Source organism: Acanthochromis polyacanthus, chromosome 14, assembly GCF_021347895.1.
Source record: "Acanthochromis polyacanthus isolate Apoly-LR-REF ecotype Palm Island chromosome 14, KAUST_Apoly_ChrSc, whole genome shotgun sequence".
NCBI classification, from domain to species: domain Eukaryota; kingdom Metazoa; phylum Chordata; class Actinopteri; family Pomacentridae; genus Acanthochromis; species Acanthochromis polyacanthus.
The window spans coordinates 31,617,421-31,727,573 of NC_067126.1; the positions used below are offsets into that span (position 1 = coordinate 31,617,421).

The following is a 110,153-nucleotide window of genomic DNA, read 5'->3' on the forward strand; positions in this document are numbered from 1 at the left end:
AAAGCAAGCAAAGATGCTCTGGAGAAGACTTTGCGCACCTTGACAGAACCTTGATGGAAAATCAGTGCAACTCTGGACAGAAATAAATGCTGTGACATAGCAGAAGCTTATCGAAACGCTGCCACAGCGAATGTGTGTCATTGTCAGAGCTAAAGGCAGTCCAATGAAATATTAGAGAGTCTATTTTTTTTTTTTTTGGAGAGCAGAATATAAAGCTGATTTAAAGATTGAGTTATGGAGCAAGTCAATCTTAATTTAAGCACAAAAGTTATAGAAAGTAACACCAGCCAACGTGGATATTGTTTATTCGTGTTTTTCCTACAGCATAAATTTATCTTGGTTTTCAACAGTTTTTACTTTGCGTCTAACTTTTTCAATTGTAATTAGCTCAAGGGCATTCTAGTTATGTTCTTTTATGATGATAATTTGCTTGCTGAGCATACCTCTATGTAAAAAAAAAAAACTAAAAACTAATCTAAATAAGTTGATAATTAAAAGTTTGGCTTCAAACTAAAAAGTTTTTTTTTTTTAGTGATATAATAAGTTAATATAATACTAAGTTAATCCATAGGCTTTAAACAGTGCAGGTTTGGAACAATGGTTAGGTCTAGACCAGATTTGGGATGAAGATGGGGCTGTAAATGCTCACAGGGTCTAAGAATCAGACTAATTCCTGGACAGGTTTTCTGCAGGTCAGATGAGGAAGAATCTGGGGTGCCAATAAAATCACAATGTGAAGGATAATCTCCTTAAACAGTGTTCATTTTCGACAATTTGGTTTAATTTGTATTATATTTCTGTCACTGGCATAGTGACAGCTCCTTTAAGATGCATTTTACATTGAACAGGGATCAACTGTTTCTACCTCGGGGTAAACTTTGGCCAGGAGGTTAATCTGGGACTTGTATAAAACCTTGGGAGGCTCATGGAGGTTTGCCCTCGTTTTTCCAGCAGGGGGAGCTGTTGCCATCATTATGGGGACTGGACAGTTGCCAGTTGGACCAGCGTTGGTTTCTGCTTCAAGTTGTGCAACCAGTAAAACTGAAATCAGACGACGTCACATGAGATTTTCCGGAACTCCTGGCTGTTTTCTGAGAGTTTGTCCTGAACCCGGTGTCGAGCTGCACCGACGGAGAGCCGCTCTGAAGCCCCCAAACTTCTCCCTGAATGTCGGTATGTATGTTTACAAAGTTAAAGTCTGACTTCATGCGGAATTCACGTGTTTGGAACTTTTACTGGCAGCAACGTGAATGAGAGGAATCTGAGTTCAAGTTGGCTGCATGGAGTTAAAACAAGGATGTGTTTTGATGTCCGGCTGCTCATTTATGTGCTACATTATATACTTAACTATAAAGTGTATAGGTATAAGGTATACTATAAGGTTATAAGGTATTATAAGGTGTTTATAAACGGGTAGTTCAAACAGATAAAATCCACTCTGCTTTAATTGTACTCTTACTGATAGAGTAATTTTAAATTGTGTGATATTTTCTTGTCTCTCAACAGTCATTCTGGTGTAAACAGCTCAGATGCATCTTTTATATACCATGCACAGTGAAGTTAGTGATTACTGTTTATTAATGTAATTATAGCATGTGATGAATTGCAGCTTTGGAAATGATTATTACATTGCTAAGTCTACATTAACAGGCCTTCTGCACTGATAATTCTGTTATAATTCTGTCATAGTGGTTAAATAATTACGCCATTTTCTGAAAGACATGAAAACATCTGATAATAATTCCATACATACCAAAATTAGTGTTATATAAGATGTATTGAAACTGTGAAATTGACACTAGATGGCCATAATTTGACCATATCCTTAAGCTAAATGTGTAAAATCAACAGTTAATCCAAACTAAATAACGTTATCCTACAGTAGCCCTTCGTCTACGAGAAATCAAGGAATCCTGGACCCTTTCTTATGCCTTATTTCTATACTGTCTGCATGTATTATATTCTATTGGCACCATTTGCATCTTAACCTTTTCCTTCTATCAGCATCATTTGCGCCTTATTTTCTCTTATGTGTGATATGTGTGGGCTACTGGATTACTCAGTGTCTACGCTGCTTGAAAAAGAGAATCGCGAGAAGACGCTGATCTTGGTGGATACAGCGAGAGATCTATTGCTAACGGGCTTGGAATCAGCAAACCAGCCATCTATTATGACCCTAAGAAGAAGACAGAATATGTCTTCATCAATAAACTGCATGGCAAGCGGCAGAAAACGCTGGCCACAAAGGTCTGATAATTATTTCAGAGGCTGTAAAACCACACTGCTGCCTGTGAAGATGTGAAACAGCGGCTGACCTCACTGTCTGCTGTCACCAAGTGATTAATTTTTCATTTAGCTTTGATTACAGTAACAACCTGCGGTTTGACATATGGCTATCAGGCCCTTATTGTTACAGTGCTTACACCAGTGTTTGCTATTAAGTGAGAAACTGGCAGCAAGGACTGCAGGAGTGCTACCATATCCCAGTAACCCTGGCTTCTTGAGTGGTCAGACAATACTGGGGGGGCCGATCCACTGAGCAAATTGCTGCAAGGCTAAGTATAGAATGAATACAAGTAAATCAGCAGAAAGCAATGGCTCCCCTCTGTGACAATGGAGGCATTTCCCACTGTGACGGATAGTAATCCCAATGAAGACCCAGGTAACAGCCTTTTAAAAGCCATAATTGCTCAGCTGTAAATGGGAAACCTATGAACAATGACAGAGCTACAATTTCCTGTAATGATGGAATTATTTCTTTACAAGATGCTTTTATGCTGTTACAGACAAACAAAGGGATGTGATAATCAGCATGTGTGGACTCTGGTTTGGAGGCATTATACTCCTAACCCCGGCTTGCACACATAACATCATGTTTGGCCTTTATGCGTGCAGGAAGAGCTCCTTTTTTAGTTGGAAAGATAAAGAGAATATGAGCATCTCTCCGAGACAGAGGCAGTTTATCATGGAACTGTTTACTCTCTCTCTGCTTGTGGCCTTACTTGTACTGAACCCGGCAGACCCTGCTGGAATAGTCTGTGACTTTGGCTGCGTGATCACAGCATACCAGGCATGCCATCGTCCTTATTCAAGCAGTCTGGACCCCGAGAGCTCACTGCTTACTGGTACCAGTGATGAGGACTGTATGTGGAAAAGAGGATGAGACAGGGGATGGCCAGTTAAAATATCACACTAACGCTAGATGCAGAATCAGCCAATGGCACAGCAGCCTGCTTTGGAGTCCCGTTTAACCTGCGGTCACGCTCGCAAATGGCGTGTTTCCCAGTGAAGCAGTAAGTTACTTTTACCACCCAGGACTTTGTTGTGAACTTTCTTCCTTTCCCCTCCTCAGAAGCTGAGCCGGAGCTCAGCGTCATTACGAGATGTCGTCTCCCGGCGCGTCTTTCGTGCAGATCAAGTTCGATGACATCCTCTTCTACGAGAACTGCGGCGGCGGCAGCTTCGGGAGTGTGTACCGAGCCAGGTGGATCTCCCAGGACAAAGAGGTGGCGGTGAAGAAACTGCTCAAGATTGAAAACGAGGTAGGAGTCGTAATTGCCTGGGCTTTTCATATACTTTTTAATTGTCAGTATTGTAATCATTTTAATTGCTACCCCATTTAGCGGGATGTGGTGACTTCTGTACCCATCACTCATGGTCATTATACTCCCCCACTTTGAGAAATCTGCGGCAAAAGAAACATTATTGCCAAATGAAAGAACGTATTTGGCCCAATTACAGCTGAGACTGTTCTTGAAATCCCATTGAAAGCACGGGCTCATTGTCTTAAACACAAAAAAAGAATTATCTTTGAAATCTTTTCAGGGAAATTGTATTACATTTGTTGGCCTGTGATAGGATGTTCAGAAAAATTATTCATCGTTTCTTTTATGAAATTGTAAAAGATCACAGATATCCATTCAACTTCACTCAAGTGTTGGAGAGATGATTGTTCAGTGAAAATAATAATGTAATCCTTTCACACTCAACCAATTGTTCCTTTAATTATAGTGTTTGGTTACAATTAAATGAACTCATTTTGTCAGGTTTCTGTTCATTGAAGAAATGGTAACACATGAGGCTCTCTGGGCCAGAATTATATATTAATATATCTCTGTGTGTACTCTGTCTTATTTATAGCCGTGCATCCACAGTTTTAAACTCGACATGGATATTTCAATGTGTATTTTATGGATCACTGTAAATTGTTGTATAATTATTCATAGTCCTCTGGGGATGAATCCTACTGAGTTTGGTGATACTCAGACTTTTCCTCCAGCACCACCAGGAAGTTCTTGTTTGAGTTTTTTTTTTAAATTAATTAATCTTTCATCAATATCTTCTCAATGAATTAGCGCAAACTTTTCAAACACTTTGGTGACTTCCTGGTTCTTCTGGTGTCACCTGAATGATTTGGGAAATATGTGCAATTGTGATTTTTCTGACAGATATTGTGGTTTCATTTGCCATATCATGTCCACTTTCAATCAGCATCAAAAATCTGACTGTTATGTAAGAAAGATGACATGTAGTTATGTGACTGTTGACATGACAGTTTAAGCTCTGGATCAGACATGCTGTATAACATATATCCTTAATTGCAGCCTTTGGTATTTGCTAATTTCATTGTTTCAAATTGTGACTTTGGTTTAAAATAGATTAACTGCTCAGTCTTAATGTCGCCATGTGATCTACATCTGTAATTTTTAACTGAAATGCCTCAACATGTCCGCCATGAAACTTCGTACCAGTGTTGTGCCAAAAACTGCCTGCTGTCCACAGGAGGACTTATCCATTTGTTTCTGCGTTATTTTACCTGCTCAGATTATAAACAATTCTGTTGTTTTTATTGTTGAAATAGCTTTAAAGGACCAGTTCATGTTATGTAAAATAGTTTTCCACTTACCAAAAAGTGATTGCAGACCCTTCATTGTCACTGAAATGTTAGTAATGCAGCAAAATGACTTGAGCTCATTCGTGAGGGTTGTATTGTAAGGATTATAGCCCATAGATTAGTTGATTAATTGCAAAAGACATCATTTCTTAAAACATATATATTAAACTACTACTACACAAACTGTAGGGTGGCATAGCTCAGTGGGTAGAGCGGCCGGTTCGATCCTCGGCCCGTCGTGCTCATGTCGAGGTGTCCCTGAGCAAGACACCGAACCCCTAATTGCTCCTGATGGGTCATGGTTAGCGCCTTGCATGGCAGCTTCCGCCATCTGTGTGTGTGAATGGGTGAATGTGTCGTATCATGTAAAGCGCTTTGGGTACCTTGCAGGTATAGTAAAGCGCTATATAAATACAGACCATTTACCATTTAAACTAACTTGTAATTTATGTCAATTGCAGGATGAAAAACGATGTCAGGCAGCAAACACACACATCCTAAACAGCTCAAACAATTTTATCATATGTCTGTGTAGATTCTCGGGTCATGGTAATCGTAGGAGCTTCAATAGAGGTTCTTGAAGACATTTCACCTCCATCCAAGAGACTTCTTCAGTTCAAACTGACTAATGGGAAGTTACATAATTTATGATCACTTCAGCTCACATGGCTAATGGTTCATTAACGAACCAGGACTCACATGCCTCAAGGTGTGAAATGTTGTGAAACCAGGTGGTCCACCAACAATGACAGCAATCATGGTGAAGGAGTGGTCAGTTTACACAACAAAGGATGTGAATCTGGCAAGTCAGGAGTGACTCAAGATGTGGATGTTGGCAAAACTTTCTGGGGAGGTCTTATCACTGTGTTATTGGTTTTTGATAAAATGATGTGGTAGAATTTTGTAACTCCCCATTCGTCAGTTAGAACTGAAGAAGCCTCTTGGATGGAGGTGAAATGTCTTCAAGCGAAGTCCATTTGATTTCCACTGAAGCTCCTAGGAATTTTATCATCTGAAATGTCAGGCTTGACTGCACAACAAACTGCATTTTTTTGGTCACAATTATTCCTTTACAGGAATTGCAGATTTATGTAACGAAACACCTTTGCTGTTACCATGGACATAAAGTTATGTGTAGTTGCATTTTATGACTGTTTTAATCCAGATAAACTCATTTGTTGGTGCATAAAAACTGGGTGATCCAGTTTCCTAATGAGGGGTGCAATCAGGTTTGGGCAGATGATCGCTTTTTGGCCCAACATCCAGTCATCTTTTTTCATCTACAGTAGTGCAATTATGACATCAAAATCAAAATTTTCTAACATTATTTTACTTTGTGTAAAATAAATCTAAATGAAGCAAGATCGAGAACATAAATGTGATGCTTCCTCAACACCAGCCTGTTAACATGCTAATGCTAGCAGTTAGGTCAAACCATCACATTTAGCATTATTTATCTGCATTCTAATTTGTTATTTGGGAACCTCCATTAATGATTAAAGTTCCAGCTATGTTTTCTTGTGTTTTTTCTTTGTGCAGGCTGAAATCCTCAGCGTCCTCAGCCACCGGAACATCATCCAGTTTTTTGGTGCAATTGTTGAGGCTCCCAACTATGGCATCGTCACCGGTGAGTTCTATAAGTTATAACGCATTACCACCACTCCTCATCTGTTTTCAGCGTAGTTGGTATCAATAATCTGCAGTATACAACAGAACTACTGGACTACATCATGATGGAAAATGCAGCAGCTGAATCTGTTTGCACCAGTCGCATAGTTTGCTCAACACTGAATGGCACAGAGGTTTCTATGGAAGCATGAGTGAATGCCAGAGGCTTCAGGAAGTACACACATTCATACAGTAGTTGTGTGCCACTGTTTTTGTTTTTTCTTTTTTTGTCGAGGTCAGATGCTGGGTAGAAAAAAGCAGCTTATAAAGCTTGTATAGCTGTGGACTGTTAGAAAACAGGGGGCCAATCATGCTTCTGCTCAAACTTCCATGCAGCAGATTGTCCTGTGGAGAAGTCATTTACACGCTTATTGTTACTCCGCTTGGATGTTTGGCCTTCACTGTGCAGAATGATGCATGTAGGAGGCTGTTTTCAAATGATGTGGCTGGAGGGCAAAGGTTTCTATGTTCTTATATGGGCATGTAGTTCACATGTAAGAAGTGTGAAAGCCTGTTGTGAACCGTTATGCAGCTTTCGCAAGTGCCATGTGGAAACCCACAGTCTCTGTTGTGTATACTGTTTGGGTAAACCTTTCTGTGTAGTAGGAGCCATCTTGAGTCCAGCAGTTAAACAAAATGTGGTCGCTTGTTCATAAATACTGGATTTTTTTAAAATTTGTGAAAGGGATTAAATGTAATCAAAGACAATAATAACAAGGAAATCAAACATTTTAGTGGACAAACAAATCAGACAGTTTAATTATACTGCTGCTGTGCTACAGTTTTTCTTATTTTAATACAATTTATTTGAGCTCTGCTCCATGATATAATAAATATGTGAAGGTGGATTTAGGAAAATCAGCTGGATTGTTTGGTTGTCTTTGGCCTTTATGCTGACTTGCTGTTTGCTGTACATGTGATCCCCACAAATCTCAGGTTAATGATAATCAACTGCACAGGTAGAAAATTATATATAATTAGGACATTTCTGATCAGTAAAACTCAGAAAACACTTGAAAAGTAACTGTTTTCCAGAATCCAATGAGACATCTTCAGATCTTTTTATTTGTTTGGTCTTAAATCAGAGATGTGTTTAGACTTGGGCGAACTAAGCAGTTCCTTAAGGAGGAATGTCTCATGGAATTAATTTCTGATGCCTGTGCTGTGACCTTTCTATGTAAACTGCTTTCACATAATGTGGATCTTTGCAAACAAAACTTTGACTGATTTTTAGGGTCAACATCAGTACCAGTGTAAGCTTTTTGATTAACATTTATTGGCTACAGATCCAGATTTTTGCCTCTGAAATGACATCCAGCCATCTATCTACAAGCAGCGTCCAGTTTCTGGCGATTATACCACAGCGAGCAGCAGTGATTGATGTGAGCAGAATGTTGTTGTGCTTCTATTTCAGTGACATTTAGCTGGTGAAACAGTGTTACAGTGCAGCTGAACACTACTGCAGATGCACCCTGTCACCTTAAGAATTTCCTAGAATGACTGAAGGATATTATTAAGTACAATAAAAATATTCAAGGAAGCAATATTTTGTCAACGCGGAGCCATTCAGCTGTAAAACAAACATGTCTGAAATATGCATTGTAAGTTGATGATGCTGAAAAAAGTAATCAAACATAGAATTAAAGGGAATATTAGATGATAACACATGCGCTGGATATCTATAAGCTCACGTAATATATGCACTTCAGGAAAGAAATTATAATAACTTTGTGTTCCATATCAGAGGTATAGATGGTGTTGATGGCATGTCTTAGATCAGAAGAAGAGTGAATATTATCTAACTGGTGTTGTTGATAAAATGTTCTAATAGAAAACATCGGCCTCCACAGTGAACGTCCAGTGCACGAAAATATCCCAAAACAACCGTTAATCATCCATTAATCAATGAATTGATTCAGCCCTACTGGTAGTTGTGACTTTGTTTGCTGCTTTAAAACTGAGGACCATTCCTTGTTTTCAGAAAAGCAAAACAAAAGAGGCTCTATATCTTGAGACAACAATCTATCAGCACCAACTGAAAGTTCACGAGACAGCCCTACAGCAGCAGTTTAGTATAAATAGCTGATACTGTGTGTAGACTGGACGTCGTGTTAAAGGCTCTTAAACATGTTTACTCTCTCAGCAGATGAACCAGAAGATACAGTTTTTGTTTGTGGTGTGTTTGGGACGTTTCCCCTCAGCCCAGATATGTCTGATGTTTCCTCTTGTTGTTGTTACAAAGATCGCTGCCTGATAAGGAAACAGTAAAACATGTTGCGAATGAAAAATGTAACAGGCTCGCTCACATCCTGAACAGGGAGTATCATCTCCTTTCATCATGATAACAATACACAGCTTCCCACTTTGCTGCTTTAACACACAAAAGATCTTCTTTGTTGCTTTGGTCAGGAAACCTGATAAATACAAGCCTGCAGGTCACATCTGTCCTCAATAAATGTTTAAAGTAACTTTGATTTTTTCCCCCCAAACAATCAGAAGTATAATATGAATATTTTCTTGGGGGCTTTATCTTTTTGATGTGTGTTGTTGGAGGCAGGCGAAAGGGAAACACTGACAGATTGTAGTTTTGCTTTTCTTTATTTACTTTCATAGAAATTTTATACAAAGAGTGCTGCGTTTGTTGTGCGATTTTTCACAGCTGCCTGAGTTTATTGATTCCTTTATAAATCTTAAATACACAGGCAATTATTCGCATTTCAGATGAAGTGGAAATGCGCAAATTGAATTCTCAAAATAAAAAATAGCACCCGTAAACGAATAAAGAAAACATGTCAGGTCGATTCAAGAAGAGATAATCTTTGTTGTCCTTCAAGGGAGATTTGATGTGTAGCCAATTTTGAAGCAAACTGATATCACAAGAAAGTTAGGGCACCCACATAAACCAATAATACACAATAATGCAGTAAAAATAATAACGATAATGATATTAATAAATAGTATGTAAAACTACGAGAGATCATATGAAATGTGATTTGGCAGTATTGGGGTATTTATATTTATAAACAGAGGCAATATTAGCACTTGGTTGTAAAAAATATTAATATCAGTCTACAACATGCTCAAAAATGGTAAATGGTAAATGGTCTGTATTTATATAGCGCTTTACTATACCTGCAAGATATCCAAAGCGCTTTACATGATACGTCACATTCACCCATTCACACACACATTCACACACTGATGTTTTGTCAAAAACAAAAGAGTTTGTTTTTTTTCCCCCTCATCCTTGCCACTCTCCATTCAAGTATCCTGGCTCTCAGGAGGCGTTGTTCTTTGGAGAAAGTAGCATTTTGGAAGCTTCTGTCGTGACAAAAGAGTCATCAAAAAGGAAAAAAAAAAAACTTATATGCATAGATTTCCTGTCAATAACATCAAGATATAGATTTTTCTGCCCATCACAGCCGCTGAAATGCTTTTAAATTTAAAGGTCCTACATCTGTCATTTAGAAATTTGCCAAAAAGAAGCCGTTTGCTCGATACAGTGGAAAAATCAAAAAGGGTACAAACTAGAAACCAGCAGTGACTCATTTGCAATCAACAGTCACATGATGATAATACGAGGCCTATGTGACGGAAATGGGTTGAACTGCAGGCTGTGTTTGCACAGAGCAGATAGGAGGCAAATATTGAAACAAATTAAAATGGAAGTAGTAGAATATCAACAGCATGTAGAGCTAGCTTTTTTTTTTTGCTGTATTTGAAGCAATTATGGGCGAAATGTTAATTCTGGTTCCCTTTTTCTTCAGCTTTTGTATATATATATATATAAAAAAATCAACAAAATTCAACTTCAGTTTTGTGCTGTTTCCATAGAGGTGCAGGACTTTATACTGCAGTGAAAAATGAGCCCAGAGTTACTAAAAATTAACCTTGCCAGCAAGTTGATTTCTCGCGATATTTGTGAGTTCACAAATCTCTCAAGAAACCATCTTGCTCCGCTCCCGCATTCACTGTTTGTACAGAGCCAAGTTGGCACGGGCCAATCACGCAGCAGTATTCGTGCGTGGGGTGGGATATCCGGGTGTGAAGACGACACCAAGTGCCAGTAGATCAAAACAAACATGGCAAAGGAGGACAACGATCGTGTAGATGCTGCTATTAAGTCAGTTTTAGCTGAATCTTGTATCGCTTCTTTGAAGGAAGAACAACGAGAGGCGCTTTGCGCATTTCTGGATGGTAAACATGTTTGTGCTTTTTTACCTACGGGTTTTGGTAAGAGTTTAATCTACCAATTGGCTCCGCTCGTTGTGAAGATCCCGCGATTGGCTAAAAACAAACTTGTCAGAGGCGGGACATACTGTTGCATTGTCCAATCCATGCCTCTTTCCTCCGAACGGATTTACATGGAGCGGTCCCAGATTGATATTGTGGAGTACTATGAAGTACTACACAATTATTAATCTGGCTATTGCCAGGTTAAATAAAAATGTGTCATGAGCTGTCGAAGCCCAGAAACTAGTTGAGGTGTAGAAGCTTAACTGTTGCTTAACTGTTGGGCAAGTGAGACTTTATAAGGATTAGAGATTAAAAGTTTAAACGAAGACTGAGACTATTGTGAGCAGAGTATTCAGGTGAAACCAGCGTGTCCGTGCAGTAGTTGTGTTAAAAGTTACCAACATTGCATCAGAATTACCAGTACTGCAATTTACAACTCCATTTAGCAGACACTTTTATCCAAAGTGATGTACATCTGAGACCAGATACAACACAAGCAATTATTAAAAGTTCTGCGTTGATTACAGAATTATGGATAAAACATCTTGATGCATGGCTGTAAAGGAGCCATAGTATTTCTGGACCTGTGAAAAAAAAAAGGTTTTGTTGTCAAGCAGCTGGTTGGTATCTCTATTTATCAAGGCAGAATGTAATTAGCACAAGATCCAGAAAAAATGTTTATGGTGCTGTGCGGTTTCCACATTCATCAGCTCTGTTATAAATTTCCTCTGACGGATGACCAAGCCAATATCTATAACCTATTTGAGAAACCAGTTTGTCTCTGTTGACCTGCAGGACTTTGACAGTATCTGCTGTCAGTCTGTGGCCTCATAAACCTAATGAATTTCACTGGGTTATTGTTTCAGGATGAAGGTACATTTGCTATTCAAACTCATCACTGGGTGTTTTTTTTGTTTCACGCAAGGTATTTAAAACTCTTCTGTGACATTAGGCTAAAAATAAAAGAGCAGTTTACCACAGAGCTGCCAGTTTGTCATGCTATTTATGGACTGGAGATGTGCTTCCTGAAGTGCAAAGTGCAAAAGCAGACATGTCTTAACATGCACAGGTGAAGTAGCTGCATTAAAGCGCTATTATAGCTCTACTAAACATTCAGTGTCTGCTGCCGACTAGCTTTTACTTTGCCCACATGAAATTCAGGCTCATAATAATAAAAATCCTTGGTGTATTTTATGGTGGTTAATTAGGTCTTGGTGCCTGTGCATGTTTACAGTTCTGTGTTGGGACATGATTGGGTTATTATGCACAAACAGATGGTTCCTGCTATTTTAGCTGCTGCTTGTTTATCTTTATTTAAACACTTTGCTTCACAAGATGGCCTTCATCCACAGATAGTGAAAATGTTTTTGTGCCCATTCCACGCATCTTTCATTTACAAAAGGCTTCATCAAAGCTTTCTGTCTGGGTCTTGGACAGTCTTGTGGAGGGGATTTTGCGAAAGGCTCCGTGATTGTCAAGATCCATACACTTGTAATGGGCCATTAAAAGTGTACAAAAGCTTTGGAAACTGAGCAGAAGGGATTTTTTTGGGGGTTTAGAAATATCAGGATTTAACAAACACGTCCCAAGACTACAAGGAGACTCAGCGTGTTCAATTATACCATGATAAGCTGAGCTCCTCCACAACATCAGGCCAGTTATAGCAGCTGTTATGGCCACAGGTATCTGTGTGCCGTCTGGTTTCTGGGTGGTTTTCTGTTGGGCCTTTGTGTGGGAAAATTGCATGTGTGGGTTCAGCTGTGGCTGTTTCCAGAGTCTCTCCAGGAACCCCAGCTGTGAGCCATTCCAACAAAGACTCAGGAGTTGACAACCTGCACTGCAACTTTGTTCTCCCTGCCTCCCGGCCGTCATGACTGGGCCACCCTCCAGCTCACCTCCTCCTAACCAATCGGACCAGCCATCACCACACCTGCAGAGTGTATATATCTGTCACCATGTTCTTGGTCTGGGTGGCTGGTGTTTGTGACCAGTCTGCCCTGGTGCCTCTGTGTGTGATCATTTGTTTGCATTTTGATGAGTTTTGGTCTGTAGGTATGTGTGGTTGGGTTGGTGGGTATCGTAGACCACTTCAGTCTGTAGATACTCATGGTGAGTGCTACAGACACTGTGGGCTTAGTGAAGAAGCCATTCGAGTTTTGAGTCTTCGTTACCTGTGTGGTCAATATGTGTGAATGTGAGGCGGTTTTGTTGAGTTTGTTTTTGCACACTTTGTATTAGTTTTTGTTACTGGTGGTGGGTGTTGCTGATGTAGTTATGTTTGGCTAGGGGGTTTTGTTTTGGGTTTAGATAAGATGGGGAAACTCTGTGAGCCTTCATTTGGTTTTATTCTGTTCTTTGATTTAGCAACACTCACCAGTTTTGTGTTCTGTATTGTCACTCTTATGTTCCTTTCGCCACTAAACAATAAATCCCTTCACCTCAACCAATAACATCTGTTTTTTTGTTGCATCCAACCAACCCCAAGAGGCTGGATCGCAACAGCAGCACTTTTCAGTTGTTGTAATGTAATGCTGTCACATGCTGCACTCACTATATACTTAATGCAACACTCAAGACACCAGTTTGCCACTTTAAGATGTGTTACTTTTCCCTCCATGTGTGTTGATTCATTTTATTTACTCTCAGTGATACAAACTTGTGTTTTTCATGTTTCCTCAGAGTACGCCAGCGGTGGCTCGCTGTACGATTACCTGTCGAGTGATGAGAGTGAGAAGATGGACATGGGACAGGTCATGACATGGGCTGCACAGATTGCCAGAGGTAAGTATGGGATTTCTTTGTGTCTGTGATTATAATCGAATAACAAAAAGTCACAGTAGCAGGGTTGAAGCTTTAAGTCACTGAAAGAAAGCTCTGGTTTGACCTCTTTATAGCTACAGAAAGAAACAATATTTTACTATTATGTAACATAGTTGGACAACGATTTCAGAACAGAAGAGAGTTGGTGAGACGTTTAATTTCATTTCACTTTTATCATTTATTTTACATGGATGGCTCTCATACTTGAGCCTGAGTTTAGTTTAAGTTCAAGTTTGTTTATTTGGAAACAGAATGTTTTTCTGATGATCTTCCCAAAAGATATACAGGCTATTTGATGATTTTAAAAAGGCAACTTAAAATTTGGGGGGGGAAACAAGACTCGTACCAATCAGCACTTACAGTTATTACACACAGATTAATACCTAAGCCAGTAAAACACACACCCATCAATGAAACATGCCAACAAGAACATGATTAAATGGTAGCACTCAATACAAGACAAGACAGGATAAAATAAAGCAAAGAAAGCATTTAAATAAAGAAAACACCGAATGAAATCCATATAAATACAGTTTTTGTATCTGGGATGTGTAACTGAATAGAAGAGGTGCTGTTTTTTTAAATTTTGGAAAGCAAACAGGTGTAGTAAACTAAAGGACCGATACTATTGTCATTTTGAGTTTAACTTTACGTCTCTTTTGAGATCAACAGTTTATCCATATGTCCATGATATATTTAATTACAGCCAATTTTGAAGATTTTGGGGCTGATACCAATTTTAGATTCTGATATTTCTGCCGATAATCTGCACATATGTCTTATTGAAAAGGGGAAATGGTGGGGTCATTGTTTAGTAAATTTCCAGCAATGCATTTAACAGTCCAGTTTGCAAATTACAGTGAAGACGCTGCTCGACTCCGCACCGCTGCCTGTTCAGCTGTGATACTCTGCTACATGCGCTGCAGACAGTACCGAGTATATTCTAAACAGTGGAGTTTAGAAGCTACTCCACTGGACAAACTATGTCGTAGTACCATTTTTAAATTACTCCAAGCAACTTTTTCTGGATTATGATCTGTAAAAATGGACATTTTCAGCAAATACACTGATACCATAGAAGGCTGATATCCATCTGAATCATTCAGGATCTGTAAATGAAATTTCAAACATGACCAGCTGGTTAAATCAGATTTTTTTGATAAGAAACAGCTGTGCAAATAAACACATTTGACTTTTAGCTCCTAGCTTAAGTCTTCCTTAGTTGTTGTCTATAATGATGTTGACCCTATCAACCAGCATTTGTGTGTTTTACTGTGTGCGGGATGGCTTAGGCTGTGTAAGTGTTCTTTTCTCAAGAAATATAAATAACAGGAGTCAGGAAGTCTTTGCTAATGCATTTGCAACCATTGAACATTATCAGCTGGAGGACATATTTTTTGTCTCATGTTTTGTCTCAGAACCACCAGTTTACGTCAGAGTTTTCAGTGATCTTCCTCTGAAAATCTTCTCTGTATTTCTGCTTCAGGAATGCACTATTTACATTCAGAGGCCCCTGTAAAGGTGATCCACAGAGACCTAAAATCCAGGAATGGTAACTGACTTTACTTCTAACTGATTTCTTTCAATTATTGTTTGCTATTTTATGTCAGTACCTGCTTTTATTAACTTTTTAAAAATTTCTCTTCCAGTGGTTTTAGCTGCAGACAAGGTTCTCAAGGTGGGTTTTAATATGATTTATAATCTGGAGTTAATCAGATACCTAAAAGACTATGCAATAAACTATATCTATTATCCTCCTGTTTACCGAAACAGTCATAATTTATCTGGGTTTGAAAGAAATATGAGCATGAAATACTGGTATGCTATTTATCTGCAGTATATGGACACAAGAGGGCAGTGACTAACTTGGCATGTACATGAAATCAATGACTGGGTTTCTGCTGCATGTTATTAGAGGTGCATTAGTGGATGAGGTTAGGGGAAAGAAACATTTAAAAAGAAGTCCAGATCCATAATTTCATTTAGTGTTGTCTTTGAGTCGTGTTCTTTTCTTCTACTACTTTATTATCATTTCTCATTCTGTCTTTTTGTGACATGTCAACAAGAAGTTCCCATTTTGCAATAATTTTTTTACCACAAAACGGAGCTATTAAGATACTGTATGAGGGCTCTATTACATTATGTAAAACTATTCAGTCGCTTCAGACTCTGTAGGGACATTCTGTATCTGACGTATCACAGAGCCAGATTTTCTGAAACGACTGGAGTGTACTACATTTAATTTGCCTGTGACACTGCAGTGACTAAAGCAGCAGTTGACTCCAGACCTAAATTATATGATTAGAGTTTCACATTTGTAGCATTTACGATCATCGCTTTCAGCTCAACTAAAAATCTGCATTACTGGTGTGACTGTTGCATATTAAGCATTACACACACTTAGTTTGTGAACAACAGGCTGCTAAATTAACATTTTAACTTACCTGCAGCATTTGTGTAATTTCTGTTTTCATCACTTCAGATCTGTGATTTTGGGGCGTCTAAGTTCCTGACACACACAACACACATGTCGTTGGTGGGCACGTTTCCCTGGATGGCTCCGGAGGTGATCCAGAGTCTGCCTGTGTCAGAGACCTGTGACACCTTCTCCTATGGCGTGGTGGGTGACAAAAAATAAGGAGTTGAAGCATGATAGATAGATGGATTGATTCACGTCTGATGCAGTTGTTAATTCAGAATTATGTGGAGAATATTTGGGACACATATTTCCTTCTCCACTTGTCCAGCTTGGCCTTATTCTTAAACTTAAATGATTTACACAAAAGCTCCCAAACAGTAATACTTTGGTCTCCACTTCACACTGATTTAGAAGAGCTTCAGCTGTTGCCAAAGGCCTGGATTTTACTCTATTTTAGCTGCAGACATCACAATGCATAATTGTTCTTGTTATACTACTTTCTGGTCTGCCTAAAGGCCACTTGGAGGACTTGTTCCTATCATTCCAAACGTCCCTCTCCCCACCAATGTTCTTTCCTCCCAAGGGAATTCCAAGGTGCTTTCATGCAAAATAAAATGTTAGCCACCAAAGAGTTCTGGGTCCCGGGATCTTCTCTAAGTTGAACATGAAAACTTATAATCAGATGCATTAGCCACCTCAACTGGGTCCTTTCAATATGAAGAAGCTCCCTTTAGATGTCCAAGCTGTCACACTATCTCTGAGCCAACCAACTGAGGAAATTTATTTCAGTTACTACCCAGTGCTCATGACCATGGGTAAAGACTGGAACAAAGAGACTGGTAAATCGAGAGCTTTTGGCTTCTGACTTAGCTTCATCTCCAAAACAATGGTCAGATACAACACAAATTGCATCGTCTGTGGTTTCCAAACTTCACATGCCTCCCTCACACCTACAGTGGTGGAAAAAGGTTTTAGACAGCCTTAAAATTTTACACTATCTGAAATATTATCATAAAATATTTGTTGAAAGCGTTTGAAGAGGTGTGGCTGCATTAGACAGACAGAAACAAATAAAAATAATATTTTTTTGTTTATTGTTCACAAGAAAAACTAGCAAAATATGTCAGTTCTCAACATTGTTGGTATCAAATTCAACAGAGAATGTGTTTAAAACTGTCCAAAAAATAAATAAATCATCACATCATCAGATTAATATTTAGTAGTCCAGTAGAGCTCTAATCCTGGCTGGCATGTTCCCCACGAGCCTATGACGTTTTTCTCCACATTTTGGACAACATAATTAACTATGACGTTTATTTCCACATCCTAAACTGACATTTTGGTGACATTTTGGACGACTTACTTAACTATGATGTTTTAATGACGTTTTGGACGACACACTAAACTATGACGTTTTTCCACATTTTGGACGACATCCTAAACTGACATTTTGGACGACTTACTAAACTATGAGATTTTTGTGACATTTTGGGCGACATACTAAACTATTTTAAAAATTTTTTCCACATTTTGAACAACATACTAAACTATGATGTTTCTTGTCCGTTCTCGGACGACATACTAAACTATGACGTTTTTTGTCCATTTTCGGACGACAACACGGATTGCTTACATACTTCCTCACAATTGTTGTTAAAGCACAGACTAAAGGTGCTTTAAATTTAAAACATCTGCTTTTAACCTCTACCATTTCTTCCATGTTGTTTCAACCTTAGTTCTGACATTATGCTTTCCACAGATGTTTCAGGATCACGACTTCTCAGCTGTGTGGATTCTCATGTGGGCTTTTAATCGATGACTACGGTTGAAGCTTTTTCCACAGGTTCCACAAGAATATGGCTTTTTTTTTTTCAGTTTTCGAGCGACATATTAAACGCTGATATTTTTTCAGTTTTCGGACGACATACTAAAGTATGATGTTTTTGTCCATTTTCGGACGACATACTAAAATATGACTTTTGTTGTCCATTTTTGGACAAAATACTGATCTGACATTTTTTTGTCCATTTTAGGACCACATACTAAACTGACGTTTGTTGTCCAATTTTCGGACGACATACTAAACTAGGGCGCTGTTGTCCATTTTTGGACAAAAAAATGACTCCATTTTCGGACGACGTACTAAACTATGACGTTTTTTTGTCCGTTTTCGGACGACATACTAAACTATGACTTTTTTTGTCCATTTTCGGAAGACATACTAAACTATGATGTTTTTTTCCGTTTTCGGACGACCAACAACGTTTGACGTTTGTTGTCCATTTTTGGACAAAAAATTACGTTTGTTGTCCATTTTCGGACGACATACTAAAATATGACGTTTTTTTGTCCATTTTTGGACAACATACTAAACTAGGACGCTGTTGTCCATTTTTGGACAAAAAAATGACTGTCCATTTTCGGACGACATACTAAACTATGACGTTTTTTGTCCGTTTTCGGATGACATACTGAACTATGACTTTTTTTGTCCATTTTCGGAAGACAGACTAAACTATGATGTTTTTTTCCGTTTTCGGACGACCTACAACGTTTGAAGTTTGTTGTCCATTTTTGGACAAAAAATTACGTTTGTTGTCCATTTTCGGACGACATACTAAAATATGACGTTTTTTTGTCCATTTTTGGACAACATACTAAACTAGGACGCTGTTGTCCATTTTTGGACCAAAAATGACTATTTGTCCATTTTCAGACGACATACTAAACTGTGATGTTTTTTGTCCGTTTTCGGATGACATACTAAAATATGATGTTTTTGTCCATTTTCGGACCAAAAATGATGTTTCTGGTCCATTTTTGGACGACATACTAAAATATGACGTTTGTTGTTTATTTTGGGACGACATGCTAAAATATGATGTTTTTTGTCCATTTTTGGACGATGTACTAAACTATGATGTTTTTTGTCCATTTTCGGACGACATACTAAACTATGATGTTTTTTGTCAGTTTTCAGACGACGTATTAAATTAAACTATGACTTTTTTTGGTCCATTCTTGGACGACATTCTAACGTATGATGTCTTTTATCCATTTTCGTGCAACATACTAAACTGTGACGTTATCATCCATTTTTGGGAAAACGACGTTTTTTGTTCATTTTTGGACGACATACTAAACTAGGACACTGCTGTCCATTTTCAGAAAAAAAGGCCTTTTTTTGTGCGTTCTCATACGACATATTAAACGATGACGTTTTTTGTCCGTTTTCAAACGACATACTAAAATATGACGTTTTTTTCCATTTTCGGACGACATACTAAACTATAATGTTTTTTCCATTTTTGGACGACATATTAAACAATGACGTTTTTTGTCAGTTTTCGGACGACATACTAAAGTATGATGTTTTTTGTCCGTTTTCGGATGACCTACTACAATATGATGTTTGTTGTCCATTTTTGGACAAAAAATGACGTTTGTTGTCCATTTTCGGACGACATACTAAAATATGACGTTGTTTGTCTGTTTTCGGACAACATACTAAACTAGGACGCTGTTCTCCATTTTCGGACAAAAAATGACGATTTGTCCATTTTCGGACGACGTACTAAACTGATGTTTTTTGTCCATTTTCGGACGACATACTAAACTATGATGTTTTTTTGTCAGTTTTCGGATGACGTATTAAACTATGACGTTTTTTGTCCATTTTGGACGACATTCTAACCTATGACGTCTTTTATCCATTTTCGTGCAACATACCAAACTCTGACGTTATCCATTTTTTGAAAAAAAAATGATGTTTTTTTGTCCATTTTCGGAAGACATACTAAACTAGGACGCTGTTGTCCATTTTCAGACAAAAAATGACTTTTTGTCCATTTTCAGACGACATACTAAACTAGGACGCTGTTGTCCATTTTCAGAAAAAAAGGCCTTTTTTGTGTGTTTTCAGATGACGTATTAAACGATGACGTTTTTTGTCCGTTTTCGGAGGGCATGCTAAACTATGATGTTTTTTGTCCGTTTTCAAACGACATACTAAAATATGACGTTTTTGTCCATGTTCGGACAAAAAATGACTGTTTGTCCATTTTTGGACGACATACTAAATTATGACGTTTTTTTGTCCGTTTTCGGATGACCTACTAAACTATAATGTTTGTTGTCCATTTTCGGACGAGATCCTAAAATATGACTTTTTTTTCCATTTTCGGGCGACATACTATAATCTATGTTTTTATCCGTTTTCGGACGACATCCTAAACTATGATGTTTTTGTCAGTTTTTGGACGACATATTAAACGATGACGTTTTTTGTCAGTTTTCAGACGACACACTAAAGTATGATGTTTTTTGTCCGTTTTCGGACGACCTACTAAAATATGACGGTTGTTGTCCATTTTTGGACAAAAAATGGCGTTTGTTGTCCATTTATGAAGACATACTAAAATAGGACGTTTTTTTGTCCATTTTCGGACAAAAAATGACTGTCCATTTTCGGACGACATACTAAACTTTGATATTTCTGTCCATTTTCGGACCAAAAATGACGTTTCTGGTCCATTTTCAGATGACATACTAAAATACGACGTCTTTTATTCATTTTCGTGCAACACACTAAACTGTGAAGTTATTATCCATTTTTGGAAAAAAAAAGACATTTTTTGTCCATTTTCGGACGACGTATTAAACTATGACGTTTTTTGTCATTTGTCATTTTGGATGGCATTCTCACATATGATGTCTTTTATCCATTTTCGTGCAACATACTAAACTGTGACGTTATCATCCATTTTCGGACGACGTACTAAACTATGATGTTTCTTTCCGTTTTTGGACAACATACTAAACTATGATGGTTTTTTTTTTCCGTTTTTGGATGACATACTAAATGATGACTTTTTTGTCAGTTTTCGGACGACATACTAAACTATATGTTTTTTGTCCATTTTCAAACGGCATACTAAAATATGACGTTTTTGTCCATGTTCGGACAAAAAATGACTTTTTGTCCATTTTTGGACGACATCCTAAATTATGACATTTTTTGTCCGTTTTCGGACGACCAACTAAAATATAACGTTTGTTGTCCATTTTTGGACGACAAGCTAAAATATGACGTTTTTTTGTCCATTTTCGGACGACATACTAAACTAGGACGCTGTTGTCCATTTTCAGACAAAAAAATGACTTTTTGTCCATTTTTGGACGACATACTAAACTATGACATTTTTTTTTTCCATTTTCGGATGACATACTGAACTACAACATTTTTTGTCCGTTTTCGGACGACATATTAAACTGACGTTTTTTGTCCGTTTTCTGACGACATAGTAAACTATGACGTTTGTTGTCCATTTTTGGACGGCATACTAAACTCGGACGCTTTTGTCCATTTTCGGACAAAAAAATGACTTTTTGTCCATTTTTGGACGACATACTAAACTATGACGTTTTTGTCCATTTTTGAAAAAAAGACGTTTTTGAGACATTTTCGGACGGCATACTAAACTATGACTTCTTTGTCAGTTTTCGGACGACATACTAAACTATGACGTTTTTATCCATTTTTGAAAAAAAGACGTTTTTGAGACATTTTCGAACGACATACTAAAGTATGACATTTTTCTGTCCATTTTCGGACGACATACTAAAATGTCGTTTTTGTTCATCTTCAGACAAAAAAAGACTTTTTGTCCATTTTCGGATGACATACTAAACTGTGACGTTTGTTGTCCGTTTTTGGACAACCGCAGACTCATGCTAATGACCACCATTAGTGCACGAGGGCTCAGTTTCAATGACCCCCACCAATACTCACAACGACCATCGTTGAGTAGTCAGTTGAGTTTTGGTATTGGTTGTTGGACTAATAGCCCTGGACACACCTCACAGAGGTTTAACACTAGGAGTTCCAGCCATGAGCCCTTTGGCACATATATCTCTGCACCCCATAGAAGACCTCCTTGGCACTAATCCTTGGTTTACAGACATTTTTGTTATGACAACGAGGCACTAGTGTGCAAAAGCTGGGATTTCAAGTGTTGCTCACCAGCCATTATCAGGGACAATGCTCACATTCCTCAGAAATGGTCCTCATTTCAAAATGAATAGATAGTAGCCAGAGCCATCTGGCACAGTTCTGGGAGTAAAAAAAACATGTCAAAACCTGGGATTTCTAGTTTTAAAAGCTGAGGCAACATCAACCACCACCAGAACTGAAGAAGCCTCTTGGATGAGAGGTGAAACGTCTTCAAGGAACTTTCTTAATGTCCAGTGAATTGATTTAAACTGTACTGACAGTCAATAGAAACTTTGAGGTAGAAATGTACACAGAATTCTATTTGTAGGGGGTTGTAATTATTCATTGTGGATTTACTGATGATCTAGTGCCCTGGTAGTTGAGATAATGATGAGTTGTCATTTTGACATGAATTATTGCACATGGGTTGGTCACTTTGCAAAAGCGAACCAAATACACACCAAGCAATACTCAATGAGTATCTGCACAATTTGAGAATGGGTTTTGAAGGCCTGTATAAAGGCCCAAAAAAGGCCACCATTGTTAGTCCAGTGAACAGCATCATGCCACGTCTATCACATGAACAACGTCTCTGGGCACTGGGTATGGTGGAGGCCGGTTTGAGCTACAGTGATGTAGTCAGGCGTATGGGCTGTTCCCAACCCACAATCAGAAGCCTGGTCCAAAGCATGCACCGATGGATTGCTGCCTGCATCGAAGCAAATGGAGGCCATACTCGGTATTGATTGTTGTGACTTTGTGTTTGGCAGGTGCCGTTTTCTTTTGTGAAATTCTTTATTTTGAAATCATTCTTGAAACTTTAGATTTTTGTTTCTGTATGCCAATATGCTAAACAAATGATTCATATGAAGAAAATCCAGTTTCGGGCTTCAAAATAAAAATTATGTTGAAAATATGATCTCAAAGTTTCTATTGACTGTCAGTGTACTTTGGATAACCATGAACTGGATGAATGACAACCTAAACAGACACCAAACTATGATGTTTTTGTGACATTTTGGATGACATACTAAACTATGATGTTTTTTTCCCACATTTTGGAAGACATCCTCTGAAGTTTTTTTTTCTGAATTGTGTTCTTGAGGCCTTCAGTTTATTTTATTCATTCACAAGTAGAGAGGAAGACAATAAAGCAGGGACAACCTGCAGTAAGGAGCTGTGAGCTGGAATCGAACCCATGTTTCTTACTCAATCATGTTTATGAGTTACCCTCTCAACCAGTTGAGCTACTTGAGAACCCTTTTTCTGTCTGTAGGACAACAGACTAAACTATGACATTTTTTCCATGTTTTGGATGACACTATAATTCTTTTTCGCCACATTTTAGACATCCTATGAATTTTTTGTCAGTTGTTTTTGGGCCCTTTTGTTGATTTTATTCAATCGATCAAGTGAGAGGAAGACAGGAAAAACTTAAAAAGGGACATGAGCTGGAATCGAACTTGTGCCTTTCACACAGTGCTGTTTTTGAGCCACCCTCTCAACCAGTTGAGCTACCTGAAAACCTTTGGTCCCACATGTTGGACGACATACTAAACTGTGACGTTTTTGTCCATTTTCGGACGACATACTAAAGTATGACATTTTTGTCCATGTTCGGACAAAAAATGACTTTTTGTCCATTTTCGGAAGACATACTAAACGATGAGATCTTTTTTCCATTTTCGAATGACATACTAAACTATGACGTTTTTATCCGTTTTTGGACAATATACTGAACTATGACGTTTTCGTAAAGTTTCGGACAAAAAATGACGTATTTTGTCCATTTTCGGATGACATACTAAACTATGACATCTTTTGTGTATTTTCGGATGACATATTGAACTATGACTTTTTCGTGTCATTTTGGACGACATACTAAACTGTGACTTTTTTCCACATATTGGACGACGTACTAAACTATGACGTTTTAGTGACATTTTTGATGACATACTAAACTATGACATTTTTTCCCACATTTTGGACAACATACTAAACTATGACGTTTCAGTGACATTTTGGATGACATACTAAACTATGACGTTGTCTTCCACATTTCGGACGACATACGAAACTATGACATTTTTTCCACCACTTGGAAGACGCACTAAACTATGACGTTTTTTCCACAATTTGGACGACATACTAAACTGAGGTTTTAGTGACATTTTGGACCACATCCTAAACTATGATGTTTTTTCCCACATTTTAGTAGACATCCTCTGAGGGGTTTTTCTAAATTGTTTTCTTGGGGGCTTTTGTTTATTTTATTCATTTACAGGTAAGTAGAGAGTTGTATGTCGCTTTGGACAAAAGCATCAGCTGGATGAAATTGTAGACAATGAAGCAGGGACAACCTGCAGCAACAAGCCATGAGCTGGAATTGAACCTGTGCTTCTTACACAATCATGTTTATGTATTACCCTCTCAACCAGTTGAGCTACTTGGGAACCCTGTTTCTGTTTGTTGGACAAGATACTAAACTATGCCATTTTTTCCACGTTTTGGATGACATAATTAACTATGATTTGTTTGGGGGTTTTTTTCCACATTTTGGACAACATCCTATGACTTTTTTTTAAAGTTGTTTTTTGGGCCCTCTTGTTGGTTTTGTTCAATCGATAAAGTGAAAGGAAGATAGGAAAAACTTGCCACAAAGGGACATGAGCTGGAATCGAACTTGTGTCTTTCACACAATGTTGTTTATGAGCCACCCTCTCAACCAATTGAGCTACCTGGGAAAACTTTTTCTAGTGGTTGGATGACATACTAAACTGTGACATTTATGTGAGATTTTGGATGACATACTACACTATGACGTTTTTGTCCATTTTTGGACCAAAAATTACGTTTTTTTGTCCATTTTCAGACGACATACTGAACTATGATGCTTTTGTGCATTTTCGGACAAAAATGACTTTTTGTCCATTTTTGGATGGCATGCTAAACTATGACGATTTTGTCCATTTTCAGACAAAAAATGAAGTTTTTTGTCCATTTTCTGATGACATACTTAACTATGATGGTTTTTTTTGTCCATTTTCGGATGACATACTAAAGTATGACGTTTTTGTCCATTTTCGGATCAAAAATTACTTTTTATACATTTTCGACCGACTAAACTATGACTTTTTTTGTCCCTTTTCGGACGACATACTAAAGTATGACGTTTGTTGTCCCTTCTCGGACGACATACTAAACTATGACGTTTTTTGTCCATTTTCAGACCAAAAATTACGTTTCTTGTCCATTTTCGGACGACCTACTAAACTAAGATGTTTGTTGTCCATTTTGGACGACATACGAAACTATGACATTTTTGTGACATTTTGGACAGCATGCTATACTATGACGTTTTTTGTCCATTATCGGACGACATACTAAACTATGACGTTTTTTGTCCCTTTTCGGACGACATACTAAACTGTGATGTTTTTGTCCGTTTTCGGATGACATACTAAATGATGATGTTTTTGTCCATTTTCTGACAAAAACTGACGTTTTTTCTCCATTTTTGGACGTCATACTAAACTATGACATTTTTTGTCCATTTTTGGATGACATACTAAAGTATGACGTTTGTTGTCCATTTTCACACAACATACTAAACTATGACATTTGTTGTCCGTTTTACAACATACTAATATATGACATTTTTGTGACATTTCAGACTACGTATGATGCTTTTTTCCACATTTTGGACGACATACTAAACTATGACTTTCATTGTCCATTTTCGGACGACATACTAAACTATGACGTTTGTTGTCCATTTTCTGACGGCATACTAAACTATGATGTTTTTGTCTATTTTCGGATGACATACTAAACTATCACTTTTTTCCACATTTTGGAGTACATACTAAACTATGCCGTTTTTGTGACATTTTGGACGACATACTGAACTATGTCATTTTTCCCACATATATCCCACACATTTTCGGACCAAAAATGATGTTTCTGGTCCATTTTCGGACGACATACTAAACTATGACGTTTTTTGTCCTTTTTCGGACGACATTCTAAACTATGACGTTTCCGTGACATTTTGGACTACATACCAAACTATGACATTTTCTTTCCACATTTTGGACAACATACTAAACTATGATGTTTCAGTGACATTTTGGAGTACATATTAAACTATGACGTTTTTTGTCCGTTTTCGGACGACATACTAAACTATGACGTTTCCGTGACATTTTGGACTACATACCAAACTATGACATTTTCTTTCCACGTTTTGGACAACATACTAAACTATGATGTTTCAGTGACATTTTGGAGTACATACTAAACGATGACGTTTTTTGTCCGTTTTCGGACGACATACTAAACTATGACGTTTCCGTGACATTTTGGACTACATACAAAACTATGACATTTTCTTTCCACGTTTTGGACAACATACTAAACTATGATGTTTCAGTGACATTTTGGAGTACATACTAAACTATGGCCTTGTCTTCCACATTTTGAACAACATATGACACTATGACATTTTTTCCACAATTTTAACAACATTCTAAACTATGACGTTTTAGTGATATTTTGGATGACATACTTAACTATGACATTTTTTTGACATTTTGGAAGACATACTAAACCATGACTTTTTTTTCCCACATTTTGGACGACTTACTAAACTGTGACATTTTGGACGATATACAAAGCTATGATGTGTTTTTTCCACATTTTGGACGACATGCTTACCTAAGACATTTTTTCCGCAATTTGGAAGACATACTTAATTATGATGTTTTTTTTCCACATTTTGGATGACATACTAAACTATGACGTTTTAGTGACATTTTGGACGACACGCTTAACTATGACATTTTTTCCACCTTTTGGATGACACACTAAACTATGATGTTTTTTCCCACATTTTGGACGACGTCCTATAATGCTTTTTTTAAGTTGTTGTTTGGGCCCATTTGTTGATTTTATTCAGTTGGTCAGTAGAGAGGAAGACAGGAAAGCAGGGAAGACTTGCAGTAAATGGCTATGAGCTGGAATCGAAGCTGCATCTCTGACACAGTCCTGTTTGAGTAATATGTCATGTTACGGGCTTTTATTTTGTCATCATTACTTCGGCACAGGAAGTGTTTATCTTAGAAGTGGTTTCTTGACATAACTTCACGGAATTCACGTAAAGATGAAAGGAAACACTTCCACGCCGTTGCTGTCTAGCAAAGGATGCGTCTAAACATAGAAGCACCTAGCTGAAATGGGGACAAGCTCTTATGGTGTTTCTTGAAGGAAGGAATGAAGGACAGAAAGGTGAATTTTTGTTCAAAATAAGGCTGACAGCTGAACGTACATAAAGGCTTTGTGAAAAATCTGGAGCTTCACCAATGTCTGTCTGGGGTTTGCTGCATCACCTGACCTAAATATGTAGCGGGCAGCAGGAATTGATGGGACTCAGAAACACCCCACAGTTTAATCATTTGTTCCTCATTTCTGACTTCCCCTGAAAAGTTCATCTAAATCCATTGATCCATTCTTGAGTAATGTTACAGACAGACAGACGCTGATCGTCCCATAACTTCGCCGTTCCTTGGCAGAGTAATAATGAATGATAGCAGTCTTTTAAAGGAATTTGTCATGCCAAAATGTGCACTAGTTGTAATGACTGATATTCAGCTCTGATAGAGGCCAGTTACTGGCTGATTCACTGCATAAAGAACTTTTATTGTGGAGAGACATAGCAGGACTTTGACAACAGAAGTGACTCAGAGAAGTTTCGCTTTTAGTTTTACTTTATCTAAGAATCTGTTGACTCATACAGAAGGTCACAGTGTAGAGCTGTTTTCATTTCTTAGAAGTTTTTTACACACTGTCCGTGTTTAACTAATTTCACAAATAATGTCATTAAATCCAGTTAAAATGTATTATGGTACATCAAAGATCATGAAAGTGAGCGATTGACAAGAACAACGCAACTAACAGCCTCAGCTGTAGAAGTTAGATTTGTAAAAAGCTTTTTTAGTTTTAAAGGAAAGAGTTGATTGACAGGCTTTTTATTTCAGTCTAAAAATCCAACTTGTGGAGATGTTTTTTCCCCCAGATATGGTGAACACATTTGAAGAAATTGCACTTAAGTCCCTCATGCTTTAAAAATGCCGGGCAACCAGTCTGACCAATATTTTCATTTCTGCAATTTTTTCTTCTGAAAGTAGACAAAAGCCAAAATTTTGACCTTTGCAGAACCACAGCTTCTTAGAAACTTACTGTGTCTTTAGTTGTTCTTAAAAGTGTCTAAAGCTATCAGGAAGTACTTTCAGATTATCAGTCAGCTTAGTCATTTTAGCATTGCATTGTCTGTTACACAACGGTGATTTAAAATGTAAAATTCAACGACATTAACAAGTATATTTCCTGAATTGTAATTTTAAAATCTAAACAGACTATGCAGATGATTGCAAAGAGCCGATTTTATGTCTAGTCTGCTGCAAAAAGACTAAGTTTAAATACGTAGTTTAGCCTTCAAACACCTTCATGATAAACAGAGTTCTATGGTAAAATACATACATGCAATGAGAGGCAGGTGGCAGGAAGCAGGAATCCAGGATTGCGGTGCAGCAAAATCCTTTGATGTTTGAATAATGGCCTCCCTCTATCTTTTCATGATGTCATTTTAAAGGTGTTGACGCAGGTTGTTATTTCTGAGAGTGCTGAACACCAGCTGAAAGAAGCTAAATTATCAAGGGAGTTCTGTTATTGTACTTCAGAAACCACGATGGCCTTTGAATCAAATTTAACTTTTTTTAAAAAAAATTGTGTTTTGTTTTCAAGACAAATATATATTTTGCTTGTTTATTTACACTATATGCTGTATAACCAGACAGAGCATACTTAACTGCTAAGTAGTATTTACATGTTTATTACTTTTTTCTGTGTGCAAACAGTAGATTCTTAGATGCTGTGGTAGACAGACTACATAAATACATACATACATTTGTGCTCTAATGTATAATGTTAGAACTTTGGTTATTCACTTTGGCTCTTGACTTCTGTGGTAGGTGCTTTGGGAAATGCTCACCCGTGAGATACCCTTCAAAGGCCTGGAAGGCTTACAGGTGGCCTGGCTGGTGGTGGAGAAGAATGAGGTATTTTACTGCATGATTACGTGTATATTTATAAAGTACTGACCCTCAACTGGTGGATCATTATTGTCCAGATAAGCAAACCTTCCTTCACTCTGGATCAGTGTTGTGGCTCATGAGCTTATTGTGTGTTGTTAGGAATGATTTATAAGTGCATTTTTATATCATTTTACTTTCATCAGAGCTGTTGGTGTTGCTTGCGGTAAATATTTTTGTTCAAATATAAAGATTTAACAAAAAAATACACCTTTATATTTAAGCGTGTTTAACAGAAGGACATGAGTAGTATTGATCTTCTAATGTTACTCTGAAAAGTGAACAAGTGTGGTTTCTAAATGTGGTAGTAATCCTTTATCTGCTGTGGTCTGTGTGTGTTCCAGAGGCTAACTATTCCTAGTGGCTGTCCTAAATGCTTCGCTGAGCTCATGAGAATGTGCTGGGTGACAGAACCAAAAGTGAGCTACATTAACATGCAAATCTACAGCATATGTACGTTTTTCATTCAAGTCATATACAGAGCAAATGCTTTCATGTGCGTGTAGGAACGACCGATGTTCAAGAAGATCCTTTCTACTTTGGAGTCCATGTCTAATGACAGCCAACTTCCTCAACAGTGCAACTCTTTCCTTCACAACAAGGCTGAATGGAGGTAATGTGATCAGCTATTCTGCAGACCCTGTAAATGTATTTATAACTCTCTTTTTTCCAGCAATATACTGCCTCAGTGTAAGGAAATGTGCAACTGTTTCAAAGAATGATGTGGAAATGTAGCTGACGGGGGCCGTGAAATACAAAAAAGGACTTGAGATCGTGCATATAGATCTTTAATAATTACACTGATAGCTACATAAAGACATGAAAACCCCAAAAGAATCATCCATCTGGATATACTTCCTCTCTTTACCCATAAGACCCTAAAAATAATCACCATCTTTTTCAAGTAGAAGTGTTTAATTGGCCTGTATGAGCAGCTGGAGGTTTGGTGATGTTCAGCACAGCCTGAGTCTCAGCTGTTACTTTATTCTCTGTCTGCCTCTCGGCGGGCCTTGTCTGTGCTCTGAGGTTTTTCCTCAGAAGTTGTGCTGGTGGCATCGTGTCCAGGCAGCCATCTGCAGGTGGAGCAGGTTGGAGTGAATCTCAGTGCTGGAAAACAGAAAGTGAAACTGTGTAGCACGGAAAAGGACACATTTTTTGTCGCCCAACGAGTTTGGTACTGTAACATTAACTGGCTGGAAGTGAAAGAGGAAGCTTGTGGTTGATCGGCGCAAGTGGTAGCTCTGTCAGAATTTTTTTTTTTTTTTAAAAGTGGTTGTGCTTGTTCTAAATTTTCGTAGATATGTGCACAAACAGCACAGTGCAGGTTATAGGTATTGGAAGAGTGTCCATCATTATTATTGGTTTAGTCATTGGGCTTAAAATGAAAGAACAGAGGGATTAAAGTGCTGACCTTCAGCTTAAAAGCAACATTACTTCAATTTTTGGGGACTTTAATGGCAGCAGATGAAGCACCAAACTCCTGCACACACAGAACAACAATCATTTGGAGTAAAACCTCATGCGACCTGGTCTGTCGAGTTCAGTTTCCCTCTTTTTTAGGTGTATTTTTGTCTCTACTAAATTCTAAGGGAGGTATCTTATCTGTCTCTGCAGGTCATAAATCCAAAACTATGAGCTGAAAGATACAACAGATTCAGGTGTTATTTCTCCCTTTGTCTGTTTCATCTACATGCAGTCATTTGTCCATTGTTAGGACAATGTACAGGTTTAGATATATTTAAAAGGTGTTTACAGTATTAATATAATACCCCTCCATACTCTCATGCTGAATATTCCAAAGTTAATACTTTTTAAATGTGAAACATCACTCCCTAGATGTCACAGTTATTATGTGCTGTTACTGTCTATACACAACTACAGTGTAAATTTTACTGCATAGATAGAAACAGATGGACAAAGCAGCAGCTCTGAGAGGGTTTCAGCCTCTTTCAGTGGCTGTTCCATCCTCCAAATCCTTGTTCTTGTATCTTGTTTAATGTAAAACAATCATGTGAATATAAAGTTGATCTAAATGCACAGATATCAGCTGTATGAAATTGAGTTAGAATGTGCAGAATGTGGCACAAATGTCAGAAGGTTTTTCAGGAAAACAGGAAGCAAATAAAACTTTATTTGGAAGGCAGAGAGGAAACAGTTTGAGGTGCTTCAGGGTGGAGGATTGGGAGGACTGGGAGGAGTGAGGCTGGGCCTTCCTGCCGGGACTGCTTGTATTCATGAAAACAGTGTGGGAAATAAGTTTTTTTTTTTTTTTTTAATAGGGGGCTAAAGTTCAGCAGCGATCCAAACGATAGCACTGTGCAGCTCCACCTGCTGGACAAAACTAACTTCCCCAATGTGATGAGAGCATGAGACACTGTCCTGTAACTGGAGGGCATTGCTGAGTTGTTTAAAACAGAGATTTATTTAGCTTTACTTCCTCAAATGCCACTGCATTCTGTGCTAAAGCTCCACCTTGTGTCAACAAATCCCTCAAAAAGACCAACAATAAATTGATCCCACTTGCAGATATTGTTTTAGCCAAAGCTAATGTATTGAATTTGAGCAACAGACGCGGTTGCTTAGCAGTCAAACCTTCTGAAAAACCTCATAACTTTGTTAAATTCTAAGAAGAATTTTACAGAAGTGTTTAGATTTATTAATCATATGAAACATTGCAGTAAAAATAAATGAATTATTCAGTATGAACATTATATAGCTTCGCTGAAAAGCTGTTTCTGGATGAAGTAGCATTGATGATGCACAGCGGCTGATATTGTTCGTAACCTTACTTAGATTCAATTCAAATCAAAAAACTTTATTTGTCCTGTGGTGGTAATCTAAGGCACGTAGAGCAGTTGGACACGGAACGGTAGCAGCAACTGTAGAAAAGTAGTAGCAGCCATGGGGTTGTCAAAATAAGATAAACAAAATTAATTTCAAAAGTTTAAAATGGAGTATACTGAGATAAGAATAAAGTAAAATATCACATTAACAATAAATGATGTACACAAGGGGCTAAAATGGTTCAGAGATGCAAAGTGACTGAACACAAATAGAAAATGAAACTACATGTTTAGGAGTTAAGGCACATCATTTAGACTCGTGCTGCACTGGATGACATATTCCTTCATTCCTCTGTGCAGTATTTCATTATCATGTGTGATATTACTTTACTACTTCAGAATTATTCCCAATAATACTGCGTACTTTCAGTTCTAGTCTTAGAATCTAGATCTTTTAGCTTATGTATTTTGTGTCTCATCTAGCATCTGAACTGAGTTTGTGTTAATCTGCTGAAAATAGTTCCCATCAAATGCACTACAGACTCCTGTATGAAAAATTTTAGCTATTCAAGTTTATCAAGTTTATCGAGCTCGGTGCCACAGACTGCAGGGAAGTTGGAAAATAAAGGGAGGTTGTTTAAAATGTGTCTGGTTTTCATCTCACATATAACAGCAGAACAATGTAGAATAATGGCAGCTTTAAATGTTGACATTGTTCTGTTGCTGCGTGCCGAAGGTGTGAGATTGAAGCTACACTTGAGAGACTTAAGAAGTTGGAGAGAGACCTGAGCACCAAAGAGCAGGAGCTGAAGGAGCGAGAGCGGCGTCTAAAGATGTGGGAGCGCAAACTCATCGAGCAGTCCAACAGCCCGGTGAGTTCCTCATTATCCCCTCTTCACTTTGGTCCGTCCTCACCTTCCGGACAGACGCCTCGCATCGTCGAGTGGTCACGGCAGCAGCTTGTTCCCGTCTGTATTTCCTGGTTTTCTCACTCGCCTTAAGAGAAGGACAGAATCCCCCTTCACCTTTTGTGGGGTGAAGTGGAAATGGGAAATGCAGTGAAATGAAAATAAAATGAGAGGAACACATTATGAAACATTACGGGCGGTAGACACTAGTGGCAGTGCTGCATTTCCATGTATATGCAGTGTCGTGTGAATGGGTGCTGAATGAGAATATTTGCATCGCAATGATGAAGAATTTCTATTGGGATGTAAACATCCAGTCTCTGATGTTCAGTTTGCAGCTGTACTATTCTCTTCTGTTTGTCTACATTGTGTTCTTTTAGTAAACATGGCTTCAGGATAAAACTAATACTTGACTTCTTTATTACTGACTGATCTTTTTATTGCTTCCTTAATTAAATTTTTATGTCACAGTGCAGTGGAAATGCATGCTACTGTTTCCTACGGCCCTACAGGTGACGGCTTAGTCATTTCATCTGTCCAAAATCATATTTGACAAAGAAAAGCATCAAATCCTCACTACAACCAGCACATTTTTGCATGAATTTGAATGATTATCAAAATATTTTTGGACTAATTTTCCAACAGGTTGACTAATCATTTGAATTCTGTTCAAATTCTGGTATTTCTGTGAGGAAAGTTGAACCTCAATCATGTACAGTCAGTGTAGATATTTCTGAAGGCTCCGTGCACACACACTAAAACTTAGTTTCTGAATTTGGCTTTTTAACGAGTCAGTAAAATCCTTGAATCAACTGTACTCCTTTGTTTCTTTTCTATACGTATTCTGTTTAAAATTCCTGCACTTACTCCACCTTTACCTGCCCTTTAAAATCTTGTTTTAAAAAAAATCGTATGTAGAGTTAAAATTCTAAACTTCTCTTATCGACACTTTATTTGTGCTTTGAAACTGATTATTTCCTTTTTCTGTTCTGTCCTCTCCTGTTTTTCTTTCACCCCTCTGTCCCCTGTTCTCTCACTTGTTTCTGCCTCTCAGCTCTTCTTACCTGTGGCTAAAAAGATAAGCGCTAAGTCGTTCTATCAGTCTCAGACGGAGGAATCAAACAGTTCGCAGATGTCATGTCAGATCACAACCTCCGGTAACGAGGAGGTGAATCTGCAGTCGGTGATGAAAGGCTTTGAGGACGTGTTTTCTTTGGACTTTGTCCGGCCTGTCCTGCACTCTGGCATGCGGGTCAACATGTGCGCCAAGCAGAACTCTTCCAGGTCAAGCTGTGTCAGAGAAGGACACAAAATCAGCATGGCTCTGGGAAGGAGACACTTTCCTTGGTCTGATGACAGTGAATGAACCCTCCGATGTTCAGTGTTGCTGCAGCTGCGTCTGTCACATACTGTGATCTCACTTAATGCATTCTTGATGTTATGGAAGCACTGTATGAATTGCTGGTTAAGCCATGTTGTTAATTATTAACCATGAATTGATTAATTATCACTGTGTCATATAAAACACTATATTTCTCCTGCTTTGTAAGCCGTATATGTACATTCAGTAATTGCGCCATGCAGCACAGGAACATAGTCACAATTATAGAATATATTTGAAAGCCTCCACCTGTGGATATTATGGCTGTCATTTACTGTATGCCTAATGTTCTGGATGTATAGTGCCATGCTGTGAAGAAAGAGCCATGTGAGCCAGTTGCTTAGAGAAGGCCAGGCTTTTATGATGAAGTGACATTTTGCTGACATTAAGATTGGCCAATTTGTTCTGGATGTGGTGGAGTGCAGTTGTTGAGACGCAGTCTCTTACCAGGATGAGAAAGTACATGTTGTTTCCTCTGACTGACCCAGGTTCAAAACAGTAGGAGAGGGACTTTGCTGTGTGACTGTCAGCTTCATTCTCTCATTTTACATTTTACTTTTCAGAACAGGCTTTCTCCCAAAGCTTAAAAAGATTTAATTTTCCACCAAAGAATTTCCTCTTTAGATTGTAATAGAATAATTTTCTCCTATTGACAGTTTTTACATACAGTCTCACACCATATGGTGCCGCTGAATACCAGCCTCAGGACCTGATCTTTACAGTAGAGAAAATGGTATTAGCATTAGTGTTCACTTAGGTATTATGCTTCATCTGGGGAAGGACATGCTTCCTTGAGCATAGCCCATTAAATTGTCCCCTTCGCTTGTTATAATCAGTTAGTCTCATGAGGATGTAATCCTCTGTATTCCTGTGTTGTTGCTTGTTAGCTTCCTGCCATGAGCTAATACCCCTGTTCAAACACTGCTTATACTCTTGTGCCATCAAGCCCTCGACATATTTAGACTAGCAATAACAATTAGGACAGATTCTTTCCAGTATTTGCATTTCTCTGTGTGAAATCCAGAGACAATCCTGAAGCATTACAGCTCCAAACTTATTTCCTCAAACTTCCACTAAAATAATCCTACTTCTTTTTCTTGATGTGATTTATTTTCTTGCTTCTTTCATTGTTTTGTTCATAAATCTGCTTTTTAAAAACAAACACAAGTTTCTCCTCATCTTTCTGTCTTAGATCATTTTTATTACTTTCTACAGCTGAACTCAGTGACTACAGAGCAAATATTGTGGCTTGAGAATTATGTTGTATTGCTGCTATTATCTAACTGTTTATGATAGAAGACAGAGCAGAGCATGACTGATAAGATTTTAATAAAACTGTAAATTATATTGCTCTACTAGGTGTCTTTGTTGGGTGTTTTCTTGTGACATTAACTTCATACCACGTTTTAACTGCCAGGATTCATGGTCTGTTATTTTCATCCACTTAGTCCACATGGGGGCAGAATTGTGTGAACTAAACCCAACTCAAAGTCACTTCTTTCCTGTAGCTTCCACACACAAATCCTAAACACAAAAACTGTGCCCACATTCTACATTTGAGACGAAGGTGCCTTTTTTTTTCAGCTGTATGCCGTCGAAGTTAATATAAGAAGCATGACTGCTTATTTGTGAGATACAATATGCTTTTTGAGAAGTGACACTAAGTCACGCCAGACTTTGGCATTGGCGTCGTGTTTTTGAATGTATTTACTACTGAACTGCATTACTGGAGGAGGCGGAAAAGCGCTGTAGGGCTGAGTGGCTTTATGAGGCACGAGCAGGCTGCGCTGAAATGTATGGCAGCGACCGTCGCCTGAGAGCGGCGTTTAGTTCATAATCTGAGCTGCTACAGGATGTCATGGGAAGAAGACAGTGAATGGGGGGATTACTCATTCATTTAGTCATCTTTTCTCCAATTTTCCATTGCATTATTTCTGTCATTACACACCAGTCTCATGATCACAATGATGAAATCTCTATTTTGGCTGGCAAGTTTCTGCCTGATTGCATTTAATGAGCAATAAATGATGTTTTTTCATTCAAAAAGATCACGTTAGGTCAGTCAGATGGAGATTTTTGTTTGATATAGACCATTAGGGTGAGTCTTCTTAATCGTACGGCAGCACAATAACTGAAAAAGTAATGGTTTCAAAGCAGGGAAAATATAGCTATTTTCCATTTTGATAACGTTCACTTAAGTCTTGTGAGTTTTACTTTTAAGATCTGTCATAAATAAACACACGATGTCCCTATCCATCCAGATTCTGTTGCTTTTATTTATCTTTGTGCTTCTTTGCAGTTGCTGCCCACCCTTGACATATATACCTGGACAGAAGAGCATGTGGTCAGTATCACTACATGTATTGATTTTCATATTCATGCAGCATGATCACTGTTAAAACTAACATATCACTGTTTTATTCCTTCAGTATTTCTGGATGCAGCAAATATTTGGTGCAGGTTTGTTCCTTTACTTTCTGAACAGTTCAGATCATCTTAAATCAAACTCCTCATTTGTGCACTCTAAAAACTGCTCCTTTCCTTTTCTACGTCAGGCGATGTTTCAAGTGGCATGCAGTTCTACGCTGACCTGTTTAAAGAAAATCACATCACCGGAAAAAGGTTGCTGTTACTCACAGAAAACGACATGCGAGACTTGGGGGTCAAGTCCAAAGGCCACGTCATGCACCTTAAGGCAAGACACGGTCAACCATTAACCACCATGTATATTTTTAACCCACATTTACAGGAGAAGATCTGAGCTGACTGATATTTGATATTAAACAGAGTTTTCTCCTTGGCAGGATGAAATCGAAAAGCTTGCTCACGATTACCTGGGGCTTGTGCACTTCCCACCACTGTTGAAGGTATGAAGTAGCTTCTTTTTTCCCCTCGAGAAGTGTTGTTTTCTGCACATATTTGAGCTTACACCCTCTTTCTTCCTAAGGACGAGCTGGAAAAGGAGGTGGAAGGGAGCAAAACTGTAAATCTGGAGCTGGTGTTTGGGTACCACTGGAAGCCAGGAACGGGAAACTCTGTAAGTTTGTAAAGAAACCCGCTCAAACAGACATATTCTGCAGCTGTGAGCATCTGATGTGGCTCCTCGTGGGCTCTGTGAAGCCAAAAATTAATGAATATCACAAAGAAACGCTGTGTGTACTTTAAACATTTTGCCGATAATTGATAGTTTCTAAGGAGTTGCACAGAATCACATTTTTTCCATGAGTGAATCGGCCCTGCTGCAACTGAAGCTGTTTGTTCTGAGGATTCATGATGGTGGCTGTTATGCTGACCATTGAAGGCATCACTAGACATGTATTAAACCAGACAAATAAACATTTCATTCTCAGCCATGTACCACATCCACCTCGACTTGCTCACAGCCCTTTGTTAGGGTCTCAAACTGTGGAGAAAGGGTGGCTCTTCACTTGCTGTTTGAATTTAATCAAAAATAGCCCATTTAGCCAGAAGTCATTTTCTTTTAAAAGGCAAACGTTATTTAATCTTTCAGCTGTTCATTGTCCCATCATAAATAGTCCTCTTTCAGTGTGTTCGGCAGGGCTGAAACGAGCCTGCTAATTGCCTCCCATTTCTTCTGACATGTGGTGGTTTAGTGGGTAGAAAACACAGCAGGGAGAAGGAAACAGGAGGCTGAGAAAATGAGAGCTAATTATTTTCCCCTGCCTGGTGTCAGGTTCCGTGTCAGCCTTGTTTTTACAAACTGGAAGGTTTTTTGCACTAAATAAAACAAACCCGCACTGCATTTTTTTTCTTCGCCCCTCTTTGCTGGCGATGTCATGGAAGCAGCTGCACTTCTCAAAGACAAAATGAGGGCCTGCGATTGTGCGGCCACCATCTGACAGCCACTGAGGGTCCCCTACTAATGAGGATATCACCGTGCAGCCAAGTGAAAGGTGCTGAATTATGTATGAGTTGTCATTAGACGCACTCGGGTCCTAGGCATCATTACCAGACATTGTTTCTGCTGGAGTGATTAGACTAGCATAGACCTGGGAGCCCCGGTGCGACCGTCCAGGGCCGACACCAGGCCAGCGCAGGGCCACTGGTGTGTTTCTGAGCCAGAGGCTTGCTGCAGCTTCCCCTTTGAGTCGCTTCCATCCCCCGGGGACGATGAAGGAGAGGGCGAAGGCTTCTCAGACGAGTGTGTTAGTGCCACTCCTCTGATGTCTTTCTCTGTGATCACTACACAATGGATTGGCCTGTGCCATGAACCCTGTGTGGTTAAGCAGTGACCTGTGGCTTCGCGGCCAGCTTTTAGGGATTGGCAGAATCATTACTGCGTCGTCAGCATTCAGGATGCAGAAGAAGTGGGCTGGGGAATTGCACAGATTTGTGCCTCCCAGTTTGATGTGCACCGTCTGCAGCAGTTCATGAGAAAAAGAAGGTTTTTTTTTTACCTCCATCACCTAAAATCATCCAGTTTTCTGTGCTGACAAATTATTCTAGGATTCTACTGAAAACACATTCAAAATGCTGAATTTACAATGTCTACATACATACATTTGCAACTGCAATTGTCATTATTGTCATTGCAATGTTGAGGCATTAATCCAATAAGGGGAATAACTGGTTTCCATCAAGACCAGTTTCCTAAATAAGGTTTACCCCTCTTTAGACATTGTATATAAATACCATTTAATAAAATCTCTCCTTTTGGGATTTATCTGTAAAAGTTTGAGGTTCTATTTTCTGTCCTCCTCCACAATAGGAAGCGTTGTGGCCTCAGTAACTTGCCACTGCCATTAAACTACCTGTAGGTTGTGCTGTTGGTTTATATACAAGATTAACTAAATTCTCCACACAGAATAGTGCAATTATAAACTTTTTCATGCATCCGTGTTGTTTCTGAGTGCACCAAACCAGATCTACATGATCTCACCATTAACTCTTTTCTGTCAAGGACTGCAAATGGAAAATGTACATGGAACTTGACGGCGATGACGTTGCTGTCGCTTACATCAAAGATGTCATCTTTAATGCCAACCGGCAGGATGTGGAAACTCTGCGGATGACAAAGGTGTTGTCAGAAACATTGTTTACACATTTTATTCAGTTATGAATCTAGTTTTGACTGGTTGCATTTTACCCACAGTATTGTTGTATCGTGGTCATAATGGACTAATTTTAATGAAGTAATGTTATTCCAATGCAGCCACCTTTTGTAATGGACAAATGGATTGTTGGATTACAACAGAACCATAGAGTCGACTACACAGTCAATTATGAGGTGAGACATTTCAGCTGCTGTATTATTCACATCGCAAAACAATGCAGACGTGACCATCGCCCATTTGAATATGTATCAGAGGAAAACACAGAACCCTGTGTGACAACTTCACACTAAATATCACTAAACCCTCCTTCATTTTCCCTGGACTCTTCAGAATGATGTCAAGTCACCAAAGTCTACTAGACACAGCTGCCCGGTGACGTGGAGTGTCAGTGGTGGACGAGATGAGATCAAGACTGTGGAGCTGGTCATCGGAACAACACCAGCTGACCCCGACCGGTACCCCAGGAACAGATCAAACTCTGGTAAATTGTTATTGTTATGTTGTCTATTAAAACTGTTCTTGATGAATTCAGTGGATGAGGGTGAAATACACATCTTCTGTTTTAGATATTGATCCAAACTGGATGTACAGCGTGAAGCTAAAGCAGATTATGACCCAGAAATCGCTGCCGGCGCCTACTCCACTGTCTAGCTCCGAAGCCCGCACTCTTCCTCAGTTCCTGTCTGCACATGAAAGCCAAGTGTCTTCTTATGCTGCAGCTGTGCGTCGCTCTCCAAGCCGCAACCACGCGTCTCCCTGGAATGACTCGTGCAGCTCCTCACCAACCGCCAGCCTGTCAGCCAAACTGTCACCGCTCCATCTGGGGTCAAAGGGCAGCAGTCCCTCCAGCACCACGTCGGAGAGCACCTTGGAGAGGGATCGGCCGCTCAGTGCCGGAGCGTTGCACGACTACCGCAGAAACACTTACTTTGGAAGCACATTAACTGTAGGAGGTGGTCAGGGGAGAGGCACAAGTAGCAGAGGTAACCATATTCATAATAAAACCAGCAAAACCTCACGACAGCCAGGGAGGCCACGGTCCAGCAGTTACAGTGTCGCACCACAGAACCGCCCACCGATGATACCGGGGATATTGTCTGTGACAGGACACCTCAATGAGGAGAAAGAGGCGGCGAAAGCCAGCGATGGAGGGTGGATCAAAGTGGAGCGTCAGAAAAGATTACCACGTCAGGACCATAAACAAGTCAGAGGTCGAGGGAGGAGAGGGGGCAGGGGAGGGCGTGGAGCTGGTGGAAGAACGCACATGAACTGACAGCTTCTTATGCGATGATCATGTCACGTACTAAGAAGGTTTTAGATTTGAATTATGTCTACTTGCATGCTCAAAAGGGAACTATGTATTTTAAGAGAACTACACTCCTTTCTATGATGTAAATATGTGCAAGACAAAGTGCCGCTTGTTTTTTCTTTTTAAATAGTTCATTTAATTAATGTAAATGAGCCTATACGCTCAGGATGTATTTATTATTATCATTTAAAAAATGGACAATTTGTTTTTTTTTTTTCATCTGTTAACACTCATGTCGTCCTGTGGGTCAAAATGGACTCGCTTTAGTTATTAAAAATGTGTATTTTCACAGTGAAACTTCTGATGTTGACATTTTTGTGAAATCTTTGGACAGTTTTTGGTGGGGAAAAAAGAAATGTTAAAAATGCTTCTTTAAGAATATTCAAATAAAAAGCAACCAAAATAGTGGTTGATTTTTTTGTGACTGTACTTAAAGAAAATATTAGAAGTTTTACCAACATATATGTAATCACTTTCGATATTTTTAGGACTTTTTTGGAAGATATTTACTCATTTTTTTGAAAATATTTACAAGAATTTTCTTGCCAAATTTGGTGGATTTTTTAAAATAAAACTTTTAAGGAATTAGTGGAACTTTCAGAAATTTGGGAGGTTTTTTTTGCTGAATTTTTGGATTTTTTTCAGACAAGGAAACAATATTTTTTGGTGAATGACAACGGGAGGGTTAAATAGCAAGTGGCTTCAACTGGTGACTGCAATTAAAAATATGCTATTTATCAGCATATTTTCTCACAAAACAAACCCAAGATTGCTTTAAAAAACACTCCATTCTTCCCATCCATATTTTCTGAATTGCCTCTTAAGTGTCTGTTTCTGTATTTCGGGCACAAGTATATTACTGACTCAGAAGTGTGGTGCGCTCCACCTCAGTCTTGATATGTTCTCCTTGGTGCTTAAATCATGTTCACTTCCTGCTGTTCACAGAATGATGTCGCCCTGTTTTTCTTTCATCTCAATTGTGCTGCAGTTTGTAGTCTCCTCTTCCCCCTGATATTCCCTTTTTTTGTTCAGCTTTATTAAAATGCAACTTTCGTATTTTCCTGTCTCAATGCCTACTTTGTCAAAAATAATCTTCATGTTATGATTTCTTTACAAACAAACTCTTATAATGCTGCCTTAATATTCATATGAACACAGTTGAATATATTTTACTTAATGCCTTGTCTGTTATAGGGCGAAATTTAAGGCTTAACTTCGGAGTAAACACAAATTTTGTCTGTGGCTGGAATGCTGGAAAGGAATCATCGGTTTACCCGCCTTGTATGCAAATTAACGAGTAAAAAATTCGCGCCGTCGTAAAGTCCATGGAAGACGCATATAATGAAAACATAATTAATTTATTCGTGAGTCACGTCTGATTGTTCTGACCAATGCGAGAGATATTAATACTATTAATAGTGAATTTTGGTTGTACGTTTGGCGTCTTTTGTGTCACAGAAAGTCTACCTTATTGTTGAACAATATTATTTAGTTTTACGCAGCTGCCAGGACCTGACGGTGGCGCGGGAAATGAACGGAGGGTGAAGCGGCTGCAGGTCCTACTTTGTTCACTGCAGAGCTGCTGCTGCACGCTGAGTTTGTGTGGGACGATTTCAAAAGGGGAAAAAAAGATGCCTTTCACCCGCTCCAAGGTAAGAAAAGAAACCCGACAATTTTAAGTCAAATCCAGCATTTTACAGTGTTGTGTTCGGCTAACTTTTTGATAGTTAAACAGCCTATCAATGGCCACATGTTAGGTTATAAGTATCATTTAAAAGTTAGTTAACATTACTCCACGTTTACTGGATTTAAATTTTAAAATGTGCAGCTTTAAATTAAGTCGACGGTATAATCCATCAGATTGTGTCATATTAACATAATTAACGGTAATATTAGTTTAAGTTGCACCTTTACTACTACGACCTGGTTATTACTACAATGGTTAGCTTTGTGCTCAGGGGTGTGTCCGCCCATAAACTTCAACTAAAGCATTAATCCATAACGCTACTGAGTAATCATTAACAAACACTAGTACAAATAAAGCTATTTTAAAACAGAAAACCAAAAAGGCTTTAAACATGAACATTTGTTGTTTTTAAGTTAATTTCATTGTTAAATCTTAAACTTTTTAAAGTGAAGTTTAGGGTTTAAGCATTTTTTATTTTTATTGTTGCATGATGGTTCTCTGCAACCCAATCCTAGTCCATTTGCAGGATTGCACTGAAGACCATTTTTTAAACAATACACTATAGTTGGAGATGTGATTAATAATAAGCTATTTACAACCCCGGAGTTACTCAGTGCAGACACAGTTCTTCCTCATTGGTAGCTGCTTGTGTTTTCTGATCATGCCTGTTGTCCTATCCAGAAGCTGGCCGTCCAGCCTGCGTCCACCAGGATGAGTCTGAGGAGCTTCCGCAGCGTCCCTCTGGTTCCCATGGAGACGTCCTCCTCTTCCTCTGATGACAGCTGCGACAGCTTCGGCTCAGACGGAGGCTTTGCAAATACGGTAACAATAAAATTCTAAGTTTCACCGTGAATATAATCCCGTTAGATGGTTGTGACCGAGAAGGCACTTGGCAGCACCGTCTGCAACTAATATTTGTGTCTTCAGAGGAGCATAAGACAGACGAGGAGGATGGCGGAGAAAGCGAAGGTGTTTGAGGCCACATCAGAGGAGGATACATGCAGCGGGTTTGAGGAGAATGTGATCAGCAGCCGGATAAAAGCCATGGTAAGTCGTCAGGAAAATTACGATTATAAAGCATCTCTAAACTTTATCAGACAACAAAAAGGTCTCTGCTAACTGTAAATTGTTTCTCCTTTCAGAAAGTAGTCGCTGAGCCTCCAAGACAACGCCGCAGGTCGAACGTCCTGAAGGTTGCCATGACGTTTCCTTCCAAAAAGACGGACAGGAAGAGGCCTGCATCTGAACCGCTGCCTCAACCTAAAGCTCAGGAGTCCGACTCTGAGGAGGATAACTTTATGAGCAAGAGAGCCCTGAACATTAAGGAGAACAAAGCAATGGTACTACGATTTAATACTTGATACTGAAACCTTAGTATTGTCTGGAACTGCATGTTGTGTCATATCTACGTTCATGGATGATTGATTTATTTTTTTAGCTTGCAAAGCTCATGGCAGAACTGGACAAAGTGCCTGGACTCTTCCCAGGAAGACAAATATCGAAGTCGGCATCAACTACGGTACTGTACCCTCATGTTGTTTCAGATTTACTATAGCATATGGCTGCTTCATGTTGTATTAATTATTACTGTTTGCACCTTTTCAGCCCCAAAGGGCACCTAGGCAGTCTGTGGGAACCCCACGAGCCCGTAGGAGGTCCTCAAGGCATTTGTCTCGCCCTCACACACGGTCTCGCTCGCTGGTGGACGGACCCCCGAGCCCAACTCCAGAGGAGGAGCCTGAGGACAAGTTCAGTTTGGTTCGCAAGAGCCGCGACTTTGATGAATACGATGAACCTGTAAGTGGATCTCAGTGTTTTTAAGCAGCAGTGAATGTTGCTAAATATGTGGCCATTATTCGGATTCTACTTACCTTCATGTTGTTTTTCATGAACAGCCCCATCGCCGCTCCTTCAACGGCGCCAAGGCCATCCCTCATGTGGTGCGTCCGGTGGAGGACATCACAGAAGCAGAGCTGCAGAGAATCTGCACCAATGTGCGGGAGAAAGTCTACAACAGCTCCACTGTAGGTCTCCCTTTCGTAGAAGAACAGAACAGAATGGGCTTTATTGTCATTATACAGTGCACAATGACATTGGAGAGCTTTTCCTTTTCAGTGCAAACGTTGCAGCAGAAAGTGCAAGATTAAAGTCCTAAAAATATTAAAGGTGGTGCAAACAGTCTGTATTTACAAATGTACACTATAAATGTCACAAACGATAAATATCTTAAAAAATATGAGAATTATAAAGAAAAATAATGAAAAAAGTGTGCTGCACGGGGTGAGTGGATATGAGGTAGTATTATTCTGAAAACAGCAGCATTTCACAGTAAAACTCGGTGACAAAATGTCAACAATTTTCTTCTTTTGGCATATTTTCAGGGATCCACTTGCCACCAGTGCCGCCAAAAGACGACTGACACCAAAACGAACTGCCGTAACCCTGAGTGTCAGGGCGTGCGGGGTCAGTTCTGCGGTCCGTGTCTCCGTAACCGCTACGGAGAGGAGGTCCGAGACGCTCTGCTGAATCCAGTGAGTATCTAAATAGACAAGATTTTTTGCATTCGATGATGTCTATGTCAGGAAACTAACTCATTTCATCCTCGTTGTCGTCGACAGGACTGGCAGTGTCCGCCTTGCAGAGGGATCTGTAACTGCAGCTTCTGTCGGGCCCGAGAAGGTCGCTGCGCTACGGGAGTGCTGGTTTATCTCGCTAAATACCACGGCTATGATAACGTGCACGCCTACCTGAAAAGGTGACTGCCGTCTTATGTGGATTGAGTTTTTTAAAATGTGTTTATTTCAGTGTATTAACGCAGATCGTGCTTCTTTTCTCTGCAGCTTGAAGAAGGAGCTGGAGGAGAGCAGCGAGTGAAAGAAGCTGCTCCTGATGATCCTGGACCTGATTGACCACTTTGACACGCACAGCGGAAATGTCTTCGATGTTTGAAGCATTTTACTGGGATGCTTACTGTTCCTTTTGTTAAATTTCGTATTTTTTGAACGTTGACTGATAACCAGAGGAGCCACAGTTCTCTCTACATGTGTTTTTTGTTTTAGTACATATTTCTTTCCTGTTTTCAAGAGTTGAGATCTCACTTTTACACTGGTTGCTTGAGCAAAACAAATTTTAGGAGTGGGTCTCAACTGCAGTCTTAGCGTTAAGATGACTGTCTCATCCTAACATCAGGGTTCTCACCAGGATTTTTTTTACAGCGTAACGGCAGGTTGAGACGGCCCGACACTATGCTCAAGCGCAACAGCCTTCATTAAATCTCGTGATCGGCCGGCCCAGATGTCAGCCAATGAGCGTCACGCAGATGCTCCAGATGCTCGTGATTTAGGTCACTATTCACCATACACGGCATCACGTACGCGACTGACACGGCCCGTTACGCTGAAATGCGCTGGCGAGAACCCTGCTAACATGTACATAAAAGCTGAAAAAAATCCTTTTTATAGCTGTACCTGCCAACTTTAGGCTTGTTTAGATGATCTGCTGTGTTTTACATTGTTTTAAATGTACTGCTTTTCTACTGCTCACTTGGATGTGAATTGGCCTCCAAAGGTTCCATCTTTGTGCCTTTTTTAGAGTTGCCAATTTTTGCTTGTGTTTTTACAAGTTTTTTATCCTTTTGGTATATAAAAAAAGCTTTACTTGGGATGTCCTGTAGAAATGGCCCAGTGATCTGCCTGCTGTGGGGGGTGGGGGTGCAGGTGGAAAGGGCAAAGACTGAGGTCCACTGCTTCTCCCCTTTCGAAGCCGAGAGGAACCGTGTGATATACTACAGCGCCTGGTTAAATATCCTTCATTAGATAACTGTCACTAATGGTGTGGAAACAATTAGCACACTCTAATGGGAATCTCATACCTGTAAATCATTTTATCCTGTTAAAGCACATTCTCGCTCTGCTCCAGTCTCTTTGGCTCATTTTCTGCCTTACACTGTTAAGTAGGAATGGTTGAAGGTGCCACTGAAGTGGCAATAGAGTTATGGCCTGCATTTTCTGTTCAGAAGTGTCATACTCCGCACGAAATGACATGGAATTAACCTTTGTGCCGTTCATCTCTGCAATGTACTTCATTTGACCCGCGCTAGGAAATACTCTGATTATATGATACAGTTTGAAAATAATCAACGGTTGAGCTTTCTTCTTTACTGTAATGGCAGGTGGAGGTTATGTGGCTGCTGCTTTACTTATCAGGCTGTGCAGCCTTAACAGGGAGAGTGATGCTGAACTGTCGAAGGGGATCTCTGTTAAAGGCGACGCTTGCTTTGCGTTAACTGTACATTTTCATTAAAGCGTTAATCACTACAGAATCATGTCAGAAGTGGGTTTTTTTTTTTATAAAAACTTGACCATCAAACCATCCAGGAGACTGGCAGCTGTAATTACTGTTATCGAAACATGGAGAAATCCTGAATGGTTGTGGTGACTGAAGATGTGAAGGAAGGGGGTCTATCTATTTTACCACAGTAGGCTTTATGTACAGTCGGGGTTTATGGTAAGTTTGCTTTCCTTCAGAGTAAAACTAACAAAGCTGGCATTATCCTACGGGGCTGTGACAACCGCTGCACACTGAGGAGGTCTGGGTTGTCACTCAGCTGCCTGCACAAGCTTGAATGGGTCCGATAATCACCGTTTACAACAGCACCAGGCTGCATTAAAGGCACTGCACAAATCAAAATACAAATAAAAAGGGATTAATTGATCTTTTCAAGTGTAAGGAAAACATTTAGTGCCCTTCATACGTTTAATAATTCAATATATTCAAAGTCAAGTTTGCAACTGATATCTTTTTCATTACTCATATCTTTTAATAGAGTGGTGCAGGTTTAAATATATCAAAAATACTGACAAAAAACAATTGAAATTCTGTAGAGCACAAAATAATATCTGATCAGGAGTCTAATATTCACAATGGGAATGACTGTCACTTTGTGCAATGCAAGATATAAACAATTACCAAAATTGTAATCAAGCTTGGATATTAAATATCTCCACAAATCTTACAAGCATCACTGCTGCACAGCAATTTAGAGGTTGGTAGATCCCAGAAAGAGACACATCAACAAGAACAAACTTCACTTCCTGTAGCAGTGAAGTTCATCAGGAATATTCAGAAAAATACTCCTGAATATGTATTTATACACATTTACATCTAACCTTCTGTTTTTAAGGCATACTTTTATCATGTCTTGTTATTGCACAGCCGAGGGGGTCCAGATTAAATTTAAAGAAGAAAACAGGAGATATTGTTGGTTCTGCTGTCACTCTGCAGTTTCCTTAGACTGAAAATCAAGTTTCTATTTTAAATGATTTACCGTGTGAGCCCAAGAGGACTTCAATAAACTCCCTCCATCCTGTGGACACAACATGCTAAATCTTTTTTTTTTTTTTAATGTTTTTGAGTTTTAATCATAGTTTTTTCTCTTTGCTTGTTTAGTTTTATCCTCTTTGTGAAAGGTTCTAAACAAATAAAGTTGAATTGATAAACTGAATAACTGACTAACTCATGATTGTGACAACGGAAGTATTTTAATTGTGATTTAAGGTTTTGTTTCATTTTTAAGGTTGGGGTTAAAATCTTGACAGAAAAAAATAGATTAAAGAAATAAATTACATTTATAAAAGCAATTAAATTAAAGGAAAAACCATTTAATACAACAAAAATTAAACATTAAAGACAATTAAATTATATGAAACAGACAAAATATTTGATTAGATAATTAAACAAAAGATACAAAACATCTTATTATGAAATTAAACATTTTTTTCAACCAAATATTAAACATTAAAGATTAAATATTTTAGATAATTAAACATTTAAAAAATACGATTAAGAATATCAAACAGCATAGCTCAGTGGGTAGAGTGGCCGGTTCGATCTCCCGGCCCGTCGTGCTCATGTCGAGGTGTCCCTAAACAAGACACCTAACTCCTAATTGCTCCTGATGGGTGTGGACAGCAGGATTTAAAACTGTTCCTTCTATTTGACCTCATGTTTATTAGTTTTAGTGGAGAAAGTTATTTTAATTGTCCATTAGTCAAGAGGTTTAAATTTCTTACTTTGTCATATTTTAAATATTACAAAAAATATAAAAATAAAGAGTCTTGAGACAATTTGACCTGTAACTGGCGTTCTATAAATAAAATTGAACTTAAATTGTATGTATCTTGTAATGTTGGAGTAATTCAGCCATATATGTTGGAAAACACATTTTCTTTGTCCATTAATCTGTTGCTTGTTTTCTCCAGTAATTCATTTCTTGTTTCGGTTTATAAAATGTCAAACCTAAATATATTCAGTTTACTGTCATAAAAACCAAAAAGATTTACATTCATGATGCAGGAATCAGACAGTTCTTCACTTTTTATCTTAGTTTCGTCAGAAAGATAGTTGATAATGTGTGAATTCTTGCAGCTTGTGAGCCATAGAAGGTTTTAATCTTTGGGGCCCGAGTGTCAAAAAACATTTAGAAACCAACATCAACAAAGATTTGAACATTAAAGGGAAATCCAACTTTTGCATGACAATGTCTAATTAAAGGACATTTATTTCCAACGTAAATGTGTGATGTTCATCCTCTGGAGCTTCTCTTCACATCGTCTTCTACCTGGACTGGTTTGGTCGGGAGCATGTGAAAAACTGCACTTTAACATCAATGAATTACACTGAAGTTTAATCTCTATATAAATGAGGCTGAGTCTGGATGTGCTGCTCTGTCATTAACTCCTAAGTTTAGGGAAAGTTCAAACTAAAGAGGACAGTTCAGAGAAGACTTGAGAATGAGCTTATTTTGAAAATACATCTCAGACTTTCTGAGCTTCAGCACCTCTAGAAAGATATTTGAACAACAAGCAACTCAAGAGATCCAGAAGTTGCAGATGGTTAGCTTTAGCTGAGCCAAAGAACATGTGGGACGCTAACCTAGCAAACATTTCAGACTTTTCTCTGAGAAATAATTTCCTATTTAATGACAGAGCTACACATCTGAACTCAGTCTCATTAAAACATGCTCTCATTCAGTGTCATCCATCCATATTAAAGTGCAGTTACCCAAAATGTTTGTTGCATGAGCTCCAACAAAACCAGGTAGAAGGCCACTTTGACAAACAGGAAGTGAAAGATTCCAAGCAGATTTATAGAAGGGGGAACCGGACTGTACTAAGTGTGGTCGAGTATAGAGGGGTGTTTTGTGGGTTTTTAAGGCTGATAATGATTATTAGCGAGGCATTTGGAAGAGATATTCATTTGTAGTAAATGAAAGTATTTAAAATCTTGGAGTTAAACTTAGAAGAAAACAAACTCTAACAGAAAACTTTGTTGATACACTTTTGTTTTGTTTACAGATGTTAAGTTAAAGGAGTTTTATTCGTGACATATAACCAATCAAATCACTCCAGAAGACAGAGCGACCACAGGTAGATAAAAGTTTAGAGCCAAAGTAGCGCCATTTTTAATGTATTTATTACCATAAATCAGTAAAAACTAAAATACTGATAATCAGTAAATCAGTCATCCCACAATTACTACAATTCTACAATGTACGTGTCTTTCCTTTGACTTGCTATTTGTACAATATACAATGTATATGATGGCGTTTTTTTCATACCAAAGGCTATACTATGATGTTTTCTCAGAGACATACTATGCTACTCTGTTTGTTTCCTCCTCTGCTGTTTTCTGGATTGTACTCAGCTGCATGTCTTTGTCCACCTGGCCTCCATTGCTTCGTCCCGCCTGCTGTCTCTGGAGCTGAAGCCGGATTGGATCAAACCAAAGTACATTCCAATCACGATGCCAGCTGCCTCTCAAAAGGCTCCTCCATCTGGCAGCACTTCTTCTGAGGGGAAGCTGAGCTGGCCCGGTAGAACTTTGGAGATGTGTTCCAGTGGTTGGTGGATGTGTGGGGAGATAGAGAGGGACCTTTGAATTGTTCAGAAAGGAAAACAAGGAACCCATTGGTAGCCCTCTGGAAACCAGCGTTTGGACTGTTTTTGTGTTGCTCCTCACCTACTTCAGACAGCCTGGACAGAACAACATTTTCTGGACCAAAGGTTATACTCTGACATTTTTAGAGCGACATGCTATATTATGATGTTTGTTGGGTGACCTGCTATACTATAGGTTTTTTTAATTGACATACTACTATGACGTTTTTTTGTTTTCATTTTTTTGGTTGTTTTTTAGCAACATATAAGAATTTGAACAGTTTTGAAAATTACTATACTTTTACTTGTGCAATGAACTATTATTCTATGGCATTTTTTAGACCACATATTATACTCTGGTGTTTTCTTGAATGACATACTATTTTGACAACATGCTGTACTGTGACATTTTCAAACCACATATCATAAATGACAATTTTAGGCAACATCCTATGATTTTGCGCTTTTTGAACCACATAATAATCTGTTTGTTTGGGGTTTTTTGCCGACATGCAATACTATGAACTACAGGCCATATTATGTTATTCTTGAACAATATACTATACTTTGACATTTTCTGAACCACATCCTATACTATAGCGTTATACACACAGTGCTTTGGTTACATGTTGATTTATAATCTGGATTTTTTTCTGTTTTGTTTTTTTGACAGGTTTACCACAGACCTGACTGTGAACACCGTTGACACCCACCTGAGGGAGACGCTGCCTAAGATCTCCAAGCTGCTTGGTCGTGGTCTTTCTGCTCCAGAACATCTTCATCAACTACGTCTTCTTTTGAAGAGGCCCTCAGATGCTGCAATCTCTGACCTTAAGGAGGAACTGCTACTTTCACTCTGTAACGAGACAGCGGTTATTTTAAAGACCCAGGTCCTGGCAGCTTTGAGTGAAAATTTAACATCCATCAAAATGTAACTGCAGACAGTTAAATCTGAGCTGTCGGTCAGTATTTCAAACATCAAGTTCGACCCAGGTGTCTGAAAGACATCAATAAGAGTGTCTGCATAGTGAAATATGTGAAGTCCATCTGCATTTATACATCATATTGATGTTTAAATAAGGGGAACTGCGGTCCACATTCAGTCAAGTTAGCAGAATTACGGATAAACAACGTTTCCAGGGTTCTCTTACAAAATAAAATCCGTGATTTGTTTTACGGAAAAATTACATGATTTCAAAAATGTCACTTTGAAAATGGAAATCAAACTGTAATAAGCGTTAGCTAGCTGCTCCACTTGCTGTGAATATATTTGTTCTCGTCTTTGTCAAGCCCAAACGAAAAATCATTCATATTCTGGCTACATTACTGACAACAGCATCCATGGAGTGACTGGAAGTTAGCCGACCTAGAGGAAGTGCTAATGAGGTCTGCTCTGGCACGGGTTATTACCGTCACACATTTAGCTTTGAAAATAAATCCTGTCCAAGACACAGAGCTGTAGCTCCGTTTCAGTGTGAGGTCTGTTTCTCTGTGTGACTGTGTCTGACTTCCTCTAATAAAATCCTCCTGTCCACTGGTAGCTGCAGCCATAGATATCTATCTATCTACCGATTCATATCTATGCACACTGGGTTTGCTGCAGCCTCGATGATGACGTTTCACAACTACATGAGGACAGCTACGTCCTGAGAAACGGCCACAGTCTTCTTACCACAAAGGTACAAAGCTGCTCATTTTCTCCTCCGGCTTCAGGAAACGTCTTCAAAGCTTCTTCAAATCCAAACGAAACACAATCAAAAGATCAAACTCACGTCATTGGTGCATTCAGGTGCAGTCCGACAACCAAGTTGCATTCAGGATCGTCGGAAATCGAAGTATCAGTAATGTAAATTTCCAACGAAAATTTTGGGGGGAACACGGGGTGGCCAATCATATCACGGAGGGACCACTCCTCCCCCCCTTGCCCCCACGGAAGATCTGCCACTGTTGCACAGTCTTCTGGATTAGAATTTTAGCACTGTACAAACATGTGACATATAAAAAAAAATCTCTTGAATCTTGAAATTTGATGCCACCTTTCATGGATTAGAAACTCTCCTGCTGTGGTGACCTCACAATACCTCACTCTCTAGTTGCTCTAATCTGTGAAGTTTCTATCTGTTGTCCCACCAGGGCATGGCTGCTGAGACTGAAAATGTGTGCTACAGGGAGGTTACAAGGGTTTGTTTTGTTACAGCAGACTGAATTTCAGCCTCTCAGCACCAACAAGTGAGTTATTGTTTACCTTCATTGTTGGTGGCTTGGTCCATCTGTCCGATCCCTCGTTATAGTCCTCGGTGCTCTGCATCCTGCCATGTTCTGAATAGAAACGTACACAAGAGAGGAGAATAAAAAACACCCAACATTTTTAATAATCACACAGTGCATGGAGAACACTGAAAACTGGATGAGATGAATATTTAGAGGATTGAAACACACATCAGTCAGTCAATACATAATTGAGGGACTTCCGAAATCCATGGGATATATATTGGATGCATTTTTATTAAAAGTAAAAAAAAAAAAAAAGTTTTTTATGTTCATTATGATCATGTCTTTACAAACTCCAGAATTATTTATTATGAAAACAATCACTTATTAATAAAAATGACTGGATATCACTAAAATGTCAACTAAATAACCATCCAAATTTAATAATAACCTTCTAATCAGCTAAACAATAATAAAATGAGCTTATTCAAAAATTGTTTTGATTGTGTTCTTTTTAGTAAGTTGAGATAATCGTGACAGATATTTCTTTTTATATCAAATTTTATATGGAAAATAATTGTATCTGTGACCAAGAAATCACTTGTAACTAAGTTACCCTTTACAAAAACACCTCTCAAGGAAGTGTGTTAATTCCAGATCACATGACCTGCTCCACATGATGTCATTTCCTCCTGAAGAAAAGACTGACAAGACTCGGCTTTCTTAGTTATTTAATCTAAAGTAGTGTGTGAATCAAGTGTGGATTCATCGCATGTCAACAGGTTTACTACAGTATCTTTATAAATAACTTTCAATTTTACTCAATTGTATATGTAATATTTAGAAGAATCTTTCTGTAAAAATGCCGTGTGGTGTTTGGTTATAGGTGGCCATTTTGGTTTTAGGCCAGAAAACAGCAAAAATGTCAACCATGATACCTCTCAACTGTGTTACAAAAAGTCCCACAATTGTATATTGACCCCAAATATTATTCAACCCTGCACAAACTGGACAAATATGCAAAGGCAGATCCGCAGTCGCCATGACATCATTCAGGATTGGCTAAAACCCATTTGTCATTCCAGTTGCTGGAACTTTGTGTGCACCAGCAGCACTTCCAGTGTCTCAGAGGTACTAAACTGTTGCTTCTGGATATTTTCAACATAATGCTGACTGATCAATGAGATTCATGAAGGTAGAAAGAAAACACTTGGATTATTAGATAGAAATTAATTTCAAAGTATTCAATGATTTCAAACTTGTACACATCTAATTTTCCTGGCATTTCAAAGGGGCTACTATCGGAGACAGACACCAAGACACTATCAGTTACTGATTCTGCTGTGGTGAGCGGTAGTAAATTTACACCTGTAGTCACCTTTGAAAAGCCGCAGAAGATTATCCTTTGAAATGTATTGTAGAAAAAAGGTAACGTCAGATAAAACCTTTATGAGGCCATTTTACTATGGCATTTATGATGCCGCGTAGCCATAAAATAAAGAGTTTATCAACTGTTCTGAGTGGATCAATAACAAACCGATACAGTCGTGAATGGTCACAAACACACACAAAACGCACTTTATATCAGCAACATAAGTCGTGTTGTTACTTTGAGTCAGGGATTATATGGCCTCATTGTGTCCCCACTAAACCTCCCTTTTCGGCAGTCAGCAGTTAGAAATATTTCTAGTTAAACATGTCACGCTTATTTGCCTTAATTTGAGCCTCTCGTGAATTAACGTTACACTAAAGACAGATACAAGCATTCCCTTATTCCTGAGAAACATTGTTAGAGGGGCAAAAAAGATCTTTTTCTTTTTGAGAATTAGGTGGCACAACTGGTGCCAACTGGTATTACTGATGTTTGTCCCTATAATAAATATGTAGCCGAAGCCAGCAGCTTGTTAGCCAGTGGTGTCATTAGGCCTGGACATCCGAGGCCGTCACCCTGAATTATCTATGAATAGACCCACATCTCCCACGCTTATTTATGTATTTATTTCTAAAATTAAGAAGACCAAAAAGACAACAAGGTGCAGGTGAGGTTAGAGGAGGTGGAGGGAGAGTTATCAACCAGCTCTGGATGGGCCTCATATTCTCATGCTGCCCAAACAACTACCACACCAAAAACAGAAAAGCCTCAATCCCTTCACTTATGAAAAAAACTGCTATATATGTTAAACAGGCTAATCATCAGGCTTTTTGTACATTTCAGCACCAATGCTGGTCCATGAACATCACAACCAGAGGTCAAAAAACATCCATCTTTTGTGTAAGTTAAGTTTTGTCTCATTTACTTTGCTCTACAAATTCACAAACTCTGCAAAAATAGTCGTAACAGGTCAGATTAATTAGAAATAATAAATGTAATCCAGGTTTTGATGAAATGTTAACAGAAGCTTCAGTTTAGTTTGTTTCTTCCAGTTTTTTGTAGGAGTCTTTCCTCTGACTTTATTAAACAACTGCAGGATCCATATGAGCGTCCATAGGTTTCTGTAGTTAGATAAATTAACGTTAGGCTAATTTGAACAGAATGTTTTAAGTGTTTTATGTCGGCAACACATGCAGCAAATTTACTCAGATTGTTGTTTATTTTCTACTGAGTTATGGGACTTCATGGGTGAACTTTTTCTCCTGATCTCTACTCAATAGCTATTTAAAAGGCTGGTCACCCCAAATCCTTATCAGATTGAATTATCTCTAAACAAAATAAGCTATAAGGTATATCATTGTCATGGTAACTAAAACTGTCCACCCTGGTCTGGCTGAATGGTTTTCAAATGTTTGCGTCACAATGCATATTTTTTATTAAAACGGGTATTGCCAAGGCACACCATTACATACGAATAAATAAATAAGATCTCACTAATTCCAAGTGGGATGGCCTTACTCAGGCAGGAGCACATTATATTATGCTAATTTTGCTTTAAAAAATATGGTGCAGTTGTCAGGTTAAACTGTAGACATTTCAAGATCCTAACAATGCCTCAGCTGTTAGCTTAGCTTAGCTTAGCTTAGCATAAAGACTTGAAATGGGGAAAACCAGTGATGTATTGAGGGTGTTGATAGGTCTGATCCCTAATGTATGTGGTTGAGAAATGTAGTACGATGAGAACGAATGGAAAGATAAACTGGAACCAAACTTGCTAGAATGAAAAGGAGAGAGGTTAGAGATGAAGTCAGATGTCATCCAGATATCTCAGATGTACATCAGTGTTTAACTCAATACACCAACATTTTGTTCAAATTGAATATAATATGATAAAACAGTGAGCTAAGAGGTGTTGTAGGCAGATTTTGTGACCTTTTCGCTGTTTCTCCTCCAGTGTCCAGTCTTTATGCAAAGCTCCAGCTGCATTATGTGCAAATTAAGAAACTGTTTCTTTGAGGTTTCAATTTGTCACTTGACTAAAATAAAGAGAATGAGCCATTTGCTGGTATTTATGTCATCACATTTAGTCACTTCATAAATATATAATTTTCTGTCATTTCTAATTAAATCTGTGGGTCAAGTGTTTATTAATTAATAAAATAATCAACACATCCTAATATTTTTTAGGGCTACATCAGCACGTACATACAACTTTCAAATACAACATCTCTTCTTTTTCCTCATTTTTTCCCTCCTAAAGGAACATTTCAAAAACTATTATTAGTATAATAAAGATGCACTTGAAAATACTAGTCCTGTATTAAATACCAATGATCATCCACTTTGGGGTGATGAATATTTAGGGAAGTAATTGTTTACAACGCTCAAGCATTGAGCTGATCTGGTAATCAGGCTATGAAATACAATATTTATTCATTAGAGCAGATTTAATGAGGCCTTGCGGCGCTAATTATGAAAACCAGTGTAGCAGTAAATGAGTAGCGCACGGTGGCGGGCTGCGGGGTACCTGTAAGGAGGGACTGGGGGTTGAAGTGCCCTGAGTAGCATGGCACAGTGAGCAGCAACACACAGCTCTGACTGTGGCCGTCCAGCCCACAGCTATACATCACCGGACCTGCAGACAGGTCGCAGATGGGCTCCACGTCCCGGCCTGCCCCGCTCTCCCACCTTCAGGAATTAACGCCGGATTTCCCCAAAGCGTCTTAATGTCCACATCCTCTGCTTTATTGCACACAGCACAGTAGAAAATCGCAGTACAGTGGCGCTTCAGAGGGATGCAAGCCAGGCTTTTAAATACTGTTTCACTGATGGAGTGCCAGCTAAGAGAGCTGAAGCACGTTGAGCGCTTTATTCTGCAGTTTCAATTTGTATGCAGGTCTGGAGATATGTGGTAGGATTTCGCAGCATAATATGGGTTTTGATTGACTGATATTTTCATTATGGCTGCAGGGTAGCGTGAAGACTGTTAATTTGCTTGAGAGTCCTGCAGGTCTACGGTGATTGTAGCAGAGCCAGAAGAAAAGCGGAATAAATGAAACTCACAGGGCACAATCACAATCTGTGGGTCAAAATCAACTGATTAATTATAATTTAGAATCAATCTGTCAGGCCTCTGTAATAAACACCCTTTCAGGCTTGCTGCTTAATAACCAGCTTTACATGGGACAAATGGAACATGGTACACGGTGGCGCAACATGTAAAGTCAATACTGTGAATACGTCCACGTTGATTGGGTAAATACTTAGATATTTCTGGTAATGAAATGAGACGACACGTGAGGATGAAAAGAGGAGTTACAAACAAACGACTGTTCCTACTTTTTGATGCAGCTCAGCAAGAAGACTTTCCACACAAGAATCTCCCACTGGCTCTGACCTCTACATCCTCTAAAGTATAGTGAGGAGAGTGCTGCTAAATGCATAGTGAGTGACTCTGGGTGGCAGGAGGCTTATGACATGTTCCTTTCCTCCTGTTCCAGCCTGGAAAGTGATGGAAACAGCAGTTTGGTCCAGGTGTCAGGGACATTATCAAAGAAAAGGGCTGCCTGCAGTTGCTCCATCTCACAGGAAATTGCCAACTCACCCTAACAAAGGAAGGCATAAGTGCACTTGCTGCTGCCTTCAAGGGGAGCGTGATAAGATGACATTATAAATACAGAATTGTTCATGGAGGTGGAGGGGTAGGCACATCAGGCAGCTGAACTTGACAATTCAGTTTTCATGTACATGTCGAAAGCCTGTATGGGTTTATCTAAAACAAAATCAGCTGCTTATCCACCAGGGGATTCACACAGTTTGTAAATGTGTTAAATTGTAATTGTGAATGTTAATGCTTTGAACTACTCACGTCTGTGGCACCGCAAAGTTTACAACTCCGGCTGCAGGACGAGTGACACACCTGACAAAAAGACAAAGATATAAATGAGAATTATGCAAATCATTCCGTGCACACATTATATATAATAAATGCACCGTATGTATATAATAAGCGTGCAGTGACCTGTAAAAAATAAATAAGTAAAGATGAATTTTTCAGCTGTAGCTCTTCACATTTTACAACTAATAATAATGTGAATTTTAATTTCAGGCTGAATCAAATGCAAAGTCTTTTCTTTGCAGTTGTCACCAAAAGCACAATTTAAATTCTCACAAAGGCTGAAAACAAAAATTAAAATAAGCATCAAAAATAGATTATGTATGAGCGCTTCACATAAATAATGCCGAGTTTATTGTCATGTAACACTGCTTCTCTTCATCATGTGCAGCAGCTCAGCCTCCAGCTTTAGAGAATAAATAAAGCCACCTGGAGGGGGAGCTCTAATACAGGTAACTTGGTGCACTTTATCTCGCCTCAACTTTCAACAAGTTTTTAAGGAGTGGAGGAGAAAGTGAAAAAGGTTATCAGAGCTTTACCTCACATATCACATATTATTTAATCAAATAAAAATGACGCGCGGCACAAATACGCTGCTCTGCAACACTCCGAGAGCCTCATTACGTGTGACAGAAATTCAGTATATTTTGGCGCTTTAAGGAAGAGGTGAGAGGTGGATCAGAATCTGCTGCATCTGAGCTGAATATTCAGATTTGACAGGAGGCCGATGACATTGTCTGAGCACGGTGTTGTGAAACTTCGCATTAACATTTCTAAAGGAGTCCAGCAGCAGTGCTGACTGTAGGAGGGGAAGGTGGTGGTGGTGGGTAATTATGACCAGGGGAACACAGGGCTGTAATCTGTAAATCTATTCTTACCCTAAGTAAGAACTGGTACATTGGATTGATTTTATTGAGATCATACATTATAAATGGGGCATGGAGGAGCTTACAGCCTTGAGATGGTGGTGCTCACGTGCTTCATTAATTTTTACTTCATTAACTCTCTCCTTCAGACCCTTCAACGGAGAAATTCATTGCCGGCCATGAATCCAGGCTACAAGCAAATGGACAAGCCTGGGACGACTTTCAGCGGACTGGATACACTGAGTAACACTGTCAAAACAAATCAGTAGCACATGAAACATGCATAAGCTCAGATCAATCCATGTGTAAGGTCACTTCCTTTAAACTTGTGGCTAGAAAAAAACATGTTATGTGCCCAAAGAATAAAAGTTTCCATTCCAGTCACAATAAGATGAAATGCTGCATCAATTTAGCTGCCAGAGAAGTCAGTTCAGCTGCAGAAAACAAAACGAAAAAAAACTGTGGAAACAAAAGGAGTTCACTAGAAATCAGGGTATATTCTATTAAAGAGATACAGTTCTTCTGTGGACAACACAGCATCCAGGAACAAATATCACTTAGCTGCTTTCAAAACGCAGCAGTGGCTGGTTAAAAATCCGGCCTGATAATTACACATCTTCACTCTTACTGTATTTTTCTTGCAGTGTGTTTACTCGCCCCTGTGCCTGTGTTGTTGCTATGGGTGCTTCGGCGGTTTCATTTTTTTGTGTCACAGCGAGGAATTTCAAAATTCCCCAGCGGGCCCTTTAGAATGGACCATTTGTTTAATATTATAGCCTTAAACCCAACAATATCAATCAGTCATGAAAGCACCTATGCATGCTGCTCTGCCCTGCGTCACCATTAACTCCAGACAAGTGACGGCCTCCGCTGGATTGCAAGGCGAGCAAAGGGAGAGTGTCGGGAGGTAAAGAGGGATAAATGGATGGTGTCGGTTTGCCCCCCCTCTCCACTACCCACCCCTCTTTTTTTAAGTGTGTGTGTTCGGTAACAATATGTGCGAGTGTGTGTTGCAGTGAAAAATCATCTCGTGAAAAGTTAAAAGTGAGCTGCAGGTGAGAAACAGTCTGTGGCAGCTGCTGGTGAAATGTGCATCATTTGAGGGTTTCAACCTCCAGGAATGTTTTAAGAGAAATAATCAGCTTTGAATAATGAATTGTGTCTAATATAGTTTTTATTTTCCACTGAAATGTTAATTGACTTTGTTAAGAGTTATTTTCCCCTCATTAAAAAAAAAAAAACTTCTATGAATATGCAGGTAGTTTTTTTTAACCGATCACTAAAAAGTTTATTCCCTCAAGTTTCCACATCACACCTGGGCAAGCTGAATATTAGATCAAGACTGACTTCCAGACTAGTTGCTATGTCTTAAAGTACATACTGATCATACATTCACTCAGTTTTATGGTGAGCAGAGAAACTTTCATCAGAGGAATGTGAAAACAGTGCATAAATCTGCATCGTAAAAGTCAACAATTTACGTAAAGAAACAAAAAACAAAGCGAAAAGTGGCTTTAAAATATTACAGTTGCAAGTGACATTTTAAAGACAAAGTTGCCACAAATGCTGAATCTGAGATTTTCCAAATACAACCATTTGTATGCAGTTGAGTGCATCACAGCTTCCTGCACTGAAACTGTGAAGTTGTTTCAGGCTTGTTGTCAAACTCTTCCCTCGCTGAGCATGAGAACAACACACATCAGTGAGCAGGCGCTAAGTGCTTCTCCCCCTTCAAGGCAGTCTAAACTTCTTAACATTTCAAATCTGTTACGACAGCTGTCCCGGGGAAACATTTGTGAGATCTGTTTCACCACACATGTTGAAATGATGATTCCCTCATTACATTTGCCATCAAATAATATCGGCAAAGCTAACAGTTGACAAAATCCAGTAAAAACATTCGGGGCGAGCTCTTAAAGGAAGAATTAATGGGAGCAAAAGAAAAACAGCTCTTAGACAATTAGCACCAGAGACCACTCTGTAATCTTAAGATTATTTTCACCACTTAAAAGCAGCACACATGGTTTGTATTGTGGCAGGGCAGAATGAACAACACTTGAGTGGATTTGATTTGGTCTCCCTAATCTGCATTTCCTTTAACATGCCTTTCTTCTGTTCCAAAATGTCAGTGTTGATCAACTCCAGCTGGAACAAGTCAGTGTCTGTCATCCCAGTTGCAAAATCTTTGAGGAGATTTTTCCCAAGAGGATAAGAATGAAGTGTTTGGTCTGAGGAGTGTTTCTAGCTGTCGCCCCTGACTTTATGCAGATTCAACATTCAGTGTATTTCTTCAGCAAAACCTCTCGGGATGAAGATGCATCTCATCTTACTATAGTATGTTTAAATGCTGCACAGATTTAGCGCTGTTTGATTCGTTCTTGTAATTATTTGGGTGCTGCTGGAAGAATCCGCAGCACATATAGAGACGTCTTGTTGATGACCCAAAAACAGACGATCTATTCTCCCCCATTGAAATAGTGAGTTAAAATAGAGTGAAATTAATCTACAATTCATTTTTCTGGAGAACCCCCAGGGCTCTCCAAAGGACCCACAGGGGTCCCCAGACCTCACTTTGAGAACCACTATCTTGGATCTGGTTAACAGAAACATCCCAAAGCTATGTTCATTTAAATAACACAACATTATTTTGTGGATTAAAAAAAAAACTGTAATTGCAAAATCAGAAATTTAACCCTGGGGCTGGTTGCTTAACCAAACATGCTTTGGCTGGTTAGGCTTAGTCACAGAGGAAATGTCTGGCACACAGATTGAATTTGTTCTCTCTAAAGTCAAAGGCAGGAAAACAATTAAGTGTCTGCCGCACATTTCACAGTGTACCACTTGACACAGTTTTTCACATCACTGGGGCAATTGTCTGCAGAGAGCGTCGAGACAAAGCCATTACTTCCAATGTCTCAAAAAGATGGCATTGTTATTTTCTGATTTTGAAACATTTCAATTAAGCCACTGATGGAGATAATAAACATAATGGTGTGAGACTTGCACTGTTTTCTTTTGTCCTGTCACGTCCATTTCCAGGACAGTTGCTGCTGTTAAACCAGAGGTGCGTCACAGAGGGAGGTTTGGTCCCAGAGGTAGGTTGGTGTATATGTACGTGTGTGTGTGTGTGTGTGTGTGTGTGTGTGTGTGTGTGTGTGTGTGTGTGTGTGTGTGTGTGTGTGGTTCGCTATCCTCCAGAGCCCCCGTTCCCTCCTCAAACCTTCGTCTTTCATTCAACGTCTAGTCCTTTCAAAACAAGGTGAAGTTCAGCAAAGTTTCTCTGCAGAGATGATCAAACAGTCACATCACTAATGGCGATGGGTGACAGGGCCAGTGAATACAGATCAGCTTTAATTGTGGTGGGTCTTACTGCCACTGTCTGTCAATCTGAGCCTTTGAATTGGCGAAAATTTGCTCTGTTCATTCTGTTAAATGATGTATCCAATTAAATGCTTTAGAATTCATGATCTTCAGTCAAGGTTAAATGAAAGCAGTTACTCCTGTCAGTAAGGTGATTAAAAGCTGCCTACATCAGACACATTTTGTGCAAAAATTCAAATTTGGGACTAAAGCATGAATCTTTATTCATTATGTGCAGTCCTGCTCTATAAATGTCCGGCGCAGTCGCTCTTAATCACCTTGTTCATTTTAAATCTCACTTTAGTCCTTTTTATTAAAAGGCATCCTGGTATTTAAATTACAGTGTTTTACATATTCTGATTAAGCTGAAGCTGATTCAAAGAACTTTCTCCACAGCAAATAGGCATTTCAAAAAAGAGCACCTTTTGTTTTTTTTTGTAAAACTGGAAATCCATGTTTGTTATGGCAAAAAAACAGAAGGTTTGAACCTTTCAAAACATTTTCTTAATAGCCAGCCAGATTAACAATGCAAAATGAAATTCGTCCCATTACCTTTTTAACAATGATTGAATGGATACTGCGAATCCAGCTTAGCAAAACAAAGAAAAAGGCTTTTGACAATTGACATTAAAATGAACAAGTGCACAAGAGCAAGGAAATTCATTTTCCTTCTGCAAGATGAATGTTGTACCGGGTTATTAATGAGCATATAATGTGCTTGTGCAAGTAAGTTTTCTGTGTCGTTGTGATGAATGCGACGATGGAGGTGAGGAGCATGTTGACTAATGAGTATTGTCCAGGGATCTGATCTCGGTGCCCTCTGGGGAAAAAGCCCCGTCTGAATTTCACACATCACATGATGGTAATAAAAGTCCACCACTCGAGCTGCTAGTTAAAGAACCAGCTCTGTTGTTGCTACGCTGATTCTGACCCATCCCGGTTCAGGTGCAAATCAAAGTCACAAACTCACAAATTCTTATGGTCGTACTGCGGTATCAGATTAACAGAGCTCCTCTAATAAATCAGTGATTATATACAGATATCTGAATAAACAGGCAAATTAAAGGGACTTTTCATAGGAACCTATTTACAGAAAACTATAAAATATACACAGTGCATGTTTTTTCTTACAAGTGAATGAATGTGTTCACCTGCAATATCTAATAGTGTTAAAAATAATGGAAGAAAATAATCTATAGATTTCTGAGCTCAAAAAATAGCTAACAAAAATGCACAAGAACATATTTACATACGTGTCCAAAAAGAACGTGCAATTTATAATTTGCACTCACATGAATCAAGAAAGACTAAATGTACCTTTAAATGGCAAAGAATTAGCTGCAGTTGTTAGGTATCTCCACATGCTTAAAGCCGGTTTATGCATAAAATAACCATGAGACGTAAAAGTTAAAAGCCCAAAAACGACGTCAAGTTGGCTCGTGTTTGCACAGAGTATGCTGCAACTTGTCGTAAAAGTTACAAGGGAGAAAGAATGCAGCAGGAGCAGCAGACTGACTTTAAAGGGAACAAAATAAAAGCTTCATAGGTTTCTATGTATTGAGTCCTATAGACACATAATGGGGCACAGGCCTCAGGGCCGAGATGCACATTTGAATGACTGCCAAATACATAAACTAGGCTCACTCAGGGGTTCATGTTGAATAAAGAAGGCTGTGGATTACATCAAATCTTTTCTCAAACCACCACTCCTGCACACCACTCCCAGTGTAGAGACCATTTAAACTCTAGAAGGGGCCAAACATCAGCAGTTGGTCTCCTTTAAACAAGTCTGACTAAAGTAGAAAAATAAATAAAGCCTCCGGCGCTCTACTTTAATGTATTCAATTAACTGGGGTCCCTCTAGAGAACTCCAGCGCACACTTGGATAAAGAGAGAGCATATCGCCTGGAGATGAATACGCTGAATGCACTCATTCTGAAGACCATGATTGGAAATCTTCCTCAACAGGTTCTTACTTAATTAAACTTCCCTTCATCTGACTTTCTGTCGCTTTCGAGGGAAAATTGGGAGAGGCATATTCAAAGCCAGGGAAACTTTGTTCACTATTGCATGTTGTTTACAGGGCAATTCGGGGGACTTGTAGGGCCCCGTGATAACCTCCACCATCGCTGTGGAAAGTCAACTCAGCCTGAAAGAACAGAGAAATCTCCAGTTCAATCACAGACAATTATGTGGTGAAATGAAAGAAATTCAGCAGCCGTCAAGTCTGAGTGGGAGGGATAATTATCTGGCAGTCATTACTGCTCCCATTATAGCATTTAACGACATTCATATACTGTATGAACATATTGCACTTGTTGGAAACATGTAAGTTGAAAATAATCAGAGCAGCTTCAAAATATATGAAATCCTGTGTACGGTGGGAAACGTAACATGTTCATCATGTCCTTGAGTGAATGATGTATGTTAGTGTGAAATTTATCTAATTATCTCAAATATGTCTCGTGAGAATCCATTCAGCGTCCCTTTGTACCTTATTTTCCCTCTGCAGCCCCATTGTGCTGCGAAGCCCCAACAGTGTTCTCTGTCTATTAAAATCAATCTCTCATCACATCGCCTGCATCCACCATTTGCTGCACTTTTTCCATAACAAATCAACTTAATCAAGCTCATTAAGTGTCATTATTAGCTATTTATTGTTATCTCCTTCAATGTAGCGCTGACAGGTCCACCCCGCCCACGCATGTCCCCCCTGATACCGGGACCTTTGCTTGTCACAGCGGCTCTGCACTCAGTTCTAATTGGCCTCAATTGTGTTGTTCTTGCAAGAAAAAAGGAGAGACGTGGCGTCATTTTTGCTCCACAAGTTCTGCATCTGTATAAGTATCTCTGCTTACTCTGAAGCGGCGACAGCGGAAAACCCACGAGGAGAAAAATGCATTCAAATCCGGTGATATTTTCTTTAGCAGCTGGGAATTTGGAACAAGGATGTGGAAAATAGGCGTGGAGAAGGTGCCCCCGACTCCCTTTGTGTTTAAGTGTGGTGTTAAACAGTGTGGACGCTCCTTAATGCAGCATGGCGAATGTATTTCCACAGCTGTCAGGGTGATGGACAGAGGGGCGAGTCTCTCCTTTGCGACGGCATGCTTCTACCTGCACACAATAAACCTGCAATGATGGGAGTGTAGACTGATGAGAGGGAGCTGTAGAGGAGGAAGGAGGGTGGATATATGTGTGTTGCCGGGGAGGAGGCGGGGGTGGAGGGGAAGTTTGTCCCATCGCAGGAGTTATTAAGTTTGTCTCTCGGACACACTTGGTTTCACCAGGGTGCTCGTCCCTCATTCATAATAGATGCTAATCTGTTCAGGGCTGACTGATGACAGAGCTTCCTGCCCTTCATAGAATTAGTCCTCAGCTTTATCAAAGGACCCAAACTGCCTGCTAATTAGACTCATTTCCTCCAGCATGAATTATTTATTTCCATTGTAACTGATCAGAGACGATTGTGACGCATCAAGCTGCCACCAGTTTTCACACAGATGCGCATGCCACCACAAGTTCTCAAACTCTCAGCTCGGTGTGGAATTTAACAGGAGAAGACACCGGTTCAGCTGCTGCATCACTGAAGGAGTTCAAATGACAGAAGGAACACCTTTTGTATATGTAACTAATAAATGTATGTTATAATTTTTGAACACAAAAGGGTCGATACTTTGGAGAACTACAGACCTGGCTTGAGAGTAAACTACAAGAACAGATTCACATTTTTACAATTCTGTCTTAAAATAATATTTAAATGCCCAGTGGTGTAACTAAATGCATTTGCTACAGCATAGTACTTTTACAGTACATTTTTTAAAGTATCTATACTTTACTTCACAACTCTGCTGAATTTATTTTTTGGTATATCTCATATTAACTCTAGATTGTAGGTGTGTATGTGAGTGTGATTGTTTGTCTGTATATGTAGCCCTGTGACAGACCGGTGACTTGTCCAGGGTACCCTAATGAGGATGAAGCGGTGCATAGATAACGGATGGATGGATGGATGGTATAGCTCATATTCTAAATAATTATACAAAATAGAATCAACAATTATATTTTTGATGCATTATTACTAACAAAGGTACAATTTTATGGATTTATTGTGGGAAATTCAGAGAAAACCCAGCAGTTTCTAAAGACACTAAATGAACCCCAACCTTTAGCAGCTGAAAAATTAAAATGATTTCACTGAAGACATTACTAATGCTCAAAAACATAGCATATAATATACACAATTGGAATACTCAGCATTATAAGTAATTTTATTTTTGATCATTTTCATGTTTTGCTGCATTTGAATAACTTTTACCATGTAATGTATATATGTACATTAAACAGTGGTGGGGCTAAGAGGATTTGCAAATAGTAAAGATAATTTAATAACAGTGAGAAAATGGATACTTTAGCCATACTTGTTACAAAAGATGCTCCTACACGCTGTTTGTTTACTGTGACTGATGTATTCTACTACTAGAATGGGATAGATCTTTATTGTCATTGTTAAACAACAATGAAAGGCAGTTTGGCAGCTCTTTGGATTAGCAGCAAAATACTATATCTTATTTATTATCGTAAAATAACATTATGGCTATTATGCTGTTGGGCTCCTTAGTGTGGCCACTATGTCTGTGTTTGCATAGGCCTATGAGTATGTCTGTGCAATGTTTGTATTGCATGTGGAGATAGTGGGTGTTGTGAGGTAAAGTTACACTAAAGCTAATATTACATTTAGTCAAAACAAGTGAATGTATTCTGGGGTTACAGTCATTTTAGTGCAATATTTACTGCTTTAGTGACTGTGTCCAGCATGGAAACACTGTTCAGGAAAACACAAAAAGGAAATGTTGTACTAAAATGACCAAAACACAGAACAAGGATTCTGTACTTTGCTTTGTGAAGAGAACAACAATCACAACGACCAATAATGCTTCTAAATTCCATGTGGAGTATTGTATTTAAACAGACTTTAAAAGATGTCAACGCGTCCTTTAAATAAAGGACGCTACACAAATTACACATGCATGCTTCCTATATGATGCTCCATAGTGAAGGTTTATGGGTATATTCCATAAGTTCTGTTCTCCTCATCAAAACATTCACTCCCTAATTACATCTACTTAAGCAATTTTGTGAAGGGAAAAAAGTGTTGTGCTTAATTGCATTACTATCTGGAAGGCAGAAATATGCAGAGCGAAAAAACGTATAGCAACGTGAGGGAACTGCTAATTAGTCAGATATTTGGTATGCATTACCAAATAGCACATTACACCCTGCACAGATAGCAGGCTAAAGAGAGTTGAGGCTTCTGTTCTTGAAACTGTAATCAAACAAAGACAGATGTACGGATAAACACTGGAGGGAAACTTTGGAATGAGAGTTCATCTGCTCTCTGTCTGCTCAGAGACGATTTTTCCTGAGATGAAATATCTCCCCGCACAATACCTACTGATAAGGTTAATAAAAACAGTCCAAGTATTACAAAAGCATGAAATAGGAACCGGTTGAAATATTCATGATGGAGCATTGTACTGCATTTCAAAAGCTTATATTTACAAATCAGCCCAATAGAATGTGCTCCAGAAGCCTGCCATTTTCTCTCTCAGCGAGGGTCACCGCACAATAAGGCTCAGTTTTATCTCACAATTTGAAAGTTTATTCAGACTTTGAAGCAGCCTTTAAAAAAATGGCACTTAAAATGTTCCTTTAGATGCCATTTTTATGCGAACAATAGGAAATTATGTTGAGGCAAGGGGAAAAAAACCCTTTTATAATGAATACCACCTTTAGTGATTGCAAATAATTGCGTTAAGTGGCTTATTTGCCTTAGGTCGGGGAGGGTGACTCCTGTATAACTAATATAAGGATCTGAACCCTCACCCTCACTGATGAGGTCTATTCACTGCTCGGCTGCCCTGTGCCCCCTCCCAGCTCCTCATGCTCCAATGTGATGAGGATTGTGATGTCAAAGTTTCAAATCAATGATTTTACACAACCATATTCGTCTGTTGTGTAGCGGGAAGCGGCGGCACGTGCTGTTTCTGCCCTCAGCATGGAGGAAGACGGTGGGAGCTGGAAGACGCACCAGAAACTGTGCGGTGGCTAATTATGCAGAAAACTTACAACACGCCTGGCGCTAAAACTGCACTAGCAGGTAGAAGAGAAAAAGCAGCGTATACTCTAATTAAAACATAAAAACACATCCGCCACTTTCATTTCTCAATGATATTCTCTGAATCCTCAGTACACAGTGGTGAAAAGTAACCGCATATATTTAATTTCATGTTGTTACACTTCAGACTCCATTATCATTTGATTTTGCTACATGTAGTTGCTTTGTATAATATAAAATGATTTTTATAATTGTAAAAGATGAATATTAATCAGTCAGAACTGTCCAGCATTATTACAGTTCTTAGAATTAGCCTTAGTCTTTTGATCATTTTAGTATATTTTGCAGAAAATCTCAATTGCAGCTTTATTTAAATAGCTTAAACTCCTAAAATACTCATCTCTGGGATTCAAAGGTGCATATTTAGACATATTTTCATTCAAATTAATACCTTCTGGCTTTAAAATTGCTTAGATGTAGCTCTACATCTGCTGCCATTTTATTAAAAAGTGCAGCTTCATGAAGTCCTGGCATCTTTCTCCACCCATGACTTCCCATCTGCTGCAGTTCGAGCACACCAGTTCACCATCGACTCTGTAAAACTATTTTATACGACACAGTGGGAAGTTGCAATACTGGAGCAGTTCAACTGTGCACGTGTGAACTGCTTCTGAAGAAGAATAATGATACAGAAAGCCCCATCCTGCCAGTAGACAGGACTGATTCATTAAGTTTACTATGATTAAAACTGTAGCTGCAGCTTTCAAGATTCAAGATTTCTTTATTTGTCATTTCTCTGTGCACCTAAAAAGTACCACAGGAAAGACATCATTTAAGAGTAGGTAAGAAAGTAATAGAATGTGATAAATAAAGGTTGCTAGAAAACAAATAAACAATAGTGTCTGCCAAGGTGTTGAATGCCTGTTTCTCCTATAAGGTGTTTATGAAAAAGCACCATATCGACATGTTAACAAGGTAAATAAAAAAAGATTTTCACTTGAAAGAGTCTTTAAACAACATTCTCAATGCAGGACTTTCATTTTTAACAGAACATTTCTACATTTTGGTAAAACTATTTTGCATAAATGATCTTAATACTTGATCCATCCCTGCTGGAGTGTATATCCAACTGTTACAAAATGAATTTCTATTAATGTGAGAATAACCTGGAGTAACCTCAGTGAAGGCTACACTGACAGGGTTAACCCCCCTTTTGTGTTCTTGTTAGATTTCTGCTCTGAATCATTCACTCAGGCCTTCAGCTCTTTTTAAAACAGCACAAGTTAATAAATTCCTCATCAGAAAAGCAGACGGATGTTTTCTGGTTTCTCAGTGAGCTGTGTGCATCTGTCTGTGAGTGAAATGAAAACGTTGAAACATAAACGCAATTACACGATGTACTAAAAAAAAACAGGGCTTTCCACGTACATGAATCTCTGTTTATCTCATCTGAGCGATTTAGCACGATCTTGAAGCAATCTGTGGAAATAAATTGTGCCATCTATTATTCATGGGAACATGCCATGCAACACAAAACCTTCTCTAAACACAGTTTCTAAACAAAAAAACTTGATCCGTTTTGTTTCGACGATGACCGTTCCCATTTGGCCGGGCGAGGTTACAGTTTACCTCTCGGAAAAAAAAAAGAGAGAGAAAGGCTTCACGGATTATTAGCAGCATTCTGGCTGATGGTGGAAAACAAAAATATAGAAATGACTGCACACATTGTCTTCCATTTGAAAAGAGATACCCAGGGAAATCACCAAGAGAACAAAAAAACAAAAAAATTCAGGATGCTGCCGTAATTACTTTAGGGTATCCGGTACTCTCTCATGAAATATATCAGTGGCCACCATGTCTGGGGTTTGACCCACAGAAGCTGCAGAAATCTCAAACAAACAAGGGACAAGAAATGTTCCTCCTATTATGGACGACTAAAACAGTCCCCGGATAAGAAAGAACAACCTGCAGAAACTGACCACCTGGACAACAAGTACACAGAAGGCTCCCGGTCAACTGTATTCTCTTCAAGAAAGTGGAAAGTAAGTGGCAAGTTTAGACATTATATACAAAGGAAGGTGTAAAATTGAGCTTTTTTGCTTAAATTGTGGACTTTTTAACACTGAAAACAAGGGTGGATTAGAAAATCAGAGCAGAAAGTGTGATAATATTGTAGTTTTCCTGATGAATCTGTGAAATGTTATGTAATACTTCACATAAATGCCAAATGTTGTTAGTTTTGACAAGAATGCAACATTTGTCATTCTTAATGCTCACACTTTCCTATCCCTCAATTCAACTTCAACTGTGAGTTTCAATTGTGAGTAAAAGGATTTAGTTCTACGGTGTGTGTGAAAAAGCCTGTGAAGAGCAATGCTCTTTGGTTAAAAACTTTCATTAAAAACTGTTTTGAGAAGCTGGTAATTCACCAACAATACCAGTTTCTTTTTTATATTTGATATTGGGCAAACATGCAGAGGTTAACTTGTGAAAGATTGCAGATCGATCCACCTGCAGTACAAAATCAGCAAAGAAGATAGAAAATGTAACTTCAGAAATGGACAAAAAGGAAGACACATTTTCTTGAACAAGGAGTATGGCTGCTGCTTTGCTTCGACATACTTACAGACTGGAGAGTATTTGCCTTTTTTCCCCTCCATATACTGTTAATTCTATACAGTTTATGTAGAAATGCACCCACAGTTCATCAGCCATTATATACAATATTTGTTATACTGTTGCTGTGGATGTCATGGCATTTATATTTTTGCATGCTCTAATGTGTAAGACTCAAAAAACCCACAGAAGGTTGACAAATTTGGAGACATAGCAGGCTGGATGGATTTCATTTAAAATAAAACATATTTTTCTCATTTAATGTGCATTTTCATTAGACATTTTTGGTCATGTATCTGTGCTGAATCTACTGTAAGATTATTTTATGGAAAGATTAGAGTGTAAAGTCAGACTGTTCAGTGTTTGGTAGCTTGCTATAACCTGTTATTTTGTCATCACGGACTGCCTTATTAATTTCCTGGCGGAAAGTGGTCTCAGTCATTTAACCTATTTAACGTCGACATATTCAACATTGAGCAGACCTCACTGGTCTTTGTGAGTCATTTCATGAAAACTTAAATCTAAAGAGCTATAAAGTTACAAGGATCTACAGATTTCTAACTTGCGTGGACGAAGCAGGAACTAAAAGACAGATTTAGGCAGTGATTTCTGTAATGGATAGTAGAATGTTTCCTTGTTTATCATCTTCGAATAACTACATTTCAGCTTCAAGCAGCAGCAGATTTACAATAAATACTGTTTAGAAATGTTCTCAAATGACGAACCAAAGGATGATTAGACTTTACAGATTCTTTACATGATTTTTGAGAACGGTTTTCACCTTACAAGAAGAAACATTTTTGGCAATTTATTAGTTATTGTACACAAATGTAACATGATTAGACGTCGGAGTGTAATTTCGAGTATGACTACAATAATGTGTGGTGGGGGGTTGCAGGAAGGAGAAAAGTTTTGCAGTTCATATAGAGCTGATGTGGTCGCCGTAGGAGCCAGCACTTAGCCTATTAGGACTCGAGCCTCAGCGGCACGCAATTAAATGTCTCCATGCAAAATGAGCACTCAGGCCATGTTTAATGGGCAGAGAGCTAATAAAGGTTGCTCTGAGTGGCAGGAGAGGTGATTCACCTTACAGTAGCTGCACAAAGACAAGAGCATGGAGGGCCGGTGGTCGCCGTACGGACTCCATCGGGCACCTTATCATCATCACCCTGCACAGAGACACATCTCATCAGCAGGAGTGTGGAGAGGAATCACATCAGCAAAGTCACCGTGCAATACTGAACAAACAGCTTAGAGACACATACAAATACATTTCCTATACATGCACTCAAATTATAACTTGCTTGTTGTTTCAGCTGAGGTTATGAATGTGATATTTGCTCTGCTATTCCCCTGGTAATAGTGTAGACAAAGAGACAACACGACACATGACATAAACCTCGGAGTCGATACTTGGCTTTTAATGGAGAAAGATGAAAATATCAATACCAGCTCATTTACAAATACATTTTGTTGCCCAGTTACTTATAGCTAATTGATTTTAACAGCTACATGGGAGACGTAGCAAGAAATCAATTGAAGGGGCCAAGTTAAGTGACTGCATGACAGCTCATATCGAAGACGATTCAACAAAGTCTAATCTGAAAAGACAATAATCCAAAGAGAAGAGGCAGGAGGAGCGAAATATTACAGCTGAGGTTTGACAATCCACCTCCCTGTCGCTGCCGCCGCCGCCGCCATGGCAAGCTGTCTGGCAAGAAAACATGAGATGAAGTGGAATAAATTTTTCTGGTAAATGTTATTACAAACAATATGCTCTCCGTGAAAAAAGAAAGAGGGAAGAGCAATCTGCGCAGACTGACCATCCTGCGAACCGTTTATCAGCTTGAAATGCTATTTCATGCATTAATACTCCACAGACTGCATTCCCCCCAACACTTTCAGTACAAAAGCCTCCGATTTATGATTACCAGTCAACTAAGCAATAGCCTGTGGCCCCCGCCGACACACCACTTCCTTTTACTTCCCTCACCGTGAGCTCGTCTCAGGGCCCCTGCAGGTTCAGAGACAAGGCTGTCAGGATAATGTGATCAAGGTGGATGCAGGCTGCGAGAAGCTAAATCGTGGCTGGGGGATGACATTCTTTGATTTTTAACCATTACAGAGTTTTCATAGAGCTGCAGTCAATTTATTTTATTTATTCTAATGAAGAGCATTAGGAGTGCCATAGTGTGCTGCACTGCACATTGATCGCCTCGTTAATCACACTTTGCAGACACTCGCAAATCAAGTTCTAACAGCAAGCACTGAATCAAGTGCAATGAAGCATAAGCTCCTTCACAATTTATGATCTTTCAAATTGCATCTTTTCAACCATTAAATTGCAAGATACCATAAATTTTTATCCTCTCTTCTTCAGTCCTGGTATCGATTCTGTCGTGTGAAAAATAGAAGAGTAGTAAATTCAGGCAGTTAGACAAAATTTAAGCCTTGTCTTCGGAAGGGAAACTGAATGGCACAAGGAAGGCTGTTAATTTGCCATTGAGAACAAATATCAGGAGTGATAAAAATTTAAAAGTCCAAAAGGGGCTTCAAAGACGTGCCTCACATGGGTTTCAGTCCTCTGCAACCTTGAGCTCTTTTACTTCACTACCTCTCAAATGCCAGTGCACCTTCAGGGTCTTTTACCTACCATTTTTTAAGATTAGGTACCTGATGTGGTGCAGAATTAGAATTAAATCCTCACCATATACTGCATGAAAAAGACTGGATCCTCTTATCTAAAGGCAGACAGTCACGGACTCTTCACTTTTAAAGAAGTAAGAACAAACTGCAAGTACAGGCATTTTATATATTATACTTTATCTCGATGTATCATGTATACAACAACAATATTTCACTTTCCTGTCTCACCCTGAGAAAAAAACAGTCAGGTACGAATAAAAAACAACCCCAAAACTGCTGAAATTCAGTAGTTTAGAGGGGTCATTACATTTAACCATTGTAAATCTAAAATTGTTTTCGCTTGCCCCATACTGTTCTCAGAAAATGGCATAATTGTTCTTAGATTGCATTTTACTCTCACCAAGCCGTAAGGAACACTTGTCAAACAATACAGTCAAATTAGTTCTCTGTGATTGAGCACATTGAGGATCTATCCAGTACATTATATATCCAGGAAAAGAAACAAAGTGCCATGAAAGAGTCTCAATTACTGTGATAGAGTAAAGGAGAGGCAAGAGAACCAGTCAGCAGCATCCAAAAGTGAAGGGTTAACCTCTTCACATCTGTACAGGGGCCAACTCTTAAGTTATGATTGGAAAGTGTGCCTGCTGTTACATGTGGCATGAAAATAACAATGCCTGCATTATACAGTAAGAGCCTGTCTCGGAAAAGTTTAAAGTCAGACACATATACGTCTCACTTCTGTTAGTTTTAAATCTTGATGATTCAGGTGCATTAATATGAAAATGTAAAGCAGCCAAGGACGAGCTCTTTAAGTTTTAATAAGTGAAAAGCGAATTAAAAATGATTTACTCAAGGCAAATGACATTTCAGAATGTCTTAACTAGTTTTTTTTTCTTTACTCTTTAGAACAGTGAAGAAGTGAGTCTTCACTAACCTTTGCACAGAGCATTAATCACATAACACCGTAACAGACAGCAGCTCTGAGAAGGTGAACAGTGAAAAGGCCAGCAGGCGTGGAAGATAACACTGCTCCAGTCCTCTTCATGGGAGGTGCTGCCCAAACCCAGACTGCACACACAATATGACTCCACACCCGGAGCAAAGTAACGCTGGTCAGGCAGCAAGTGTTTTGGACACAGACACTCCCCAAGGGAAGGCAAATCAGCAGAGGAAGCAGCACGCAAGGAAAACAAACCATAAGAAAAGGCATAAAAGCTCACAAACATTGGATTGATCAGACAATTACAACCCATCTGGCTTGTTAAACTCAATCTGCTATCACACACAGGCCCGCCGTTTGGCTCTTTGCATTTGGACCGCTCCCAGACTTACTACAGATGCAGTTGTACTCTGTATGTTTCAACAGTTACCATGAAAAAAACACTAAACCAACAATGATTTGATCCTACTGTGAGACAGACGACAACAAAGGCTGCATCTTCTGTCAAAATTCAATGTGAAAGACTTATTTTAGAAATCCTGTCTTAGAATCAGTCCTGAGCTTCTTCTGATTTAAACTGATGTGTGGGAGAGGAATCACATAGCAGCAGCATTCTTCATCTGACCTTTTTTCACCCAACAATCTTGAAGAGAGCTTAATCTATTAAATCAGATATAAACCATTCTCTTATTAAGGTATGGCCTGATCTTCTGTATCACAGAGACACACAGCTGCAGTTGCTGTTTCAGTCTAATAAATGTGAGCATTGAGTTGATCTAACATACACCATGATGCTGCTGTAAAAACTCACTTTGTTACCAAATATGCATTAATCTGCAACTTGTGCACCACTCAGTCCTGTTTAAACAACATTTGCTGAAAGCTACAGCACACAGCTAGTCTACAGAAATATTAAGTAAACATTCATGATCAGTAGGAGCCCCCACACTTGGTCTCAAAGACAGTTTTCATGGTATTTGCTGACACTAACACAAACATGTAATTTCCCAGCCTCATTCTTTACATTTGAAAAGTTCAAATCTAAATGCACAGACATGCTAAGCATTTCAGCTGCGATACAACAAATCAAGCACCGCGTTTAGGTCTGAATTTCATGATCCGTGACTGAGGGATGTGGCGACTCTCTGTGCTGATCTGCAGTCACAGCTCAACTGTACAATACAGCACATTACACATTCCCCTTGTGATGACTCAAACAGATAACTGGACCAAAACACAGCCTGACTCTATAGGCAAGCACATATCAACAAGCGCACAATAGTGCACTCAAAAAGACACTTTCACCAGCACCAACAAAGGCAGATGCTTCGGGGTATGACAACTTCTAGTGAACAACAAAATGCCGCCTGACAAGCTTTCAAGGGATGGTTGAGCTCTGGCAGATTACAGAGATCTTTATCTTTTCATAAAATGGAGTGCTGCATTTAAGTGCCAATGACTGAGAATACAATCTGAATTGTAAAGTGTGCCACAGCCATTACATGGAAATGTAGCGCCAGTAATGGTGAGAGTAATAGTGTGATGACAGTTTCACTGCACAGTGACATTCTCCAGGGCATTGTCATCATCCCTGACAGGTAATACGGGTCCACTGGGAATTGGGTACGTCTTACAGTTGGAGGTTCGTCTTCATAAACACCCACCAACCCATCTTTACTTACAGCTTCGTCAAACCCCAGAACTCGCGGTGGCTTTTCAATATAGCTGCAGGTCTGAGTGAGGTAATTAGATGTTAATGTGAAATAATGGAATCATAGCGGGTTGTTGCATAGGGAGAAATGCAGACCTTGGCATGATCTCAGAGTGAAAAGCACAATTGCTTAAAAATCAAAACATGCTGTCAGCGGCTCACCTAAGCAGCAGAAAATGCCCTGACTTTGGAATACATTACAATGGTAATTGCTCTGACAAAATTACCTTGTCTAAGATGAGCTCGACCAGGCATCTGAGACATGCATGTCGATTGGCTCAATTTCATGATCATTGGGAGGCTGAAATCAAGGCCTTTATGTGAGAGAAAATCAACGGGGAAATTGACATAAACATCTCATCTGAGGCATTACACTGAACGGTAGAGAGAGCTTCATTTTCACAAGGCATTGTTACAAATCTATTTAAAGTGAAGCTATACTTCAAAAGGCCCATTCTTCATCTGGTTTAAACTGTGAAACTGCAAGACGTCTATACACAGGGAATAAAAAATGGAAATACTGTGCTGAGATGATTAATTTGCTATTCTTGATTAGAAATCCAACATGCTGCTCCCTGTAGTGGCAAAATCACTCTTTTGTATATTCAATAAATTTGCTTAATGCAATGTTTACTTTGTGCAGCTAGATGTCAGATGTAAGAGTCACTGTTCAAGCCTGTCTTTTCGCTGCCGCATTAGCAACCAAACCTGTGCTTTTGCGTCTTTAAGAGTAACAGAGGAGGTTGAACAACAGACAAGAAATGACTTAATAAACAAAAACACAGCGTCATTCATGGACTCCACCTTTGATTGTTAGTTGTGTCTCCTTCTGTCTGGGCTTTTCCTCACACATATCAGGACAGGGAGAGTTAAAATGCTTCTCGTGTCTGTGATCTGATGAGGATCACCTTCATCCATTTGAAAGGTGATTTCCGAGCAAAATTGTTTCTCCGAACACATGCTGCTTGAGCCGAGAGCACATTTTTCCAGCATGTTAACAAACATGTAATTTCCATAAACACGTCCAGTAATTGACAGCTTGATTTGGGCTCTGCCAGGAAGCTGACAGACAGTTCTTGGCTGCTTTAATGCAGACAGCACAGGCTTAAGGCCTCACCAGGCTGTAATGAGCTTCTCAGGGCTTTGTCTGGATTAGACCAGCAAACACAAACAAAATCTCACGCAAATCCCATTCAACATTCCTTATCTTGTTAGAGCCGTAATTCAAAATTACCTTGAAGTTAATAAATATTTAAATTAAAATATTAGCAGTAACATATTTTACATTTAAATATAATATTGCTGTGATAAACTGAGTCTTCTGCAGATGTCAGAGACCTAAATATAGGACTGCAGAGGCATTCTTCAGACTAAATGTGAAGAAATTCAGTGTAGATTTTCAGGAAAATAATATAGGAATTATTCCCTGTTATATTTCTCTGCAGGTACAGCACGGCAGGTAAGAATAATGGTGATTTGGTTTTACTAGGTTGTAACAGAAAAGCACATATTCGGGTTTATGTAAAGGTAAACATTACGTTCATTGGTTTTATAAACTATAAAAATGCTATGAGGATGTGCACATTTGCTGACAAACAGAAAAACAAATCTGATAAATTATTGACATTGCCATTAAGATTCCATTAACTTCGATAGTTACATTTTACTGTGCTGTTTGTAAATCTGGATTTAGAGCATTTAAAGGACTTTTTGAGGACATTGTGCCTGCAGCGTTGTACAGAGAACCCATTTTTCACATTCCCTCATGTCACATTACTTAATCATAACAACGTATGATCACAGTACGGAGAATTTCTTTTCTGAAAGTTAATGGAGAATTTATTTAAAATTGTATGACACAAATAAACTCTGGTGGGATTTGTCTTGCCTGTGTGCTGTAGCTGCAGACGACCAGTGGAGCCTGCATTGAAGCCTGCAGTATCTCCAGCCCGTTCCAACACCAGCAGCACATTCAGATCTATTCTCCCTCTAAAAAGCTGTGGTTCAAGAGCAGCACATAGGTGATGGTGAGCACAAGAGGGAAAAATAGAGTCTGATAAATCTGTATTGAACAGTGTGTGAAGGATGTTAATACATATTAATGGTGACAGGAATATTTGCAAGTGAATACACTGGTAAAGGGGATTAAACATAACTCTCCATAGAAGGGGAGGTATCATCACTCCCATTCTGGCGTGGGACTCGGCCGTATCAGATTCATCCCCATGCACATTGCCAGCAAACACTAAGCCCTTATCTCTCCACTGGGCCTCTCCGGAGAGTTTACAATTTCTCGCTTCGTTGGAGCCTGAGCTGAGCTTGTTACTGGCACAAAGGCTGAGAGGTGGCCTGGTTGAGAGCACAAAGCCGCCCCCACCTCTGGACGGACACATTTCCCTCAGATAACGGACGACTTGTTGGACAGCGGCACTACACTGTCCCTATACATTAGTATGACAGCCACACATCCTCCGCACACTCGCAACAAAGTTAAAGTTGAAAAAAAATATAATAATACATGACACAGTGACATGGCGTCAGTAAGGGGTCCTTATTAATGAGACGTGCTGGAGGTGGCGGAGGGACGTGAACTCAGCAGATGTGGTCCGGTCCCTGGGAGACACTTTACCTTGCAGCTATTCTCTGAGGCCATGAGCATCACAGACAACGTCCCATTTGCTACTCCGCTGATCACATTAACTCCCGAGGGGATTAATGATAGGAACACAGACATGAAATTTAGGGTAAATGTGCCTTTTAACCACACCAAAACCTATGTTCAGTCATTTTTAGACAAATGAACCCATTTAGTACTTAAACCCATCAGGGTAATGTCCATACACATTTTCCAGCCCTATGAAACCGGCTCTTTATTCAGCTGTAATATGAAAACCACACACTGATGTAAATATATGTCAGCTGTGAATTTACAGAAAATAACAGCTACACAAGCTTTTTTTGTGAGTATTTGGCAGTTTAGACACTGCATTTGAAAAAATATATATCATGGAAAGCCCTGGTATGAACACTGATGTCATCAGTGAGCAACTCCGATTTTTGAACTATAACATAGTCAAAAACATGCTTCAGGTCCTCAGCAGTAAAGATGCCATGTGGGTTGATTTTAGTGATGCATTTCAAATTTAAAAAGGCTTGTGAGCTTAATCAGGAAAGAAAATTACTGGAGAGAAAAACGTGATTAAAATGGGATTTCAGTAGCTAAATATAGCTTATTTTAATAGAATCAGTTAAAATCTTCCTCTGAAAATTCTGTACATTAGCATCACTGGCAAATAAAAAAGGAATATGTGAATTCTTCATGTGTAGGTGAATCAGGAAACAAAGCTTTCTGGGTACAATTCAGTTTTTAAACTAGAGATTTAAATGGCAAACATTATCCTGCACATGATCAGCCTCTCATTGATTATCTAAAAAGTAACTTACAGTAGTAATAGTATCCCAAATTTAAATGTTGATAGTCATTTCTAGCATTTCTTTATAGTCACACACACTGATTGTGCTGTTTCAAACCACAGAAAACGACAACTATAGAGGCGTGATGGTAAACGGATGTGTTTACCCACGACAGGATACAGGGAGACCCGAGTTGGGTCGTAACACAACAGCAACTGTGTTGATCAACCTCTAAATGCTTTGTTGCACAAAGGATCGTATGGAGCTCTGCTTTACAACAGAGAGGAAAATAACAGTATGAAAACTGCAAGTTATTTCACTGTATTTTCTTCAGAAGAAAGTGTCAATATGGTTTCAGTGGATTTTAAGTTGACAAGTAATATTGGATTGCTGCTTGTCTTACAGTAGGTCTCCCAGTCAAGGCAATTTCGGCAGACATGTTGCTGAGACAGCTCTGGCATTGTTTTCTGGGACACAGTGAAATTCTATTTTCAGTTTTACTTGGTGCAGTAATTATCTGCATTGTTGGTGAGAATAAAGAAAATAAAGTGCATGAATATGTGCCGGTCAATTGGATTCTGTCAGTTCAAGCAGAATTGGGTACACAAGCGAGCAGCTTGCCAGCTTGTAATAACGATGGTGTTTGCGTGGAACAATTTCCCCTCTAAAACAGCTCATCAACAGCAGAGAGAGTCTGTCACCCAGGGTACGGAGTGACAAGTCTTCTGCATCTCTGTCTGTTATTAACATGTCTCTTACGACAAGCTCAATTATCTGACACTGCCCGCAATTTCCATTCCTTTTTCTGGCACAATGTAAAGTTCCTCTCCTTCATTTTCGAAGCTGGTCGTTTTGGATCCGGCAAATACTGATATAAGACATGTGTGGGAGGAGGAAGTGAAAACTGAGGGAAAAACATCTGCAAGTCAGAGCAAAGTTGCTACAGGCTTCTACGCCAAGGCCGCGATAATTTCTGATATTTGTCATTCAAAACGCCTGCATGCTAAACATTTTTATTACAATAAAGAGGTCTGCTGGTTTCCGTTTGAGAATGACTGTTACATACATAGTGAGTGAGCTCAGATAATTACGCTGACAGCAAAACAAAACTTTCTGGGTGAAATGGCTTTGTATAACATTGTGCAGTTCTTTGTTTAGTTCAAACCATCGATATAAATGGAATGAAAAATGGGTTTAAACTTGTATTGTGCTTTTTCATGATTACAACATGGTACTTTCAGTTGAATATTTAATTGTGCACATTTGTGCTGTTGCCTCAGAATTCAATTTTTGGAGCAAAATTTTTAAAATGACTCTAATCTTCCATGTCAGTGCTTTGTGCTTGTGGTTGGACTGTACCATTAGCACCCAGGGGAGTCTACATCCAGCATCAGAATCAGTTTCTGTTTCACTAATTTAGATGATTGACTTAAAATACTGAATATAATGTGAGGATTCTTAAAACAACGGAGCATTTTAACTGCCATTGTAAAACCTAATAAACACTTCAGTGCTCAGAAAAACAAGAAGTTTGAACACCTATAGTTCTACTTGGGAAAACTCGATCTCCTGATGAAGATCATGTTGTCACAAAATGGACCTTGAGAAATTGTTAGCAAAAGCTGGCCTGTCTTTTCACGTATTTGTTCGGAAAAAAAGGCGCTGATTATTGTCCACATAATACTGTCAATGCACATAATGAACTTCTATTTGGATTGATTAATCTGGGTTTCAGAGGGTGTTGTAATCAGTAAGCTGTGTGTGTGATGTCTGTGACCTCCACAGTTCTGATTCCTCCTCTGTCCGTGGTGTAGCTGCACTCATTTAAATGTACAACAATTTCTAAAGGATTGTACTAATGAAAAACACAAATTAAGCTAAAGGTGCAGTGTAACAGCAATTCTTGATTAACTAACTAATGGTGGAGCTTGTTCCTTTTTTATTCACTTTAATGAACCATTCAAACGGTTTTTTCACAGAACTGCCTAATGATTATTTTGAGACTGTACAATATTGCAATCATTTTGAATAAGCCGACAAAAATAGAGCATAAATGGCATTCAAATGACTAACCTCATATTCTTCATATTTTGACACAGAGAAAATATGGGCGACATCTTTTACAACCTTTCATCCTCATGATTTTCTCTTTTTGGAAAGCATGGCTCTCAATCTGGAAAGTTCAAGTCAGATCATAGCCGGTAACTACTGCTGGAAACGTTGTATTTTAGCGCGGACCTCAAACGCCTGCTAGAGGTTACCTTAATGCTTCAAATCTTAGACTTAGACTACCTCCACTCGGCGGGGATGCATGTAAAAAAGTGAAAATGTTCCACCAAAGTGAAATATCGCTGTAAGTGGGAGTGTCTGGGTTGCTGTGGGGGAACGTTAGAGGAAGTGGTAATGATGACAGCTCTAACTCAGTGCAGGTGCAGTAAAGCATGGCAGGTTGGTCAATTGCCCAGAACCCATTACTTCTCCCTGGAGACCAACCTTGTAATGTGCTAGGTACCTTCTGTAAAGGATTGACCTATTGTCAACAGAGAAGTCTCTCAGGTTTTACATAAAGACACAAGTGTACCTCACAAGGTTACACAGGCAGGTTAAGAGTGTATTTAGTGTGTGAGTCTGCTGTTTGCAAACATTACATATTATGCAAGAAAACCCCTTGAAATGCTTTCTTTTTTAACAATAGAGCACCAAAGAAACATATTCTCTGACCGCATTTCATGGCTGGCCAAAGCTGGACAGGATTTCGTATTGGCCTGTTGAGCTTGTAGGACACACTTTGCATTTTGTAAGAGCAGAGCACAATGCCGGTGAATGTAAAATTCATATTGTTTTTCTCCTTGCGAGTGCCTTTACAGGAGCTCTAAACATTTGTGACTGTGCCGGAAATGGGAATAGGATGACCTTGGGTGCCAGATACATCTCTGTTCTTGTGTCATCTTCAGACAGCCACTGTTTGACCACTATCTACTAGATGCATTCTATCCGACACTTGTAACAATAGTGTAAATGGGACGAAAATTGAGCTCACCTTAAAGGCGGACTTCAGTCCTCTTGAAGGCTGAAAGCCCTGGATGAGCCCAGTGCCCAGTGGCAGCTCAGAGTCCTTGTTTTGCTCCCTGAGACGTGTGTAATCAGAGAGAAAGTCCAGCACAGATTACAGTCTTCAATCAGTCAGTGAGGAAAATGATATGTACATCATTGTCTCTGCCGCACATCCCAGGCACTGTCAGCCTGCATGCATATTACCTGTGTCAAAGCTGCCAGGGACATGACGAGGGAAACTGAGAGCCATCACAGAGCCGCCACTCAGGGGGGTGTCGAGCCTTCGAACGCAGCAGCCAGATTCAGTCTCCATGGGGACTCTACTCTGACCTCTGGGATGCTGTTGACACCATTTAATGTACATTTTCAGATACAAAACGTCTCCTTTCATATCTAAAATCATTTTCAATGGGCTGAAGGCCGGCTCTTGTCACCACAAAAAAATACAGAGAGTACACTATTTTTTTTTCTCGACTCAAGTCCGAGAAAGTTGAAGTCGTTTGACCTTGAGGTGCACAATAAAGAGAGTTATTTCGTACAGTGTGAAAACTACACGACTGCTGTGAGGAATGACTAAAAATTATCCCTCCTAATCTTCTCAGTGATCTCGTACGTCATCTTATGCAATTGTCTCCTCACTAAAAACAGACACATACTGTGTGCGAGCACAAAGAACAGTATAATGTGGGAAATTTTGATGGAGGTGTCTCAATGTTGTTGATTCAATTTTCACAGTTGGATCTGGGAAAAAAAACATACATACAATAAATGCAAAACAGTGGGAGAGAGAAATTTCACAATAAAGATAGCAAAGATAGGCCCAATGTGAATTCCACCCTCTTGAAATAGAACATAGTCAGACCATAATTTCCCTGAGACAAGAGTGTTTAATTTGATGCTGTGAAGGGCACCTCTGCACGGAAAACGATTTGCAGCAACACACGCATGCACCGTACTTTTCTACCCAGTATACACGTTTAAATTTTAACGTCCACACTGACGCTGTTAATAATGACCAAAAAATAGATGAAAAACTGAATCCACAAGCGTGCGATTGCCAGCCGTGGCCATCAGGTTTACATAATAGCCCCACTGTCCCACACCAGGTATCTGTTCACCTTGAGACGTCCAGATCTCAACGCAATGTCAACACGAGCGCTTTCTAGCTCGACGATTCTGTTTGTCTCCTCTGGTCCTGCTGGGGCTCCAGAGGGAGGTCACCAAATAGTCTCTGGAGTTAAAAAAAAAAAAAGGAAAAAAAAGGCGCTGACCTTCTGCTAAATTGGCCACATTCAGTAGACAGGGAATATCAGGTTATTGAGTTGATCCATGCTGTGCTTCCTTGCCTGGGGAAAATGATCTGCGCTATTGTCTGCCTTCTGCAGTTGATCAAGGGCAAGAATGTGTCAGCAATGTAGAAACACGAGACACTTCTCAAATCTAGTTTCAAATGTCCTAATAGTTTAAGAGAAAAACAACATTATTACCGGCCTGTAAACAAAATACTAAGCAGGATGGTGAGTGCTTTTCAATTATGAAGACACTAGCACTTCACACCCAAAAGAAAATTAAATAAAGGCTTTACGCTTTAAATTCTGTGAGAGAGAAAAAAAACACATATTGTAAATGAATGCAGCTGCAGAACCCCAACAATTCATTGCACTGTACTTTCAAGTTGTTGATTCCTTGAGAAAGGCAAATAATAGTCATTTTGCAAAATTGCAGGCCTATCCTTCAACAACTGGGGAAAACTGTTTAAAATTGGGCACAGATAGGGAAGAAGCAGCCCTCTCGCTGAAGTATTTTGTATATTTGGGACAGTATAATGAAATAAGTCATTTCTGCCAACAGTTCACATTACCTCCCAATGGTTAAGAACCATAATCCCAATAGCGTTTTGAATTCTATCACACATACAGTTGGAAATGTTATTGCATGATTACAGTGTTTCTTTCCCTCTGCATAGTTATTGTATTTATGCATTTTGCACATGAATTGGAAGAGAAGTTGAGCACCACGTACAATTACATCGCTATTCAAAAACCGAGCTACAACAACCAAAAGCGATTTGATACAATAAAAACACACAAACAACTTCTAGTGCAAGAAATGATACCTGTCCATCACAAAAACATGAGTCTACAAGTTGAATAATAATTGAAAAAGCTTTCCTTCCACCACCCAAAAGAAGACCCAAGTTGAATTCTGTTTCACTTTAACATAATGTTAAGACTACATCAGTTACAAAGAGCAACTGTGCGGATGTCGGACCAAATCAAAGCCACAAAAGGCTTGTCCTGTTTCTTTATAATGCAAAAACACAAATGGAATGCACCTCTGAAGACTCCTTAACTGGGCTGTTGAAAGTGGTTCTAATTATTATATAGGAGGACGCTGGCACACAAAATGTAAGCACTTAAATAGAGGAGCTTGAACAGTTTGTGGACAAAGTTGGCCTCCAATCCAAGTGGTCAGTTGAAATGACAGTGTGGATGGTGTCATGCTCAGCAGCCGATGCCTCTTTCCTCCCTTTAACCTGCCGAGCTGCCGGGAAGCGTCGCCCACTGATGGCAGCTTTTATCTGCGGCGTCCAGAGGAGCCATGCCTCTTGTTACAAAGCAATGGCACTTTGTCAAGCGAGACAAAGTTGTCCTGGCTCTGATACCGGGCAATGCTGGAGTATGATTTGCATCACAAAAGCGTAAGGCAGATCATTCACAACCAGTGGTAATTGATATTAAACCTAAATTTATATGTAGCATAAGTGTTCTTGGATCTCAGTCCTTAAAAAAATATCTCAAGGCACTCAATTTTTTTCAAATCTGCAACACTTAACAACTGGAGAAACCATGATTCTTAGCACAGATTGTCCCTGAGGTCTGTGTATCATAGATTTCATTCCTGCAGGGGAGCAAAGATTATTACAATATTCAGATTACCGAGCAGGGGAAATTAATTGGACTAATTAACATACAAGTAAATGATGATACCGTTAACACATTTCATTAACTCAAACTGTCATTCTATGTTCCTGGTGCACTTGGTATTGCATTACAATGAATTGGATTCATTAAATTATGCAAATGAAAGGAATGACAAAACGGACGAGACCTTTTTAACATTATAGACCACATTTTCTGACTCGTTTCCAGCAAATTGACGAAGACTCAAAAACCATGTGCTTTTCACTGAGATTTACCAGATAAAGCTTTTCATAGACTACCGTTTTAATTATGTTCACAGGCACTAAAACCAGGTAGGCTATAATACGTATTTAACTCCCTTATGCCACAGTCTTCAGTCTAATATTAAAGGAAAAAAATAGCAACAGTACCTAATTAGTAAAATGTCCCATTTAGTGACAGGGATAAAGATAGTGATGCAGCATGTGTGCGCTGCTGTGGACTGGCAATATTCATTTAAAAATATTAATAAATCACCACTTTTGGTAAATGATAGTGACAGAAATCTGTGTGCAGTCAGAAACCACACAGAGCAGCTTATTTAAAAAGCTTTCTTGATAATCCACTCCAATACACATGAATCCAGGTCATAAAATCAGGAGCTGTTACCTCCCGAGCCTCTGTAGGGTTCGTTCAAAGTCATGAGACAGTACTTTGTTCTCCAGCAGCAGAATACGTTCCTGACATTTCTGTGTGACATTAACTTGTGGTTAATTGAGGGTCTGCACCTCATGTTAGCCTCAGAGACTTCTGTCCTCATCTTAGCAGCACTACATGGGGAAGGTCAAGGGGTCAAACATACCTCTCGTCCGGCTCCCTTGGCTGTAGTGACATCTACTGGACTGCTAACCCTGAGAGCGAGCCGTGCAGAGCATGAAACTCTTGGCTGAGTGGCACGTCTTCAAAAGGAGACAAAAACAAAAGCTTTCACAAAAAAGGACAAGAAAAAAAACCTGAAACCTTTAGTCAGTTTAGTATGACATCGCAAATCGTCCTCAGAGAGCAGACATGGTACAAACAAGATACAATAAAAAAGCATTTTTAAAATAAAGTAAAACGAAAGGACATTCAAGTGTAACAGAAAGATTTATATTGGTGTTATATTGACATATTTGTACAGAAGACTGGAGTGAGGCTAAACCTTCAGTGTTTAGTACAGGAGATGAGGATGCTGTTAGAATATTCCAGCATCTTTCTATCTGATTCGGATTGTAAAGACTCCTAAAAAAACAACAACCATACATCATAGGAAGAAATCAAACTGCATTAGACAATTTTCATTATCTTAAAAAAGAAAAAAAACAAACAAATATGCCACCAGTAAATTCACTGTTCATGTGTATGTGTGTTCAATTTAACAATTCAATAATTTGGGGGAGGAGGGATCAAAACAGAGATAAAAAAAAACATAAAATGGAAAAGGGGAATGTAACATACAGTTAAAGGAAAACAAAACAAGGACAGAGGCATTGTACATTTACTGACAATGAGTATAACGGACAGTTTCTTGGGAAGCATACAAAACATTTTATACAAAAGGAGATTAAAGTGAGAAGAACAGTGCTGTTATAAAGAGTACCACTTTCAGTAATACACAGATTTTTTTCCAACTGCATGACAGGACTGGTGGAGCAACATATTAGTGAAAAAATCTGCAAAGCTCTTTCCATAACATGAACAGAGCAGTATGTTATCCAAAAAAAAAGAAAGGAAGAAAAAAACCCTGACATGGTAAGATTAGACGAGCATAGGTAACATGATGACAGCTTAATTAACCTCCACTTTCCATCCATCACAAAACATTTCTTCACAACATCCCACCATGGCCCGAGAAGCTACTGGGGTGATTTACTCTACTTATATCACACAGTCACAAGTCACCCTGAGTTTGTAGTCAAATTTGGCAATTAACCTCCAAAACATGGCTTTTTTCTTTATATTACAACACCTTTTTAGTTTTGAAGTCCTCCAAAAAGGTTTTACAAAAACACATCTGAATTACATATAATGGAGCCATTTGAAATATTTCAGACCTTCAATATCACAAATGCATTGTCTATGTAAAGCCCAATATAAATAGCTGTTCAGTCAAAATATTTAATAAGCAAATAATGTGTATCATATCAACAGTATATGTTCAAGAGGAATTAGAATAAAAAAATTTTTGATTGTTTTTCATTTTCACCTGCAAAACGTCGTAGGTGCGAGCAAATCCATAAAAATGGAGAACGGACTGACTGCAAGGAAACAAAGATGCATAATAATAACAGAAAAAAAATAAACAGGCAACATGAAAATTTTGCACAGACATAAACAACAACTTTACCTCAGCTGGATAAAATTAGCTCTGCTGTGAGATTTAGTCTTTGTTGAACAAATGTTGCTTACCAAGGACATCATCGAAGTATACCATCAACAAAAAGCAAGGGGGAAAAACTGCTCAACTTACCAATAATATTTTTTCATGAAAAACATTATTAACAACGAATAAGTAGATTTAAAACAAACTGGAATCCTACAATTTCAACTACACAATATTGTACAAAATAAGGCATTTCCTTGTGTGTTTACTGCAATGTCTTTTTCCACCTTTAGTCTCCACTTGTTTGTTTTTAACTCAGTAAAAACTGAGAGTGGGCATGGACTGACTATTTCTGTGTTAAAATATATATATATAGATACATATATATATTTATAATTTTAGCTTTTCCTTCAAAACTTGAATAAAAATGCAGGTAGGAGTATACAGTATGAGAGAGGTTGCAGAAGTTCATAAGTAGAGTGTAAATCACTCCATGACTTCGCTTGCCGCTACCGTGGTGACGAGCTGGAGAGGGATCTCTGCGTTGGCCAGGATGTCCTGGGCGTTGCTCGAGCCCTGCTGGATGTTGGTGAGGATGAGGGTGGTCCCGCCTGCCGTGGTGATGATACTGTCTGAGGACCCCGCGGATTCCATCGAGGCCACCACGGCGCTGCCAGAGTTCATGCCTTTTTTGTTCTGATGAGTTTTAATGTGCTTCGCCAGGTGGTCGCTCCGCATGAATCGCTTGGAACATTCCGGGCAGACAAACTTCTTCTCTCCTGCCAGCGAGAAAATACAGTTTGAACGATGGAGTTCAATGCTAAATACGTTTGGAGAGGATTAAATGTACCATCAATCATCAGACAGATGAGAAGAAGTTTAAAAAGTGGCATGCAAAGTTCAATTTGATTGATCTTTGAATAAACTTAATGCAACGTAAAATAATAAAAGGCCAGAACTGTCAGTGAGATTCACATTCTTAATTGAGTTGTATTGTGTACTGTTACAGAATGCGGTATGACCTGGGTCCAGCGTTATTCTGAATTAGTTACCCAACGCCAATCTGTCACTGACAAAAATGACAAATTGATACTATACAACTGATTACAATTAGGACCAATTAAGAGCCCAGAATTACTAAATATCTACTTGAAAAGTTAACTGTGAATTCTAGCTGTTCATATCTTGCAGCTGACAGCGTAATGAAATGCTGCTTGAGCCTGTCCTGTCAGAGACCGCAGACTGCCAATGATATGGTAGGGTAACACAACTACAGTATGATCAAGTGGAAACGTCCCTTTCAAAGGTCTGTCCGTGCATTAAGTGTCATCACATACTGTATATCATAATGTTGTGTCAGTTTATTTAGCCGGATTTTTCATATGTTAAAGACATACTACTTTCAACGCGTGGCAAATGGTTGCTACATCATAATCAGACTGGTCAGTGAATCACTGGACAAAACCAAACATAACAGCTGAATTCCTGCAGGCTACAGCAACCTATTATTGCAGTGTATTTGTTGTAGACGCTGATGTTAACAGATCCTGTGAATTAGGCTGTAGAAGAAACTGTTTAAACCTCACTCTCAGCTGTTAAATTGCCACCAAGTCTGTGAAATCTGGATATGTTTTTCACAGTGGTCTTCAATCCTAACCTGACATTTTACATGTAAATCCAGAGGGGAGCAAACGCTGTTATTTCTTACGTGACTCACACTTTGCAGGGCACAAATTAACACATTTTACTGATTTTATGGATGTTTTCCTGATGTGCAAACACTGAGGGAGCAAAAAAAAGGGCACCTGTGTGTGTTCTCCGGTGTCTCTGCAGCTCATCGCTGCGTGTGAACCTCTTCCCACAGAACATCCAGCTGCAAACAAAAGGTCGCTCCCCAGAATGCCAGCGCAGGTGTGCACGCAGGTGTGATGTTTTTCCGTACACTTTCCCACAGCCTGCGATGTGGCAGATGTGCTGCTTCTTCTTCCCCATGCTGGATCCCCTGAGAAACACGGGTATGAACACTTAGAGTCCAGATATGCTATAAATACAGACTCGAGAACCAGTAAAAGCACCAGTGAAGCCATCTCACCTCCCACCCGACTCTTTGCAGTTAGGGCAAGTACATGCCACTCTGCGCAGTCTCTTGCCCTCTTGGCCCAGCTGATCCTCCTCATCCACCAGCCTGACCCGGAGGTGGGACAGATCGCTTGTGTTCAGGGTGGAGTCTGTACTTAGCTGCCAGTCTCCAGAGTCTGGCTCTTCCTTGATCTGAATATCTGAAATTAATATGTACGTTAATATCAACACAAGCTCCAGAAGTAAGTTGCCAGAAAGCCTGAACAGTGACAGCTGCTTTGTAACTGCATGTGACTGACAGCATGGCAGCAAATTTCCCAAGTTAAACTCCATATTAAAACACAGTTCCGTGATTGACAGAAAATGTATCAATGACAATTCTGATAATTAATTAAGCGTACAGCGTGGACTTTTTGGCCCACATGAGTGGCAGAAAATGGATGGATGGATTTTGGTACAATTAAAAATTTCATCACAATGTTTTGACAGCTATAATTACATCCAAATTAAACAAAGTGGCTTTAAGGACATGGACTTGTTGGGTTTGAGAATGTGAATTTTTGAAGAAATGTGTACAAAATGATACAATATATTTACATTTACATGTTTATAACGTTTAAATAAATTAGCAAATAAAAATAGTCTTTACTGGTAAGAGCTTTACAAAATGTTAACTTAGCAGAAAAAGCACAGGCAGACTTAATAACATCAAGGATCCTTCTGTAAACCATTACAGTGTGATTGTGAACCTACATACATAATCTCAGGATTGTGAAACCAAAGGAGCGAAATGGAATAATTTTTATGTTTGCTTTCATGCACTGCAAGTCAAAATGTCTTTAATTAAAAAAAACCTAATCTAAAGGATAAAATAATTAGATCAGTTAACAATTAAAATGATTGTCAGTTAAATGTGTACAACGATACAGGCTATATTAAAAAACTAGGTGTGATTGACAAGAGCTGTAACACCGTCCACGCAGACGCCATGATGGATTCTCTGCTTTGAGCACGAAAAACAAATTTCCTTTGACCTTTGTTGTATTAGCTTAATAAAAGCAGTAATTGACTACATTTGGGCAATTTAAAAGTAATTTTCTCAAGATGGACCTTTTTTGAGAGACATTAAAGTAGTAGGAAGCAAAAATGGAAGAAAATAAAAATTTAGAACATTAGCAAATAATTATGGCATGTAAAATAATCAATTAAAGAGCATTTAGACATTAAAACCTTTAAAAGGCTCTGCACACTCTTAGTTGCTTGGAGTTACTCTCACTGATTACACCTCTACTCACAGGTAGGAGGAGTTATGATAGGAATTATCAGAGACCAACAAAATCCATGCGCTAGCAAGAAAAAAGCTCTAATTTGTTCCACTTTAAAAAGGTACAATTTGGGTAACGTGAAAGATGTCAATTAGGCACAGTTTGCAGATGCCCACACAGTCCTGAAAGGAGGTCAAAGCAGTCAAAATATTCAAAAATAATTGTCTCTAAGATGAGTGTCTGCTCTGCTAAATAATAAAAAAAAAGAGCCGCTGTACCTCCGGGGGTGTCTGTGCCTCCTTCCTGCTGAGCCACTGAGTTGACCGTCACTGTCTGCAGGTTGGGGATCTGCCCTGTGCCGAGGCTGCCCAGTGACAGGGTCTGGACTGGTGCCAGAGTTATCTGCTGAGGTGGGGTGGTGGGCAGCTGTAGGTTCTGAAGGTTCTGCACTCCTTGCACCTGGAAGGTCTGCCACTGTATCTGTCCCGATGGGGTAACTGTTTGAGCTTGGATGATGAAGGTTCCTGGGTTGATCAGCTGCACGTTTTGCAGACCCTGCCCACCTGTCGCCACTGACTGGACCACCTGACCGTTGGTGGTCTGAACAGGAACCTGCTGCAGCTGGATGATGGGCTGGGCTGAGGACACCTGGACACTCTGCTCCTGATTCTGCTGGATGAAGCCTTCTTGGAGACCAGAACTGGAGTCGGCTTGCTCTGTAGCCACTGATGATAATGAAGCATCTTGCGTCAGCAGACCTGATTCGTTTGCGGGAACTTGTAGCTGAGAGGAAGACGTTGGCACAAATATCTCAGGATTTGCATTGGAGTCATTAACTGGTAGTGTCTGTGAGAGGTGATCATCTGTCTTAGCCAGACTCTCTGAGCCATCCACAGGCTGACTCGCCATAATTAGCTGGCCGTCAGCAGTGACCCCTGTTGCTATAGTTTGAGCACCAGACAGGCCAAGGGAGTCCAAGTCCACGCTGTTAATAGGAACAAAGGTAATGTTCCCAGGCAAACCCACAGGCACATTAGTAACAACCTGGCCCTGGTTGTTGAAGGTGGAGCTGCCAATAGAAACCCCCTGGATCTGCTGGACATTACCAGTCTGTGATATGAGGTTCTGGTTGTTGTTAAGGATGTTTGCAGTTGATGTCACATTGAGACTCTGGCTACCATCGGGCAAGATCTGAATCTGCCCCGTGGCGTCCTGAGTCAGAGTTGGTCCTTCCACGCCGGATGTGGAGAAGCTCAGCTGTCCATCTGCTGTCTGAATCTGAGGAATTACTTGGTAATGAATGTTAGGCACTGAATTGGCAGACGAGTCGTCCGTTCCCGATGTCACAAAGATTGGCTGACTCTGTAAGTTCTGGAGAGGAAGAACATACTGTCCATTTGATGTTAATATTCCTTGACTTTGGATCTGTATTATTCCAGACTCATCCTTTGCTGCTGTTGTGGGGGTTAACACCTCCCATTTGTCAGTCCCAGTGAGCTGAGTAGATGGATCTGATGTCTGGGAAAGAAAATGGGCGACATTAAAAAATGATTAAGCACCTGTTCATAATAAATTAGCTTATGCAATGCAAAAACAGTCATTCAGAAGTCTCATTATGACCAGCTTTTGAAAGTTTGTACCGAGACCATTATTTTGAAGAAAAACATCAACATTTGAAATATGGGGGAGTCAAATGAGCCAAATTCTCTGTGTCAGTAGAAGCTGAAGGAAATTTACAGTTTTGTTTCTCCTGTGTGTTGCCATTCTTATTTACTTAATCATATGAGTGTTCACACCTTTGTTGTGACTTCTTTGATGCTAGTTTGTCTTAGGTTATTGCTTGATTTGTTATGAGGTATAACAAACTGAACATTGCAGCCCTGAAATTACACCTGAAGTCTAACAGAAAATTCACATAATAGGAAAACCCTCAAGACCAGCAACAATGGATGAAACCCAACAGTGCTTGATGGTTTAATCAATCTACTTTACCGTTAAATACACCTTTTCAGGAAGTCTTCATTTTGTTGTTTGATCCACACCAGCCTCTGAATAACAGCTTTGTAAAAATCTTTTTGATGGAGTGTAACATTTAACTGAACTATACTAACACATACTACCAACTATGGGTTTTGAGCTAGCTATAAGAAGGTGTTATCTCGGTGTTCTGAGTATAAACATCACCTTAAGGCTGGTTGCCAGATTTACCCCCTCATGCTTGTAGGCCTTCACCAACTAGCCAAGTTGCAGTTTAAATAACTACTTCTGTTAAATCATGTCAGCTCCAGCACATGAATTCTTGACTTATGACCAAAGATGCATTTGGCAAAATAAAATCAGTTCATCCTCCAGGTCAAGCGAACATTTGTGCCAAATTTAAAGGAAGGTGTCGCTGTGAAATTTTGTTCACAAGGATGAGACAAATGAACAGACAACCCAAAACGTAATGCCTCTGGTCATGATCGTTGCTGGTGCAGAGACACAAAAAAAAGAAGAAAATTCTTAGCAGAGATATGCTGGCAGAGATAAGGAGAGCAAAGTGGCCATTCATTGAGGAAGCAAAGAGGAGAAAAGAGGGATCAAGTAACAGGCTAAGCAAGACAAAATCTCAGACCGGTTTTTCCCCAGCGGCTAATGCTTCTCAAAATAAAAGTAACATTATCTACCTTGCTAAATTTTGTGTTGTTACACTCTACTGATGTTTAGCGATATTAACAAAGCTGCTGACTTGTTCTGTTTTGATTATAAGCCAAGCAAGCCCATTTGTACTGATTTCTAGAGACCAGCTAGACATTTTAATGGTAAGAGATAGCATCTGCTTTACTAGTCAGGCTTGACTATATATTATTTGAATTGTGTTTGGTATGGGAATTAGATTTTTCTTTTATTGCTGTTTCTCTCTGTGATTCAAAATCCCAACACTGTGTAAACAAGCAAGGTGTACTGTACTCAAACTTGTGTAACAATAATTTGTCTGTTGATACAGGCAGTAAAATTACTAGTTTGAATAAAGAAGATAATTTTGTGTTTGTTGCATGAGCTACTGACAAGGTTGTGTTCTCAAATCCGACAACACTTAAATGTTTAATGCGCCAAAATCTTGTAATTACCACTTGTGGCCACAGAGTCCACTGTTGCCACTGCTCAGCCAAAATTAACATATCACTGCTTTAACAGGCAAAACTAACCAGAGCAAACGGGCAAACACACTTGAGTTTGTGTCGACTGTAGCGAACAGGTGCTGCATGAACACAGCCAGACATGTTTTCTTACATGCTCTACTTTGTCATGCTACTACAGCTGTAATGAAGTGTTGATTTAATCTATATACAGACTTAACTCCGTCGCAGCTGCTTTGAAATGAATGGCTGTAAGTGGTGCTCCCTGCGTCATGACAGACGTTTCTCAGCAGTGTTTTGCTTTCATTTGATTTTAATGAAAAAATATTTAGCAATACTATGCACTCAGATTGAATACAGCAATAAACTGGGACCAATTAGAAATGGAACCAAACACAGTCAAACAAGTTCCTCTTGTGAAAATATGAAAAACAAAAATTGCAGCTTTGCAGGCAGGATATAAAGAGCTGTGATTTTGTTTTTGTCCAATCAGAGCAAGAATGTAATCCAAGCTCATACTGTGATGTTGAAATCCCAAACTCTTCCAGAAAAAATGTTGTTAAGCAACATAAACAACAATACTCATACTTTACATGTAATTCCCACTATTACTAACTGAAATCTGAATACCTGAAAATAACTGATTGCTGTCCAGAACAATTCCTGTTGTTGAATATATGCAAAAATTAATTAATATTACACTAAAATTACAACAATTCAAAAATTTGGAATAACAACAATTCAAAATCCCAATTTGCCTTACTGTTTTGGTGTCAATGAAGACACATGGGTACCAGCAGTTGATAATCTGTCGAACAAGAAAGCTCAAACGTAAAACCTAATCCAGACACAAAACAATCAAAATTCATCCTCTATCAGCTTGTCTTGATCTGTTGCAACTGATCCATTTGTGGACAACAGTTAAAATTGCTGTTTAATATTAGATCTCCGTTGTCCACTAGGGCTGAATTGATGCTTCAGATAGGACATATGACCCTGATCCATCCAGTGTATGTGTCATCTCTGGACAACACTCCTTTCCTTATGGGTAAGGACCTTCTCAACCGCTTTGACCCATAATTGACTTTAAATGCTCTGTAATCTACGCACAGGTCCGCCAGCCCCTGCCAATCGCAGCTCCTGATGGCACTGTGACACAGAGTTACAGACAAGAGCACACAGGCATGACAGACGACACCTTACAAGCTCCACAGAGCCCATATGATGTCTTCCTCTGCACAGTGGATGACTCCACTCCTGCAACCCACCTCTGTCCACAGTCTGAATATGTCACTGACACTGCAGGTATCAAGTGCACCAGCAGGGCAGCACTGCATAACCTCCAGCTTCCACTAGACCCTGGTCTTCCTTTCTCCATCCAGAACATTCCTGTGGACGCTCCTTGGACAGGTGCCTCCACATGTCAGCCCAGCCCAGAATTTTGTGCCCACCCACCCACCCTGTCAGCCAGTGAGCTCACTCGCCCTCCCTCTGCTGCCCCACAGGCCACTCACTCTCCTGTGTTGGTCTCCCTGGCAGCTGACTCTGACCTTATGACCCTGCCTTCACTTGACTGTGACACACAGGGCCCGGTTCCAGATCTTGTGAGTGCTAATACCTACACTCTGCGCTCTCTGCACTTCTCCTCGGCTTCTCACTTTTGGCTCCTCTCTATTGTCCTCGCCACGTTTCTGGTGTTCATCGGCCTACTTTTTCATGCTTTTGGCCCTCTCACTTCACCTTCGTTCGTGGTGACCCAAAACCACAGGGGGGTGACGTTGACACACGGCCATGAATCACCATGGGCAAATCCCAGCCTGAACACCGTTCACCAGACCTCAGGTCAGATAGGAAAAGCCAACCACAGAAAGTTTAAAACCAGACGACTCCTACTTCTGATAGCCATCACAGGAACTCCACATGAAACAACCAAAGTTCCACTCCTTAAAATAATGACAGGTAGACAAAGGATTCTACTACTGCACCGGCTCTTCCAGCCAGAGGAAGCCTGTGTTGATACAGCTCACACAGCTTCCCACTATACGATTGACGTAAGTGACCAAAACCTCACGCAAAATAACCACCAAGTGGGGGACAAAACATGGTCCTACCTCTCTGCCCAACCACCTGAGAACACTAAACTAAGTGGGGGTAAGCTCAATCGAAAGCTCCTCCCTCAATGGTCTGACAACTACAGGATTAAGGACAAAATCTATCCTGTAATATATCAAAACAAAATCGATAGGGACAAAAACCCGTCCACTTTGAATGAATACATAAAAATCGTACCGAAACTTCATAAAGACTGCATGGGAAGCAATAAATCAGTCAGATCTCATACCAGAACTAAATAGATAATTAGGAAAAACTAAACGTCCTAGAGAAAAACAACAGGTGTAGAATAGAACAGAATTAAATAACTTAATTTTACAAGCCAATTGTAGAATTAACAGAGAAAAAATAAATAACTTAATTTTACAAATCCAATTGTAAAACTAACAGGCAAAGAAATAAATTACTAAGTTTACAAATTCAACTTTGAATTAGCAGACAAAAGGAAATAAATAACTTTACAATCATATGCCTAACGTTAACAACTAAACCATACAATCAAATTGTCAGGAAATTACCAAATTAAATAATATAATCACAACAAACCAAGACAGTTTACTAATACTAACACAAACAGAGCTGTTGTCCTTCCTTTTAGACTCAGTGAAAAATCACTTGAGGTCCTCTCAACCACAGGTGTCTTGTCTTCAGTTAAGTTCACCCTTTAATATCTTTATTAGCACCCTCGTTAAACTCCGTAGGTACAAGTGGGGGTTAAACCCATCGTATCAGGTGCACAACTGACCGTAGCCTCTGTTTTGATTCTCGTTAACATAAGATTCGCGTCTCTTATCACTGCCAGTATCGTGAATTCATAACTCTGTTTTCCAGGTTGTCTGCTCACCCGGTAGATAAATATACTTCTGTCTGACACGTTTCAAGACACCAGCTTTAGGTAAATCATACATCTACCTTCTCACTCTAACAAAACACCTTGGATTCACTACTACTGACAATTACACCTCTCATACGGTTAAATGACAATTTAACCATGATCTAACACTTCTGTAAGGATTTACATTTTCAGAAGTGACATATATAGCTTTAGGTTTGTTTTAATTTACCTTATTTTGTTTTATTTTTATTCTCTAAGCCCATAGGACTTATCTACTCTTTATTAGAATCTTGATTCTTTTACTTTACCTTACTAGTCAGTAATAAAGCTGTTTCAGGAGCTAACCCACTAACCCTTAGGATTCCTGTTCCTGATACTAATAAACATCAGCCCTGAATCAGAGCAGCATCTGAGTTTGATCCTGACACCACGGATGACCTTGATGTTGGACCGAAGTTCGTCTGATACAACGAACATCGCTCCAAAGTGGGGGAATATGTAGCAAGACTGCAAAGGCTCTGGAATTCCTGAGCTGATCAAAACTCAGATAAGCTCCCCCTCTCCAGCACTGACCAACACCCATCTCTATAGGAGGATTGAGACATTTGTATTTCTGTAGGTTTTCATTCACAGAAGGATGGAGCTCATGTGAACATTTAAACCCCTGGAATAACTTCTTCTTTTTAAAAGACAATGACTTTCAATTATATGCTATGGATGTTTGTTTAATGAACTTTCATGCTAGCATCCCTTTTCAGCTTTAGGAGACCCTCAGCCGGAGATGTCTCTGCATTCCACAGATCAGATAACAAGTCGTAAAACTTTATGGCTGAAGGCTGGAGTCACCCTCTCTCTCTCTTTGACTGAAACAAAGAAACTGGAACTGAACTTAAAAACCTTGCCAAATTAATATTTCTGGAATGTATTTTGTGTTTACAGGATTACCAACGTCAATGGAAATCATTCATCATTAACATATCCGAAAATCAAGATTCTATCTTTCACAGAAGTCTAGATACTAATTTGTGATGTTTAATCATTTCTTCCCCAGGATACTATGATTTTGGAATGAATTCCAGTATTAACCTCTGAATTTCCTCTCCATTTAGGTTGAATGATGACCATTGTATTTACCTGTTACCAAATCTCTGACTTGTTGTTATATTCTCACTGTGATACATATTTTTAATGTCATAAACATAAACATACAGTTATGAATGAAATGATTCACATAATATGAACATATGTATTAATCTACACATTTCACTTTCACACAACTGAATATGGTGGGATAGACAGATCGTGTTTTGCGCGTTTAATGTCATATTTTAATCCATTCTGGATTCCTCTTTCTTCTCTACTTTGTGAGAACAAAGAGATTCCAAATTCCACCAGACTCGCGCCTAAAAGTTCTCTCTCTCCGCCCAGGTCCTCCCCTTAGCTGGACCCACAGATAAAGTCAGCCGTAGCCCACATTTTACCCTCTCTTACCGACTCTTCTCTCTTGCCTCTTACCGACCTACTCTCTTACCCCTCTCTTCCTGAGAGGCCAACCAAAGTCTCTCTCATTATTTTCTTACCTAAAGCGCGTTTTTCCTATCTTCAAAATTCCCTCACCATCTAAGTTTGTTAACTATTTATCTCTTAATATTTTTGTAACTTAAGGAGACATTTTGCTCAATTTTAAACCAACGTTATTCGTTTTAATCTGAAGAACCGATTCAGAACCAGCATTTATTTTTCTTAATTTTGACCGTTTTTCATCAACACCCATTTTTCTTGGCTAAAGCCTGAGAACCATCATTTTTAAGCACTCAGCTGAGAACTCCAGAGATCTGCTGGACCAGGTCTTTGCATAGAACCGATCAACCCGCGGCAGGACATCTAGGCCACCACAACGACGACGCACCGCTCCGAACCCGCAGGTCCAGACCGTGTGCTGCGAGTCTGAAGGCCTCGCAAGTCCCAGCCCCATGACGGTTCACTTCAATAACTCCAGCTGAGTTTGCTCTGATTCCATTCTATGGGTGATGTACTAACCGCTTGGTCATTTAATTCACTTCATCAATTTATTCTTTTACAAATCATTAGAATTCTTAATCCAAATTACCGATTACCTCGTCAGGTTAGCTCTGGCTAATCCTCACCATATTTCCTTCTCTCTCGCACCTACTTCCACATCCCTCACACATGCACACACACAACACACACACACTCCCACATTCCACGCACACACGTAGTCCTGCACGCACACACACACACACACACCATATCTACATTGTATATAGTTCACTTGTCATTATTTTCATAGAATAGTTAATAAATACTTCATTTTAGACCAAATTACAGTCTTGTGTTTCTTTGTGTAGAATGTGGTCAATTTAAACGAGGATTCAAGACTTTTTGATATGAGATTGATCAAAATTTTTATGAATATTAATAATTTTATTAATATTAATTTTTTCCCTAGAGATCTAGGGTGGTGCCCCAATTATTAATAACGAGAGCAATAAATCATAACGTAGTACCGCTACATTTGTGCCAAATTTAAAGGAAGGTGTCGCTGTGAAATTTTGTTCACAAGGATGAGACAAATGAACAGACAACCCAAAACGTAATGCCTCTGGTCATGATCGTTGCTGGTGCAGAGACACAAAAAAAAGAAGAAAATTCTTAGCAGAGATATGCTGGCAGAGATAAGGAGAGCAAAGTGGCCATTCATTGAGGAAGCAAAGAGGAGAAAAGAGGGATCAAGTAACAGGCTAAGCAAGACAAAATCTCAGACCGGTTTTTCCCCAGCGGCTAATGCTTCTCAAAATAAAAGTAACATTATCTACCTTGCTAAATTTTGTGTTGTTACACTCTACTGATGTTTAGCGATATTAACAAAGCTGCTGACTTGTTCTGTTTTGATTATAAGCCAAGCAAGCCCATTTGTACTGATTTCTAGAGACCAGCTAGACATTTTAATGGTAAGAGATAGCATCTGCTTTACTAGTCAGGCTTGACTATATATTATTTGAATTGTGTTTGGTATGGGAATTAGATTTTTCTTTTATTGCTGTTTCTCTCTGTGATTCAAAATCCCAACACTGTGTAAACAAGCAAGGTGTACTGTACTCAAACTTGTGTAACAATAATTTGTCTGTTGATACAGGCAGTAAAATTACTAGTTTGAATAAAGAAGATAATTTTGTGTTTGTTGCATGAGCTACTGACAAGGTTGTGTTCTCAAATCCGACAACACTTAAATGTTTAATGCGCCAAAATCTTGTAATTACCACTTGTGGCCACAGAGTCCACTGTTGCCACTGCTCAGCCAAAATTAACATATCACTGCTTTAACAGGCAAAACTAACCAGAGCAAACGGGCAAACACACTTGAGTTTGTGTCGACTGTAGCGAACAGGTGCTGCATGAACACAGCCAGACATGTTTTCTTACATGCTCTACTTTGTCATGCTACTACAGCTGTAATGAAGTGTTGATTTAATCTATATACAGACTTAACTCCGTCGCAGCTGCTTTGAAATGAATGGCTGTAAGTGGTGCTCCCTGCGTCATGACAGACGTTTCTCAGCAGTGTTTTGCTTTCATTTGATTTTAATGAAAAAATATTTAGCAATACTATGCACTCAGATTGAATACAGCAATAAACTGGGACCAATTAGAAATGGAACCAAACACAGTCAAACAAGTTCCTCTTGTGAAAATATGAAAAACAAAAATTGCAGCTTTGCAGGCAGGATATAAAGAGCTGTGATTTTGTTTTTGTCCAATCAGAGCAAGAATGTAATCCAAGCTCATACTGTGATGTTGAAATCCCAAACTCTTCCAGAAAAAATGTTGTTAAGCAACATAAACAACAATACTCATACTTTACATGTAATTCCCACTATTACTAACTGAAATCTGAATACCTGAAAATAACTGATTGCTGTCCAGAACAATTCCTGTTGTTGAATATATGCAAAAATTAATTAATATTACACTAAAATTACAACAATTCAAAAATTTGGAATAACAACAATTCAAAATCCCAATTTGCCTTACTGTTTTGGTGTCAATGAAGACACATGGGTACCAGCAGTTGATAATCTGTCGAACAAGAAAGCTCAAACGTAAAACCTAATCCAGACACAAAAACAATCAAAATTCATCCTCTATCAGCTTGTCTTGATCTGTTGCAACTGATCCATTTGTGGACAACAGTTAAAATTGCTGTTTAATATTAGACGGCACAACAGATTAACCACAAAGCAACAGAATAAATTGTCAGATGTATTTGTATATTGTCATGTATAGCAGTCACAGGCACAATCCCAATAAAGAGGTTCCTTTCAAACATGGGATATTTAACACTGCTGGCTTCATCAGTCTGTTAGTGACGACATTCTGTCATTCAGATTACGATAGGATCAATACTGGTGGTGAAGTGTGAAAACGCCTTCCCTAAATCACTTCACACAACTGTAAGTACCATTGTTGACCATGCTGATCCAATAATATAACAGCATGCAGTTCATACTTGTGCTGTGTGGAAAGTGATACAGAAATGGTACCAGGTCCAACCTAGTATGACTTTCATCGCAACTTCAAGCAAAAAAAAGGTACCAGTGTTCAGAGAAGAAGCCGACATGTTCAGTGGCGGACAGAGCAACAGAAAGCAGTGCATGTCTGAAAGGGGCTACAGTCTATTAAGAACAGTCTTGTAAGCCCAAACTGCAAATGAGTCTGTCTCAGGACTTAATGTAGTAAAAATGATCCAGTTGTGGCAATGAGACTTCCTCCTGTTTTGATGCCAAAATGCAGTGGCTGTAACTCCACCAAACAAACACAGGTTTACCCCTACTCCCCCCAACTTCCCTCAACTGTGACTGAAGGCTTCACTTCTGCTTAAACTGTATCAGATGTAGCAGAGGTGCCGACTTACCACATCAGCGGCAACACCTCTGTCCACCTCTGACGATGGAGACCCAACCTTAGTGCAGGTCGTTGCTAGCAGGTCGAGGGGTGATGGCTGAGTGTCCTACCCGCAATGGGCAAGGTTTAAAAGGAAGAAAGTGGGTGGCCATTAGTCTGGGCCACACAGAAAGTGTGACTCATTGCTAAAGAGTGAAGACTAAAGTGTAGAGGTTAAAGGTCCCATATGGTGAAAATCCATTTTTATTTTGTTTTGTGGTTATGAACTTATAGCTGTATAGCAAAAGCTGGTAAGACATAAGATGTTTATGTCTGCCATTCCTCAAACACCAGCTATACAAGTCAGTAAGAACTGAACCTAAACCACAAACCATTAGCTGTCTCACCCAAACTTTGTGTAATAATGCAGCTGCCTCACAGTCCACCAGGTCTGTTTACTTTGTAGAGTCATTCCTGCTAACTCTGAAATGTCTCAGCCAGGAGCAAATCAGACCAAATTTTCTGCTGTTGGCTGTGAGAGTGAACACAAGAGTCTTCATGACCTCCCATTATCTGAAGAACTCAAGATCTTGTGGATTACTGTCATTTTTGTTGACAATGTCGCCACAGCTGCTGAAAATCCCATAGTGTATAATGTTTAATGCTGCCATTAGCTTTGACTGTATGCTCACAGATCAGAGCCCTGTGCAAACTGTAAAGTTGAGAGACATCATAAAGCTTTTATTTACATATGTTCAAGCTTTAGTTGTCAGACAACAAAATGATGAAATAGAGTCTGAAACAGCTCATTAAGACCACTTGTTAACTGGCTGTTTCTTCATTGCCATTTCTAAAAAGGCTCTTAATCATTAAACTACTTATTTTATAGCTGCAGCATCGTGTGACAAACTTAGCATAGACATGAGTTTAAAACAATGGCTGTGTTGTGAATTCTGAGATACTTTCATGTTAAATGACCGCTCAAAGTTATAAGTGGTATATAAGTGATGGAAACACATTTTCACAATCATTCAGGTGTGTGTTGGCTGACGTGATCAATTGTTTGTTTTTGTACTATGAGTCACAGACGCAGAGAGAGGTTTCCTTCAGGAAGACAGTAGCAGTTCAGCGGTTTTGAGAGCTTCAGAGTTCAGACACAAACACAACTTCTTCAGAAGATGACTAAACTCAGAAGTAAAACAGTCATGGTACAGTGAACCACCTCTGCACTATTTTGAATGGAAATTTTGAAAGACACCCTCTGGGGACATGGAAGGCTTTCATTAATTTGCTTTAAAAAGGCACAATATGGGACCTTTAAAGGACGTTCTTGTCCAGTGTTGAGCCCCTCAGGCAGCACCTAGGACAACATTCATAATACTGTTTAGAGCTGGCTGTCGTTTACTTCAACCAGAGCAAAGGAGGCGGGATTTGTAAATAGCCTGGGAGGAAGTGTTGCCTGAGAGGTTCAAATCAGGGTACAAACCCCCCCTCCGAGTTTGAAATGTGTGAACTTCAGTAGGCACCACTCAGTGAAAACGCAGCTACAACGCATAATGAGATTCATAATGCCAAGAGGGAAATCTTACCTGATTGCCCCTGCCTTCCTCCTGCTGCATAAAGTCGCTCTGACTACTGTCCACGTCCAAGGCAGCCATATCATCTGGTTTCATTGGCTGTTCTGGGGCTGTGAGGTGAAAAGCACAAGTTAAAGGTTAGCTAAGTGAGTGAACGGCTAACGTTAGCTAAACAAACCTGAGATTCACAGAGGACTAGCATCTGTAACGATATTCTAACGTCGATAAACTGTGAAGCAATAAACCCACGACAGCTCCACTGGCGGATACCGATAGCTACAACCTCAACAAATATATCTATGTAGCAATAATTAGTTGAAGAAGAGCTAATAAGTGATGTGTCCTAAACAAGCTAATCCAGCTAGCTGAGCTAACGAGCGGAGCGTTAGCCGATACAGCTAACTTAGCCGGCGCTGATTAGCAATATCACCAACGAGAATCCCTGCTAGCCTGCTAGCGAGCTAATTTAGCCGGAGGATGCCTCAGATAGCCTGTTAGCTTATGTGGGTGAAGAACAACAGATTTTACATACCAGTCATTGCGTGACTTGTCGTAAAACGGAGGGTCCTGATAGTCACAAGCCACCGGACATGATCAGCACATTACACCGATTGTATACACGCAGAAATTGGTGATAACTGTCAGATTTTTTTCTATTTTGATTGACGGGCGGTGGGGAACACAAAGGGTGGGGCCTCCACTGTTGACTGGGAGTATCTGCGTCACATACAGGAAATCCCGCCGTTCTGCATAAAGCTGGTTGGCTACGTGTGTCCCACACTGTGTTATTATTCGTCAGTCAACCTGTCAATCATCCTTTGTTGTATTCTTTTCCTGTTTGTTATGCATCTTCAGTTTAACAGTGTTGGTGGCAGTGAGGGTGTAATTACATTGTGTACCTTCAGTTGCATTGTTGTTATTTGTTAGTATTCATTGAGAAGAGTGTTTGTGGCCTCCAACAGTGTGCAATACAGCAGGTAAAAAAGAGCAATTAGGTTTTTTATTTGTCAAACACAAACAAAAGCCAAGGAGCACTGCAACAGTTGTGAGTCACAAAATTAGTCCACTAATATCCCGCCACCTGTTACATAACATAACTTTATTAAGTAATACTGCCACAGTGTTCCAAAAATCAAGTTTTTCAAGATGTATGCATTGAATGCTGTGATTGCACATAAAAATATTTTAAAAAGTGCTGTCAGTTAAGATGTTACAAATGAATATAACATTGTGCAATACACCAAGTAGAGAAATGCAGTAAAAATTACACATTTGTCAAACACATCCACACTTGATTTTTAACCTACATAGCTTTGGTTAGGTTGGTTGAGTTATTTGCAACTAGCAACAGTTCTGGTAACCAGTCTGCTGATGACCTACCATCATCTATCCCATAACACACCTTTTATTAACAACAAACAACAACATTTGGCTTATTCAAATCTTTCAAAAATTAACTTTTTGGCACCTCTCCAAGAGACGTATGTATATGTATTTAGTACTCTAAATCAAAATAGTTTAAATCATTAGATTTAATGCACCCATTCAGTATTTTCTATCTCAATACCAATTCTGATGTCTCTTTTTCTTAACTTAAAAATCAGCAAACCTCAGTGTGCACAATGTGTCGCATTATAACAAGTAAAGTGACATAAGGCATAGACTTTCTGTGGATTAAAAAACTGAGCTGTGCCCTGCTGTGACTGAATTAATGTGACTGAAAGAGGAAATAGTGGTTTATTATGCATCTTCAGTTTAACGGTGGTGGTGGCAGTGAGACTTCTGTGTACCTTCAGTTAGATTGTTGTTACCAGTTAATGTTCTGTGTGAAAGCTGCTTGATGTCTGTAACATTGTGCTATAGAGCAGGTAAAGAAGTGCAGTCAAACACATTCAAGCTTGATTTCTTACCAACTCTAACAAAAGTCAAGGAGCAGTCAGCAACAATTCTGATACCCAGCAGCTGTCACATTACATAGCCTTTAATGGGAAAGGTCAACCCAACATTTTGCATTTTTTATTTTCTGCATAAAACAAACACACATACAAAAAAAAAAAACGTGACTTCTTCAAAATCTATTTTTTAGCACCATTGTAAGAGAAGTGTCTATCAGCTGTGGTAACTGTGCAAACACAAAACACAAAGTATTCTAAATTCCAAACCATGTAATCATTTTGACTGTAATGCACCAATCCAATATTTTCTCTCTCAATTCTAACAGGACAACCCAGCGAACCAAAACCAGATCCAACACCTCTTTTTGACAGTTTCTAAACCTGTAGACATGAGTGTGCAGACTGGGTTGCAGTGTGGTGTAACCTGAAAAGCAACATAGGGGCATGAGATTAAAAACTGAGCTGCTGATCTGCTGGGACTGAAGGAATATAAAGAAATAGTGATTTTTATAATCACAAGATGGGGAGGACCCTGTTGATATAGTTTGAGCTTTGGATTTCTCAAGTCAACCCAGTGAATGAGATCACTGTATCCTTTCTTTTTAAACTGATTTACTCTATTTACGTCAATAATAAGTAAAATTCTGAATATGAATTCTCCCCTGAAGCCATTTTCCCTTGATCTCATGTGTTTTTGCAAACCAATAGCGGCATTTTCTCACTTGTAGAGAAGAAATTTAGGAGTTTTGTGTCGATAACTTGTGGGGAAAAACAGTCGAGACAGAATCTGAGTTTGTATTTGACTGGATTTCTTCCCCTCCATCTGATTGTGCACATTACGACATTGTGAAAGTGCATTGAAATGAGAGCCTGCATGCTATTGTATCTGCTCTGTGGCTGTGATGCTATCAGGACCCCACTTCTGAGTATTATTTGTGGTGTGTCAGTTCCTCACAGTGCGCGACCGCAGTGAGGCTATTTCTCCCAACCTTCAATTCAAACTTGGCCCATTACAGCCAGACTACAAAAGCACTTTCCGTGCACTCAGGAGCTCACGGCAGTGAATGGTGGATATTTCCAATCACTCTGCTGTCAATCCAAGTGTCAGGTAAACACAGGCCAATGGAAACAGCTTTAGAAAAACCTTGCAGCTACGTCTGTATTACTTCAGGAGTCCTTGGAAACGTATCAACAATTTCTACAAAGACCTCCAAGTTAAAGGGAAAAGTCAAATATCCTAAAAGCAACACAAATGCAACACCCCGGTGGACGCAGTGGCCTGCACAAGACATGTAACTGCCATCGTGTTTGTCTTCGGGCCTGTGAGTGTTGTCTCCAGCTCGAGCCGCAAACAAAGGAAATGAGATTGTATTGACAGACCTTGCATTCACCTCATGAGAGGAATCTGTGAAGGCTGCAGAGCAATTACCCAGTGGGAGTTTCAGCACATCTATAAGGATCCAGTGTGACACATATAACTGTAAATAGGGGCATCTATGACCTTCTCCCTGCATGAACACAGACCTCTTAGCTTTCTGCTTTTCTTTTATGGCGGAAAATGTGACACAGATTCGATGCTTTAACAACAAACCTGCTTTGAATTATGGACGAGAAATTAGAAGCAAAACATTATTATTCTAAGCAAAACCCTCTCCTTTACGTCTTCTAGGAGTGGACTTTGCTGTTGTGGCACACTGCAGAAATGTGGAAGATAACTGAATGAATCCACAATGGCTCTGAGTGTTTTGTATTAACATATTGACAGTTGTTTTTATGAAGGCCAGTCCAAGAGAGAGTGATCCCACAGAGAGAAACTGCCCTACTGGAGGCACTGTAAATGGGACCTGCGAGAGAAAATTGAAACTGGTGCAGCATGAAGTAGTGTGGATGGAATATCAAATGTGTGTTAGAGACAACTCTGAAGGACTTGAGACAGGAACAATCATACTGTTCTATGTCTGGGGCACTGGGAATTGACAGTTAGACACACAATGAGGGTTGAGGTCAAAGACAGTCGCATGAAAACTTTTTAAAATAAGTTGGACATCTTTTGAACATTTCATATGTGGATGTATTTCCTATTTAGTATCAGAATAAACCCCATCTTGAAACTTACAACAAATTCAGGTTTTCAGTAGTTCACACGATACAACGCTAAACTTAGACAACAAGGTTTAACAACAATAAGCAGACAAACAGGTGAAGTGTATGAAAACAGATATATTCATATGCATATGCAGAACTAGACAAAAAACATAAATACAGCATCTCTCTATAGAAAAGCTCACTCTGAGAAATGTGCAAACAAGTCTGTTTATGCAAGAAAGAAGAGAATGCTAAAAAAGTATATAATAAGTTTGTTTAGGTGCAGATACAGACTATGTGTTCTAATAGAGAAGTAGATCTAAACTCAGTGGCCATTTTATTAGTTACACATGTACAGTTTAATGCTCTGAACCTCACTGGCATGTTTGGAAAATATGTTGTTTAAAAAAAAATCACCAGAACGAAATTATAACTGTTTAAACCTTGCAGTGGTCCTTGAACTAATCATGTGTGATGTGCAGCTGCCTTGGAAAAATTAACCAACTCTAAGTTCAAACACATTTAATCAAAATCACTTTATTCTGTATGTCTCACTTGAAAAGTGCCAAAATCAACAAACATACTCTAGCATTCATAAGTTTGGGGCGTTCAAAGGTCACCCAGGCAATTTCATGTTTTCCATGAAAACTCACACTTTTATCATGTGCTAACATAACTGCACAAGGGTTTTCTAATCATCAATTAGCCTTTCAACACCATTAGCTAACACAATGTAGCATTAGAACACAGGAGTGATGGTTGCTGGAAATGTTCCTCTGTTTCCCTGTGGCGATATTCCATTAAAAATCAGCTGTTTCCAACTACAATGGTCATTTACCACATTAACAGTGTCTAGACTGTATTTCTGATTCACTTAATGTTATCTTCCTTTAAAAAAAAAACTGATTTTCTTTCAAAATTAAGGACATTTTAAGTGACCCTAAAATTTGAATGGCATAAACAACTGAGCAGATTGTGTAAAATACTAAATATTAACATGACAAAAAGTCAAATAGGTTGAACTGGGATGAACTGCAGGCTGTGTTTACACAAAGCAGAGAGGAGAATATGAAAGCAAATAAAAATGTAAGATTTTTTTTCAGTACTATTAACACCTGCAGGCTCTTAGAAAAAATGTTCCAGGTTTTTCAATTGTTTGGTTATTTTTTTTAAATTATTATTTATGTCATTACAACTGTGTTACACTGCACAAAAGACATTTCTGAGTCATTCCTACTTCCAGTCATGGTTGTGTTGTTTCCATAGAGGTGCAGGACTTTATACTGCAGTGAAAATGAAGCCAGAGTGAGTAAAAATGTGACAGGAACAAATAATGCCCAGGCACTGCTTGGGGTTTCAGAGGATTAATGTAATCCAACACAACTCCTGTGCCATAAAGTCTACGTTTATAATCTCCATGAGGTCATGGGTTTATTAAGGTTTTTATAGTTTGAATTATTTCCATGCTTTAGCATTCTTTATTCTTTATTCAAATCCTTATTTGCTGTAACATAAGGCAGTGAGCCCAGTCTTCCCGAGACTACAAACAACAAAACATAAAATATGAAACAAGACATATGATACGTGTTAAATATGGTCAGTGATCATGTGCAGCAGATTGCATTATACTGGGATGTGTTTCAAATATTCTGCAAATAATAAGAAAGCCCTCTACCTATAATGTAGTCCAATGCACCACCTTTAAATAAATAAAAGTATAATTGAATGTGGACATTTCCAACACCCCAAAACAGTCACAAAGGCAGACTTTGTGGCAAAAGTGTTGTATTAAATTGCAAAAGTTTGCAATGGTGGTGCTTTGAGTAAACCGGCTTAGATTAACAAGTGGCACTAAAAGGAAACTATACTGAGGATTGTACAATGTGCATACTTACTGTACTCTGAGTTACTATGCCAGGGTTACTGAGTTGATTTTGGATGCCACATTGGTGATTTAACAGTTTATTGTTTACAGTGATGACGTGCGGTGAAAAAACATGCCAGATTAAATTAGATTTTGCTGCATTTTATATGAACACTAAAACACTTATAGGAACCAATTGGTTAATGCTGTTCAAATGGCAAAGAAAAGCCCTTTTTTGCAGCAATAACAACGGAGAAGACCAACTAAATTCCATAGGTTATGATTTAAACACTGCTTCCTAAGCGTCCTCTGAGCTGTTTATGACATTCTTTTCACTCAGCAGTGCACCGACAGTGTTTTATCACCCTGACAATGAGAGCAATAAATCAAAGCGCTAAGTTGCATCATGTAGCGCAACACAGACGAGAGGAAATTGTTGCAGAAACCCTCAAACGTGCACGATTTAACCAGATCCTGGCTCTGTATGGACTCCATGTGTATTCTGTGTGAAGCGTACAGCACAAAGTGTCAGACAGATAAGTCACACAATAGCAACAATTACAACACTTTTATTGTCATCCAGAATAGAGATAATTTCCTCTCTGTAATAATATGATACAGTAGGTTTATAATAACCATCAAATTTCCCAACACACGATCCCTTGTGCATACTTACTGTTTTAAAAAATGCCATA

General features: G+C 39.2%; 3 protein-coding genes and 1 long non-coding RNA gene across 7 annotated transcripts; 2 read left to right on the top strand and 2 right to left on the bottom strand.

The window, feature by feature from the left end:
* The first annotated feature begins 1,015 nt into the window (after nt 1-1,015).
* map3k20a (mitogen-activated protein kinase kinase kinase 20a) lies at nt 1,016-41,689 on the top strand. 2 transcript variants are annotated; one of them, XM_022198883.2, is made up of 20 exons: nt 1,016-1,173; nt 3,353-3,542; nt 6,434-6,521; nt 13,478-13,579; nt 15,105-15,170; nt 15,268-15,296; nt 16,101-16,238; nt 29,058-29,144; nt 29,522-29,596; nt 29,684-29,790; nt 32,697-32,832; nt 36,549-36,593; nt 36,679-36,709; nt 36,805-36,944; nt 37,054-37,116; nt 37,197-37,286; nt 39,171-39,287; nt 39,423-39,497; nt 39,655-39,805; nt 39,891-41,689. In XM_022198883.2, exons 2-20 carry the CDS (start codon nt 3,384-3,386, stop codon nt 40,595-40,597), a joined length of 2,406 nt encoding a protein of 801 aa, XP_022054575.2. In that variant the 5' UTR covers nt 1,016-1,173; nt 3,353-3,383; the 3' UTR covers nt 40,598-41,689. The 2 variants fall into 2 exon arrangements, with proteins under 2 accessions (XP_022054575.2, XP_022054576.1); XM_022198884.2 differs by lacking the exons at nt 36,549-36,593; nt 36,679-36,709; nt 36,805-36,944; ... (4 more) ...; nt 39,655-39,805; nt 39,891-41,689 and adding an exon at nt 33,923-35,596.
* Nucleotides 41,690-42,163: 474 nt separating this feature from the next.
* On the top strand, nt 42,164-46,641 carry cdca7a (cell division cycle associated 7a). The gene is made up of 10 exons (XM_022198886.2): nt 42,164-42,285; nt 43,002-43,142; nt 43,248-43,367; nt 43,463-43,660; nt 43,759-43,839; nt 43,926-44,117; nt 44,216-44,344; nt 44,702-44,851; nt 44,939-45,075; nt 45,161-46,641. Exons 1-10 carry the CDS (start codon nt 42,265-42,267, stop codon nt 45,192-45,194), a joined length of 1,203 nt encoding a protein of 400 aa, XP_022054578.2. The 5' UTR covers nt 42,164-42,264; the 3' UTR covers nt 45,195-46,641.
* Nucleotides 46,642-48,163: 1,522 nt separating this feature from the next.
* On the bottom strand, nt 48,164-52,051 carry LOC127537197 (uncharacterized). Its single transcript, XR_007946814.1, has 3 exons — nt 51,930-52,051; nt 50,971-51,113; nt 48,164-50,252 (listed from the first exon to the last, which is right to left on the bottom strand). It is a non-coding gene; the product is annotated as an uncharacterized LOC127537197 (long non-coding RNA).
* A 34,439-nt stretch (nt 52,052-86,490) lies between these two features.
* Nucleotides 86,491-104,343, bottom strand: sp3a (sp3a transcription factor). 3 transcript variants are annotated; one of them, XM_022198888.2, is made up of 7 exons: nt 104,147-104,343; nt 103,627-103,724; nt 102,069-102,155; nt 91,348-92,587; nt 89,818-90,004; nt 89,531-89,727; nt 86,491-88,504 (listed from the first exon to the last, which is right to left on the bottom strand). In XM_022198888.2, the coding sequence occupies exons 1-7, from the start codon at nt 104,151-104,153 to the stop codon at nt 88,212-88,214; spliced, it is 2,109 nt and encodes a 702-aa protein (XP_022054580.2). In that variant the 5' UTR covers nt 104,154-104,343; the 3' UTR covers nt 86,491-88,211. The 3 variants fall into 3 exon arrangements, with proteins under 3 accessions (XP_022054580.2, XP_022054579.2, XP_022054581.2); XM_022198887.2 differs by having other exon boundaries at nt 102,069-102,164; XM_022198889.2 differs by lacking the exon at nt 102,069-102,155 and having other exon boundaries at nt 104,147-104,342.
* Between the last annotated feature and the right edge of the window lie 5,810 nt (nt 104,344-110,153).

Excerpts from the sequence above, each read along its gene's own strand:
- sp3a (XM_022198887.2), bottom strand. Across the intron at positions 92,588-102,068 it reads GAGGTGTTGCCGCTGATGTG|ACATCAGATCCATCTACTCA; the intron begins GTAAGTCGGCAC and ends TTTCTTTCCCAG. Across the intron at positions 90,005-91,347 it reads AGGCACAGACACCCCCGGAG|ATATTCAGATCAAGGAAGAG; the intron begins GTACAGCGGCTC and ends TATTAATTTCAG.
- map3k20a (XM_022198883.2), top strand. The coding sequence starts at position 3,384 with ATGTCGTCTCCCGGCGCGTCTTTCGTGCAGATCAAGTTCGATGACATC. Across the intron at positions 13,580-15,104 it reads GGCTGCACAGATTGCCAGAG|GAATGCACTATTTACATTCA; the intron begins GTAAGTATGGGA and ends TTTCTGCTTCAG. Across the intron at positions 15,297-16,100 it reads CTGCAGACAAGGTTCTCAAG|ATCTGTGATTTTGGGGCGTC; the intron begins GTGGGTTTTAAT and ends TCATCACTTCAG.
- cdca7a (XM_022198886.2), top strand. The coding sequence starts at position 42,265 with ATGCCTTTCACCCGCTCCAAG. Across the intron at positions 43,840-43,925 it reads CGAAGTCGGCATCAACTACG|CCCCAAAGGGCACCTAGGCA; the intron begins GTACTGTACCCT and ends GCACCTTTTCAG. Across the intron at positions 45,076-45,160 it reads GTGCACGCCTACCTGAAAAG|CTTGAAGAAGGAGCTGGAGG; the intron begins GTGACTGCCGTC and ends TTTTCTCTGCAG.